At 38.1% G+C, this 144,179-nt stretch overlaps 6 protein-coding genes across 8 annotated transcripts in view; 4 read left to right on the top strand and 2 right to left on the bottom strand.

Moving 5' to 3' along the window:
• Positions 1-26,258, top strand: part of LOC306850906 (GRB2-associated-binding protein 2-like) — a 69,346-nt gene extending 43,088 nt beyond the window's left edge. The window contains exons 3-10 of the mRNA XM_079386860.1: positions 9,767-9,998; positions 12,734-13,308; positions 15,200-15,297; positions 15,934-16,219; positions 16,380-16,464; positions 20,889-20,988; positions 21,180-21,302; positions 23,318-26,258. Coding sequence (XP_079242986.1) covers positions 9,767-9,998; positions 12,734-13,308; positions 15,200-15,297; positions 15,934-16,219; positions 16,380-16,464; positions 20,889-20,988; positions 21,180-21,302; positions 23,318-23,461 — 1,643 coding nt within the window. The 3' untranslated portion in view covers positions 23,462-26,258. The remainder of the gene's footprint in view (positions 1-9,766; positions 9,999-12,733; positions 13,309-15,199; positions 15,298-15,933; positions 16,220-16,379; positions 16,465-20,888; positions 20,989-21,179; positions 21,303-23,317) is intronic.
• Positions 26,259-39,058: 12,800 nt separating this feature from the next.
• On the top strand, positions 39,059-64,683 carry LOC306851515 (sacsin-like). Its single transcript, XM_079387801.1, has 9 exons — positions 39,059-39,541; positions 40,616-40,766; positions 45,484-45,574; positions 46,474-46,559; positions 46,952-47,063; positions 47,214-47,360; positions 47,965-49,447; positions 49,934-50,025; positions 51,873-64,683. Exons 1-9 carry the CDS (start codon positions 39,519-39,521, stop codon positions 63,422-63,424), a joined length of 13,737 nt encoding a protein of 4,578 aa, XP_079243927.1. The 5' UTR covers positions 39,059-39,518; the 3' UTR covers positions 63,425-64,683.
• On the bottom strand, positions 64,244-84,567 carry LOC306851516 (gamma-sarcoglycan-like). Its single transcript, XM_079387802.1, has 8 exons — positions 84,100-84,567; positions 74,902-75,096; positions 74,625-74,726; positions 74,451-74,538; positions 69,699-69,818; positions 68,766-68,838; positions 68,183-68,306; positions 64,244-66,406 (listed from the first exon to the last, which is right to left on the bottom strand). The coding sequence occupies exons 2-8, from the start codon at positions 75,094-75,096 to the stop codon at positions 66,230-66,232; spliced, it is 879 nt and encodes a 292-aa protein (XP_079243928.1). The 5' UTR covers positions 84,100-84,567; the 3' UTR covers positions 64,244-66,229.
• A 1,838-nt stretch (positions 84,568-86,405) lies between these two features.
• On the top strand, positions 86,406-94,446 carry LOC306851417 (trafficking protein particle complex subunit 4). The gene is made up of 5 exons (XM_079387619.1): positions 86,406-86,615; positions 87,124-87,298; positions 92,443-92,546; positions 92,655-92,781; positions 92,887-94,446. The coding sequence occupies exons 1-5, from the start codon at positions 86,441-86,443 to the stop codon at positions 92,963-92,965; spliced, it is 660 nt and encodes a 219-aa protein (XP_079243745.1). The 5' UTR covers positions 86,406-86,440; the 3' UTR covers positions 92,966-94,446.
• LOC306851416 (glucose-6-phosphate exchanger SLC37A4-like) lies at positions 93,362-103,343 on the bottom strand. 3 transcript variants are annotated; one of them, XM_079387616.1, is made up of 9 exons: positions 103,120-103,343; positions 101,417-101,673; positions 100,049-100,281; positions 97,335-97,578; positions 96,774-96,932; positions 96,085-96,170; positions 94,675-94,788; positions 94,265-94,403; positions 93,362-94,054 (listed from the first exon to the last, which is right to left on the bottom strand). In XM_079387616.1, the coding sequence occupies exons 2-9, from the start codon at positions 101,562-101,564 to the stop codon at positions 93,888-93,890; spliced, it is 1,290 nt and encodes a 429-aa protein (XP_079243742.1). In that variant the 5' UTR covers positions 101,565-101,673; positions 103,120-103,343; the 3' UTR covers positions 93,362-93,887. The 3 variants fall into 3 exon arrangements, with proteins under 3 accessions (XP_079243742.1, XP_079243743.1, XP_079243744.1); XM_079387617.1 differs by having other exon boundaries at positions 101,417-101,688; positions 103,120-103,330; XM_079387618.1 differs by having other exon boundaries at positions 101,417-101,575; positions 103,120-103,330.
• Positions 103,344-111,936: 8,593 nt separating this feature from the next.
• LOC306851399 (calmodulin-1) lies at positions 111,937-134,032 on the top strand. Its single transcript, XM_079387593.1, has 6 exons — positions 111,937-112,088; positions 115,664-115,694; positions 118,412-118,555; positions 119,242-119,348; positions 127,789-127,924; positions 132,420-134,032. Exons 1-6 carry the CDS (start codon positions 112,086-112,088, stop codon positions 132,446-132,448), a joined length of 450 nt encoding a protein of 149 aa, XP_079243719.1. The 5' UTR covers positions 111,937-112,085; the 3' UTR covers positions 132,449-134,032.
• The last annotated feature ends 10,147 nt before the right edge of the window (positions 134,033-144,179 follow it).

Below are 144,179 nucleotides of genomic sequence, written 5' to 3'. Positions count from 1 at the left end.
GGATGAAAAGTGAGTCAAAATGAAAATGGAAAGAGCAGAGAGCCTCTATCAATCATAGTGGCATTTACATCTCCAAGCTCTAAAGAATTCCAGCTATTCCCTTCCCCATGAATGAGACCCCTGGCCTCTCATAAGAAAACCACAAAATTGAAAATCACACTGTATGTTCATTAACAGGTGTCTGCTTATGTGACTGCATATGAATGTAAGGTAAAGGTAGTGGCCTAACCGTATAGTGAACATGATTCAGACTCATGAGCTGTGGTGCTCATGTGAGAGATTCAGGTTCGATCCCAGCTGTGTTGTGCCCTGATCCCATCCCCCATTTTCTCCCGTAAAGTTTAGTCCAAATTTTCTGAAGAGGCTCGTTTGCTTTATACGGTGAACATTTTGACTAAAGAACTTAATTCATATGGATCCATAGACCGCTACAGAAGTGACAGAAATCTCTGAGATTTCATTATCAAATATCTTCATTTGTGTTCCGAAGATGAATGAAAGTCTTACATGTTTGGAACAACATGATGGTGAGTAAATGATGACAGAACATTTCATTTTTGGGTGAAGTAACCCTTTGAACTGTAAACCAAATTTATAGTAGTTGCAGAAGAGAAAAGAAATGTCCATTTCCTTAACCTCGACCTTCACTGTTATCTAGCTGACTGTAATGTCAGCAGATGAGACTAAGCAACCCACAGTAATCAAGTACACACTGTTTCCTCTAAAGGCACTTCATGTCAGAATCAGCTCTCACGTTTGGCACTGTTTACCTTTTCATTCATGAGCTTATGTTCAGTTAAAACACACTGTGTGTGGCATAGGACTTCTCTGTGTGTTGATACTCTCGCATAAACAGTTGCCTTTTTTAGCTGCCAAGCGTCTCAATAGTGATGTCTTGCCTTGCGTTGGAATCATTTCCTAACGTTTGGTACTTTTTTTATTTCCTTTATTTTGTCCATGTTGATTAATTACCCCTCAGCTGTATTGCAGGCGAACCAAAACGTCAAAGAGAACTCAAATGAAATCTGTCCAAAGTCGCCACCTCAGCACAAAGCCTTTGTGATTCCTGACCAAACAAAATGAGATGAAAGAGGGCTAGTTCAGACAATGACAACTGAAAACAAATACATCTCTTCTGATGACGCTCGTCCCATTAGGCTGTAACATCTGCTCGAAAGCTTACTCGCAGTAATCATATTCAGTATTCAGCCAACATTGTGGGCTTGAGAGTCTGGTTTTTCTATTTGAAGACGAAATGCCAGGTGTGAAGATGGCAAAACAGGCAAAACTCTCCCACTCCAGATTATACTTAAGGGATGATAGAGTACACTGTAGATTAAAGTTTCTACTGTTCCCTCGACACGAACGCTTCCAATTTCCAGTTCGCTGCTTCAAGAATGTACTATAGCTCATATTGTCTGTAACATAGGGTTGCTAGGATGTACTGCATACTGCTGAAAACACAATGAGATCATCAAGACCTGGCCCAAAGTGCATTCAGTTTAAGATGAGACACTTAAAATAGTGCATTATTGCTTGGTTCAGCTTAAAGTCAATGTAAAAATGCATTTGCAACCCATTTTACTTTCTAATGTGACGCATTCCCGAGTGTAACAGAATATTTAATGAGAAAAATGTAGGGCCTGACTTGATTTTGTCCATTAGGAATTGACTGAATCTTAAAAGGTGTTAAATGCATGCCAAGTGGTTGGAGGTGAAGAGGTTAAACAATAAGAGGGATTGGTGATATCAGCCAAAAAGAAAATGTATTTATTAATTAATTTATTGCTGTAATTATATAATGCAATTTTAAATTAATTTATTACTGTAATTATATTTTGCTTTTTAAAAATCAAGTTCTATTTATTGATTGATTGACAGGATTTTGGGTAATATGGAAACACACACATACAATATATAATGAAAAAAGGACTTGAGAAGTAATTTAAAAATGGAAATAGAGGATTCAAACTGTCGTAAAGTTTTACATGATATCGTTGCATGCATGACAATTTTTTTGACAATAATAGCAAAAAAATGAAATAAAACACATCAAAATAAAGTGTTAGTAGCTATGGCACATGCTATTGATTAAATGCATTTAAAAAGTCAATTAAATGCAATAAAAGATTAATAAAATTAATTATGATTGTGTTGTGATATATGTGTAGAGGTCATTATTAAATTATGGATTAAATTATAGTAGAGATTATTAAATGTGTACATTTATATATGACAATGTTAATTATGGCAGGCAAATAGTGCTGAGTTTTTTAATACACTGGCTAGTAAGTCTAATTTTCATAGAAAATTGAAATAAAAATGGCACAGCGCTATATTAGCGTTAGCTTCTGGATGGAAAACCATTAAGGTTATTCACATTGTGCATGTCTGTATGAAACACTGTCTGTCTGCAGTGAACTTTGGCTCTCTCCTAACTGACTCTGTTTATCTCTTAGCTTTAGCATATGCTGCTAACGTAAAAACATCTGCAGGAAATGCAGCACAGACTGGAGGCTACAGCTCCTATAGGAATGAAATCACCCCAAACCAGATGATGTATTGGGCCTGACAAAGCACGGCTGTCCCGACAATTGATCAGTCAGAGCTACTGAGTCTAATTGATGTGGCTGTGTGGTCAGAGCAGCACTCACATGATGCAGAGACTGCATGAGAGGGGGTTGGGGGCTAATACTGGAACATGATGCTCATATTGACCTCTCTCTCAGTTTGTCTACCTAGTTTTCTCTATAGATTCCTTTTGCAGCATATGTTTGAAATTATTGTGGATTTTTCTGTTATAACTTCCATATGTTCCTTATGAAAAAAAATTTAAACATCATGATAGAAACCAAAAAACATACTAGCATAAGGTGGATTTTGGCACATGGTAGCCGATTGTTGTTTGTCCGAAGTGGTTAACCAGTCCTACCCAGCTTGACCAAGATGGTCAACCAGCTCGACCCCAGCCTCACCATATGGTAGTCCTGCTGATCCACCATCTGGACCAACTTGGACCAGTTAATAACTATAAATGTTACCAATTAAAGATGGTTTTTAGCTATGATATTCTGGTCTATAAATATGACTGTTCCCTTGTTTGGAAAAGCACAATTTAATATTACGTTGAGAACTTACAATGGAAGTGAATGGGGGTCATTTTTGAGAATTTAAAAGCACAAATGGGAAGCTGTTAAAACCTTGAAAAATGTATCTGTTAAAACTAAAAACTAAATCTAAATCTGTTCTCCTTCAACCACCGACATTTTGGTACCATAACCAAAAAAGACAAAGTTTATCACTCCAGGAGTGATATTAATAAAAGGCCTTTTGGAAGGAGTGACCGGGCTCACTATCCTTCCAGAGCATGTTTTTATGCCTGCCTGGTTAAAAGTGAAAAGCAATTTTCCTAACCGTGTCACTACTTTAAAAAAAGTGCCTTCAGGGGTCGAGGGCAGAGTCCAGAAAACTGACTTCAGTTATGACTTCTCCACCACAACCTACGGCCAGACAAGACAGCCTGTTATTGTCTCCTGGGTCCCATGAACACTCAGACAACAATACATCAAATCCCAAATGGCATGCCAGGAACCATTTGCATTCCTTAAATTGGGAGAATCCATTTTCCTTAATGAGATTGACGTCAGCCCTTAATAGCATCTCTGGTCATTTTGGGGTTACTCTTCAGCATAATGGAACGGCTTATCAGGGAACAACAATTCTGGTGGCGTTATGGCCCATATGTGCTTATCTATTCTGCCTTCTAGTATGTTAGAGCCCATCATAGCAATCTCACTAACTGTATGAGTCAATCCATTTAACGAGGAACAGGAAAATCTATACTGCACCATTTTCTATTTTATGCATTGCAACAGCATTTGTGTTGTTCATATTTGGGGTTTGGTGATTGTTCTAACTGAAAATATTTAGCTTTGGCACAATGTTTATGGGACGGACATTTAGGAGAGGTGCACTATTGCTTTGGGTGATTTACAGTTTTTGCCTGGTAGACAAAAACTGTAATTCAAATATAATTCTATATATATTTAGTACCAACTCAATTGACCGAACTGGCATAATGTTGATTACCACACACACATACACAAATAAATACATAATAAAATAAATAAATAAATAAAAATCATCTTGTTCCTTTTTTAAATTTATATATTTGTTATTATTATTTATGTATTTGTTTGTTTGTTTGTTTGTTTGTTTGTTTGGCAAAAATGTAGGTTACAATGAGGCATTACAATGGAAGTGAATGAGGTCAATTCAAAAACATTAAAATACTCACACAATATTCAAAAGTACAGCCACAAGCAGTATTGCTACTGTAACAAAAACTAAAATTACAAATCATTTTCTGTAATTTAAATAAAAGCTAAAATAAAATATAAAAATTAGATGAAAAAAACGACACTCAAAAAACCTGCAAAGGTAACATTACCACTTCTCGTAAAAGAGTAGGGGTGTAACCCCGGTGTCCTGGCCAAAATCCCTCTACTGGCCCTTGTCTATCATGGCCTCCTAATAATCCCCATCCACTTGATTGGCTCTTTCACTCTCTGCTCTCCACCTGTAGCTGGTGTGTGGTGAGCGCACTGGCGCCGTTGTGCTGTGGCTTCCGTCGCATCATCCAAGTGGATGCTGCACACTAGTGGTGGTAGAGGAGAGACCCCCCACATGATTGTAAAGCGCTTTGGGTGTACAGCAATACACAATAAGGCGCTATATAAATGCATCATTCACTCATTCATTCACATTTAAAATTTTTGTTTAAGTTGAAACACTAAGGGTCAGATTTACTAAACAAATTAGAGTTAGAACGCAATTCCATAAAAGCCATGATGGGAGGGGAAATTCTGCGTGTGATTTACTAACAATGCGCATATTAAAGAACACAGACGCAGCCAGATCATTTCCATAATGACCAGCGCAATCTACCAGAAGCAGCGGAAATTACCGCCTGCTTTGGGCGTTAAATAATGGCGCAAATACCAGTAACTTGATGAGCGCAAACGTTAGTAAATCGCATTGCGTGATTCACTTTAATACTCTCTTCCCATAAATTTTGTATCTGAAAGGGAAACTCCTACAAATGCATATTCAGTAAGGTCAGGCACAAAAATAACTGTGTCCATGCCTTTTCAGCGCTAATTCTTCACTGTGTGTCTTGCTAAAACAAATAAAATAATAAAAACCAATAGATGAATAACCAAATTAACTATAAAATTAAAAAAACTGAAAATATAAATGTTTATTCATATTAATTGAAACATTAATAAATACTACAATAGTATTTTAAAAATACTAAAATACGGTAAACATAATTTTATTGTGAAAAATGTCTTAACCTTTTTCTGTGTAAAGTTAATAAATTTTACCACTATGCTGCAATGACAACACAACACAAACAGTTCAAATAATTCACTAGTATTCCATTTTCAACCTAAAAGTATCTCTGTGCTGAATGTGTTTTCCCGTTTTCCCCTACATCGAGATAAACTGTTGTCGTTGGGTCATACCTAATTTTGTATTCAATGTATATCGCATTATCCTCTGTCCTTGGATGACTTTTGTAGTGAGGCAACATGGACAGGAAATGAGATCAAGATAAAGGCTGCATTGTCCCTCTCTCCACACCGGGCCTACTAATTTTGCACTCCTGAGACTCAGCAAACTAATTGTATTAGATTGTGATTGCCCAATAAGACAAAATGTGATGTATATAGGCAACAGTGGGGTTCAGTGCTTGTGCATTTTTTTAAACAAAATCTTGTTATATTATATATTGTATTAAATATATTTTCATTAATTGATTCAATATTACTTTTTGTTTATTTACAGGTTTAAATTACAATTTTTTTTTTTTTTTATGTTATTTTAAAGAAACATTTAAACATTTAATATTGACATTTCTGTTTGTATATGATTGATGTCATAGAAGAAAAGATCTGTCACAACTTCCATAGCGACTTTAAGAACCAAAATGATGTTTTTTCCGGTTTCTTTAAACGGAAGCCAATAAACCAACCAACTTATTTCCTTGACATGGGCGAGTCAATGTGAAACAGAAGGCCTATTACTCATCCTAATTCTGTCACTGAGCCATCACAGATCTTTCATGGGTTGGGTCTCCTTATTACTTGTCATTCCATTTGCGATTAGCTTCAAGATAATCAAACGCAACACAGCCGTGTGCCATTCCCTGCACTAAAATGCCTTTACCTCATTGCATTAGTCCATATTACATGACAGATGCAAACCATCTCAATCTGAGCACCTCATTCCCCCGTCTCACTTTCCCGCTCTCAGAGGAGGGTCACAGAGTGCACTTCTTCACCAAATCAATACAGAAATGGCGGTTAGTGGACTCATATACAGAGCTCTCTGAAGCAACTGGAGGAGTTCTGCCCCATGTAGCCTTGGGAGCTTTGGGCTCCTGAGAAACAATGGACTAATTGAAGACCTACAGCAGACCCCTGACACTGTGGCCTGGCCTGGTCGTGTTCTGTTGTTCAGAAGACAGGAAAAAATAAGGGCTATCTTCTCTCTGTACATCTCTCCCTGTGCCCCAGGCAGCAATTTAGGCCTTATTTATGACTCAAAATCAGTCCCATTCTCTGTACAGAACTGTTATCACGTTATATGCACAAGCCCAGTAGTCAGTCAGACCCCAATGACAAACCAGAACCGTGAAGAGTTGTTACATCTCTACTAAGTCTGTTCATTAAACTCACAACTTAGTTTGCCTATGTAGACAGTTTGTAAGGCATCAAAATTGCCTTAAGACTGCACTGCAACAAAATTAGTGGAACATGTTTGACTGTGTAGAAAGAAATTGTATTCTACTTGTATTCTGTTCAGTCTCTCAAAATATCACAGTTAATACATAACATTAACTGTAACATTGCTGGCATGAAGCAGACAAGGACAATGGTGTAGCGAACCTGAGTGCAGTTTTATTTCCAAAGGTGGTGACCCAAAAACATAAATAAACTATTAATTTAATCCTAGACGTCACCAAAAGATCAACATGAATCATGAGCTTGACTAGACAATAAAAAATGTCCTGACGTGGAACATAAAGATCAGTATAAAGTACCTTAATGCACAACAAAGTACCATGGCAGGGCTTAAATATAAAGGTGTGTTCAGCCTGAAGCGCCGCTGTGCAGACCGATCTGTGTTTTACATCAAAGTACCGCTAGAGCGTTTCGGAGCTGTCTGCTCTCTAATCGCTCTTGCGGTATTTTGATGTTATACACTGTTTTGTCTATGCAGAGCCATTTCTCATTGAAAACTATAGCCCTATTCGCACAGGATGAGTATTACCTGGTGACCTCTAGTCATGTGTAATAATTGTGGAGGTTGATCTTAATCCCGTGTGAATCGGCCATGTCTGTAATTTGTAAAGTGAAAATTCCCCTGCAAAGGACCTACCATATTTCACCAAACCCCCCGATCCTGTGATAATATTAGTCCCATGCAAATCGGCATCTCTGTGTTTTGGCCAGGATTTGGGCTTGGGGTTGGTTGTATATCATTTTTTTCAAGGTTTTTGTTTTCTGTGCGCCTTTTTATGCATCTTTTGCAAAGAGTGGGGTTGGAGAGTTTTGATAGTATTTTGGATGCTGGGTCATATCGCTATATGCGCCACATAGCCACGGAAAATTCAGATGTGAATTCTAAATCACACGAGTCCCCGTGTGATATTACTAATCCCCTGTGAATAGACATGAACCAATGAGAGAAGATAACTATTAGATAAGACAACAAACCACTGAAACATGACATGAGAAACAAATAGGAACAGGAAGTCAAATGACTTGAAACAGGAAATTGACATGATTGAAACTAAAATACATGACATAAAAACAAGACTAGATAGACCTGAACTGAAAAGACAAAACATGAACAAAAATCTAGACAGACGTGAAATTAATTAGCAGTTCAACATTTGTGTATTTGTCAGTATTTGTGTAGTTTTTGTGCTTATTAGGAAATCGCATTAACTTACTGTAAATATTCTAAGCACAAAAACAACATAGTATTGAGTTCCAAAGTTGAACGTTAACATGTCTTTGTGTTCTGTGTATTATTTGAGCTTATATGTATCGTGTTAGCTTAGCAACATGCTACTGGCAAACACTTGGATTTCAATATTTGCATGTGCTATTTATTTTTGAGCTTATTAGAGTATCACATTAACTTAGCAACATGTTAACGGTAAACTCTTGGAACTCAATATTGTCTGTGCTGTGTATGTTTGTACTTTTAGAATATCATGTTAACTTAATTGGCAAAATGGTAATGTCAAACTTTTGAAGTGAATCCATCACATACTGTCTGAGTAGCTACAACATTTGAATTTGAACTTACTTTCCTGACCATTAAAAAGTACATTGTATATAATATAAATATGGGTAGTATTAATTATATTCAGATGTACTGTCACACGACCTCCCAGCGTTAGTTGCATCACTTCACTGCCAATCCTCTCCAAAACTGATTCTGTGATGTTCATGTTTCTCACTCAAAGATGCTTCGACAATCTGTATAAAGTGCTACAGAAATAATGGGTATTTGTCTGTGGTATGTATTTTTTCAGCCTATAAGGCTATCATGTTAACTTAGCAACATGGTAACATCAAACTTTTGGATTTCAATATTTGTGTGCGCTGTTATTCTTGTGCTTAATAGTGTCACATTAGCTTAGCGACATGATAATTAAAAAATTAGCCATGTGTTAGTTGAGTCTCTCATGTACTTTGAGTGATATTTATTTGCATGATGCATGTTAGCCGTGTTGCTGCCTATGTAGAAAATTCCAAATCGCTCATGTTAGAATGCTGCCTTTGTGAGCAGTAGGCAACATGCTTAGTTTTAGAACAGAGCACAATAGTTAAAGTTCAGTGTGTAATGTGTGCAACAATTCCCAGGATGTGTGGATAGAAGCTTTGCTCCTCATTTCTGCAAGAATGCAGTATTACAGTGCAAGTGCAGTAGACCTGCTTTTCCGCCCACTCTGCCTCCTCATTCTGTCTCTCATTCTTTGCCTGTGTGTCTTTCTCTTTCCCCTCTTACTCTCTGCCCTTCTCAGGGGCAGATTGGAGTGGTTGTAGGAGGAGGGTCATATGCACTTCCTGGTTTTGGCTCACCGCCTGGTCTATTTTAAGTTCAGAGGCCTGAGATTTTTCTTTGGCGAACCCATACAGTACAAGTCAGGGATGTCACAGAGAAACAGCCCAAAGCAAAGGCCATGATGTTCACATAGCGCTGCGATGACTTAGAAAAACAGATACCAATCAAGTGGCTTGACTTGCAGCCTCAGAATAATAATTCTTGCAGTCCTCTATGAATGCAGATTCAGTGGTTCCACTCCTCCTGAAGACAGATGCGACATCTATTTTGACCGAATTTAGGAATGCATACATGCATATTACTAGCCAAAACCCTCAATTGACTTTTTTCTTGACTTCATTGATCACTGCGGGAAAATGGGCGAAACGTGGCTTATATTATTGAACTTTATAGATCCAAAAAAGCAGCATGTTGCTTGGGGTCAATAAATCAAATATGGTGAACTTCTCACGTTCAGATGATTAATGTCCTGCTGCTTTTGGGACAATGTTGAGTGTTTGCCCAAGGGTTACGAGGTAACTCATTGTGCACTAAAATGAAAGCAAAACTGCTTGTCTAAATTCCGTTGGTTGTGTATCTCAAATTCCTAAAGGTTTGTTTTTCTTGTTTCTTCTTATAGATGAGAGATCGTCAACCACCCACATTTCCCGCTCCTTGGCTAATGATCTGGGTGGCTCTCTGGCTCCGCTGATTGGTGAACGTAAAACGTCTGTTCCCGCCCACTCCAGCCAGCCAATGCTTTTCACATTCGACATACCTGTACGCCACTCCCATAGTTCTCTGTCTAATAGTGCTCCTCAGGACTACCTCTTCCTCCATCAGTGCATGAGCCGCAAGAGTGAGAGTGCACGGTAAGAACCATATTCTCTGGAGATGTGCTCATATTACACCCTTTATAGCTTACAGACCGAAAAAAACTAACTAGATATTGTCTTCAGTGCTGGAGGCACTTTATTTCAAGTGGTGCAACATGTAGAAAAAAGCAGAAGGTGAATAAGTCTCATATAAAGTATCAGATCATTTTACCTTTTTAGGATAGGCAATTTTAGTTTAGGTTGTAAAATGTCATGTGGTGTGATTTCCCCAAAAGCAACAGAATATTGGATAAATATATAATGGTAGTTGTTAAAAATACTCAAATTTCCAATGATTCAGAGATGCTCCTGTCAAGCCTCCTCGACCATCTCACATTCGTCCACTCATTCTTCCACACACACATTCATCCATACAGAGTGCCTTCTTTATTTAATATACCTGCATCCAGACACGAATCATCCTTCATATAAAGAGCTGTCATGTACTGATATATGATCTCTAGAGAACTGAGCATAAATCAAAAATCATGTAATGAAAATTATGCTGGATATTGATAAACCATTATGATAGAAAATAGTTGCTGATGTCAGTGGATCGGAAGCTGATGCTTTGGGGGTGTTTGTATAAAAGACACAATACTGTGTGTGTTAAATGCGCACAAATCTCACAAAAACGGTCAATAAATGACTGATCCTTTAACTTATTTTTTACATTGCAGCATTATTTTTATGGCAGCTAAACACCCCTATGGATTCCTCAACTGTCAGTAGCCTGCTGGCTGTTTATTATTAATATTATGTTTATTTCAGTAAATAATTATATATTTCAATAAATTATGAATATTTTTATATTATAAACGGTAAAGTATACATTGTTGTATTGCCTTTCATAGCAAACTGATCGTTTTTAAGACAGGATTTTTATTATTGCTGGATTACGGTAATGGGAATGTTTTTTGGTTTCTGAATTATTGTAATTTCCCACATTTCGGTAAGGAAATTATATATAATATGCAAAGCATTCTTAGCAAAAAAACATTTGGATTTGGGGTAAAATATGGCCCTCATAGACATTTTTAATTCTCGTCATCTGTCACTAGGATATGAGATCATCTTTGCAGGGTTAGGATTGATGTTATTAGGTCATAAGCGAAAGTGTTTTGCTTTAAACAAACACCTATGAGACCTTCGTACAAATTCAGGAGCAGGCGGTGACGTATTGTAGTGTTTGCAGAAGGATTCACTTACAGGATGTGCTCATCAGTCATTTCACCCTGATTCACTTCCTTTGATTATAATCCTGGTGAAATAATTCCAAACGAAACAGAATTGTGTTTTAATGCCTCTGGATAATCAAGCCATCAAAGGTTTACTATGCCTACCATTTATTTCATCCCCCAAACTAAGTCTCTTCACACAATCATTTGACTTAAAACCTGCAGAAAGTAAACAAACTCTGTTTTATCCCATGTGTACCAGGCATGCCAGTTTTACTGGGGGAATGCCCATGATATTCATCATCACTACCCAATATAGAGTGTCATAAACACTCTCCGTCATACATCATCATGCACTAACAATGCAGCAGACATAAAAACACCCTCTGTAAGCCAGACACAGTGCGTCAGAGAACTCTACTGCCTCTATTGGTTAAATCTAAACATTACACAAATACGGTTTTGTTTTTTGTGTGTACTTATATCCAGTGTAGCTATTGATTACTAAATCTATTAAAAATAATGTTTGTTAATTAAATAAAATATAAATATTGAATGAAAACCTAAAATAATTTCATTAAAAAAAAATGGTAACTAGTTAAAAAATTTGAAATAAAATTACTAAAATTGAAATGAGCTGAATATATATCTGAAAAAAGGCAAAAACATAATTACTAAAACTAAAATTACAGTGCAAGACAAAAAATACAAATAAAAGTTTTTCAAATATTAATACAAATCAAAATAATATATAAATTATATAAAAAAGAATTTATTTTTAAGATCCCTTGGCTAGCAAATTAGAATTCTATACTTACTTTTTTATTTAGGATAGAGTATGAATAATGTGCACATTTGTGCTGCATTGGATTTGCCATAATGTGCACTATACAGAGCACACTGGATGCAATACTGTATACCACAATGCAATGCATTCGAATTGACCTTCCATTTCTAGTGTGAGTTGTAAGTAAATTTAAAGGGATAGTTCACCCAGAAATTTAAATTCTGTCATCATTTACTTACCCTCAAGTAGTTCCAAACCTGTATGAATTTCTTCATTCTGCCGAACACAAAGGAAGATATTTTGAAGAAAGTTTGTAACCAGGGTGTTTTGGGGCACCATTAGTAAATGATAACAGAATTTTCATTTTTAGGTGAACTATCCGTTTAAGACCATGCAAAAACAAAAACAACCCTGCAACACAAAACTGCATGCAACATATAAACATAATGAGGTCATGTGACCTCAAAGACATTATTTTTTTTAATTCAATTTTTAATGAATTTATGAGATTTTGACACGTTATATTGTGGTTAAAAGATATTAAAAGATTTGACCTGCGGTCAGTTCAATGTCGTAAATATAGTTTGCCGTGTCAACATTTGCATGACTGATTAGTATTATTTATAACAAAGGCTAAAATAGTTAGGCTGTCGTAGATTAGATTATTTATTTCTTTAAATAATGGCTGTGTGAGAAAATAAGTGATCATAAACTAATGTTTGACTGTTCATCATAAATAACTAACCGATGTCATTTTGGTCCTCAAGGAGTGCCAGTTTCTCGCAGGCCTCACGCAGCAGTCTTCTGGTGGGCAGTGACTCGGCGGTTCAGAGACTCACTCATGGTTTTTCTCACTGTCTGAATGGCATGGGCGCCCAGCTTCACGGTTTCTACAGCCTTCCCAAACCCGGCAAAAATCAGCAGCCCCCTTCGCGGACCGACTCGCGTGATGCTTGCTATGTTCTGCCCAGGGGTTACAGCTCTGAAGGGGCATCAGAGCTCGACTCAGATGATGTCTACACCTATAAGACCCCCAATAACACTCTAGCAACCCCCCAAACCAATGAGCAGCGGGCCCTCGATAACTATGATTTACCCACCATTCCTGGCTCCGTCTACCAGATCCCCCGCACGTTTGATAAGAACCACAATGCCCTGATGCCATCCAGTTCTGACTCCACAAATGCACCTCCTCCCAGACCTCCCAAACCCAGCCAGGGCTCAGAGACACGGTGGGGCAGCCCGCTGTCCGTGGGGGCTCAAAACGGAGAGGTCTCCACAGTGTCCGTCATCCCCAGGAGGAACACACTGCCAGCGGTGGAGAACATCAAGCTTCACAGAGGTAATACACTCACAGTCTGGATCAGTTTTATTAATCTGTTTATCTTAAAGTCTCATCTTCTCTCCTTTCCTCATTTTGTTTTCTATCTTTTCTCATTTTAGCAGTTTCTTTTTGTCTTATCTGTTCTCCTCTGGTGTCTCCTCTCATTTTGTCTCTTTATTTTAATCTCGTCTCTTACTGTATCTCATTCTTGTCTTGTCTTATTTTGTCTCATCTCATCTTTCCTTTTTTTCTCATCTCTTCTCATTTTGTATTTCTCCTCTCGCCTCTCCTTTCCTGTTGTTTTGTCTCGTCTCTCCTCCCATCTTGTCTGTTTTAACTTTGCCTCCATTTGTCTCTGTCTCTCTAATGTTCTTCTTTCGTCTCATCTCTACTCATCTTGTCTTTTCTACCATTTCTCTTGCTTTGTCTCTCCTACTGGTCTATTTTAATCTTTTCTCTTCTTGTTTTGTTCTCTTTAGTATTCTCTCTTCTCTTTTTTTTATTTTCGTCTGTTTGTCTTCGGGTTCCTGTTTGTTCTCATCTTTTCTATTGTCTTCTTTTAACATCTTGTCTCCTCTTGTCTCCTGTTTTTCTCTGTGGTCTCTCCTCATTTCGTCTCACCTATTATCTCATTTTTGTCTTATTGTCTCCTCCCATCTCTCCTTTTCTCTTTTTGTCTCATTCTCATCTTCTCTAGTTTTGTCTTGTCTCTACTCTCATCTTTTCTGTTTGTCTTATCTTGTTTTATGTCCACTTTTTTGTCTCGTCATGAGATGATACTTTAAAATAGACAAAATGAGAGGATAAGAATAAGACAAGAAAAACAAAAGAAACAAAATGTGGAGAGAGACTCTTGTCTCCTCTTGTCTTTCCATCTTATATCATTCTTTTAGTCTTCTTTTTTCTTGTCTCACCCTCATTACCTCTCATTTTGTCTATTTTAAAGTCTTGTCTCCTCATCTCTCTTTTTTCTCATCTCCTCTACTTTTCCCATGTTGTCTTGTCTCTTCTCTTTGCTCAACTAATTTAGCCTGTTTATTTTAAAGGGGTCACCGGATGCCCATTTGCCACAAGTTGATATGATTCTTTAGGGTCTTAATGAAAAGTCTATAACATACTTTGGTTAAAATTTCTCAATGGTACACCTTCTTTACCCTGTCAAAATCCGCTCTGTTTTCAGCAAGCCATTATAGTCCATGTTGCTTTAAATGCCAATGAGCTCTGCTCACCCCACCCCTCTTTTCCATGGGGTGACGAGCAGACTGTAAAGTTCAGCCGCGAAACTGGCTAACTAGCACATTATCAACACAATGGCGGACTGATGACAGCTCACTCAGGGCGGGTCTAAGGTAAGACGGCCTTGTCAATCAACTGTCGTGGGAGGGATCTTTCGTTCTGTTTCTTTTCCGAATGTGTACGTCCGATTTGAAACCAAGAGGCAGTCTGGTCAAGGTTTAATCTGCTCTGCGAGAAGGCTAATGAAATTCAAGCCATGCAGACAGCTCCAGAATGGCTTGTTCCTGCCTGATAAGCAGGAAAAAAAAACAGCAGACACAATTCAGTGATTTCCTAGTGGTTCCTGTGTCTGAACAGGAAGTGACCTTTTGACCATCCTAGCCTGATTCCCACACCTGTGCTCGGTAGCCATGCTTCCAGAGAGATAAACTGGGAGGCAATGCGGAATATGAGAAAAATGGCCTCATAAGTAATGTCTTTGTGTGAAGGTGTTACAGAAATGAATGCTGCATGACTTACAAATCCGGTCTGATTTGTACAGAATGAACAGTTCATGTGTCTTATGACTTTTCCTTTGATTGTGACCCAGGCTTGAGATAAACATTTTCCCTGAACTCCTTACTTGGTGGACTTGTTTTTACATGGATTTTTTGTACTTGCTCATGTGTTTTAGGATCCTCTTTTGAGACCAGCGGTCACCAAAGGCCAGTCTATTTCAACAATTCTGGTCAGTCAGTGGAGTCTGTAAATGATGGCTTCAGCTCATACCTGGTAAAGCAGCTTCTATATCATATCTACATCTAAGGGTCATTCACAAGAAAATGGTGCTTTATTTTTGAAAAGGTTACTGCTGAACTTTCAAGACGTCACGTCATATTTTGAAAGTAACAGGGCCATAAGCAACATAGACCCATGGAGGGAACTATATTACATTTAAAATGTTTTAGGATAGACCGTTACAGGGTTGAAGGGCAGTGCAAAAATATCTAATAATGTACAAATATCAGTGCAACACAACATGTTACTTATAGTCAGTGCTTTGTGCCAACTAGTACATTTAAATACAGTGTTTAATATACTTTGTATTGAAATAATTCCGGTGTAATCATTACACTGTAATTACAATGACTTACAAATTAAAACATTTACATTTTATTCTAATATACTTTAAGAGTCGCATCTATCAAATAATGTGATTAAGTTCAGCATCCTGTTAATTATATCCGTAGCAAGTCATAAAGACACAAATGGCACCATTTCCTGAAAATGACCTCATAACTCACAGAGTCACAAACTGACAATAACAAGTCTATTCAAACTACACAAGAACAAATGGTGTGTGTCACAGTGGTTTCCACCACTGATCTGGAAACTGTGTAAGCTGGATTGTTCTTCTTTCTTTTACAGAGAACTAAAGCCCCATTGACCCGCTCCGATAGTGCCGGCTCTGAGGATAACTATGTACCCATGAATCCCGGCTCGTCCTCCTCCCCTCTCAGTGCCGCCCTGGCTGACAGTCCTAAAAATAATTATATTCCCATGAGCCCAGGTCCTCACCATTTTGATTTCCCAGGATTTTCAGCGACGTTGCCGGCCAGGAAAAGCAGTACAGCATCACTATGTCTCCGACCCGGCCGACACAGTGACGTCACACCGCCACCAATCAACCGCAACCTTAAACCAAACCGGACGGGTGAGTGGCACTGACACAAGTTCTCATGTGTATTTTCTGTCTTTGTTGAAAACATGAAAATTCAATAAAGATTAGAAGAACAGATTGATTAATTATACAAATTTCTATTGCACAATTCTTTTACTTATAAAACAAGATGATTGTTTGTCTTGGTTTGCAGGAAAACCAACACCTCTTGACTTAAGGAACAATGGCATCATTGATGAACTTCCCTTCAAGAGCCCCATCACCATGTCTTGGATCAGGTCTCTCAATTTAGAACATAATTTTGCTGTGCTATTATTCATAATTACAGTAATAAAGTAAAACTACAAGTGAAAACACATTGAAATGATTAAAAACAATGTGTTAACACCTTATTTTAATTTAGTTATATAGTAGTCTTGCATAGCCACACCTTTGCCTGATGACATAAGGTCTGGGCTCTATAGCCAAGGACCGCCCACTTTTATAGGGAGAGACTGTCTGACATGTAAAGTTTGTTTTGACCAATCAAAGTTTGTTTTATTCAACCTTGTCATTCCATCAAGACTGACATAAAAGTTAAAACAAATATTGCCGCAAAAGTCTGCATGAAAACAGTTTGTTCTCAGAATTGTAACTTTGTCCGTGCTAGCATTTTTTAAAAACAGTTGCTAGCCACTGCCAGCATTTTTCATAATTTTCACAAAATGTTAATGGCCCCCAGAATATTTTGTTGTTTTGTCAAAAGAACGAACAAAGCCTCTGCTTTTAAAAACCTGTTTTAGTCTAGCTTCATGTGTTCTGTTTTTATCACCACTTGAATATGGGTAAGTTTCATAAAGGAAAGCAACATTTTGACATCACGTCAATGGCGGGAAGTGTTGTCTCATAAATGACACAAAATTCTGTCCATGGTGGAAAGAGTTAATCTAAAATGAATAAGCAAATCTTAAAAAAATCCCCTCTCAGTGCCGCCCTAGCTGACAGTCCTAAAAATTCTGATTGATCCAAACATTGATCCAAGATGGCGGCGCGATCAGACGCAGCGGCTGCTCTGGGTCCCAAAGACAGTGCTTTTATGTCTTTTAATGTCGTCTGTTCGTCTCCAAATAGTGTCAGTTTACCTCTAACTCATAAGGAAATCACCCCAAAACTCATCTATGATCGCCAAAGTCTTTTGGATATCGGCAACGCATGCTAACAACAATTCTCGGCGGCGGCTACTGAGAAGCTACGAGGCCTTTGTTTACTGTTGAAGCCGGACCTCGAGACCGCAGCTTCGCCTACTGACGCTACCCGCACAAGGCAGCGTCGCAAGCGGTGTGAGAGAGGACGGAAGCGCAGTAAGTGCGGAGGTATACGAGCTAGGCTAAGAGCTAACCCCACAAGACCGGCTCTTTCAACACTCATGCTCTCAAACGTTCGCTCTCTGGAAAACAAACTGGACTTAATTCAACTCAATCGGTCTACATAGCATGAGGCAAGGGATTGTTGTGTGTTTGTTTTCACTGAAACATGGCTAAACGACAACATCCCAGACTCCGCATTTCAGCAGCACGGGCTAACCAGCTACCGAGCGGATAGAGATTCATCACTATCTGGTAAGAGGAGGTGGCTTGTGTGTGTATATCAACAAAGACTGGTGTAATGCTGCGATATTATCAAAACACTGTTCATCGCTGGTGGAGTTTATGTTTGTGAAGTGTCGACCGTTCTATCTGCCGCGGGAGTTCACGGCCATTGTTATCGTCGCGGTTTACATCCCCCTGTGTGCAAACGCTAAGGACGCGCGTCGTGAACTGTATAGCGCCATCAGTGAACAACAAACAAATAACCCTGATGGCTTTTTCATCATAGCCGGTGACTTCAACCACGCAAACTTAAAGACAGTTTTGCCAAAGTTCTACCAACATGTGAACTTTGCAACAAGGGGAAACAACACACTGGAATTTGTTTACACAACAGTAAAGAACGCTTACAAGGCTGAACCCCGCCCCCACCTCGGGTACTCAGACCACATCACTGTTATGCTAATCCCAGCATATAGACCACTTCTCAAACTCACCAAACCGGTTCAAAAGCAGATCACAGTATGGCCAGCCAGTGCCACCTCAGCACTACAGGACTGCTTCCAGGACACAGACTGGAACATGTTTAAAGAGTCAGCCACCTACAACAACCACACAGACCTGCATGAGTACACTGAAACTGACTGCTTACATCAAAAAGTGCACTGATGATGTGACAGTCACCAAGACCATCACCACACGTGCAAACCAGAAGCCATGGATGACAGCAGAGGTTCGTGGACTGTTAAAGACCAGAGATGAAGCATTCAGATCAGGAGATAAAGCAGCCCTCAAAACAGCAAGAGCCAATCTATCCTGTGGCATCAAAAATGCAAAACGGTCATATGCTCAAAAAATCAACAATCACTTCACAGACAGCAGAGACACACGGATCCTGTGGCAAGCCATTCAGACCATCACTGACTACAAGCCCCCGCCACAGGCCTGTGATGAGGACACATCCCTCCCCGTTTGAAATGCAGAATGACACACCTGCACAAAAACTGCCCACACCTCCCAACGACCGGGCACTCTGTCTGTCTCCAGCCGACGTAAGGATGACCCTATCTAGGATTAACCCACGCAAGGCTGCGGGTCCTGACAACAAAGCCGTGTTCTGAGAGACTGCACTGCACAGCTGACAGATGTGCTTACAGATATCTTCAACACCTCGCTGAGCCAGGCAGTCGTCCCCACATGTCTCAAATCCACAACAATCATACCGGTACCAAAGAAATCACCTGTGTCCTGTCTCAATGACTACCGTCCCATAGCACTGACTCCAATCATGATGAAGTGCTTTGAGAGGCTAGTCATGCACAACATCAAAACCAGCCTCCCCAACACACTCGACCCGCTCCAGTTTGCATACCGTTTCCAAACCGCTCTACGGACGATGCAATTTCCTCCACCTTCCACCTGGCTCTTACCCACCTAGAAAATAAAGACTCCTATGTTAGAATGCTGTTCATTGACTTCAGCTCGGCATTCAACACAATAATCCCACAACAGCTCATAAATAAACTAAACCTGCTGGGCCTTAACAATTCCCTTTGTAATTGGATCCTGGACTTTCTAACCGGAAGACCTCAGTCAGTCCGTGTCGGCCACAATTCCTCGAGCACTACCACACTGAGCACAGGTGCCGCACAAGGCTGTGTGCTCAGCCCGCTGCTCTTCACACTGCTGACCCACGACTGCACTGCCAAGTTCAGCTCCAACCACATCATCAAGTTTGCTGATGACACAACAACGATGAAACGCACTACAGAGAGGAAGTGGCACAGCTGGCTGAATGGTGTGGCACTAACAATCTGTCCCTCAATGTGGAGAAGACAAAGGAGGTTGTGATGGACTTCAGAAGAAACTCCGTTGACCACCCCCCACTGACCATCGACAGCTGGACTGTGGAGAGAGTCAGCAGCACTAAATTCCTGGGTGTGCACATCACAGAGGATCTCACCTGGACCACCAACACCATGTCACTCTCCAAAAAGGCACAACAGCGCCTACAATTTCTCCGCTGGCTGAAAAGAGCAAGTCTCCCTCCACCCATCCTCACCACATTCTACAGGGGCACCATTGAGAGTGTGCTGACCAGCTGCATCACTGTCTGGTACGGGAACTGCAGTGCTACTGACCACAAGACCCTCCAGCGGACAGTGAACACAGCTGCAAAGATCATCGGTGCCCCTCTCCCCTCCATCCTGGACATTTTCCTTACACGATGAAAACCAAAAGCATTGTGAAGGACTCCACCCATCCCTCCCACAGTCTCTTCCAGCTCCTACCATAAGGAAGATGGTACCGGAGCATCAGAGCCCGCTCCGCCAGACTGCTCAACAGCTTTTTCCCCCAGGTTGTGAGAGCCCAGAACTCAAATCACCCCACCCCCCTCTGAAACCCCATGCAAACCCCTAGCTCCTGAAACATCGATAATAATTATGGTAAACATGGTAAATATTTATGTGAAGCATTCGTATAGTTTGTATTTTTTATCTTTTATTTTTTTTTTTTTTTAGTTTGTATAGGGTAAATACTTAAAAGAATAATGATTTCAATGTCATATAAGCTCCCATATAAGTTTCCCCAATTTTTAGTGTCCACAAGCAATTTGGTTGATCCGAATACAATACTAGTCTTAATAGAATACAATTTTAGTGTTGGTGCTGTCAGGCAAAGTACAGTACATGCAGATACTTCAACACTTATGTTCAACTAAATGCCTCAAACAAAACTCTTGTTTCTAACCCTTCTTCCCATGAGCAACTAAATGCTCAATTTCAAAAAGTTTGCAAATTTCTCCTTCACAAAGCTTTTGAAATCCAGTGTTTACATGCTCACGTGAAGCGCGCAGTGTCAGTCTTAGTATGAACATGGTTTTTCTGGCAGACTGTTAAAATTGGACTGTAAAGACCACCACACATGGTTCCCGGGAATCCTGTAGAAGTCAGCCGATCGGATTTAGACTTCAGACTTTGCAATGTTTAGAAAACAAGTTTTGAATAAGACTAGTTATATATATATATATATATATATATATATATATATATATATATATATATATATATATATATATATATATATATATATATATATATATCTATCATGTTCATTGTTTGTTTTTTTCTTTACAGGCCAGTGAACTCCATCTCATCGCAGCCCTGTCGGCCCATTTCGACCCAGAGCATCACCAGCACTGATTCTGCAGACAGTGAGGAGAATTATGTGGCAATGGTGAGGGCAAGATGTCGAGTTTCAGAATGTGATGAAAAGGCTTGAATGTTGTTTGGGAATAACACTCCAAACTTGTATTTAGTTACCAAGTTCCTCAACTACAGACTACCTTTCAATACAGATAACATTCTTTGAGATTTAGTTTTATTTTAGTCAGCTGTTTCTCAAAAAACATGTTTATTTTTGTGCAGCAAAACCCAGTGTCTAACTCCCCAGTGATGAGCGGTACCAGCAGTCCTGCGCCCAGGAATTGTGGTAATGTGGACTATTTGGCCCTGGACTTTCAGCCTGGCTCCCCTGGTCCACACAGAAAGGTATATCTAGCAGTTTATATCAAGCAAATTAAAAGCTCATCATCAAATGCTCAAAATTAAACCACTATTCTAAGACAAAACCCGAATTCCGGAAATGTTGGGACGTTTTTTAAACTAAAACTAAAAGACTTTCAAATCACATGAGACAATACTTTATTCACAATAGAACTGTAACGGGGCAAACAAGATGTGAGACGTGCGGATCCAAGTGCAAGCTTTTATTTACAGGCAGGGTCTAACAAACAGCAAACAGGTATAGAGAGGGCAAGACAGAAGAGTACTCAAATAAACAGGCATGGTCAGCGATTGGCGTACGATATCCAAGGGGCTTGACAGAAGGGGTAATCTCGTTGTACGAGAGCAATAATCCAGTCGAGGTGCAAACAGAGTCCGAATGGCAAGGCAAAGGGGTAAATCCAGAAAACATGGGCAGGAATCAAAACACAAGAGAACACACAAGGTAAAGCAAGGCAAGACTATGACAACAAAGTGGGTTCCGTATCGCAGCTAAAACTAGGAGATTTATAAATGCAGAACAATACTGGAACTAAACAGAAAAACACAGAATGGCTCGGTAAGGCAGCTAACACTAGGGGAGTGATAAACGCAATACAATACTCAGCAGAGAGGAAGAGGAAGTCCATGGTTTATGTAGGGTGTGTGATCAGTGCAATCAGCTGTGTGATCAGTGCAATCAGCTGTGTGTCGTCAGTGCAATGGATGATGGGATTTGTAGTCTGAGGTGGCGTGCAACAGTTAGTGTGGTGCAAGAGTCCATGTGGTGAACGAGTGACCTCTGGTGGTGAGTTAACGGAAGTTCATAGACTAGATTCATGACATAGCCCCCCCAAGGAGCGGCTTCCAGACGCTCCTATACAATCCAGGAGGGCGGTGGAGTGGAGGCGGAACAGGGGGAGGGACGGAGGGCCGGAGGGCCAGGTCCACGTGGAAGTGGAGTAGCCGGGGACCAAGGCAGAGTCGGTACAGCAGAAAGCCAGGGTGGAGTCGACGGAACTCGAGCCCTCCAGGGCGAAGCAGACGGGACTGGAGCCCACCAGGGCAGAGCAGAATAGCTCCACGGCAGAGCAGGCGGAGCAGAAGACCACCAGACCGGAGCAGAAGACCACCATGGCAGAGCAGATGACCACCAGACCTGAGCAGACGAAGCAGAAGACCACCACAGTGGAGCAGATGACCACCAGAGACTTGAGATCGGGCTAAAGAGGAGGGAGACGTTCCAGCATGTCATCAGCGTTCAGTTCAAAAGCCAGCATCTCTGATGGTATGGGGGTGCATAAGTGCATACGGAATGGGCAGCTTGCATGTGTTTGAAGGCCCTATGAATGCTGAAAGGGATATAAAGGTTTTAGAGCAACATATGCTCCCCTCTAGATGACGTGTATTTCAGCAGGACAAGGCAAAACCACATAATGCAGCTATTACAACAGCATGGCTTCGTAGTAGAAGAGTCCGGGTGCTGAATTGGTTTGCCTGCAGTCCAGATCTTTCACCTGTAGAGAGCATTTGGTGCATCATTAAAATACATCAAAGATGACCACAAACTCTTCAGCAGCTGGAAACCTATATCAGGCAAGAATGGGACCAAATTCCAACACCAAAACTCCAGAAACTCATAACCTCGATGCCCAGACATCTTTAAACTGAAAGAGGAGATGCTACACCATGGTAAAGATGACCCTGTCCCAACTATTTTGAGACCTGTAGCAGGTATCAAATTTGAAATGAGCTCATTTTGTGCATAAAATTGTAAAATTTCTCCATTTAAACATTTGTTATGTTATCTATGCTCTATTGTGAATAAAATATTGGCTCATGTGATTTGAAATTCTTTTAGTTTTAATTTTATTCAAATAAAAAAAAAAACTTCCCAACATTTCCAGAATTCGGGTTGTAAAATAAAATAATTTGTGTGCATCTTTGCACTTTGAGTTGTTTGGTTTAATTCCATCACTTCACATCCTTTCACAATCTATATCTTTTTTTCTTTGCTATAGCCGTCCACCTCTTCAGTGACCTCAGATGAAAAAGTGGACTATGTCCAAGTGGACAAAGAGAAGACACAGGCCCTTCAGAACACCATGCAGGAGTGGACAGATGTGCGACAGTCAAGCGAGCCGGCTAAAGGCATCAAGTCCTGATGATTTTCAAATGTGCACACTGATTGTGTCACTCAAAATGCTCTTACACTGTTACACCGTGATACAAACTGATTTACCTGTGACAAAATAGCGAATGATACACCAACTAAAGCCATAGATCCAGTTTGTTTGGTCTTTTGAGGACAAAAAACTCCACTGAACCGCTTAGACTGTCTTGCCATCCATGATAGACATGTTTAACTTTTCAAAGTGCAGTGCAACCAAACATTAGCTACTTGCTCTCTCTGTGACGTGTGAGCAAAGAACGATAAGCAGTGAATATTTAAATCTAGTTATAGGTGACGTGTGCAATTTTTTAGAATGTTAAAATACTTTCATCACATCTTAAAATTTAGAGACAGCTACACATCTATTTGTCGTTTGATTCCCCCAGAAAAATGTAAACACTGTGACTCTATCAAAACATTGCTCTGTTTGTTTGAGCTTCCTGACCAGCCAGACATAGCAACACTGGCTCAACCAATGCCATTAGTTTGGGGCGGGGCTGTCTGACCAATGGCATAAAGGGGGAGTGTTCAGGAAACCTGTTTGAAACTCAACATTTTTATCTGTTTAGTGGCACTAGTTGCACAGAAATTACACACCTCACCTTTAACAGTGTTATAAGGGGCAGAACAGCACTTCAAACAGAAGATTATCTGAAGTCACGGTGGTCTGTCTGCCAATTTGAATTGCAGTTTTCCTGTTAATTCTGCGGAAGAGAGAAGGTCACTTTTTTCCAATTTTTTGAGTCAAGAAATGCAGAAAACGTTTGAAAGAGAGATCCTTGTAGCTTTTACATTTAAAAAATCGGGTGTTTTCACACATGGTCTGACAGTTTATATTGGCTTATATGTGAATGCAAACCCAGCCCTTTTTAAAGTAAACCAAACTCAGATCATCTCAGGAGGTGGTCTGTGTACGGATCGCTTAAATGATGCATTGTAAATGCAAAGCTCACACGCTACCACAAAGTTGATCTTTTGAAAATGCTTCACACAAAATTCAACTTGTCATTTCACTCCAATTATGTTTCTTTTACTTGTATGTAAAACAAAAGGAGATATTTAGCAAAATGACCAAGTGGCTCTTTTTCATTCATTGGAAATAGATGTTTTCTTTTTTTAAAGGAGGTTGGATATTCTGCTATACAAGACCTTTGTTGTTCCACATAGGTGTCGCAATATACTAGTATTAATAAAAATGAAATGTGCATGTTACTACTCCACATACATTGCACCTTAAGGGGCCGTTCAAACAGAACGTGTCTTCACGTCTAAAAAAAATGAGACGCCGTGTTCAGGAATGGTTTTAAAAACAGCACAGCACAGAATGCGAGGGTTTTGAGACGTGATGCAATAACAGTTGCCATGCAAATTGCTACTGAAACCAAAAGCTCGCAACACTTGCCCCGCCTCCAGGGTCTTCTGATTGGTCCACTGTTTTGGAACTAACATTTATGAGCATTGCTACGTGTAAAAGCTGAAATTCTTTTAACTTGACACAGCGTCTTAAAAACACAGCACTCATGTGTGAGACGCTGCAAAAGACACGATTCATTGGCCAAAAAAGAGAAAAGACATTATAATAGCGCCATAATTGTGTCGTACAAATCTGATATTCTGACAACCTTAGGGCCCTTTCACACCAAGCACGATAACTATAACGATAACTTTAAGTAAAGTTTTAATAATTGTTATGAATCAATGAGAATAATGAGAAACAATGCTAATCAAAGTCTACACAACAACATAAGGATGAGTAAATTACTTTTTGGGGGGGGGGGGGGGGGTGAACTATTCCTTAAAGGTTCCCTAAAGGACCCCCCCCTAAACTAAGGACTTTTAATATGGCAACGTGTACTAACTAACAGACCTTCTCCTTTTAGCTAGACAGAGATGCACTTCAAAGTATTCAGTGGGCAGTCCTTTACTTTGCATGCAGTCTGAATAGGGATACTGTGACTCCTTTTCCCTAAACACGTTGCTTCCCTAGCTGGCATTACAAAATAGCAAACTTACATATTCAAAAATAACGAATTATCTATTCATATACTAATAAAAACATACTGTTTGTTAATGTCCTTAATATGGTTTTGTCAGAGGGAATGTATAGACGAATGTTAAAATTGCTCATAATTATCAGCATTTTAAATATTATACTTTGCTCTCGGAGCAGTTTGAATTACTTTACGGAGTTATTACAGCGAAAGGCGCCCCAAATATAAACTGTTCCTAGTTTCAGCAAACTGGCTGGTTAGTGCGAGCAGCTATAGCTGTAAATCAGCCATGCTTTATGCCTGTTGAGATTAGCGGAAGGACTCTTACACGAGGCATGTTGTTTTTGTGATAGACGCCTTGCACGTTTAATGGGCTGGACTAGCTGTTTTCTGAACAATGTTGGACATGGAGTATAATGAAGGGGCACAGAAATTCAACACTTCACTGTTAAACTGTAATGTAGTATTTTTTTTATGGTAAACAATGGTTCAGCTGTGGAGAGTTCTATAAACATGTGCTTGCTCAAGTTTAGGGGTAAAAAGGCGCCATATTCATTTTGAAATCAAAATAGCCTATTGTTCATTTTTAATAAAGAAGACTGTAGAGTTTAACATTTCACTCAGTATTTTATGGCGGGCTGGGACCTCCAAATACTCCATTTCTAGCAGTATGGGAGATATTTTATTTGCCTTTGAACTCATCATTTCATTTTCCAAAACCATTTTGTATTACGTTAGTTTAAACTTATGAGGTTGTAAGTAGTCTGGACTTGTTAAATAAACCTTGCATAGATTGTCTGTTTGATCTAAATTCCTTCATGTGTTCAGTGGATTATTTAAAAATGTGCTTTACAAGACTGCCATTATTTTATGATGTTAAACTTTGTGGGACATTTAGTGGCACTTGCATTGGCCTTACCGGTTTAAGTGAACTTACAGGCTTTTTCTATTCTGAAAATATGTAATGTATTGTTATGGGAGAGTACTAGTAAATGAATATAATAATTGTGTGTGAGCTGTGGTAGAATTGATGCTGTAGTTTGTTAAGGGGTCAAAGCGGGGCAGATGAGAAAAGCTACTTTGACAAATGTCATTAATCGAGTGGAATTTCTGTAAAGCATTTCTGTTCAACTCTTGGTCACTTGTGAATTAATTTATTAATTTATTATGTGTTTTGCAGGTGGACAAAAGATGTACAAAGAATGAACTTGTGGCTCTACTAACATTAACTTATGCTATGTGTGCTGATTTTGTGAAGCAATATGCCAAGCAAAGCCAGTAAAATGGTCAAATGTGGTACATTTGAGATGTCTGTCATTTGTCGTGATGTTCTATGAAATTCAACTGCAAAAAATTAAAACCCATTTTATTAAACGGAGTAAACAATTACAGTTAATTAATACTCTTTTAAAATTAGATCTGCCATCTGTTTAGCCTATGTTTCTTAGAAACCTAAAAAAGTGACTAGCATTTTCTGGCAAACCTTATTGCTTTTTTTCCCATCAACAGTACACAAAACGAGACTGGCTAAAGCGTACAGACTAATACAACTTATGATCAATATCTGTTAGCTTGGAACGTTGTGGTTGCATGAATCTAGAGTTTCCTACTGTTCCATCATAGCTCTTATCATGTCAATACAATCATTCAGAAAAGGCAGCATGAGACCATACTGATGTCTATGTCATTACTATGGCAACTGATGTAGATACTGGAAACTGACTACATTCTCTCAACAAACAGATCCAATTTCATCACTTGTCTGATAACAGCACGAACAGTCAGTCCTAAAGATCAGACCTAAAACACATTGTCCACTGTGTGAACAAAGCCAGTGACAGACCTAGTTTACTTGACCATAATCCACAAAGCTTATACATATCAGAAGTGCTGATTAGTGATTGTCTGAACCAACGATCAACACGGTGCAACACTTTCAAGTTATGTCTAGAAACTATCCCATTTCTGTCATGATATGCTAATATACATGTTAATGTGTTTGGTCTTGGCGGAATAGATCTGCTACGCTGCTTCTGCGGCAGAGCGAGTACAGAGACTTGCTACTGCCAATACATCCACAGATATGTAGCAAATACTGCTACCCCCCATTATAACAAACATGAAATTACTCCGCAGCAGATCTATACAGGTGGAGCTGGGGAAGGGGAGGGGTTTCTGAAACTGGCTGCAGCTGCTACAGCGAGCACTAGCCAAGTATTTGAATGTTGAGCAGCAAGCTCATTAGCTGCTGATGTGAAAAGAAAACAATTGGCTATGCCATGTGAATAATGATGAGATTATATCAGATTGAGTTAGAACTCGACCTGTGCCATCTAGAGTTTCATGACAGAACCTTGTATTCCTCCTTTATCCCTGCACTTACCTTCTGAAACAAACATCATATCTGCTAGTATAGAGTCCTCAAATGGTGTGTAGCCCAGTTTTAAATTGGATTCTCTATTACTGATAAACATCCTCATGCAAAGCCTTCCAGTGTTTCCCAACCCTATAGTCTTGTGTTGCATCTGAAACGGCAGATGATGAGGAACACACATACGTTCTATATTGAACGAATGTCCAGACATACTATATCCGTTGAGTTGTCACTGTCATGTGACCTAATGCGTCACTTGTATCATTTTACTGCCATTCACAACTCCTTTCTCGAGGCATCATGGGATAGTAACGTGTCCACTGGATGCACACATCAGAATCATGGCAGAAGTAATAAATAGGTCATCTGTGTACTGTTTGCCTACTGTTTTATACTATGAATTCATACATAATACTCATTTAATACTGTTTTTTCTTATTATATGTAGAGAAGTATGCATATTTGGACACAGGGTTGGAGTGCCACTACCACTGCACATTTTTATGTTTTCCTAATCGAACATCAAAAATGTCTACAACGGTTGTGGGTTGGGAAACGCTGGAATATACTACAATACTTATGTTTCAATCCGATTTGTAAAATGTATTCATTTTAATTAATGAAAGAAAATCAAAAATTGGAATATTAAAACAACACTTTCCGAATACTGTAGCATTTTCATCCCGTGTTCAAAAGAAACGGAATGAAAATAGAAATTAAAGTTGAAATGAAAGTAGGCAATACACTATCATGGTAAATTGTAAATATTTTACACTTTGGCGAATCGGTGGCTTAAACGTATGAATTCATACAGTCTCATTTGTATGCTTTTGTATGATCTGCTTACACCCCACTGACAGTTAGGTTTAGGGGTGGACCTTTATGCTTATTTTTTTTCTATAATTATTTTTTTTAAAAAGTAACAGTACAAAATCACTGTCTCACAAACACAGACCGAGTTATGTTCATCACTGGCAGATGCTTTATTTCTTGGAGACAGTTCTGAGAGGTAACCTTTTTGATGTACATCTAGGAATTTATTTGGCAAAACTGTTGTTTGAGTGTCTTCTTACCAATACAAAATACAGTGCCTTGCGAAAGTATTCATACCCCTTAAATGTTTTCACGTTTTGTTATGTTGCTGCCTTGTTAAAACTGCTTTAAATTAATTTTTTTTCCACATTAATCTACACTCCATACACCATAATGGTAAAGCAAAAAACAGGTTTTTAATATCTTTGTAAATTTGTTAAAAATAAAAAACTTCAATAGTTCCATTGCATAAGTATTCTTATAAGTTCTTAATTCTTAATTATCTGGGACAATTGAAATTTAGCTCAGGAGCATTCATATTGCTTGTAGATGTTACTACACTTTGAGTGAAGTTAACCTGTGGCAAATTAGATTGAATGGGTATGATTTGGAAAGGCACATCATCTTAATAAAAGGTCTAACAGCTGATAATGCATATCAGAGCAAAAAAAACAAGCCCTGAGGTCAAAATAACTGCCTGTAGAGCTCAGAAACAGGTTTGTGTCAAGCCAGAAAAAAATCTGCTTCACTGAGGGGTCACAAATGCATGTAGTCTCTGTTACCCTTAATAGAAGAAGTTTGAAACAACCAGGATTCTTCCTAGAGCTGGCTTCTTGGCCAAACTGAGCAATTGATGGAGAAGGGCTTTGGTTAGTGTGGTGACCAAGAACCTGATGGTCACTCTAGTTGAGATCCATGATCATATATGCAGATGGGAGAAACCTACAGAAGGACAATCACTCCACCGATCTGGGCTTTATGGCAGTGTGGCCAAACTCAATCCTCTCCTCAGTGAAGACACATGAAAACACACTTAGAATTTGCAGAAAAGTACCTAAAGGACCCTCATACTCTGAGAAACAAGATTCTCTGGTCTGATGAACCTCAGTTCCAAGCATCATGTTTGAAGGAAACCAGCTCTGCTCATCACCTGCAGAGTACCATCCCAAAAGTAAATTGTGCCGGTAGCAGCCTCATGCTGTGGGGCTGTTTTTCAGCAGCAGGGACTGAGGGACTCATCAGAGTAGAAGAAAAGCTCAGTGCACCAAAATATTGATATAGCCTTAATGAAAACCCAATCCAGAGCATTCGGAACCTCAGACTGGGCAGAAGGTTCACCTTCCAATAGGACAATGAATCTAAACACACAGCAACAGTGGCTTAAAGGCAACTCTGTGAATGTCCTTGAGTGGCCCAGCCACAGCCTGGGATTAAACCCAGTCAAATATTTCTGGAGAAACCTGAAAATGTGCATCTACAAGATCCAGGGGGTGTGGTTGGATCCAAATCCAACTCCTCCCACCTTACATATGCCTAAACCTACCCATCTCCACCCCCTGATCCCTAAACCTACCAATCTCCACTCCCTAGATGCGGATCCAACCACGCCCCCTGGATCTTGTGGACTGCAGCGAGCCCTACTTGATCCAACCTGATAGACCTTGAGAGGTGAAGAGGTGAGTTGAAGAATGGCAGATAATTGCCAAATGCTGATGAGAAAAGCTTGTCACATCAAACAAAAAAAAGACTTGAGACTGGGACCTGAGGTGCTTCAGCTAAATATTTAGTTAAGGGTATGAATACTTATGCAATGTACTTATTTCAGTTTTTTTTTTTTTATAAATTTACGAAGTTGTGACATTTCTGTTTTTGCTTTGTCAATATGGTGTATGGAGTGTAGATTGATGTGTGGGGGGGGGGGGGGGGGGGGGACCTAATTTAAAGCGGTTTAACATAAGGCAGCAACACAAGAAAACATGAAAAAAAATGATGGGGTATGAATACTTTCGCAAGGCACTGTACCTCTGTACCTCTGCACATTTTGGAAAAGTTATTGTTTCCATACATATTTATATGCTATCATGTTCAATTGTCATTAAAATTTATGGATGGAATTCTGATGATCAACAAGATGAATTTATAGTTACACCTAAAAATAGCATTTATTCCACTGATTAAGACATAAAGGCACTTCAGACAATTTCCAACATCCTAGGCATATATTGTGAGATACCAGAGATGTAACTACTAAAATACTAACATGTCAAGCTTTCTTCCTTTTTTAAATATCTGGGATTTATCTTGATTTTAACTCAAGATAAAAGGGGGGGTGGGGCAATCCAAACATGGTATAGTTTCAAATGTAATATTAAAATCTGGGCCATCTGCAAGTGTCATGATGAGGTACTGTAATGTAATGTGAGCTAGTTCAAAGTGTTACATAAAACTTACGTCTTTTTCACTACTCACTGTCAGTTTATTGTCCTAAGGCAGCCCAGTGCTGTTGTGATGAGTAACAGGCTGATGTGAGTTATTAGCCTACACAATGACAGTGCAGATAAAGGGCCACTCCCTGTGACTCCTGCAGTCTGAACATCCCCAAAGCCCCACTGACCCCTTCTGGCAAAGGCTGGAATGACTCACTCTGTTTTATATTAGATCTTTAGATAATGTTATTGAGTGAATTTTGTGCAAAATGTCTCAACATTTTGGCATTCTGATAAAATAATGAGTAAGAGATGTTAAAGAAGTGCTGAGATTGCTTCGGGTCATTTGTCACATTGGAAACAGTGTACTCTGCATACTGCAGAAATAGTATAGTACTCTAGTGTGTTTTTGTGAAAGCACTCTGTTGCATTAGGTCATTTTGTCTATATGTCTGATATACATAATCACTAACAAAATTAAATAAAATAAAAAAAATCTGGCCAAAGTTAAATAAAATTGAATGAACACTGCTTCATTACATCTCTCTGTTGACAATGAACAGTGTTGGGAAGGTTACTTTGGAAATGTAATAGGTTACAGATTACAAGTTACAAGGACATTTTGAATGACGTTGAAATAAAAATAAACAATAAAAATACATTTATTTTTTATTTGTGTTCCACAGATTTAAAAAAAAATGCTTTTAGGCTTGGAACAACATGAGGGAAAGTAAATGATGGCACTATTTTTTTTATTTTTAAGTGAACTATCGCTTTAAGTTAACACACAGACTCTCCTTCTCAGGTACTAATGTATTAATGGACCCTACTTTAACTTTCATTATATGGATAAGAGCTGTTTACATTCTGATAAACATCTAATTTTGTGTTCCACAGGAAAAAAAAAAAAAAGTCTTAAAAAGTTTAAAATTACTTTTTTGTGTCATTTTTAAAATTGCTTTTTTAAATTTGAAAACCCTGTGTCACTTTGTAAATCAAGCATGCAGAGGACAGTTTATTTCATTCAAAAGATATCTGCTGTCCTCGTGTGGCTATACGAGGAAACACACACAACCACTTCTCACCAGCCACTTTATGTAGTGATAGAATGTATAAAGAAATATTACACTTTAGAGTAAAAAGCGTTATATAAATAGCGGTGACTTGACTTGACTAGAGGCAGGTAATCAACAGGACGTGGCTCATATAAGCACAAATTTCAAGTTTGTGGATCCATTAAAATCAGCACCCACTGTCGTGTTTAACAAAGCCATGCAAATAACTGCCTTGAAGAATCAGCAACTGGAACAGGTTGCCTTGCTCTGCATAACAATAAATAGCCCAAAACTATCCCAGCATTTTTTTTAGATTATACAAGTTTTGTAACTTAATCTAATTACTTTACAATACTTTGGGATGCTAATACAGTATGTAACTCAAAGGGTCCTCTAGAGAAAAATGACTTCCACCAAACACTTGGTTTTCCTCTGCATATTAAAGGGATAGTTCACCCAAAAATGATCATTTGATGTTTATCTGCTTACCCCAAGGCCATCCAAGATATAGGTGACTTTGTTTCTTCAGTAGAACACAAACAAAGATTTTTAACTCAAACCGTTGCAGTCTGTCAGTTATATAATGGCAGTCAATGGGACTCACGGCTTTGAGAGAGAAAAAAAACATACACAGACAAAACCAAATCAAATCTGTGGCTCGTGACGATACATTGAGTTCTAAAGACATGAAACGATCGATCTGTGCAAGAAACTGAACAGTATTTATATAGTGTTTTTTACCTCTGATCCGCTGCAATGACCAACCGTCCTGAGCGCGTTAACAACAGCCGGCGCATGAGTCTTCTTCTTCTTCTTCTTCTTGCTTTACAGCGGATCGCAGACTTATAAGTGCATTACTGCCACCTATCTCTCAAATTGACCACTATATCTACAATCTCAATTAGGAGTGTCAATGGTCCATTTGAGAGATAAGTGGCAGTAATGCACAAGTCTGCAATCCGCATCTTGGATGCCTTTGGGGTGGGATGCCTTGGATGCCAATTTTCCACAATATTTCTTGGGGGTGGGGGCGTGGGGGGGAGAACAAAAAAAACTCCAAAAAACTGATGCTCAATCTTCTTAACAGTAGTACCAAATAAAAAAAGTCTTTAAACTAAATTTGAAAACTTTTCACAAAATCCTGTTCAAAAGTTTACACCCCTTGCTCTTAATTGTGTTTCGTCTTGAGCATTAGTAAATGTTTTCACATTTGTAATAGTTTTCTATGAGTCCCTCAGTTGTCCTTAGTGTGAAAAAAGATGGATCTCAAAATCATATAGTCATTGCTGGAAAGGTGTCAAATATGCAAATGCTGGGAAACTGAAGAATGTGCAGGACCTGGAGGATTTTTCTGAACAACAGTGGGCAGTTGAACTGCTCAGGACAAAAAGGGACTCACAGACAAATATCACAAATCATAAAAACAGTTGTGGATCATCCAGATAATGACAGTCAAGATTATGTAAATTTTTGAATTGGGCAACTTTTACATAATATAAATTATAAATTTGTCTTGTGGAGTATATGTAGACATCTGTTATATGAAATAGCTTATTCAGGACAGTACTAAATAGATCCCTCATTTGATTAAAATTATTACAATTTTACACATTCTGCATGGGGTATGAAACTTATGAGCAGAACTGTAGCTTAGGATGCGTTTGCAGAGAATCAAAGTCGGAGAATCACCAGTTGATTGCATTATTTACCGTTATGTTTAAATTACATTAAAATTCACAGTAATCACTTTGGTGATCTAAAATGCTTTTCAGGTGTAACTGTAATTTGATTACCACCCATTTAAAATGTAACTGTAATGTTTATACACACATTCATACTATACAGAACATACTTTTTAAAGGGTTAGTTCACCCAAAAATGAAAATTAGCCCATGATTTACTCACCCTCAAGGCAGGTGTATATGGTTTTCTTCTTTCAGACGAATCCAATCGGAGTTATAATAAAAAATGTCCTGGCTCTTCCAAGCTTTATAACGGCAGTGGGTGGGCATTTTTGGTCAACAGTCCAAAAGAAGTCCAATAAAGTGCATCCATCCATAATCAAAAATGCTTCACACAACTCCAGGGGGTGAATAAAGGCCTCCTGTAGAAAACTGATGCATTTTTGTAAGAAAAATGTCCATATTTAAAACATTATATACAGTTTTCTCTAGCTTGCTCTAACTGTTGCATGCACAAGCCATTCCGGCGAATGACGTAGAACGTGTGAGTAGCACATGCACCTCTGAGAATATGCTAGTTTCGTGAGAATCAACGTTTGGTTACAGGAGCAAAGTAAGCAAAGTTTCCTTACTTTAGCAAAGGAAAACCAGTCTCCTCTTGCCTTCTTTACAAATCCTCATTTTGTACTACTTCCAATTCGTGACCAGTGTTTTGTTTTGCTCTCTTCTCTTCTCGCGCACTTCCGCATTTGTCACTTCTCACCGGCACATGTGCCAACGTCCTAAGCCATCCGCCCTTGTGCGTACAACAGTTAGCTTGGAAGAGCCAAGACATTTTTTAATATAACTCCGATTGGATTCGTCTGAACGAAGAAAGTCATATATACCTAGGATGCCTTGAGGGTGAGTAAATTATGGGGTAATTTTCATTTCCATTTTTGGGTGAACGAACACCACTTCTTGCATCAAGTCCGAAATCGTATACAACAAATTTATTATTTGGGACAAACCCCTTGAGATGTATCATCTCATTTTCAATTTGAATTTAAACTTAGGCCTTTAAATTTAAATTTGAAAAAAAAAAAGTGTGTATATACCGTGGTGTGAAAAAGTGTTGGCCCCCTTCCTGATTCTTTTTTTTTTTTTTTGCATGTTTGTCACACTTTAATGTTTCAGATCATCAAACAAATAAGATAACACAAGTAAACACAACATGCAGTTTTTGAATGATTTTTTTGGGCCACCCTTAGCAGCAACAACTGCAATCAAGCGTTTGCGATAACTTGCAATGAGTCTGTTACAGCGCTGTGGATGAATTTTGGCCCACTCATCTTGGCAGAATTGTTGTAATTCAGCCACATTGGAGGGTTTTCGAGCATGAACCACCTTTTTAAGGTCATGCCACAGCATCTCAATAGGATTCAGGTCAGGACTTTGACTAGGCCACTCCAAAGTCTTCATTTTGTTTTCCTTCAGCCATTCAGAGGTGGATTTGCTGGTGTGTTTTGGATCATTGTCCTGCTGCAGAACCCAAGTTCGCTTCAGCTTGAGGTCACGAACAGATGGCCGGATATTGTCCTTCAGGATTTTTTGGTAGACAGCTGAATTCATGGTTCCATTTAGCACAGCAAGTCTTCCAGGTCCTGAAGCAGCAAAACAGCCCCAGACCATCACACTACCACCACCATATTTTACTGTTGGTATGTTCTTTTTCTGAAATGCTGGGTTACTTTTACGTCAGATGTAATGGGACACACACCTTCCAAAAAGTTCAACTTTTGTCTCATCAGTCCACAGAGTATTTTCCCAAAAGTCTTGGGGATCATCAAGATGTTTTCTGGCAAAACTGAGATGAGCCTTTATGTTCTTTTTGCTCAGCAGCGGTTTTCGTCTTGGAACTCTGCCATGCAGGCCATTTTTGCCTAGTCTCTTTCTTATGGTGGAGTCATGAACACTGACCTTAACTGAGGCAAGTGAGGCCTGCAGTTCTTTAGATGTTGTTGTGGGGTCTTTTGTGACCTCTTATATGCGTTGTCGCTGCGCTCTTGGGGTAATTTTGGTCGGCCGGCCACTCCTGGGAAGGTTCACCACTGTTCCATGTTTTCGCCATTTGTGGATAATGGCTCTCACTGTGGTTCGCTGGAGTCCCAAAGCTTTAGAAATGGCTTTATAACCTTTTCCAGACTGATAGATCTCAATTACTTTCTTTCTCATTTGTTCCTGAATTTCATTGCATCTCAACATGATGTGTAGCTTTTGAGGATCTTTTGGTCTACTTCACTTTGTCAGGCAGGTCCTATTTAAGTGATTTCTTGATTGCGAACAGGTGTGGCAGTAATCAGGCCTGGGAGTGCCTAGAGAAACTGAACTCAGGTGTGATAAACCACAGTTATGTTTTAAACACTTTTTCACACAGGGCCATGTGGGTTTGGATTTTGTTTTCCCTTCATTTAAAAACTGCATGTTGTGCTTACTTGTGTTATCTTTGATTAATATTTACATTACATTACATTTATTAATTTAGCTGACGCTTTTATCCAAAGCGACTTACAATTGCTATATATGTCAGAGGTCGCACGCCTCTGGAGCAACTAGGGGTTAAGTGTCTTGCTCAGGGACACATTGGTGTCTCACAGTGGATTCGAACCCGGGTCTCTCACACCAAAGGCATGTGTCTTATCCACTGCGCCATCACCACCCCATATTTAAATTTGTTTGATGATCTGAAACATTAAAGTGTGACAAACATGCAAAAAAAAAAAACACTTTTATTCCAACACTTTTTCACACCACTGTATTCTTACGTCGCTGGGGTATATTTATAGCAATAGCCAAAAATACATTGTATGGGTCAAAATTATAGATTTTCCTTTTATGCCAAAAATCAAGTACAGATGAAGTACAGATCATGTTCCATGAAGATATTTTGTAAATTTTCTACTGTTAATATATCAAAACTTAATTTTTATTTTTATATAATATGCATTGCTAAGAACTTTTCTCAATATTTTGACTGTTTTGCACCCTCAGATTCCAGATTTTCAAATAGTTGTATCTCGGCCAAATATTGTCCGATCCTAACAAACCATACAACAATGGAAAGCTTATTTATTCAGCTTTTTCAGATCATGTATAAATCTCAACTTCTAAAAATTGACCTATATGATTGGTTTTGTGGTCTATATATATATATATATATATACATACATACATACATACATACATACAGTATGTCATATAACATAAAGTTAGGAAGTATTCGATTTCGGATGCAGCAAGTTTTTCTATGGCTGTGTGTGGGTCCAAAATTGTATAGGCTACTCTAGGTATAGGCTACTGTAGGCAATAGGCAAACTTCATTTAAAGTTGCTTATTGACCATTAAAGGGGGTCTTCATCCAATGACTCACCATGTGCATATTGACACCTACTGGACTGTTGTGGAATCATCATTATTTCTTAGGATTTCCCTTTTCTTTTGCATCTGTTTCTTTCCAGTGGTGTCCACTAAAAATTCATCAGTTCACCTAGACATACAAAGCCACAATCGTGGAACATGATATCTGACTACCCTGAGTAATGTGTTTACTGTAGCTTTAAGAGTGCAGTTGCTCTAATAGCTGATGCCGCAACGAGGTGACTCGTGAAGAACTGCTAGAATTAGCATAGTGAGGGCATTAAGCTTTAAATGATCGTGCATGTGCCGTAAACAATCCATACGAAAATAAACACAGCAGAATGCTGAAGGGATGCATGTTCAGTTCTGCAGATCGCACTGTCCTGTGAGGAGCTGCCTACTGCAGCAGTGAGGACAACCTGCTGAGACCAGGGTTATTTGGGATTTGTTCAGTGTTATTAATGCCATCTACTTCACTCTGGGCGAGTTGCACCTGAATTACAAAATAAGGTTATTTTCACAAAAGGTGAGTTTTTTGTTCACATCACAAATAGGCAACATTCAGTACAGCAATAATGTAACAAAATATGTATACTAATACAAATTCTACGTTTACTAAATGTGATTTGTTTGCATGCTTTTTTTAGCAAGGTTTAGATGAAGGCAAATGTATTGGTGCAATGAGGTTATGGCGTCATTTGCTACATGCATTGTACTGCGTCATAATTCCTTTCTTAGAAAAAAAATAATAGTCTACTGCATGTGACTCTGACTTCAGATGCATTAAATGTTTAATTCAGAGACAATTCAGAGTTAATTCACTCATTTACTCAGTAAGTTACAAACAATAACGTAACATAATTTCAAATGCTTATAACCATAATGGGGAAAATACAATGTTTAAATTGTACAGTATCCTATTAGCGTAAGATTGGGTAAGATCCCACCGGGGGCAAGATGACCCCACTCATTATTTTTTCTCTCTTGACCAGGCACAAAATCTAATTTCAGCACTTTTAATGTATGGCTACACTATTTTTAATTTTGTCATTTAATCTTAATATCAACATTTGCGAGATTTAATCAATTGAAACTGCTTTGATGTAAATTGATCTAAATTTGTGTTTCTGGAAAATAGTGATCTATGACATGTATAATATTCAAAGGTTTTTGTGTCTATTTGTTAATGAGGGATTTGGGGCTACCTTAATGTTTTTGGATTTGTGGAGGAAAAGTGACCGTTCCTATTTTGAAAGTTAGAATTCTTTAATGGAGTTATTTCCATGAATTAGACATCTTTGATTTCATTAAACCTATGGGTTAATTCATTAAATATTTGAGTATTATTATTATTTCTTTACAATGTGTTATTATTTGTGACCCTGGAGCACAAAACCAGTCATAAGTAGTAGTACGGGTATATTTGTAGCAATAGGCAACAATACACCGTATGGGTCAAAATTATCCATTTTTATTTAATGCCAAAAATCATTAGGATATTAAGTAAAGATCATGTTATATGAAGATATTTAATAAATGTCCTACCATAAATATATCAAAACTTAATTTTTGATTAGTAATATGCATTGCTAAGGACTTCATTCGGACAACTTTAAAGGCAGTTTTCTCAAAAATTATTATTATTTTTTTTTGCACCCTGATTCCAGATTTCCAAATAGTTGTATCTCAGCCAAATATCGCCCATACATCAATTTACTCAGCTTCGAGATGTATAAATGATCATCAAAAAATGTTACCCCTATGACTGGTTTTGTGGTCCAGTTCACATAGTTGCAGTGTAGTTCTTCCCAATCAAGTGCATTACACTAGAGAACTTCAACTCCCAGCATTCATAGCGCTCAGAGTCAAAAATCCGCAACTACACAAACACTTGCAGCTTACACACTCATTTACACGCTCTTAAGAAGGCGTTATCATGGAAGAAGCTGCGTTTGTGACACTCTATGGCCTTTTTCTTCCAGAATCCTTCTTTTAAAACGCTGCGACAAAGCGTGACATCTATGGGACAAACCTTTGGTTTAACACCACGAGCTGTTTATTAAACCGCATCGATACCTCGCAGGACTAGGAGGAGGAGGAGGCGGGTCCAAGAGCAAAACACGGCCACACGAAGCTTACAGCGCACAGGATGGGATGATTCTTTGAGACTGAGACCAAAAGGGTCAGAGTAAATCAATGCATTCCCAATGCGGAGGATTTTCTCCGGAAGATAAGGGTACGGAGTAATGCTGCATGCGGAGTGATCAATGAATGTCTGCGAACGAGAATTACCGCAGTTTGGCTGAAAAGCAATGGCAACCGGTCACGACCCGTGGTGAGTTAAGATGAACTAGTATTAATTAGTAACCTGTTTGATGTTGTTTATGACTTGAATCTAAACTATACGAAATTCTATATTGTAATAAACAAATTTAACCAGTTAAACGTGTTATCTAATAAAGTGGTAGCATGTGAATTGTCACTAGATAGTGTGCATGGTCCATATTATGCCCCACCCTAGCACACAAATAGGATGATACATCAGTGACCCTGTGGGACTTTCATTGGTTGCCTGACAGCAGGTCAAGATCTAAACCTAGACATACATGTCAGTGAAATGTCATAATGTGTCAGCTGGGCAAAATACATATTCCTCCAAGCTGTGGCTTTTAGAAAACATACTGATGTCTGCATTTGGATACAGCTCAAACTTGATAGCCCCTAATAGGTGTAATTTGATTTTTAACTGCAGAGGTGACGTGGCAGGATCCATGCAGTTCTGTTAGGGTTTGTTGTGCATGAAAGTATCATCAGTCAAGGCCATAAAAAAACAAAAGCGTCCTAAAATGTTTCTTTTCAGTGAAAGAACAAAAATAAAGAGTTCTTTGTAATCTTGTGTTGTTTGTCTGACCCACTTTGCCTTAAGACAGAAACTAGTGAGATATTGGAATTTAATTCTCACATGTCATTTTTTCTTTATTATTATTACTAAAGAATATTATCAGATGGAAGTTATTCTGTATGGATTTCCAGGTCATATTTTGAAAATGAAGCCAGGAGCATTAAAATTGTATGCATTGTAATACTGACTTTATCATTTTCATTAGATTCTCAATACTGTAATATTACAGGCATTATGCATATTTGTATGATTTAAAGTTTAAAATAATAATACGTTCATATTCAGATATATATTTGTTACTGTAATAAGAACGTTACTTTATTTTCATGAAACCGTGTCACAATGCAAAGCCTCTTAGTCCTAAAAATAAAAATAACTTGCTTATCAAGATAATAAAAATATTTGTTTTCTTTGATATTGAGGTGAAACATGACCTGAACATGTTCTTTTAAGGCTTTCTGAGATTCAAGCCTGTGCATAGTTAAAGGTTTTGCTTTGTGATTTTAGGTTGCCATGGGTTATAGTCTGTCATGACTATCTAGGCAAGAGGGTCTTCCAGGTTCCCCCATCTACAGTGATCAGGTACATCAAGACCCTGATCTACCAAGAAACAGATTATCCTGTGTCTCAGCAGCAGCTGTTTCACAATGGAAAACTGGTGAGCTGTAAACTGTTGTAACATTTTTCAGTATATATTTTATAGACAGTAAAAAAAAACAGCAGTAACTGTTGGTGGGATTGTCTGAAGAGGATCTCTAAATGAAGAACATCGCCTCACATTGCCTTCCCCATGTGATCAGAATCAAACCCCTGAAATACACAGGTTTATAATCTACCCAAAGAAACTGATTTAGAAACTGGGCAGAGGCCAGATAGTTTAAATGTGCTCTATTGTGTTGTAATCGGTGTGCAGCCCAGTGAAAGAGCTCATGATAGTTTCCAGTGTATACACAGCCCAATCCACAGCGATGTTTGTGCTTGTACATAGCACAGATCACAACAAATTGCACATAAATAAAATCTATTAGCGTTTTCTTTTATGTTGCGGTTTTTACTTTTCCGTTGAAAATTAAAGATTTGAATACTTGATTCTTAACAGTGGAGCTTTCCCATGCAATGCTGCAGTTTTATGTGTTTGCTCAGACATGTTCTGTGTGGTTATGTTGCAGTTTCCCATCTTTTCAGATCTATGTTATGAAGGATGCACCACAGTCTGTCATATTGCACCGGCGTACAGCATCATTCCACCATTGCAGACACCTCTTGCCACTTCAGAATGGCAAAAGTGCACTTGACTGCACTGTGCATCTGGATATATAGGAGGTTATAATGTTTATTTGATGAAATGCTGCTATCATGATCCATATATTACATATATATCTATCACATCTATATATAGTAATCGTAAACAAACATCTCACTTATTTAATATTGCAAAATATATATATATATATTTGGAAAGGTTTTGGTATTCCCATCCAGCATTTTTTATGTGATATCCCAGAATTTTCTTTAAAATATGTGGATGGAAACCTGGCTAACAACTTGCTGTAGTTATGTTCAGCCTTATTAGCTTGCGGTTAAAATAAAGAGTTTTTTACTTTTCCTGTGACCAGGTCGAACCTTTCTTTTAAGCTTGAAGCGGAAAGCGTCCCTGAACGACGAGAGCAGGTGGGAGATTATTTCTCTACCCTAAGTATGTCAGACTCAGAAAATAGCCTGGAGAAAGGCAGCTCTCATATCTCAGCTAACATTCATACATACAACCCCAGAGGATCGGACCATACAGTCTGGCCCAAATGAATTTAGAGGTGTGCCAGTGTTATGGGTTAGTTGAGATATATCTTTGCATACAGTCCACTAATCTTGGCATCAGTCCAGCGTCTCTAATAAGTTTAGGAATTTTTGCTTTTGGTAGTTCTGCATGGATACTCCATGACAAGTTGGTTCCTTCCAAATCTCCTCTGTCCTTTTTGTTATTTTTTCTTATCCAAGGAAGATGAACTGTATTAAAATGTGATGCACTTGATTTATGACCCATTGCTTTTTAGTACCTTGAGGGCCTAGTTGCCTATATTATGTTATTACAAAAAAAATCTGATAAAGAGATGTCTTACATAATTGTCAGATATAACATGAACACAGTGAATAAACACTACTCCCTGTCCAAATCAGGCTAGATCTGTGGGGGTGCTAAGCACCCTCAAACAAAAGCAAGAGCACTACTTGTTGAAACTGTAATAACAGCATATTGGCATATTCGGCCCCGTGTGATCCACTATTTGTGATTGAGCTCTGGAGAACTTCAAATGTTTCTGCATCGTTTTTGTAGCCAATCACAGACATATCTGTTGAATTCAGAGGCATTTAAGTTAGAATCCAGAAAATATCAATTCATATATTTTTAATGATAGCTCAATTTTACATGACTGAAATGGTCAATGATTTTTGTATTTAAAATTAGCTGGTGATTAGCAAGCTAACCAATTAGTCAATAGGTTAGCATCTTTCATACGCTCTAATATTTAATAAAAGGATAATATACGGATCCCTGCACATGAGATGTGAAATATATATAGTTTACAAGGAATTGATTTTCATCACTTATTAATTCGTGGCCATGTTGTACTGTTTCCTTTTTTAAATTATTTATTTTTATTTTGTGGTCATATGTGGGGTTCTGTACTAAACAACACATTTGATTGATTATTTAACAAAATTTGTGTGCTGGTTTGTCAATTATTAAAATATTTTGATTATATTCACTAAATTTTGAATATTATATAATAATATATTATAATATTGAATAAAACTGTCTTTCTTACACTGTCTTGTTTATAAATACAGTGGGGGGGAAAATGATTTGATCACCTGCTGATTTTGTACGTTTGCCCACTGACAAAGAAATGATCAGTCTATAATTTTAATCGTAGGTTTATTTGAACAGTGAGAAACAGAATAACAACCAAAAAATCCAGAAAAACGCATTTCAAAAAAGTTATAAATTGATTTGCATTTTAATGAGTCAAATAAGTATTTGACCCCTTTGCAAAACATGACTTAGTGGCAAAACCCTTGTTGTCAATCACAGAGGTGAGAAGTTTCTTGTAGTTGGCCACCAGGTTTGCACACATCTCAGGAGGGATTTTGTCCCACTCCTCTTTGCAGATCCTCTCCAAGTCATTAAGGTTTCGAGGCTGACGTTTGGCAACTCGAACCTTCAGCTCCCTCCACAGATTTTCTATGGGATTAAGGTCTGGAGACTGGCTAGGCCACTCCAGGACCTTAATGTGCTTCTTCTTGAGCCACTCCTTGGTTGCCTTGGCGTGTGTTGTTGGTCATTGTCATGCTGGAATACCCATCCACGACCCATTTTCAATGCCTTGGCTGGCTTCAATGATGGTACAAGTCCCCATCCATCGTCCCGTTGATGTGGTGCAGTTGTCCTGTCCCCTTAGCAGAAAAACACCCCCAAAGCATGTTTGATGGAGGGGATGGTGTTCTTAGGGGTCATAGGCAGCATTCCTCCTCCTCCAAACACGGCGAGTTGAGTTTATGCCAAAGAGCTGGATTTTGGTCACTTCTGACCACAACACTTTCACCCAGTTCTCCTCTGAATCATTGGCAAACTTCAGAGGGGCCTGTACATGTGCTTTCTTGAGCAGGGGGACCTTGCGGGCACTGCAGGATTTCAGTCCTTCACAGCGTAGTGTGTTACCAATGAGATCATTGACAAGATCCTCCCGTGTAGTTTTGGGCTGATTCCTCACCATTCTCGTGATCATTGAAACTCCACAAGGTGAGATCTTGCATGGAGCCCCAGACCGAGGGAGATTAACAGATATTTTGTTTATTCCAATTGCGAATAATCGCACCAACTGTTGTCACTTCTCACCAAGCTGCTTGACGATGGTCTTGTAGCCCATTCCAGCCTTGTGTAGGTCTACAATCTTGTCCTTGACATCCTTGGACAAATCTTTGGTCTTGGCCATGGTGGAGAGTTACCTGTATAAAAGACAGGTTGGGATTAGGAGCACCTGGGACACCTGGGAGCCAGAAATCTTGCTGATTGATATAGGGGATCAAATACTTATTTGAGACTCATTAAAATGCAAATCAGTTTATTTGAAATGCTGAAACTTTTCCAGAAATGTTTTTCTGGATTGTTTTGTTGTTATTCTGTCTCTCACTGTTCAAATAAACCTACCATTAAAATTATAGACTGATGATTTCTTTGTGAGCAAACGTACAAAATCAGCAGGGGATCAAATATTTTTTTCCCCCACTGTATGGGTAGTTGACATAGAACATGTCCATACATGTTCCATTGTAGGACATTGCTAAAACTACTTGAAATTTCATGTCAACCTGCCAAATTTCTAAATGTCCTAAAAAACAAGATAATTTTACTCTCGAAGCCCAGGGCACTGATTTGCCGGGTAGTCCTTTCATCTGGTCTCTGCATGCTCTTGATCAGTGTGTGTTAGCAGAAGTGCTGATCAGTGTGTTTCAGCAGAAGCTGATTCCAGCACGAATAGCTGAAGACAGCAGTCTCTGTCTGAACAGGCGCAATCTCAGCCCTGAAAAATCAATCTCTTAATAAACCAAAAACGGTGGTATATCTCAGTGAATTATGGGTAAGCCACATGGACGGCTCAATGCAGTTTACAGAGGTGCATTGCAGGCTAAGAGATTGATGGATAGATGGTGAAAAACTTGATAAAATCCATTTCCCAGTCCTTTTTTTTTCTCCCTAATGTTTGTTCATCCTGACTTCATGATCATGCACAGCCATTTCTTTACCCATAAGATCTGCAAAGTTGCTCAAATGTCCTTCATGTATGCCAATCAGTCATATGTGCCTATATACCTTAGATCTTGTGGATTGTTGAGAAAAGTTATTTTCATTCTCGGAGTGGTCAGACTTAGAACACATTACAGAACAGGTGAAAAAATAAAAATCAGTTGGTTTACACTGAAGGAGGGAACCAGACCAGTTTGCCATAGAGATGGTGGGCTGTTTTGGTTTGGACCGGTAAGAAACTACCCAGAATTTTCTTCATTAAGTGCCCCAAGAATAATGATGAGTTCTAAATAAAACAATGATTGTTGAAGTATGTTTTACAAGAAAGTAACTTTTCAGTTTTTTTCTTTAAAAAAAATTAATTTTTTTTTTTAAATTATGTTACTTGTAATTATACTAATTACAAGTAACAAGTAATTACAATTAATTACTAATTTGATTTCCGATTGGAAATTTTACCAAATTAAAGCCTACAAAATTTAATTTTGTTTATTTGTTTTACATTTTCTGAAGACATGATGTGAAATGGTGACCTTGAACTACAGAAAATGTGTTTTTCCTTCTTGTATAGGTTCATGATGGAGTTGAGATTGGAAGCTTGGTGCCACACGGGAGCCATGAAATAATCATGACGTTGCATGGACAAGGCCCGAGAGGAGGAGGTGGGACAGTTTAGGGACACTTTATTAATCAAGTATGACTGGTGCTTCAATTTCTGACATTCTCTCACATGAAAATCTGCAGGATAGCATTTAAAATAAATTTAAAAACACAGTATGGCTGAAAGTATGTAGAGACCCACCTGTAGTTTGCAAGTTTAGCCTCTTCAGCTACACTCATTACTAGCAGAGAAATGAAATCTAACCTGTTCAAAAAGCTAGGTCTATAAAGAAATTGTTTATGTGGAAGATCTTCTCTGATCTGCACAAAGCTCACAGTTAAACCCCACTAACCTTTAGGATGAATTGAATGTTCACTGTGAGCCAGATCCCATCACCCATCATCAGAGCCTGACCTCACTGGTGCAGATCCCCACAGCTATTTCCCAGAAGAGTGAAAACAGTTATTCACTGAAAATGTGCTCTAGTTCCTCTTGATGGGTTCATTAGAGAAGCAGTGATGTCTAATTTGTGAATGAATCATTCGTGTTGAATCAGGTGTTTTTAACTGTTGATCCAGTTCACAAAATCAATCTGAATAATTTATGATGTGGGATTTTTTAAAATATTTTCAGGTCAGAATAAGTTTTGCATATATACTGTATTTGTTTTTTTTGTGCAAAAAATGTTACCATTATAAATAAACTACAAGGGTCATATTAAAAATCCATGTCATGACCCCTTTAAAAAAAGTACAGTATTCCAGTTTTTCAGGTTTGGAAACATGTAAGGATTAAGAAATTATTATGACAATTTTTAAGGGGTGAACTATCCCTTTAACAAACGTATATTGGAGTGATGTTCATGTATCCACGTAGCTTTGGTGGTGTAATTTTATTGTTTTGAATTACTGTGTGTGAAAGTTGCTTATGCTGCATTTCTCAGTATTTGCTCTTTTGCAGGGAGGTTCGGTCAAACAACGCCACCTTTGGTTGATTTTTTGAAAGATATTTTGGGAAGATATCCAGAGGGTGGACAAATTCTAAAAGTACGAATATATGTTATGTAAAAATTGCAGTTATATGGTTATTGTGTGTGTGTTTTTATCGTTTTTGTTTTTATCATGTGACATGCCTTCTTGGCCAGGTCTCCCTCGAAAATGAGGTTTTAATCTCAATAGATACCTTGTATAAATAAAGTTTAAATAAAGCAATTATGCTTTTGTTGTTAAAATAGCGACTGTATCGTGAATTTTATAAAAGATGTTGGAGTCAGCAGTAATGCTGAAATCTTTGGCTATGTTTAAAAATGAGGATGGATATGAAGCAATAAAATATTGTGCCCAGTAATTGAGGGAATACATATTGAGGCTTTTTTTAATTTTTTTTTATAAATAACATGAGAATTTGTCAAGGACTGTAAGATGTGCCTGTCATGCAGGAGCTGATTCAGAATGCAGAGGATGCTGGGGCCACTGAGGTCAAGTTCATGTATGACGAGACGGAGTATGGAGTGGAGTCACTGTGGTCACATGATATGGCTCAGTATCAGGGTAATTCAAATATGCTGATTGATTGTCTCTTCACATGTTCAATATAATTCCTGGCAGTATGCAGAAAACAATGAATAGTAAAAAAGGTAAGTAATCTTGAAATACACTGTTACATTGAAATATGAATTTTTGTTTGTTTTTTGATTACAGGAGCAGCGTTGTATGTCTATAATGATGCCGTCTTCACCACAGAAGACTGGAATGGTATCCAGGAGATTGCACGGAGTAGAAAAAGGGAGGACCCTCTTAAAGTGGGAAGATTTGGTATTGGATTTAACTCTGTCTACCACATAACGGGTGAGAAAAGAGTATGTTATGATAGTTGATGAATAAAGCATACTTTCTTTTATTAACATAAAGATTTTAGGTTAGAATTTATATTATAATATACAAGAAATTTGTACAGTGTATTAGGTGCCTAATAAAGTTTTTCACCATTTATAATCACTTTAACTCTGACGGGATCATTTTAATGGTCCTGTGGTGTGACACATGAATTTTTAAAAATGGTTCATGTAGTGTATAAAGTAATATCAGTTACTGAAAGCTGCATTAGCATATATAATAATGAATTAGCAAAAAATCACTTAAGATGGAGTGTATCATGTCTTTTTGCAGGACTGTTCAACTGGTATTTAATGACAACCTAATTTTTTTAACCTTATGAAATAATTTTTCTTATTTGTGAATATACAGTTGAGCAGGGTGGACAAAAATAGAGGACCTAATGGAACGTTGGGTCACCGTTTATGTTATGTGTCCATAATTATGTGCACCCTTATATGTTTATATACATGGGTATGCCAAATTCATACATTTATGTGCAAATGCTAATATAATTCTTTATGGACTAATTGAAAAACTTGTTTTACTATTCTAAAAATGTTTCATCTTTTTGTAGATGTTCCTAGTATATTCAGTGGGGATCAAATTGCGATGCTGGACCCTCATCAGATGTTGTTTGGAGTCCATGAGTCTGGGCAGTGCTGGAATTTGAAGTCCGATATAAAGGAAATTACCGAGCTTAATGATCAATTTGCCCCTTACTTTGGCCTGCTCGGTAGCTCAGAGAAAACCATTAAAGATGGCAACTTTCCAGGAACACTCTTTCGTTTTCCACTCCGAATGAAACCCTCACAATTAAGTAACAACATTTATAATAAAGAAAAGGTTCTGGAACTCTTTGAATCATTCAAAGTTGACGCAGACACTGTGTTGCTCTTTCTAAAGAGCGTGCAGAAGGTCTCTCTGCATGTGCGGGAATCGGATGGAACAGAGCGGATGATTTTCCAGGTCACAGCAAGCGACAGTGAAGAAGATGAGATGGAGCGGCCCAACTCTCTGAAGACCCTGGGACAGGCTATAGATAGCTACAGTAATGGGGTGCTTAGCAGTTCGGTAACCTGTGTCACCTACCAACTCTCCATTGAAGTGCGGGATGAAACTGCCAAAGAGACTCAGAAGACCACCTGGTTGGTGTGTAATGGAGTAGGAGGGCGAGGCATGTGCAGTGAACTGGATTCTCTTGCTGATGATCTGAAGTACATCCCAACCATTGGTATTGCCTTGCCCCTTACGCTTATTGATGAGGACAAGGGGGCAGCTTTTAGTTTCTCAGGACGTGCTTTCTGTTTCCTTCCACTGCCCCTTGGAGAGGAAAGCATGACAGGATTGCCAGTCCACGTCAGTGGTTTCTTCGGCCTGACGGACAACCGCAGGAGCATCAAATGGCGGGAAGTGGACCAGTGGAGGGACCCAGCGGCTCTTTGGAACGAGCTTCTCATAGTCACAGTCATCCCAAGGGCTTACTTCACACTCATCATGGAGACCATCAGGAGAATCCAAACTAAGAAGGACCAAGATTTCCCCCTTTCCCCAAGAGGTATTTATGGAGCCTGGCCTGATCCAAACAGGATCCGACCTCGCTGGAAACCCATTCTTGAGCCCCTTTTCAATGACTTGCTTCAACAGCCAGTCATCTACTCGTTCAATGGGAGCTGGGTTCAAGTAGATGAAAGCATATTCTCAGACTTGGACTCCTGCTTGGACACTACAGAGACTGTCATCAAATACCTCCAGAGCTCAGGGATGATACTGGCTCAGGTGCCAGCCTACATCGATGCAGTACTGACAATGTTTGTCACCAAACCAGGGAGCCTGAGGAGAGTGAACCCTTCTTTTGTGCGCCAGACTCTGAGGAAATGTCGCCATAGAGGGTCCTCTAATGAGAAGCTGCTCCTGCTAGAGTTTATCCTTAGCGATGCCTGCTACAATGACCTCATTGGACTGGAACTTCTGCCTTTGCAGGATGAGACATTTGCTGTGTTCTCCTCTTCTGTGAATGACAAAGATGCTGTCTACATCACCTCTGAGGAGTATCCAAGGTATGGGGATACATTTGTATTTGCGTTCTTGGTATTAAGGTCATTCATAGTTTTAATTCACTGCTATCTAAATATATCAAATATAAATGTATCTAAATATATCAAATCAAAACAGCTTTAAGCAAAATTTGACTCCCTATCAGTTCATGAGTTTGAATTGAATTGAGCTATCTGACCACATGCCAGAGGATAGAGAATTTGAATTTCTAGAATTGTAACTCAGACAAAACCGTACTCCAATAATTAATTTTCACTATTTTTTTTTTTCCTTCAGGATCTGTTTGTCAGATTTAAATTTTTATATACTATACTATACTAGTTCATCACATTCAGATTTACATTACAACTTTACATTCTTGAAATGCATTTATGATTTATTTCTAGATAATGCTTATCCCTGACCAAAACTTAGAAAATGGAATACATTAGGTTATAAGTATATATATTTTTATGTTATAAATATATATATATATATATTTTTTTTAGGTCCCTTTATCCAGGACTGGAAGGAAGATTTGTCTTGGAAAGCATTGCCCCACATGTCATGACCAGCCTGAAAGAAGCAGCCAAAAGCAGAGGTAGACACCTGCAGCTCATAATGCCACTCACATGCTCTCACTCAGGATATAGAGCATCTGCTCTCAGTTCTGTTCCTCAGTGGTGAAACTTAACCTTGTTCATGCATAGTTTGCTGCAGGGAGTAAAATTTTTGAGCTTCATGCTTGCTATTACGGCTGTCAGATTTTTGAGTTATGCTTTTTCATGCTTAACTTAGCATATGCCGAAAAAGATGAAGTGCCTTTTATAAAATAAGCAGAATCTATAAACTCTGTCATAAAGCATCCATATTAGCTTAACTCAGAGAACACAGTTTCCTTTTCACTATTCCCAAATGACTAAATACAATATTTTAAAGAAAGGATTACTAATCTTTTTCTTACATTTGTTTTGTTCTGCTTGTGCCACAATTGGCCATAGGACATGTTTTTATAATAATAATAATGTCTTATTTATATAGCTCCTTTCAAAAAGCTGACAAGGATATTAAAATGACTGTTGATAGGAAGCAGCTTTCTTCCTCTTTTTCAGTAATTATTATTACACAAACGTTGTGTATAAATTTTAAAGGTAGTGGCATGCAATATCATGATTTTATATTGTGAACGATTAAAATGTCACCATGATCTGCTGTTGAAGAGAGATTGTAGTATCGTCTGTCATTAATGTAAATAAAACAACAAAAGACAAGGAGAAAATCATTCACATCTTTTGAACTTCAGTAGCTTTTATAAGAATCAGTGTTCATTTAATTCAGTGTTCATTTAATTCAGGCTAAATTTTTAAAATAAGGGAAATTAGTTTGGCTCTACTGCTCAGCGACTTGCGAAATAGTCTTAAAATCCCACACGAAAAAGAATGAAAAAACTATTTACAGTAGACTAGTAGCAAAATGCATTGCAGTTTATGCATCTATGGAATATCTCATTATTTGCTTCATAATTTTTATTAAAAAATTTATATTAACCTAAAAAGATTTTTTTCACCTTTTCTTGATTTCTGCATTTAATTTTCAGTTCAACAATACCTTTGGGGTTGTTCAGGTAAGTGCACAATGTGTTATCTAATGCCTGTAGAGCTGGTGTCGCTATAGCGCTCCTGGATCACACTACTTATATACTAACATGTGTGTATTTTAACTCATTAACCATATACTGTATCAAAACAAAACATACTAATGCATTTAATAATGTGAAATGCTTGTAATAAAGATTTTAAGATGTTGATTTTTCACTATCCATAACTTCAAAACCTTGGAAAGTTATAGACCAATTCCTTGTGTATAAGCAGTTTGATTTGGAATTTGTTAAGAAATAAAACTTAAGTGCACCATTTTAATCAGTCAAGTGGTAAACAAGCAGTAAACTGATACATGTTCATTGCAAGAAATAATGTGATACAAGACACACATATGAACATGCATGTGAACAGCAAGAATTTTCCATTACTTGAAGCCATTTTTCCATATATTCTATGCATATTTGGGCAACCTGAACAGCTGAAAATGGGAATGAATGAGACTTCTAATTAGAATATTTTCAAATATTTCTGGCATGTGAGCCATTTTAACAGGTTTCTCTGTTTTGTGCATTGATTGATTGTAAATGTTTTCAAATGCTAAAAATTATTATTCTTAATTTTCTCATCATCTGTGGTCTTTACCCATGAATGTGTATTTTTAGTGTTTCAAGCTATTTGTGTCTTAAAAAAAATATGTGAACCTCTGGATTTATCTGCATTTCTGCATAAATTTTCATTGAACAACAGTAGACAAACAGCCACATTTAAGCAGACTGAGTTAGTCTATTTATGTGACTATTTATGTGATTTTTGGTACATCATGTTTTGTGTTTGTTTGTGCTTTCAGGGAGGCCTTGCACTCAGGTTCAAGTGCTAACCCCAGAGAGATCGGCACGCCTAATTAAAGAAGTCCTTACCACAGCATGGCCTTCTAGAGATTTTGCAGTTCAGTGGTACCCTGGTGATCAAGAGAAGCAGCATCCCTCAGTATCTTGGCTCAGAATGATTTGGAAGCATCTTTACATTAACTTTCCAGATGATCTTAGTGTCTTTGAAGATTTGCCTTTGATTCCAAATGTGCCACTGACTGACACCCTAGATTCTCTAGAGCTACTACGCCTAAAAACTCCATCACCCATCGTTCTTGTAAAAGAAGAAGAGGGTCCTCCGTCAGATGACTTGCTTGAAGTTATGAAGAAACTTGGCTGTGTTATCTTGAAGCAACTTGATCCCTGCTTGCACCATCCACTCCTGAAAAATTACATTCACCAGTCATCAGCAAGCACCCTACTGCAAATTATGGACAGATCTTCATCCCAGAGATTAGCAAGCCAAGTTTCCTCTTTCTCTGTCAAACAGAAGGTTACCCTCAGAAGCTTTTTAGCTGGTCTTACTGATGTTACAGAAAAAGAAAAACGCATAATTCAAGAGCTTCCCATCTTTGACAAAGTTGGACAGAAGTCAAAGACAGACCCTTCACTTTTTACATTATTGAAAGGCACCAGAGTATTACATCATACTGCCAAGCATCCATTAGATGTGAAATTGTCCATAAATGTAGTTGACTGCAGTGATGAGGCAACCATCCGTTTAATAAAGCTGTTGAACATTGAACAGGTGAAAAGCACTGAATGTCTAAATGTGATAATTCAGGACATTGAGAAAGGATTCTACACCAAAGAAGAAGTCACAAAAATCATGCTCTGGGCTCTTAATCATTTGTCTTTTCTGAAGAATGAAAACAAGGCAGTAATTGGTTGGCTTTCTTCACTGAAGTTTATTTATACCTCTTCAGAAAAGCCTCATTTACCAACAGACTTTTTTGATCCAGAGTTAGAGATTTTGCAGAACCTTTTCTTCATGGAAGAAAAGACAAGGTTTCCCCCAGATGACTATACATCATCCCCTGATATCCTTCATTCACTGAGACAACTGGGGCTGAAAAATGAGGTTCAACTCAGTGAAAAGGATGTGCTCCAGGTTGCAAGAAAAATTGAGGAGTTGCAAGGGAATAGCAAACCAGATTGGAATCCCATTTTAATGAAGGCAAAAACACTTCTTACTATCCTTAACAAACAGACAAAGTTGGTGAAGTCCTCTGAGGTTCAGACAAACCTGCAAAAATTAAAATGGGTACCCGTTTGCAAAGACAGACCGTTGAATTACCCAAAGTCACTTGCTTGGAGAGGTGATTCCTGCAATATTTCCTCTCTTTCTGAAATGTGTGATATTTCTCATGCTGTGCTTGTTGGCTCTTCGGTTGCCCTGGTGGAACGTACCTCTGCTGGCATGAAAAAAGCCCTGAAATTGTCATTAGAGCCTCAGGTTGATCAAGTGCTCCAGCATTTGAAAGCAGTAAATGACTGGCACAGATCCCAAGCATTTACCACAGAGGACTGGTATCAGTTTCAGCAGATCTTGTTTGAGATATATGAGTTCATGCAAGCTCATTTGGAGGATGCAAGGGAAGGCGTGAAGTCTCTGCCCTTTGATTGGGTTTGGACGGGGAAAACCTTTGCTTCCCCTGGACGCACAGTTTTAAAACCCATACAAGATTTGGACCTCCAGCCTTACTTGTACTCATTACCAAAGACCATTGCAAAATTCAACAAGCTTTTTAAATTCTGTGGCTCTATTGAAGAAGTTGTTCCCAGTCATGTGTTTGAAGTTGTTGAAACAATCAGGCAAAGGAGTGAGCAGGAGATGACAAAAGAAGAAAGCAAACGCAATGTCCTACTCCTAATAAATATTTTACGGTGGCTATACAGCAGTCAAATATCAATAGATGCTACCATGCACGTCCCCATTCTTTACCACAAAGATCCAAGCAAACTGGTTATGAAACCTATCCACGAATGCACTTACTGTGACATCAAAGTAGAGGATCTGAATGACTTACTAGATGATGTTTCAGAGCCCATCATCCTTGTCCATGATGACATTCCAATGAAAACTGCTGAATGGTTGAGAGTTCCATGTTTGAGCACAAGATTGATAAACCCAGAAAACCTTGGGTTCGAACAGTCAGGCCAAAGGGAGCCTCTGACTGTGAGAATAAAGAACATTCTAGAGGAGTATCCTTCAGTTGCGGATATCTTCAAAGAGCTTTTGCAGAATGCTGACGACGCAAATGCTACTGAGTGTAGTTTTCTGATTGACATGCGAAAGAATCTTGAAATCAGAGAGAATTTGCTTGACCCTGGCATGATTATTTGTCATGGCCCAGCTTTGTGGTCCTTCAATAATTCTGTTTTCTCTGATACAGACTTCCTTAATATAACCAGGCTGGGTGGATCCATGAAAAGATGTGAAGCTGACAAAGTGGGCAAATTTGGTCTAGGGTTCAACTCTGTTTATCATGTGACTGACATACCCATTATCATGAGTAGAGAATTCATGATCATGTTTGATCCCAACATCAATCACATTGGCAAACACATTCGAGACAAGTCAAATCCAGGCATCAAAATTAACTGGAGCAAACAGCAGAAACGGCTAAGGAAGTTTCCCAATCAGTTCAAACCTTTCATCAATGTATTTAACTGTCAGCTTCCTCTGGCACTGGAGTCCCCTTACAAGTATGACGGGACCCTCTTCAGACTTCCTTTTAGAACTGAGCAAGAGGCATCTGCAAGTGAAATCAGCAGTATTTACTACAATACCACTGATATCTACTCTCTTGTGGATGAATTTAGCATCTGTGGTCACCGGCTTATTCTCTTCACACAACATGTTGGAACAATGGTCTTGAAGTATTTGAAAGGTGAGGAGCCAAACCCTGCTGCTGCACAGGATGTGGTCACAATAAATAAGAGTGTGTGGTCCTCCAAAGCAGCTTATGGTCCCTTAAGTATTCTGAAATCTGCTGCCAAAGTCATGAAAAAAGTCGCAGCCACCAACAGAGTGCCAGCTGAGGTCCCTAAATCTGGTTGCATCATCAGAATTGTAGTGGAGGAGTTCCACAATGTCTTCAGACGCATTGTTGATCTTCACTCCCCACTGTTCAGAAGTTCTGAAGAAGACCCATCGTCCTACTTTGAGATGGCCGCTAAAGGCACACAAACTAAAAGACTTACAGATGACATGCCACAGAAGGGAGTGGAAAATACAAACTGGCTTATCTGCTCATGCATGGATGTGACAGAAGCTCTGAAGTTCTCCTTGAGTGATAGTGGAAAACGCCTCGGTCTGGTACCATGCGGAGGCGTAGCTGTGCTGCTCTCTGAAGAAGACAATAGAAAATGGACTGTAAAGACAAGTGCCACACCAATTGGAGAAGTTTTCTGCTACTTACCCCTTCGAATCAAAACTGGCTTACCTGTGCACATAAATGGTTGCTTTGCTGTAACATCAAATCGCAAAGAGATATGGAAGACAGACACAAAAGGACAATGGAACTCCATTTTTATGAGACATGTGATTGTCCAAGCATACTTGGCTGCACTTAACATGCTGAGGTCAATGGCAGAAAGTGGGGAATTATTGGACTACAGCTATTATGCAGCCTGGCCTGACCCTGGAGTTGTCCATGATGATTTCAGTCTGATTTGTCAAGGGGTTTATCAAGAAATAGCTAAAGGTGTTGATGATGATCGTGCAAAAGTGTTTTCCGATGGAAAATCCTGGGTGTCAATCAAGGATGTCCGTTTTTTGGATGACTTGTTGCTTTGCAGACCAGACATTGGGTCTGCTGCCTTCAAGATATTCTTGAAATACCTCAGAAAGTGTGGTTCCCAAGATCTTTGTGCTGTTGAGCTGCCAGACTGGGTCAAGGAAGGCTTCGATGATGCTGGCTGTAAAGGAAAACTGATGGAGAACACCCTGACAGAGACACAGTTTTTCTCAGATGTGTTCTTCCCCCATATCCAAGACATTGATAAGGATCTACGTGACCCTCTGATGTATTATGTACTCAATGAAAAACTTGAGGATTTTGCATCCATACTAAGGGAAACCCCATGTATTCCATGTTCAGGACCATCACAGAAGCTTGTGTTGCCATCTCGACTCATACATCCTGAGGGCAGAGTAGCCAAACTGTACAACAGTGAAGATGGAAGGTTCCCTGAAGGAAGTTTGAGAGACTATGTCAATCCAGTTTGCTTGGTGAAGTTAGTGCAGCTGGGTATGGTCAAGGATGACCTATCATGGGAAGACTTGATTGAACGGGCTGAGTCTGTATTGGCTCTAAATGAAAATGACCACACACTTGCATGCCACAGGAGCAGTATAATCCTCAGTCTCACTGATGAAAAACTGAAAATGAGAGATCCAGCAGCAAATCAGTATCTTGCCAAATTACAAAATATCAAATTCCTTCCATTCTTGACAAAACCAGCTGGATTTTCACTTCCATGGCATGGAAACAATTTCCCCCAATCTACCATGTTCTCGGCAAAAGAGCTTTTTACAACAGACCATCAGGACACTGTGTGTTTAATGAAGCCCATTCTCAATGAAAATTCCCCTTCCTTTAAAGGATGTGGTCCTATCTCACTGGCTGTGAAAGACTTTCTTGGATTGATAAAAAAGCCAACGGTTTCATTAGTCATCAGCCAACTGAAAGAGCTCTCAAAATCCTTTGATGGTGTAACTCTGTATCAAGAGAACATAACCAATGCTTGCTACAAATATCTCCACGAAGAACTGCTGCAGTCCAATGCTGCGCAAGAGGAAATCATGGAGGAGCTAAAAACATTCTCTTCAGTTCTAGTGGAGAACACATACGTGGAACCAACAAAAGTAGCATTTCACTTAAACTTTGATGCTGCTCCATTCCTTTACCAGCTTCCCAACAAGTACAGGAATAGTTGCCGTGAACTTTTTGAAAATGTGGGCATTCAACCTAGCTTCACTGTTGAAACATTCGCAGCGGTTTTACAGCTGATAAAAACTGAATGTGGAAGAAAACCTCTTACTGAAGAAAACTTTCAGCTGTCTCGTAGAATAATTAGTGAGGGAATATGGAGCTTGATCCGAGACAAAAATCAAGAATTCTGCCAAAGCAACTATGGAGAGATACTTCTTCCTGACAGCAATTTCACACTACAACCTTCAAAATCACTTTGCTATAATGATTGTCCTTGGATTAAAGTCAGGGACACAACCGTTAAATACTGCCATGGTGATATTCCAAGAGAGGTGGCAGTAAAATTGGGAACAGTCCCAAAACGTCACAAAGCCTTAGAAAGATATGCCTCCAACATTTGCTTCACTACCCTTGGAAGTGAGTTTGGGCAGAAGGAGAAGCTCACCAGCAGAATAAAAAGTATCCTCAATGCTTATCCATCAGAAAAGGAGATGTTGAAAGAGCTCCTGCAGAATGCAGATGATGCAAAAGCCACAGAAATATACTTTGTCTTTGATCCCAGGACCCACCCAACTGACAGAATCTTTGATGACAAATGGGTTCCCATGCAAGGCCCATCACTCTGTGTCTACAACAATCAGCCTTTTACAGAGGATGATATTAGGGGGATACAGAATCTCGGAAGGGGCACCAAAGAGGCAAACCCTGGAAAAACTGGCCAATATGGCATTGGGTTCAACTCCGTGTATCACATTACTGACTGCCCATCTTTTATCTCAAATAATGACATTCTCTGCATCTTTGATCCGCATGCCCGTTATTCACCTGGAGCAACATCTGTCAGTCCAGGAAGAATGTTTAGAGATTTGGATTCAGACTTCAGATCACAGTTTTCTGATGTACTCAACTTGTACCTAGGAAATCACTTCAAGCTGGAACGCAGCACAATGTTCAGATTTCCCATACGAAATGCAGAAATGGCCAAAATCTCAGAGATCAACTCAGCACCTGCTTCAGACAGAATGGTTCAAAATTTCCTTGATAAAATACGAATGGATGGTGCAGAACTTCTCATGTTTTTGAATCACATGGAGAAAATTTCTATATGTGAAATTGAGAATGGAACTGGAGATTTAAAAACTCTATATTCGGTGACAGCAAAAATCACAGACGGTGATCGACTCAAACGGAAGCAGTTTCACGCCTCAGTTCTGGACAGTGTCTCCAAGAAAAAACAGCTGGCTCAAATTCCAGTGCAACAGATTACCTACACAATGGACTTAGAAGACACAGATGGTAATTCTACTACCTGGTTGATATGTAACAGATCAGGATTTTCTGAAATGGAGAAGGTCTCTAAGAGTGTCATTTCAGCTCACAAAAATGAGGACATAACACTCTTTCCACGTGGTGGTGTTGCTGCATGCACCAGCCACAACTACAAAAAACCACACAGAGCCTTCTGTTTTCTCCCTCTTTCTCTGGAGACTGGCCTGCCTTTCCATGTGAATGGCCATTTTGCTTTAGACTCTGCCAGAAGAAATTTGTGGAGGGATGACAATGGAGTTGGTGTCAGGAGTGACTGGAACAACAATCTAATGAAAATGCTAATCGCTCCTGCATGTGTAGAACTGCTAATTCAACTGAAACGTCGGCTTTTTCCAGGCCCTGACCCCACCATGACAATATTTCAAGGAACTCCAATCCATGTTGTCAGGGATATTTTGAGAAAATTTTTGTCTATCTTTCCTGTAAACCGACTGGACATTCAACCAGATTGGTATTGTTTGGTAAAGGCAATCTACCTTTCCATTCATGAAGATTTGAAAAGACTACTCCCTGTTGTTAGAGCACCCCACATTGATAACAGTGATATACACTCGGCAGTATACATCTCCTGGGTGAACACGTCCACCTCAACCAAAGGCCGGGCTTTCTTTGACAACTTACTTCAGGATGAGTTGCAGCATCTTAAAAACACAGAGTACAACATTACCACAAGAAAATCTGTGGCAGAAAATGTTTTTAGAATGAAGTCCATGCTCTTAGATGTTGGCTTCAACCTAATCTACAGCTGTGATGAGACCTCCAGTCTGTATTTCTGCCTGGAAGATGCTGGGATTCCAGTCAACAATGTGACTCCTGACGATGTTCGCAACTTTCTTCTGACATTTTCATCTCCAGACGCATCCTGCCAAGTTGGAAAGCTACCATGTCGACTGCAGCAGTCCAATTTCAAGCTCTTCCATGGTCTGAAACTACTTATCGACTACTGCTTCAAAGATGTGGAAGAAAATGATATTAACATAGAGGGACTGCCACTTCTGTTGACAATGGACAACATTCTGCAAGTGTTTGATGCCAGACATCCAAAGTTTCTGACAACTCATCATGAGCTTATTCCATCAAGGAAAGAGCTTTTCATGCACACGCTATACATAAGGTACAGTAACATCCTTCTAAAAGCAGGTGTGGCAAAGATCTTTGACATAAGCAGTTTTGGAGATCTCCTGGGATTTGTACTTTCCAGAGAGTGCAGAACAAGAAACTCAGTAAAATGGAAGGAGAACTTTCCTACTGAATCTTGGCTTAAGAGTGCATGGCATTTTATCGGTGAACAACTTGCGACCAAGGATGACCAGACAGAGATCAAGCCTAAATTTGAGACCATTATGGATATATTGAAAGATTGGGCACTTCTTCCAGGAATCAAATTTATGGTGTCAGGAAACAAATTGGTTGTGCCAGAGTATGACGTTTTGTTACCCCTGAGCTTGATCTTTGCAGCAATCTTTCCAAATGGACAAAATGACAAAGTCTTTCACACCCTGATGAAGGGAGGATGCTTTCAATTGGCTGTGAATAAAATATGTGCCAAAGAGAGTCTCATCTTGCCTCTATTGGCTCAGCACACAGCAAATATAGACAATCCTTCCAGCATACTTCGGGCACTTGAGTACATGATCCAGATGTCAGCTTTCAAAACAGCAAGTTTGATGGACAAAGACTTTGAAGCACTGTTGTTGTACTTCAACTGCAATTTGACTAATCTGACCCAGGATGATGTACAATGTCTTAAACTGTTGCCATGTTACAAAGCTGTCAGTGGTCGGTACATCTGCATTGCAAACTTCGGAGCATGCTATGTTCTAACAAAAAGCATTCCTTCTGCCGACATTGAAAAGTGGGCACACAATACATCCTCAGCCTTTCTCGCTGACAGTCCACAGCTGAAAGAACTCTACAGCTTTCTTGGGGTCACACCAATTGATGATCTTGAGGTCTACCTGAATCATTTAATTCCAAAATTTGACATTTTATCACATGATGCCAAAATCCAACATGTCATCTATCTGAAGGAGAAATTATTGGCAATGGAGGAGCCAAACACCACCAAGGATCAGCTCTTTGAAAAACTAGAATGTCTGTCTTTCATTTATGACTCCACCAATAGACTAAAACCTGCCAAAGCCTTCTTCGATCAAACAGTTAAAGTGTTTGAAGTAATGCTTCCACAAAAAGCCTTCATTCCCAATGATTTCTTCAAAAAAATTGATCAGGTCTCAAAGCCAAAAAGTGGGACATCCTATTTACCCTCATGGATAACATTCCTACGCAACATTGGGTTAAAATATGTTGTAACACAACAGCAAGTTCTACAGTTTGCAAAAGAGATCAGCATCAAAGCTCATACAGAAAACTGGTCCAAGGAAAAAGTTCAGACAGTTGTTGATATTCTCCTAAATCACATTTTCAATGAGAGAACGGATCTTTTTGATGGGGCATTCCTCAAAGAACTCTCTATGATACCATTCTTATGCCCAGAGCGTGCACCAGCCGAGCTTGTTCGCCTCCACACTCAGTACCAAGAAATGAATGGCACCATCCCTCTAATTCGCTTCAATGGGTCTCAAGTAAATCCAAAGTTCAAACAAACTGATATCATGCAGTTGTTGTGGACATCTTGTCCTATTCTACCAGAGAGAGCCACCCCAACAAGCATAAAAGACCAGGAAGGAAACACACTTGCCAGCCAAGAGCAGCTTGATCTTATTTTGAGCCTGTTAAACGTCAATGTGGACCCACCATTGGAAAAAGTAATTAGCAATTGTAAAAACATATGTAGCATTACTAACTTGGATGATGACACAGTGAAAACACGAAACAAGGTCTTGAGGAGCATTTATGAATTTCTGAATGCAGAAAAACATGAATTCCGCTGTCAGTTACGAGGAGTAGCCTTCGTCATGGTTGAAGAGGGTTGGAAACTCCTTAAACCAGAGGAGGTTGTCATTAATTTGGAAAATGAATCTGACTTCAAACCCTACTTGTACAAACTTCCCCTTGAGCTGGGTACATTTCACCAACTGTTCAAACTGTTGGGAACTGAGGACATTGTTTCAACAAAACAATATGTTGAAGTTTTGTGTCGAATTTACAGAATTTCAGAGGGCAAGCAGCTTGACCCAAATGAAATGAGAACAGTGAAAAGAACTGTCTCTGGGCTGTTCAAAAATCTCCAGAATGACCCAGTACAGGTCCGTAAAGACCTTGAGAATCTCAGAGATTTGACATTTTACCTTCCAAGTCATGATGGACGATTGGCCAAATCAAACACTTTGGTCTTTGACGATGCACCACACTACAAGAGCCGAATTCAGGGTAATGTAGGTGTTCAGATGCTAGTTGACATGAGCCAGTGTTACCTAGGCAAAGACCATGCCTTTCACACAAAGCTGATCATGTTGCTCCCCCAGAAACTGAGGCCCAGACTTCTGAGCAGTATCTTGGAGGAACAACTAGATGAAGACTCTCCAAAAATGTGCCAATTTGGTGCCTTTTGCTCCCTGCAGGGACGGCTTCAGTTGCTCCTGTCATCAGAGCAGTTTATCACTGGATTAATTCGGATCATGAAACACGAGAATGAGAATGCATACATGGTGAATGAGGAGAAAGCGATACGGTTATGCAAAGCACTGTGTGAGGGCTTAAAGGTATCTTGCTTTGAGAAACTACAGACAACATTGCGAGTGAAAGGCTGCAGTCCAATTCCCCACAGCCGTAGTGAAACTCTGGCCTTTCTTAAAAGGTATGGAACTGCTGTTATCCATCTCTACATTCAGCACTCTGACAGCAAAGACATCAATTTTCTTCTTGCTTTGGCAATGACCCTTAAGTCAGCGACAGACAACCTGATTTCTGACACCTCCTATCTTATTGCTATGCTGGGTTGCAATGACATCTACAGAATAACTGAGAAGCTAGACAACCTTGGTGTCAAGTATGACACAACTGAGCCCTCAAAGCTAGAGCTTCCACTTCCTGGTACACCCATTCCTGCAGAGATTCATCATTTACTGCTCATGGATCCCATGAATGTCTTTTACCCTGGAGAATATGTCGGTTACCTGGTAGATTCAGAGGGAGGTGATATTTTAGGCACTTACCAGCCAACTTACACATACGCTATCATCGTTCAAGAAGTAGAACGAGAGGAAGACGAAAGTCCAAGTGTCCTCGGCAAGTGCTTTCAAATTGACATTGGGTACAGTGAGTACAAAATCGTGAGTTCTCTTGATCTGTATAAATTTTCCAGACAGGATGATAGCACCCATAATCGAGATAGCACACCAACTCCAACAAGCCCCTCAGAGGGTCGTTCTCCTTCTGCCAGAATGGTCCCTCCACTATTTCCTGGAAAGGAAAATCACAGGGCTCTTCCAACAGAGGCATCCCCCAAAAAGATAAAACTCAATGCATTACCAGAAATTCTAAAAGAAGTTACCTCAGTCATAGAACAAGCTTGGAAGCTTTCTGAAACCGAACGCAAGAAAATTATACGCCGCTTATACTTGAAGTGGCACCCTGACAAAAATGCAGAGAATCTTGATATTGCTACCGAAGTCTTTAAGCACCTACAAAATGAAATTAACAGGATGGAGAAACAAACACAGGCAGAGCAGACCACTGATAGAGGATCAAGGAGACCTTTCTCTGCATCTTCCACTCGATTCCAGTCAGAGAAATTCTCATTTCAGCGATTTTACACATCATGGAACCAAGAAGCAACAAGCCATAAATCGGAAAAGCAGCAGTTCCGAGAACAATTTACTAGCTATGCAGGTTCATCGCATTCAAATCGCTTCTTTGTACCACCGTCGTTTAAGTCCGTTGGGAACCCTGTGGAGGCACGGCGGTGGCTAAGGCAAGCAAGAGCCAATTTTTCCGCTGCAAGAAATGACCTTCATAAAAATGCCAATGAATGGGTATGTTTCAAATGCTACCTGGCAACAAAACTTGCATTAATCGCTGCAGATTATGCAGTGAGAGGAAAATCAGACAAAGATGTGAAGCCCACAGCACTTGCGCAAAAGGTAGAGGAGTACAGCACCCAGCTTACGGGGTTGGCCAAGGATGTACACATCCTCGAGGGTTATGGTGTGGACAGCCTGAGAACTCGCTACCCTGACCTTTTACCCTTCCCCCAGATTCCTAACGACAGATATACTTCGGAAGTAGCAATGAGAGTAATGGAATGTACAGCTCGGATAATCATCAAACTTGAGACATTTGTCCAGCAAAAAATCTGAATGTCCGCATTAGAAAATGCAAAACCCTAACAATTAAATTAACAAAGTTGTGGTTGTGCAATATAGACCAGTAAATATTTTAAAAGGCTTGTTAAAGGTAAAATGATCTATTTAGCTGATATTTTATTTTAACAGTGCTATCTCTGATGCTGTGACACGTGCTTATTATTGCGTACATACCTGCTCCATTTTTCTGAAAGGTAGCCTGAGTTTAAAGAAAAAGTGTTTGCTATTTAACATGCAGCAGTGTACATATTGTTCAAAAACATAGCAATACCTTTTATTATTTTAAATACATTTGATTATTGTTGTTCCTTTGTACATAATGAATACCGATGCTGCTTTTTTATCTTTTTTAGAAATGGATTTTTCCTGCCATAGTCATTAAGTTGACGGTATTGTGATTTAATAGCATGAGTTGCACTGCACTTTTATGTAAATAGCACTTGAGTGATTGCTGGAATTTGAATCAATGAATCATGTGCAATCCAGCAATGGCAGGCAAATCAGCTCATGGTTTCTTATGGGATCTATATCAGTCATGTGCCAGTAGCTCATTCTAAAATAAAAATGGCAGGTTATAATGTGCATACTCCATTTTATCAGCTGGAAAATCCATATGGTAATTGACATGCTCCTTTCATTGTATATGTAATACTGTGCATAACCTGAACATTAAACAGTGAAAATTAAAATATTTGAAAGACTATAAATTACATCCTGAAGATGTAATATGACAGCAGGTTCACAAGGGTTTACCAGTGCAATTACTGTATCTGTCTTGTTGCAAGATTACAGTATGCAAGAATGAAATTTATTCCATATTTCACAATCAACTTTATTGCAGCTGAACTATATATGTGTACATTGTTGGCTAGGGGCACAACAGAGCACTTTTTATTTCCCATACAAGGACACTGGATGTAGTTTTAGCACGTATTACTATTTAAAAAATGTACCATTTAAAAATATAACGTGACATTTTCTCTTAAAATTTCACCTGTCAGTTAATTGCTGTGTACATATCATACAACATGCATAGTTCCTCAGAAACGCACTGAGTAAATATGCATTTTCTATTATTCACAATGGGAACCTCTTGTCCTCTACTGCTGAGAAATTTTTTGCATGAAGTTCTCGGAAATGTGTATAAGAGGAACATAGATGCTCATATGGTGCTCAATGTCAATGATGTTTTTCATCCATTTCCTTTGTTTAACTGTGAGAGACTGAAATTAAACACTGGTCTACTGTATTGTTTGGACAAATATATTTTGTCATTTGTTTCAATCGTATAATGTCATATTACAGCTCTGTAAATTTGAGACCCATTGACAGTGGGTCTTATTTTTATTCTTAAAAATATCTTCTGAATCTACTGTTCAGTCATGTAGTATCAGGTAATAATGGTACAAAATATACATTTTATTGTGGCCAAAATGTAATGTTTAATTTAATGATTTTTTGAATGAAATGATCATGTCAACTCATGCCACTGAAACACATGTAAATTGGTTTTTCCACATTCTGTGTTCATACATGGTTTATAGTTAAACTATAATATAATTCAAAGGTCAGTTATTGTAATTATTTACATTTGTAAACCTCAAAATATGAGTTTTTCCATTGAAAAAATATACATCACCCAAAATATAATACACAACTTATATATGAATGTGAAGATCACCAACCAATGTATATACAAACATAATCACTCAGCATTTTCAAACAGAACATATGCAAAACAGAGAGAGAAAAACACACACAAATCCCAAAGTTTCAAGCGGCCATAGGAAAATTAGCATTTTGATACTTATTCTGAAATAAATGGCCTAATTGTATATCAAACCATTGTGTATAAAGTTCAAAATTCAAGAGCACTTTATATTTTACAGTAGTTTTTTTTTTTTTTTCACTAGATCAATTATGTTGATTTTTTTACATACAGAACAGAATGTGGTTACTCTCAATATCCCAGCTGTTTTGGCACTAACACACAGATTTTGCCATTTGACAAAAATGAGAGACATTTGTATTCGATTATATTACAATGCTTAATGGAAGAATTCAAAGTCACTGCTTGAGGATTGTGGGTAGTGCGGTTTTTCAGACTGAAATTCATTATCATACATGACTTAAAAAAAGTTGAAATTAAACTGATCTCAGAAGTATATATCATAACCCGCAGAGAAGCACATGCGTATAATAATTTCTCTATTAATGAGTGCGTCTTTAACCAATAACTAGCTGATATGCAACACACGGAATTTGGTTATTTATTGCACCTCAAAATGATATTGCATAGGATGTCAGCTGTTTACCAGCCCCTTCATTGCCCAGCCTAATTTTGAACAATTTTCATACACAAAAAAAGAAAACATACAATAATTTTGTTCCATATAGTATAAAGTACAACCCAATCTCATTAGAAAATGTAACAATTTTACAAGGCGATTTTGTATGAATTCATACGATGTGCTTCATACATAGACATATTTCAAATAATAATAATAACCATAAAGGTTGTCCTTCAAACCTAAACGTCAGTGGGGAGTAGGCAGATTGTATGGAAACATATGAATGAGATTGTACGAATTTATAACCACCAATTCACCAAAACAAATGGTTACAAATTACCATGGGAGTGTGTTGTATATACTGTATATTTAATCTTCCCTATCATGATCACCCCTATCACCCTCTGATCTTCATTAACATGTTAATACATATTATGATGGGGTTTTATAACCTTGCCCAAGACAATGGAACAACATGATTTGTTTCTAGTGTGGGCGTTATGGTCATTCAGCAATCCTGGCGCTCGCTGCAGGTCGAAGAGACGCCAGCTCTGGAGATGAAGAGCTTACCGCTGGGACAAACACACACTTCATATGTGTTGTACATTCCCTGAGAGTCACCTGACGTTCTGGCTTCTCCCACAGGTAACGTCGGCAGACGAACACTTTCAGCATCTAAAATCAACTGAAACATACAATAAAACCTTAATAATGAGGTATTTAATGAAAGGTTAGGCCACACCTTATTTTAAGGTGTTCTTGTTACACGTTTCATGAACTTACTACTATAATTATAACAAATTATAACCTAACCCTGAGCCAAACCCAAACCATATAGTAAGTACAGTGGCATGCGAAAGTTTGGGAACCCCTTGCAGAAAATGTGAATAATTTTAACAAAATAAAAGAGATCATACAAAATGCATGTTATTTTTTATTGTCCCGAGTAAGATATTTTACAAAAAATATGTTTACAAATAGTCCACAAGACAAAAAAAAATAGCTGAAATTATTAAAATAACCCCATACAAAAGTTTGGGAACCCTTGGTTCTTAATAGTGTGTGGGATTACCTGGATGATCTACAACTGTTTTTTGATGGTTGTGTTTGAGTCCCTTGTTTGTTCTGAACAGTTCAACTGAGCACTGCTCTTCAGAAAAATCCTCCATGTCCTGCAGATTCTTCAGTTTTTGCATGTTTGAACCCATTCCAGCAGTGACTGCATGCTTTTGAGATCCATCTTTTCACACTGAGGACAATTGAGGGACTCAAACACAACTATTAAAAAAGGTTCAAACATTCACTGGTGCTCCAGAAGAAAACACAATACATTAAGAGCCGGGGGGTGAAAACTTTTGAACAGGGTGAAGATGTGCAAATTTTTTCTTATTTTGTTGAAATATATATATATTTTCCATTTATTACTGCCCTTCGGAAACAACAGAAGATGCTTGCATGATTCCCAGAAGACAAATTAAGTACAATTTACCTTGATCTTCAAATTCAAAAAAGTTTTCACCCCCCTTGCTCTTAATGCATTGTGTTTCCTTCTGGAGCATCAGTGAATGTTTGAACCTTTTTTAATAGTTGTGTTTGAGTCTCAATTGTCCTCAGTGTGAAAAGATGGATCTCAAAAGCATACAGTCACTGCTGGAAAGGGTTCAAACATGCAAAAACTGAAGAATCTGCAGGACATGGAGGATTTTTCTGAAGAACAGTGCTCAGTTTAACTGTTCAGAACAAACATGGGACAACCATCACAAAACAAAACAAAAAACAGTTGTAGATCATCCAGGTAACCACACACAGTATTAAGAACCAAGGGTTCCCAAACTTTTGAAGGGGGTTATTTTAATAATTTCAGCTATTTTTTGTCTTGTGGACTATATGTAAACATCTTATATGTAAAATATCTTACTCAGGACAGTACTAAATAAAAAAATAGCATGCATTTTGTATGATCTCTCTTATTTTGTTCAAATTCTTCACATTTTCACAGATCCTGCAGGGGGTTCCTTAACTTTCGCATGCCACTGTACTTACTATATGGTTGGGATTTGGCTCAGGGTTAGTTGCATGTAATTATGCATCATTTATTGTAATTATAATAGTAAGTTAATGTAACTTGTAACAAGGACACCTTGAAATACTTTTTTTCCACATCAAAAAACGTTTTTACAAATATGAGCGTTGGCATGGATCAAATCTGAGAGTGCGCACGCTTTATAAATGAGACCCCAGGAATCTTTGTTTTAACTAGAGTTTCAGAGATATACATATATTATGTATATCTATGTCTTGGACTGTGCTCAAATAATTAAAACTTCAATTTCTACAATCAAGAGTCATTACATTCTTCCAAAGATATGAGTTATGCCAGCTCATGGGTTGATTTTAGCTCCATACTTAATCAAATGCTCATGAAAAATCTGAGAAATCTAAAGCTTTCAGGATTGCTTACCAGTCCTGCAGTTGAGTGTAGCTGAATATCAAAGTGTGCCGTCACATCAACATTTCCAGCCATGGCTTTGACGTGAACGCCTTTTGGGGCATCCATGCTGAGAGAGCGTGTTGGAGACTCTAGTCTTAAAAGATAGGGAAGGCTTAGATAGCACATTGCAGTGCATCGTTTGGACACAAGATGGCCACAAGATACTCTCAAATTCAAGAGTTTGATTCTTAGAAACTGAAAGGAATCTGCATGACTGTAGGCATTATATTTACTGAAATACATTTTTAAAGCAGAAAAAATTAAGCCTTTGTTGAGAACCAGCCTTGGTAACTCGGGTCACAGCTGGCTAATTCCCTGCTGGAAACATCTATAAAAGTTATTTTAGGTAATATAATCAGTACCACCATTACTTTTAATGGGCTGACATTATAAAACAACAATGTTTTTGAGAAAAATAAATAAATAAATCAGATAAAATGCAGAGTTAAAAATGTAGCTATGTAGCAGACAAGCCTGGAATTAGTTTAACTGACAAAACTGTAATATCGGAAGTGAAAATGTTAATAATTATTTATACAGTATGCCTACTTACTTTAGCTCTTTGTTAAGTACTGCTTTGACCAATGGAGTCCTGACAGAATGCTCAAAGATAGCACCTTCTGGACCTGTCCAAACACCAGAAAACTTGCAATTATACAAAGGAAGTGGACAAATCATTCAGCATTGGGGGTTATATCCATATAGTCACATCATTGCTTTATTTGCATTATTTGCTAAAATACAGATTATCCAATATAATATAATATTATATAACATATTATATTATATTTTTACTGTATTTATTTTTGTATGTATTAAAGCATACAATGCAATACATGTATTTTAAATCAGGTGCTACCATAAATACTACATTCATGATTAATCAATGTACATAATTATATATTATAAAATATTAAATAAAATATGTTATTTTTGCAATTTGAGAATTGGCATGGACATGCGCTAAACTGTAATTAAAATGCTACTAATACTAAATAACCTGCTAAATGCATAAATGTAAATGTAACCTAAATGTCCTGAAACAGGCTTCATTCTTTAAATAAAATATTATTTGTTCTTCTTTTTGGGATGAAGTACGATTTTAAAAATGCTCCTGACAGGTATGAGATTCACCTTTGTGTAACAAAAATCAAAATAGCTCTAGGCTAGTTTAGATAAAGTATTAATATTTAATCTAGTGTGTAAACCCCATTGTGCATCATGGGATACCAGGCATGTGTTGTTATGGCTGGATCTGTTGTTTACAAAATCTCAGTGTTTAACCAGTTAATTAATGGGGCTGTTTCATATGTTAGAATATACTTACTATTCTCGTCATATTTTTCTTAATTCGTTTTAAATTAACATTTGAAGTAACACAATAAAGTGCAACATCGTAAACAATGTACTTCACTATAACAGCACTAATCATACAACAGCGCATTTCCTTTTCTTTTTTTAAATGCAGGTCTATTTCCAGGCTCACCTGTTACACGGAGCTTTCCTTTTCCAACAACAGCTCCATTTGCATCTGCATAAAATAAATTTTCATCATGGTTGGAACTGATATTAAAGTGTTGGCCAAAACCCTCGGCCTGACTGGGACCTATTGAGAATAGAAATAAATTGGTAGAAAATACATGTATTATATATATTCAAACAGAATATTGATAAAACAGACTATATTTATTATCATTAAATATCCAGTTTCACTTTCATATCCAGTTGTTCAGTTTTATGTTGCCGCTGGGCTCTTAGCTCATGTATTTTCTGTGTGACCGATTTGATTCACCCTGTAAAGCCTGACATATTGATAATGGAACTACAGTGGCCCAGTAGTGCACAACACAACGAAATCTCCACAACACAACAGAAACAAGACGCAACACAGCGTAATTAGCACAACACAACAGAAACAAGACGCAACACAGCGTAATTAGCACAACACAACAGAAACAAGACGCAACACAGCGTAATTAGCACAACACAACAGAAACAAGACGCAACACAGCATAATTAGCACAACACAACAGAAACAAGTCGCAACAAAACAGAAATAAGTCGCAACACAACAGAAACAAGCCACAACACAACAGAAACAAGCCACAACACAACAGAAACAAGCCACAACACAACAGAAACAAGCCGCAACACAACAGAAACAAGTCGCAACACAACGTAATTAGCATAACACAACAGAAACAAGACGCAACACAACGTAATTAGCATAACACAACAAAAACAAGTTGTAACGGAAACAAGTCACACCACAACGTAATTAGCACAACACAACAGAAACAAGTCGCAACACAACAGAAACAAGTTGCAACACGTAACGTAATTAGCACAACAGAAACAAGCCACAACATAACAGAAACAAGTCACAACATAATTAGCATAACACAACAAAAACAAGTTGTAACGGAAACAAGCCACACCACAACGTAATTAGCACAACACAACAGAAACAAGTTGCAACACGTAACGTAATTAGCACAACAGAAACAAGCCACAACACAACAGAAACAAGTCGCAACACAACAGAAACAAGTCGCAACACAACAGAAACAAGTTGCAACACGTAACGTAATTAGCACAACACAACAGAAACAAGATGCAACACAACGTAATTAGCACAACACAACAGAAACAAGTCGCAACACAATGGAAACAAGGCGCAACACAACAGAAACAAGATGCAACACAGCGTAATTAGCACAACACAACAGAAACAAGTCGCAACACAACGTAATTAGCACAACACAACAGAAACAAGTCGCACCACAACAGAAACAAGTTGCAACACGTAACGTAATTAGCACAACAGAAACAAGCCACAACACAACAGAAACAAGTCGCAACACAACAGAAACAAGTTGCAACACGTAACGTAATTAGCACAACACAACAGAAACAAGATGCAACACAACGTAATTAGCACAACACAACAGAAATAAGTCGCAACACAACAGAAACAAGGCGCAACACAACAGAAACAAGTCGCAACACAACGTAATTAGCACAACACAACAGAAATAAGTCGCAACACAATGGAAACAAGGCGCAACACAACAGCAACAAGCCACAACACAACAGAAACGAGTCGCAACACAACAGAATTAGCATAACACAACAGAAACAAAACGCAATACAACAGAAACAAATCGCAATACAACAGAAACAAATCGCAACAAAACGGAAACAAGTCACAACAAAACGGAAACAAGTTGCAACACAACAGAAACAAATCGCAACAAAACGGAAACAAGTTGCAACACAACAGAAACAAGCCACAACACAACGTAATTAGCACAACACAACAGAAACAAGTCGTAACACAACAGAAACAAGACGCAACACAACGTAATTAGCACAACACAACAGAAACAAGACGCAACACAACAGAAACGAGTCGCAACACAACAGAAACAAGCCACAACACAACGGAAACAAATCGCAATGCAACAGAAGCAAGCCACAACAAATTAGCATAACACAGCAAAATCAGCACAAAACAACAAAATTAGTCCAATGCGTTGTGTTGTGGAGATTTGTTGTGTTGTGCACTACTGGGCCACTGTATTGTGCCATTTATTGAACATTTAGACAAAATCTAAAAAAAATTAAAAAAGAGAGAATTGGAATATGTTTTTTTTTTGTTGAGTATCGTACTTGCTCAGTATCTGTTACATGTTGGGTTTTTTTGTGACTGTTCCATGTCGGGTTTTCTGTTTTCCCCTGTGTCCTAGTTCTGTTTAATTAGTCATTGTGTGCACCTGTCCATCCTCGTTATCTGTCCCTTTATAAGTTCCTGTGTTAGTATGTCTGATTGTCGGTTATTGTTGCTATCATTGATGTGTGTGCACTCCCCTGTTTGTATCTGCTCCTGGAATCCTGATTAAAGGAAAAACTATTGTATATCCTCGTCGTGCGCTCCTTGTTCCGCACAGCATCGTAACAGAATAACCGACCAAAACAGCAAGTTTGCGGCGTTTTTCCCCCGTTTTATTTTCCCGGTTTTTGCCAAGTTTTTTATTTTTTATTATGGATCCCGGTGTTCTCGTCCTCCTGTTGGAACAGGGGGATCGCTCTCTCGAGGACCACACAGAGGATTTTTTATTCCTGGCCAACTTAACACACTTCCCGGACTACTGCCTCTGCTCGTTCTACGAAGCTGGACTGAACAACACCACACGTGGGCAGTTGTCCGGGGACGGTCCTCGAGAGAGCCTCGCCGCCTTTATCGAGTGGGTGCTGGTGTCTTGCAAATCGCATCTCACCGTGGACCTCGCAGAGAATGACACCAGCCCCACTCGGGACCCAGCGCCCAGTCCACTACCACCCCGCAGCGCGGAGCTGCCCGAGCCCACCGCAGACGGAGAGCCAGAGCCTGCCGCGGTCGTTGAGCCATCGCCATCAGGAGCGACAGAGCTGCCGATCGTCCCGGAGCCCGAGCCCCAAACGTCTGACCAGGTGCGAGAGCCGGCAGTGCATCCGACGGTGGAGAAAGTTGTGGAGATCGCGGGGGCGATGGAACGCCCCGCCCACGGCGCCACCGCTGAGGGTGAGCATGAATTGGACCTGGGTAACCTCATTGACTTCCACTCTGACACGATCATCCCTAAGCCAGCTCCTGTATTGAACTTCTGGGAAATTATCCCACCCGACCTCCCTCTCCCACCGCCTCTCATTGATCTGGTTCCTACTCCAACACCCTCATCGCCTGAGTTCGTCAGCCCCTCTGCTCACCCTCAGCTCACCATCTGTGGCGTGGGTTCGCCGCGGGTCTGCCGACCTCCAGCTCTGTTGGCGTTGAGTCTGGAGGATCCCTCGTCTCCGCCCTCAGCCTCCGAGACCCAGACTCCGCCTCAGTCCGGCGACCCTGCGGCTCCACCATGCCTTCAAGCTCCCTCGGCTCCACCGGATCCCGTCTACCCACCAGCTCCACCGGGCTCCCTCGTCCTTCCGGCTCCGCATTGGTCAGTCGTCCCCCTACCTGCACCTCAGGACTACTCTCCTTGGGCTGCGCCCCGTCCCTTCGTCCCTCCGGCTCCGTTGGGCTCCTCCTTCCCTCCTGCTCCACCTATGTCCTCTGTCGCTCCGGCTCCGCCGCGGCCATCCGGATCTCCGCCTGCGCCGAGGTCGCCGAAGACATCTGCTCCGCCTTGGACCTCCGGATCTTCGGCGTCACCCTGGCTCTTCGGCTCTCCGTCTCCACCTCGGGCTCCACCTCCACCTGCTCCGCCGCCGTGGGTCGGTCCCATGGAGTCGGCGGTCACTCCTCCACCATGGCTCCTCCCTCCGTCGGCTCCCCCGTGGACCACCATCATGACTGTGGCCTGGGTCGTCATCTGGCTCCTCCTGTTCCTGGCTCCCCCTTGGCTCCTCCCACCCTCCACTCCCCCATGGACTTATTGTTTGGACTCCATGTCTTGTCTCCGTCACCCTCCTGTTCCACATCCTCCTCCAGAACCCCCACCCGCCCTCCTCAGTTGTTACGGTACGGCGTGAGGCCACGCCTTGCGGGGAGGGGGCGATATGTTACATGTTGGGTTTTTTTGTGACTGTTCCATGTCGGGTTTTCTGTTTTCCCCTGTGTCCTAGTTCTGTTTAATTAGTCATTGTGTGCACCTGTCCATCCTCGTTATCTGTCCCTTTATAAGTTCCTGTGTTAGTATGTCTGATTGTCGGTTATTGTTGCTATCATTGATGTGTGTGCACTCCCCTGTTTGTATCTGCTCCTGGAATCCTGATTAAAGGAAAAACTATTGTATATCCTCGTCGTGCGCTCCTTGTTCCGCACAGCATCGTAACAGTATCACACTTTTATAATTTGATGTAGTGAGAATATGGAGTGGATATAGGCAAAAAAGTAAGATGTTTGTCAGGCGTTGCGGTGGTAATTCAAAAATGAAAGATACGCGATGCGGAATGAGCAATAAACACACTAAGAAAAAAAAAGAGCACTACCGCAACATAATGAACATAAATTCAACACGAGAAAAAGAAACAGAAGAGAACTCAGGGTTTAAATATACAGAGGATGATGATTAACAGAATGGGGAACAGGAGAGGATTAATCAAAAACCACTGTAACAAAAGAAAACATGAACATGACTGATATATTAAACTGCTTATTGTTATAATCAAAGCTCTGTAGGTTTTGGATCAAAATTAATAATGCATTGCAATGTCAAAATCATGTAATCAACCAATAAATGTTTTGGATATCTCATACCTACGGACACACTTCCTGTTACATCACCATTGGCATTGCGAGCATTGAGTGTAACATTTTCAGAGGAGTGCACCAGAAGAGCTGAATCCTGTAATGAAGATGAGAACGAACAAAATGGGCAACTAAATCAATCTATTTATCCGTGATTAAGTGTATACTTTAAATACCTCTTACCTCCCTGGAGTCAATTTCCTGGGCATAGACAGGGAACAAAAAGTCTGATTCTCCCTCCAGTCTCAGGCCATCTTCATTGACCTGCAGATATCCCATGCCTTCCTGCAACAGCCAACAACACAGAGTGCTTTCTCAGTATCAGTGTGACTTCATGTGACAGCATGCAGTGGCCAGCTCAGATAAAGAGGCTCAACCAAGGGCAAAATCTAAATATGGATTAATTTTTCTATTAAACATGGATTACATATGTGATCTGAAGTTCTTTAAGTTCTCTCACCGTATTGAACCACATGACTCGCAGGATCCAGATCGTGAGGGCAACGTTCACCACCAGAATGATCAGGAGAAGCAGAAGAAATAGATAGAGGCAGCGTTTCCTCCAGCCGTAGATACCGATCATGTAGATGTACTCGGTGACTGGAGCCAGAGCCCCAGACTCATCTGTGGTGGTGCAATACTGCTCACGCACCATCTGGTAATGAAAAATAGTGGTCAACAGCACATTAAAACTACAATTCATGAAAAGTACACATGATATTTTACAGCCTGAACTAACCTTGCTTTGTCATTAATCAAATTATCTGATACATTGACCTTGACACACCTTGATTTTTTTGTTGTCGTTGTTTGTACCACATGACTTTGATTTGGTAAAGGTGAGTTTTTAAATAAGCAGTGAATCAGAATCAGCTTTATTCACCAAGTGTGCGCAAACACACGAGGAATTTGTTGTTTTTTAAGAAGCTCTTGGTACATACATGAATATATACATACAAACATACATATCTGACATGAGAACAGAAACATTTAAATTAGGCAAGGCAAGGCAAGGCAAGTTTATTTATATAGCACATTTCATACACAGTGGTAATTCAAAGTGCTTTACATAAAAGAAAGTGAAAGACATTTAAAATCAATAAAAACATGGAAATAAAAATAATAAAAACAAAGAATTTTAAAATGATATAGAAAATGATTTAAAATAAATTTAAAGAAAATGATTATACATAAAATGTATTGCAGTCAGTTCGGACATATAGCACAGTGCTCATTCAACAAATGCACAGTTAAACAGATGAGTTTTGAGTCTTGATTTAAATGTGGCTAATGTTTTAGCACATCTGATCTCTTCTGGAAGCTGGTTCCAACTGCGGGCCGCATAATAGCTAAAAGCAGACTCCCCTTGTTTTGTGTGAACCCTTGGTATTTCTAACTGACTCGATCCTAACGATCTGAGTGGTCTGTTTGGTTTATATTCAGTGAGCATATCAGCAATATATTTAGGTCCTAGGCCATTGAGTGACTTATAAACGAGTAAAAGTACTTTAAAATCAATCCTAAATGTAACTGGAAGCCAGTGTAAGGACCTGAGGACTGGTGTGATATGCTCAGATTTTCTGGTTCTAGTCAGAATCCTGGCAGCAGCGTTCTGGATGAGCTGCAGTTGTCTAATGGTCTTCTTGGGAAGGCCGGTGAGGAGACCATTACAGTAATCCACCCTGCTGGTGATAAAGGCATGAACAAGTTTCTCCAAGTCTTGACTGGAAACAAAACATCTAATTCTTGCAATATTTTTGAGATGATAGTATGCTGATTTAGTTATTGCTTTGACATGACTACTGAAACTAAGGTCTGTCTCCAGAATCACCCCAAGATTTCTGACTTGATTTTTAGTTGTTTGACCCCTAGAGTCAAGGTATGCATTCACCTTGAGAACGTCATCTTTATTTCCAAATGCAATGACTTCAGTTTTCTCCTTGTTTAACTGAAGGAAGTTCTGGCACATCCAACTGTTAATTTCATCAATGCATTGGCAGAGGGAGTCAATGGGGCTGTAGTCATTTGGAGATAAGGCTAGGTAAATCTGGGTATCATCAGCATAGCTGTGATAGGCAATTTGGTTCTTCCTCATTATCTGACTTAGTGGGAGCATATACAGATTAAACAAGAGCGGTGCAAGAATTGAGCCTTGTGGGACTCCACATGTCATGGCCGTCCACTTAGACTTATGTTCTCCTATACTCACATAATAACCTCTCCCTTCTAAGTATGATCTGAACCATTTGAGTGCCATCCCAGAAAGCCCGACCCAGTTTTCCAGTCTCTCTAAAAGTATGTTATGATCTACAGTGTCAAACGCAGCACTAAGATCTAGTAGTACCAGCACTGATATTTTGCCAGAATCAGAATTGACGCGAATATCATTTATTATCTTAACGAGTGCTGTCTCTGTGCTGTGATGTGCTCGGAAACCAGATTGAAAATTGTCCAGGTATCCATTTGACTTTAAGTAGTTGTTCAGCTGATTAAAAACTACCTTTTCAATTATCTTACCTATGAAAGGAAGATTTGATATGGGTCTATAGTTGCTCAACATGGTGTTATCAAGATTGCGCTTTTTCAGAAGGGGCTTAACAACTGCAGTTTTAAGGGAGTTTGGAAAAGTCCCAGAGAGAAGTGAGGCGTTCACCACTTCTAAGAGATCAGCTTCTAAACAGTTAAGCACATTTTTGAAAAAGGATGTGGGAAGTGTGTCAAGATAGCAGGTTGAAGATTTAAGGTGCTGTACTATTTCTTCCAAAATTTTGTTATCAATTTCTTTAAAAACACACATAGTCACTTCTTTTTGAAATTGCGGTCGAATCTGTGTGACCTCTGCATAACTTGAGGATGTGCCAATCTCCTTTCTGATATTATTGATCTTCTCAGAAAAGAAGGAAGCAAACTCATTGCATTTGCTGTCGGAGAGCATTTCACTGGGAATCTGACTTGGGGGGTTTGTCAGTCTCTCAACAGTCGCAAAAAGAGTGCGGGTGTTGTTTAAGTTACTGTTTATAAGGTTTGAAAAGAAAGTCTGTCTAGCTGTGGCTAGTTCCACATTGAAAGCATGAAGGCTGTCTTTATAGATGCTATAGTGGATTTCGAGTTTCGTCTTCCGCCACATCCGCTCAGCTTTTCTGCATTGTCTTTTCATGCTCTGAACTGCTGTTGATTTTCTCCAAATTGATTTCTGTTTCCCCGTCTTCTTGCTGACCTTTATCGGGGCAATATCATCAATAACATTCTTAATTTTTGAGTTAAAAGACTCCAGGAGAAGATCAACAGAGTCTGCAGAAATGCTTGGTGTTAATGATATTGCCTCCATAAATAGCGCACTAGTGTTGTCGTTAATGCATCTCTTTCTGATAGAGACAGATCTAGATTCAGTGGTGACCGAGATCAATATATCAAAGAAAATACAGAAGTGATCAGATAGTGCTACATCCTTAATTACAATGGATGAGATGTTTAGACCTCTACTGATGAGTAAATCTAGAGTGTGTCCACGATTGTGTGTTGGTCCGTGCACATGCTGACTCAGGTCAAAAGTGTTTAAAACAGTTATAATTTCTTTTGTAGTTTTGATTTCTGCATTATCTATGTGAATATTAAAATCCCCTGCAATAGCAAAACAGTCAAACTCTGAGGAAATCATTGATAACAGTTCAGTGAAATCATCAACAAAGGCTGGAGAATATTTTGGAGGCCTGTAAATAATGATAAACAGGGTGTGTGGAGCACCTTTCAGCACAATACCTAGGTATTCAAAAGATGAATATTGACCAAATGACATTTGCTTGCACTGATAAACATCTTTAAACAGAGCAGCTACACCTCCACCTCTCCTAACAGTCCTGCAGACACTTATAAAATTAAAGTTAGGAGGGGCTGTTTCAGTGAGGACTGTTGAACTGCAGCTGTCTTCTAACCATGTTTCATTTAAAAACATAAAATCCAGGTTGTTTGTGGTTATTAAATCGTTGATCAGAAATGATTTATTTTTAAGTGAGCGAATGTTTAAAAATGCTAACTTGATGGAATTACATTTTGTCTCTACAGCAATCTTAGATTGATGCATTATAGGCCGCAGGTTAGATGGGTCAGCCGTACGGCTTGAGAAGGCCTTAGACTTTCTATTGCTTAATAAAACAGAAATAGAGGAGGCTACAGGCACACTGGGTTCCCGCTTGTTCTGTAAACATTTGTGAATGTTGCTGCTAATATAGCGGGGACCCGACACACATCACTGAGAGCTGTTATCAGTTGTTTTTGGTTCACCTACACCAGATGGAGAGGGGTTTGGGCCCTGACGTTGTGGCAGCGGCCGGAGAGCTCTCGCAGGAGGAGGAGGGTGAGCTGGGCCTGCAGTCTTTGGTGGTTGTGGGGCCCGCCGTTTTTTAGTTGATATCTGGGGACTTGAAGCGAAAGAGTGGGAGAGTTTGGTCCCAGCATACACCAGTTCCTCCATTTTCTGTGAGAAGCTTAGAAGTGGAGATTCTGGGGAGAGTGATAGTGTATCTGGTGAGCAGGGCTCTGGCTCTGGTGTTTCCGCTGGCTGTGAGATGTCGTTCTGGCTTCCCTGGCTGTTTTCCAGAAAGTCGTCCTTGGGTGCTGAGTCTTGGAGCTGTTGTAGTACGTCACAGTCTGCATGTGATGAGCTCTGTGGGCAGGGCTCAGCTGGGATGTCCATGAGCAGTGCTTGTTGTGGCTGCGTGGTGTTATCAGTGTCCTTGTGGGATGTGTCAACCACATGTTGACTCAGAAGCTGACATGAAGTCCTGTGGTCACTCATATACTGTCCAGGTGTGTGTGTGCCATTCAGGCCGAGTAGATTGGCACACACCGCTGAAGGATGACGGAGGGAGAAATAGATATTGTCCTTAAGCACTCTTGCACCGAGTCTGTTTGGGTGGAGGCCATCTAGTTTAAACAGTTGTCTGTGGCCCCAGAAAAGATTGAAGTTGTCGATGAAGTTGACTCCTTTTATACTGCAGGTTCTTTGTAGCCATGTATTCAGCCCAAGCAACCGTGAGAACATGTTAGTTCCCCTTGCTGGGAGTGGTCCACTGATGAACGACTGAACTTCAAGACTTTGAAGCGTTTCAAAGAGTTCACTGAAATCCTTCTTAAGGAGTTCTGACTGCTCCTTCCGAATATCATTCTTCCCCACATGGATGATGACTCGATTTGCAGTCTTGTGCTTCATCAAAATGTTCCGAAGTTCTTTGTTCACATCAGAGACATTTGCTTGAGGACGGCAGTATGTAGTTGTAGTCCTGCAACTGATGTTTCTGATAATAGAGTCGCCCACTATCAGAGTCCTGGGCTCGGCTGCGCTCTGAGCTGAAAGCCGCTGTCTGCTCGACCTTGAGCGCCTGTTAGTAGCGATGTTAGCTGCTGGCTGATTCGATCCGTGTTTAGTCACATTTGCGGATTTCTCACCCACATTCATTAATGCTTCAAATCTGTTCTCAAGATGTATTGGGGGTGGTAGAATGCCAGTGTTTACAAGTCTTGTCATAGCCGTATCTGGGGTAGAGGATGCTACGGCAGCAATACGAGATACTCGTGATAATCTGATGTCTCGATTGCCTTTGGGTCTTGCTCCCTGTTTGTGCCATCGATTTGTCTGTCGATCTGTTTCGGCTTTTTCCTCTACACTTTGTATAAACTTTTGAGATTCAGAGGACTCACCAGCTGTATGCTGAGGGGGTCCGTGTTGACCGTCTGCTGTGTGTTCCGCCTGTTTTGGAAGTCCAGTAAGTAACTTTGTTTCAAGAACCGCAATCCTTTGTAGAAGTTTGTGGCAGTTCATGCAGCAAGTAGATTCCACGAGAGGCATTTTCTCTAGTCTGTTTGAATGTAGACAGCTGTATTTTTCCGTCTCTGGAATGTAAACTGCTGGGAGAAAGTCTTAAGTTTCCCCCCCCAAAAAAATGTGTTGTCTGAGCACTGTGCTGATCTGCTGAAGTTAAAATCTTGGAGAGATATGAGAAAAATGCAAAAATAGGGAGCAAAGCGGAGAGCAATAAGCAAGAGCGTCCGAACAGTAGCAAAGCCGGAACTAAATTAGACTTAACAATAATAATAATGGAACAGAATCTGGAACAGAAGATTTATGTACAGATTTTCCAAACTCATCCTTTCTAATTATCCTACTACTTGTCCGTTTGATCCTATTCAATCTCATCTCCTTCGAGCTATTTCTCTTGCAGTTGTACCTGCACTCACTCACATCATTAACACATCCCTTCACACTGGTGTTTTTCCCTCAGCGTTTTAGAGAACTACAGGCCTTCTTCCTTTCATTGCAAAAACACTTGAACGAGCTGTGTTCAACCAAGTCTTTGCCTTTCTTATACAGAACAACCTCCTCAACAGCAACTGCCTTGCTCTCAGTTGTTGAAGCCCTAAGACTAGCAAGAGCGGATTCCAAATCTTCAATACTTATCTTGCTGGATCTGTCTGCTGCTTTTAACAAGGTTAACCACCAGATCCTTCTGTCAACCCTATTGTCAAAGGGCATCTCAGGAACCGCACTTCAGTGGTTTGAGTCTTACCTCTCAGATAGGTCCTTCAAAGTATCTTGGAGAGGTGAGGTGTCCAAGTCGCAACATCTAACTACTGGGGTGCCTCAGGGCTCAGTTCTTGTACCACTTCTCTTCTCTGTCTACATGGTATCACTAGGTTCTTTCATTCAGAAACATGACTTTTCATACCACTGCTATGCTGATGACACTCAACTCTACCTTTCCTTCCATCCTGATGATCCGACAATAGCTGCCTGCATCTCAGCTTGTCAAACTGACATTTCTTGTTAGATGAAGGACCATCACCTTCAACTCAACCATGCCAAGACAGAACTGCTTGTGGTTCCAGCAAACCCATCGTTTCATCATAATTTCACCATACAGTTAGGTACATCAACCATAACTCAGAGAAAAAACAGCCAGAAACCTTGGAGTTATGATTGATGATCAGCTGACTTTCTTGGACCACATTGCTAAAACTGCCCAGTCCTGCAGATTTGCTTTATTCAACATCAAGAAGATCAGGCCCTTTCTTTTGGAACATGCTTCACAACTCCTTGTTCAAACTCTTGTTCTGTCCAGGCTGGACTATTGCAATGCTCTCTTGGAAGGTATTCCAGCCAGTTCTATCAAAGCTTTACAATTAATCCAGAACACGGCAGCAAGATTAATTTTTAATGAGCCAAAAAGAATGCACGTCACACCTCTGTTTATCAATTTGCACTTGCTACCAATAGCTTTCAAGGCATTAATGTTTGCCTACAAACCCTCCACTGGCTCTGCACCCCTTTACCTAAAGTCATTACTTCAGACTTATGTGCCCTCTAAAAGCTTCCGTTCTGAAAGTGAACGTCGCTTTATTGTGCCATCCCAAAGAGGCACAAAGTCACTTTCACAGACTTTAAAATTAAATGTTCCCTACTGGTGGAATGACCTGCCCAACTCAATCTGAGCAACTTAGTCCTTAGCCATCTTCAAAAATCGTCTAAAACACATCTCTTCCATCTTTATTTGACCTTCTAACTTTAAGCACTCTCTATTCTAATTTTATTCTTTCAAAAAAAAAAACTTGTCCATTTTAGACTTACACTCTATTCATTACTGCTTGTAAAATAAAAAATAACACTAGCTTTTCTAATTGTTTTGTATTCTATCTATTTGTTTTCTTTTTATTTATTATACAATTAACAAAAGCAAAAAGGCCTCTAACACTAGCTTGCTCTATCCTTTTTCTATTCTATCTGTTTTCTTTTTATTTATTATATAATTTAAAAAAACTTGCTACGTGTGCTGCATTAAGCTAACTGAGACTTGCACAATGATATGCACTTACATTTCATTGCTCTTTTATTGATTTTGATTGCTTCCATTGTCCTTATTTGTAAGTCGCTTTGGATAAAAGTGTCTGCTAAATGACTAAATATAAATGTAAATGTATAAAAACAGTAATACTGTATAATATTGGTACAATTTTAAACAATCTTTTTCCAAAATATAAAGTGTAATCTATTCCTGTAATGCGAATTTTCAGCATCATTACTCCAGTCACATGATCCTTCAGAAATCACTGTAATATGCTGATTTGCTGCAAAAAAAAAAATCTGTTAAAAACAGTTGTGCTGCTTACAATGTTTGAGGATTTTTCAGGGTTTTTGGTGTACAGCAAGTTCAAACGAACAGCATTTATTTGAATAGAAATAATCTGTAACAATATAAATGTTTTTACTGTCACTTTGGATTAGTTTATGCATCATTGCTGTATAAAAGGAAAATATCTTACTGACCTGAAACTTTCAAACAGTGGTGTAGCAATGTGCTTAACACCACTCAAAACATCTTCAACCGATTAAGAACATCCTAGTAACCAGCCTCACATTTTCTTGATAAAATATAAATTTCATTATATTTGCTGTTTTCTGTCAAAACAGAGATCTCTGGTTTTTGTCAAGAGAGTGCTGTATGTAGTACAACATTCACTTTTAATCAAATCCTGAGTGAACATGCCATTGTCAAATGAAGGAAAAACTGAACAGACTTTGTGTCTCCACAGCAACTCATTCAAACATTCCTTGGGTTTGGAGTTGCATGATCCAATTCCCATTCCTTTCTAATCCCTTTCAAAACATAATTACCAGCCAGAAATTAAACATTCATATGATATCAATGGCTGCAGAGGATCATTAAAGTCGTACAAGGAAGTAAACATCTTGACTCCACAAGTTGCTCACAAACAGCCTCTCGCTTTCTTTCTTGGTCTACCTCAGGACTTTTTTTCCATTAACCCTCCCTACTGATGCTCTTTCTCTGTTTCCAGTCTTGTCTAAGCTGCCAAGAGAAAAAATTACAGCAGAACACTGTCTTTCCAAGCCACCGGGGTCTGACTTTGTTTTTAACAGAGATTCCGAGATCCTAGTGGTGTCAAAGCTGGACCTGATCAAATATCAAGAGGACCCAGGAAGACTGAGTGGGTGTAATATTGCTGTTTCTGTGGAGGTCTGCTGGAGGATAAACAGTTAGGATGTGGGAAAACCAGTTCTCTGAGGAGCCCAGATAAGAGCTTGTGGAGAGAAGCTGTGGGCAAACATAGCAAGCTGAAGTTCTCCCCACTCCGTCTAATCTTGCCGTCTGCATAACTCCAGAGCGCCGTAATGCCTCGGCCCTCTAAAAATAGGTCTCACATTTTAAAGAGGAAAAACAGCCAAAGTGTTTGAAATAATGATCAGAGTGCAAAAAATATGACTGATAATTCATATGTTCGGCCTCAGAAGTGCGACTATTTCTTCATTTCAGTGGCTCACGGTAATATTTTAACAACATGAAAAAGGGTTTAAAATACAGTTCGGTGCAAAAGTAAAAGTTGTGTTTTTATTGGATATGTTGGCATTTTAATACTTTATTTGGATTATATTAATGAGTAAAGATGATATAATTTACCAAACAACAACGAATACTGTTTATTCAGTGTATACTGTGATTATAATCAGGTTTTCATTCATTTATGTCTCCAGTTATTCCACATTTTCTGGTCATATAAACATTAATAGGCATGAGAAACAAGACTGATATTAAAAATCAAGTCACAAATCAAACTTGACTAAAAGAATAAGAGTTAAAGTGTGACTTACCCTTGCTGTTTTAGTGTGATCTGACACACTCCTCTGCAGACTTGAATCTGCTTGTGTTACGCAGCTCCAATCCGTCTGTCTGTCAAACCCTCAACAGCTGCCTTCCATAAATCTGATTCTGGATCAGTCTCAGCACAAACACCCTCCAAACTCCCTCTCAGGAGCTCACATAGCCTTCAGAGGTCTCTACACCTCGTGTTACACAAACGTAAGACTTCAAAGATCACTTAGGAGTGGATTCATTAGCGAGACCCATAAACACCAGAAGCTAGTTTTGTTGTTTCTCGGGGAGTGAGGGAAGGAGGAATAGAGAGAGGGGGAAGAAGGAAAAAATGACTGCCAAGAGAGAATTATAGAGCGTTTTCTGCACTTGTTTGGCTTTTATGCATGTGAGTCACTTTCTAAGTAAGAGCTCTGGATAGGAAACTAAAGTTAGTGGCTTTGCTCATTGAGGATATCTGCTTGTCTGTTGGACAGCGAGTCTTTCTTTATTAAGGCGGGTCACACTAAAACAGGACGGAGTATTAATAGATGCTCCTCTGCCAACAGCAGAAGCTTCAGGCTTGTTATGTACTGAGCTTTGTCTCTCTTACATAGTTTAAGTAGTTTAGGAGTCAGAATGATGGATCTATTTTTTAGGACATTTAGGAGATGTGTGCTGATAATTGTTTTTATAACTAGACTTACCAGACTTATGGAAATAGTGTTCTTCTTATTTGGGTCAGTAAGGAACCACCTACAAACACTCAAAACATGTTATAGCAGTAATGTATAGCAATGTTATAGTGTCAGTGACTTGCTTACCACAGCTGTATTTGTTTGAAAAATACAGTTAAACAGTAAAAGTGTGAAATATTATTACAGTTTCAAATACCTACATCTCAGCATCATTACATTCAGTGTCACATGATCCTTCAGAAATCATTCTAATGTGCTGATTTGGTGATCAAATGACATTTCTTATTATAATCAATGTTGAAAACAGCTGTGCTGCTCATTTTTGTGGACAGTGATAAATCTCTAAGGAGTTTTTGATGAATAGAAAGCATTTATTTAAAATCAAAATATTTTGTGATATTTATAATTGTCTTTACTATCAATTTTAATCAACTGAATGCATCTATGCAGATTAAAAGTACACATTTCTTACTAAATAATAACATTTTTTATTTTTATTTTTTAAATTTATCTCTATCTTAAAAGGATGCTGATAGGTAGCATGAGAAACTGTAACTCAGTCAAAGCTTAGGCTGGATGGCACACAGAAGTGTGCAATGATAAGACGAACAGCTGACCAGATCCATCAGTATCTGACTTCCCTCTGCCGGCAAAGACAATGACGGCTTTCGTCGCGTTTATTCACCATTCAAGGCGGTTTGTAGCAAATACTATTGCAAACAGCACAATGTACAATAAAGACCTTACTTATTCTTTTCTGTAGAAATTATTACTCATAAAATTTGTCTCTCATTTTGGGGGCCCGAGCATAACATAAGACGTTGGCTTAGTTCTCAGGACCTCAAAAGATACACTTTTTTCTAGGCCATAGCTTCGTGTTTTTCATTAAAAACGGACCTTTCAAAATCTTTACATACTTTGATTGCAAGAAAATTTAATCAGTTAGAAGGTATGATTGCCATAAGGATATGAATATATTCTTAACACTTTACATTGATAGTGATAGAGAAATAAACAACTCTAATACTGTATGCACATTCTGTTATGTAGCTTATCACCGTTTTCCAAGAAATATTGTTGTCTGTCTCCTTGGGAGCTCAGAAACCCCAATCTCTCTTTGAGCCGCATGAAAATATTATTTTACAATTTGGTTTATTAAAATTTTTATATAATTTTTTAAATATTGGTAACTGAATTACCAAATGAAAATGTCCACACGATGATTTTACGCATTGGCTGTAATCAGAAACAGCTGTGATTGGTCCTTCCTGGAAGCGTTGAGTAAAGTAACAAGTGTCATGTGATAATGCCTACTCGGTCTTTGTCAGTATATTTCACCGTAATAACGATCAATGAGAACTGACCGGAAAAATGAAACATTAAACTATCATTATTATTTAATACCATTGTGCAAAGCCCTGTCCAATAATATTCAGAAAGTCATATAATATGCGCTTCAACTAATCAGTGCACGCGGTGAAAAACGGTCAAAAGTGTTTATTCGTTCACAAAAATGCTCCGCAATAGTTCTTACTTTTTTTATTAAAAATAATAATTTGTAGCCAGCATGGTATGCGCTGTTGTTATTTTTTTTATTGCTGTTATTTTATATTTTCCCAACGTTACGAGTCACGTGACTGCCCCGTGACAGACAGGAAGAAAGATGGCGATCTTCAGTGTGTATGTCGTCAATAAGGCTGGTGGACTCATCTACCAGTACGATAATTATGTTCCTCGAGCTGAAGTTGAAAAAACATTCAGCTTTCCGCTTGATTTAGTTTTAAAGATTCATGATGAGAAGGTGGTTGTGTCATTCGGACAGCGGGACGGGATCAGAGGTTTGTGTGTGTGTGTGTGTGTGTGTATATGTGTCTGTGTGCCTGTCTGTCTGTGTGTGTGTGTGTGTGTGTGTGTGTGCATGTGCATGTTTATGTGGTTAATGAGGACACAAATTTGTATAATGACATGGGTATGACAGAGGTATTACAATATGAAGGTGGTTTATGAGGACACTGCCTATGTCCCCGTAATTCAAAAGGCTTAAAAAACATACTAAATGGTGTTTTTTTGAAAATCTAAAAATGCACAAAGTCTCCTGTGAGGGCTAAGTTTAGGTGTAGGGTTGGTGTAGGGCAATAGCACATACAGTTTGTTCAGTATAAAAACCATTACGCCTATGGAGAGTCCCCATAAACCACAAAAACCAACATGTGTGTGTGTGTGTGTGTGTGTGTGTGTGTGTGTCTGTGCGTGTCAGCGTCTGTGTGTGTGTCTGTGTCTGTGTGTCTGTGTCTGTGTGTGTTCATACACAGTTACAGGAGTTTAGTATGTGTTTGTCGTGTGCAGTGGGTCATGCGGCTCTGTCCATTAACGGGGTGGATGTGAATGGTAGATACACGGCTGAAGGGAAGGAGATCCTGGAATATCTGAAAGATCCTGCCAACTATCCAGTGTCCATCAGATTTGGGCGACCTCGTCTCTCCTCCAATGAGAAACTGATGCTGGCATCAATGTTTCATTCGTGAGTAGATGTCATTAAACAGTAGTTTAACCCGTTGCTGTAATGTTGTTTCAAACACGTATGACATACTTTAGTCATTGAAATGCATTAGGAGATGTTAAGGCATCTACAGAACAACACAACTGTGTTGTTTATCTTATGTTGGTATGTTTTTATTTTTTATAAACCAATTAATCAATAAAAAGTCACCATTAGGATTTACATAATACTGATGAGTCTAGGATTTATGGAAGCCCGTTTCCGCCAATGAATAAAAAATAAAACAAGGTAATTGCGACTTTTTATCTCACAATTCGGACTTTTTTTCTCGCAATTCTGACTTTATAACTCGCAATTCTGACTTTATAACTCGCAATTCTGACTTTATAACTCGCAATTCTGACTTTATAACTCGCAATTCTGAGATATAAACTCGCAATTCTGACTTTATAACTCGCAATTCTGAGATATAAACTCGCAATTCTGACTTTATAACTCGCAATTCTGAGATATAAACTCGCAATTCTGAGATATAAACTCGCAATTCTGACTTTATAACTCGCAATTCTGAGATATAAACTCGCAATTCTGACTTTATAACTCGCAATTCTGAGATATAAACTCGCAATTCTGACTTTATAACTCGCAATTCTGAGATATAAACTCGCAATTCTGAGATATAAACTCGCAATTCTGACTTTATAACTCGCAATTCTGAGATATAAACTCGCAATTCGGAGATATAAACTCGCAATTCTGACTTTATAACTCGCAATTCTGACTTTATAACTCGCAATTCTGAGATATAAACTCGCAATTCTGACTTTATAACTCGCAATTCGGAGATATAAACTCGCAATTCTGACTTTATAACTCGCAATTCGGAGATATAAACTCGCAATTCTGACTTTATAACTCGCAATTCTGAGATATAAACTCGCAATTCTGACTTTATAACTCGCAATTCGGAGATATAAACTCGCAATTCTGACTTTATAACTCGCAATTCTGAGATATAAACTCGCAATTCTGACTTTATAACTCGCAATTCTGAGATATAAACTCGCAATTCTGACTTTTTTTCTCACAATTGCGAGTTTATATCTCACAACTCTGACTTTCTCGCACCATAGCAAACCACTCTCCGTGTAAGGCTTTTGGACGCGGTTGGACAGTAGCCTACCATTACCGCCGGGCTTTCAGAAAAACATTCTTAATTTCTTTATAGTTCTGAGTTTGAGGCAGCTTCTATCGCGTTATTTTAATAACAGCTGTCAAGTAAAGCGCGTATTATTGTAACACGAGAGTGGATATATATATGAATGCACGCAGGTGGATTTCCTTCACTCTCGCATAAAGCGCGCTTTCATCTCTATGTTCTTGCTATAGAATTATCTTATCTCCTGTATTTAATGTTGTAAGATATCGACCAAGCAAGACATCCCCAATGAAAATTATAAATAAATTATAAATAAATGAAAATTATTTAGTCAATTATATATGAAGAATTCAGATGCAAAAGCTTAAATGCCATCTGAAATCTTCTTCTAAAATTAGTATTTTTCGTTTATATTCAGTTATTTTACTTTAATGACAATGAAAAGAACCTGTTCCTGAGAAAAATGCTCATTTTAGAATAACATTTCAGATGGCACTTATGGCTTTTGCATCTGAACTCTTCATTGACTAAATAATAATAATACAATTAATGAATCCTTTATTTATAATTTTCAATGGGGATGTCTTGCTTGGTCGATATCTTACAACATTAAATACAGGAGATAAGATAATTCTATAGCAAGAACATAGAGATGAAAGCGCGCTTTATGCGAGAGTGAAGGAAATCCACCTGCGTGCATTCATATATATCCACTCTCGTGTTACAATAATACACTCTTTACTTGACAGCTGTTATTAAAATAATGCGATAGAAGCTGCCTCAAACTCAGAACTATAAAGAAATGAAGAATGTTGTGTCTGAAAAGCCCGGCGGTAATGGTACTGTCCAAACCGTGAGCGCAAAACACAGAAATAAAGAAGAATGAGTAATTTTTATGTTTGTTCAAAAATCATATTCGGACGCAACATTCATCTAGTTCAATATATAGTTCAGCTAATTGAACAAAGTACTGCAAAGCCTTACACGGAGAGTGGTTTGCTATGGTGCGAGAAAGTCAGAGTTGTGAGATATAAACTCGCAATTGCGAGAAAAAAAGTCAGAATTCTGAGAAAAAAAGTCAGAATTGCGAGTTTATATCTCAGAATTGCGAGTTATAAAGTCAGAATTGCGAGTTTATATCTCAGAATTGCGAGTTATAAAGTCAGAATTGCGAGTTTATATCTCAGAATTGCGAGTTATAAAGTCAGAATTGCGAGTTTATATCTCAGAATTGCGAGTTATAAAGTCAGAATTGCGAGTTTATATCTCAGAATTGCGAGTTATAAAGTCAGAATTGCGAGTTATAAAGTCAGAATTGCGAGTTTATATCTCCGAATTGCGAGTTTATATCTCAGAATTGCGAGTTTATATCTCAGAATTGCGAGTTATAAAGTCAGAATTGCGAGTTTATATCTCCGAATTGCGAGTTTATATCTCAGAATTGCGAGTTATAAAGTCAGAATTGCGAGTTTATATCTCCGAATTGCGAGTTATAAAGTCAGAATTGCGAGTTTATATCTCCGAATTGCGAGTTTATATCTCAGAATTGCGAGTTATAAAGTCAGAATTGCGAGTTTATATCTCCGAATTGCGAGTTTATATCTCAGAATTGCGAGTTATAAAGTCAGAATTGCGAGTTTATATCTCCGAATTGCGAGTTATAAAGTCAGAATTGCGAGTTTATATCTCCGAATTGCGAGTTTATATCTCAGAATTGCGAGTTATAAAGTCAGAATTGCGAGTTATAAAGTCCGAATTGTGAGATAAAAAGTCGCAATTACCTTGTTTTATTTTTTATTCATTGGCGGAAACGGGCTTCCATAAGGATTGGATCATTATTGAAGTGATTAATACATATCTGGCATGTTATATATTTTGCAACAGTTCTTTTAGCCCTAACTGATGCAGTGTGTAGCTTTCCATTTCTTAAACAACCATGTTGGAATTCATGTGTATATTCCAAGATGACAATGCCACGATTCATTGGACCCAAACTGTGAAAGTGTGGTTCAGTGAGATTTCATGTATGAATTGGCCACTAGAGGGTCCTGAGCTTAACCCTACTGAAAGTCTTTAGGATGAGTCAACATTATAGAGTGGTTCAACTCTCTCGTCATGGCCAAAAATGAATGCAACTTTTGGAAAGTCAGTCCAAGGAAATATTACTGTGACTTAGGGGTGGGCGATATGGGAAAAATATCATATCACGATTTTTTTTTTAGAAATATCACGATTTTATCACGATTCTTTGTCATGTTGGTTTTACTATTTTGGTTTTACAAGTTTTCTGAGCATTACAGCCAAACTAGAAAGACAAAGCCTTTCAAGGTAACAAAAAAAAGACATGGCAGATATTTAGGCCAAAGTGGGCAAAGATCAAAATCTTTGTCATCATTTTATCTTTCTTATTAAAAAATAAGAACAAAGATACGCATTACAAATACACATAATATACAAATAAAACAAACAGTGCTTTATTTTCAGGTACAATAGGTGTATTTAGCAGAGCATTCGATGAAATTGAATTAACAAGTATAAAAATAAAACACTAGATAGACTGATTCCTAAAGCAACTGTTTTAAAGATTTTCAGTCAAGAATAGTGAGTGATTTTTCTCTTTGCGTTTTGTTGTTTTGTTAACGTTAAATGAATAGTTCCCCCAAAAATAAATATTCTGTCATCTGTCTGTCAATTCTGTCATAATGTTTTATTTTTATACCATCATTTACTCAAAAGTTGTTTTAAACCTGAATGAGTTTCTTTCTTCTGCTGAACATAAATGCTATTTTGAAGAAGGTGGAAAACCAAACACTTGCTGGTCGACTTCCATAGGATTGTTCTTTCCTGCTATCAGTCAATGTAGACCAGCAACTGTTTGGTTACCCTCATTCTTCAAAATACCTTATTTTGGGTTCAGCACAAGAAATTAATAGAGGTTTGGGACAACATGTGAGTGAGTAAATAATGACAGAAATTAAATTTTAGGGTGAACTATCCCTTTAATGACAGTCGACAGCATGTTTAGTGTCCTGTCCCTTTAAGAGCTGCACGCATCTAATATACAGGCACGCATCCGTTTCTCTCTTAACCATTTACTTTTATTTTAGAGATAACCAACTGAGTCTTTATGTAAACCTTGTGTGTTTTGACAGTATTAGAGCAAAAGATAGCTTGGTTGAGTAATCGGGCGCTGTTAGACAGGCTTTTTAATGCGCGTGCTTCAGGTGTATGCGCTCAGAAAAAGCGCACGTCAGACCAGCGCGTGAATTAAACATTTAACCAGCAAGGCTTGTGTGCAAATAATGTACTTCTGCGATCGCGAATAAGTGCAGTGTCCTGTCAGAGTAACTCTACTGCTGTATGTCGTGTTGTACAGTTTATAGAGACGGAGGCGTCAGAACTGTATTTGATATAATGTGTGCTATACTACGATATTTCTTCAAAAGCAGATCGTGGAGACATTTTTATCGTCAATGATCAAAAATCGTCATATCGCACACCCCTACTGTGACTTTTTTTTTTTTTTTTTACACTGCCATACAAAAGTTTGAGGTCGGTAAGTTTTCAATGAAGTCTTTAATGTTCACCAATGCTACTTTTATTTGATCAAAATATAGTAAAAACTGCAGTATATTACAATTGAATATTTATAAATTGTTCAAAACAGTTGTGCTGCTTAATATTTTTTTTTTCTAGAAATCATGATACGTTTTTTCGTTTCTTTGATTAATAGAAAGTTCAATAATTTATTGGAAATCAAAATCTTTTGTAACAAAATAATTTCTTTACTGTCACAATTGAATGTGTTCTTGCTGAATAAGTGTTAATTTCTTAATAGAAAAAAGTTACTGATCACAAACTTTTGAGTGGTAGTGTAATATATAGATTACTCATAATCAGAAGCATAACATTATTAATAAACCCCTGATCATGAATAATATATAAAATACGGTTGTACCTGCATTGTACCGGTGATGATTAGATATATTTTCTTGTCTTTTCTAAGGCTGTTTGCCATTGGATCACAGTTATCACCTGAAGTTGGCAGCTCTGGCATTGAAATGCTGGAGACAGACGTGTTTAAACTGCACTGCTTTCAAACACTCACAGGTCTGTTTTTCTCTTGTTGTAAGGACAGATTATTTTTATTCATAGAATGCAGATTTTTTTGCTGAACAAAACCAGTGATTTTGACAGAACTGTTTTTTAATTTTGCAGGTATAAAGTTCATTGTATTGGCTGACCCTCGACAGTCTGGTATTGATGCCCTCCTAAGAAAGATTTATGAGATCTACTCAGACTTTGCACTGAAGAATCCTTTCTACTCTTTAGAAATGCCTATCAGGTGTGTCATTTGTTTTTAGTTATAATTTTGTGCTTTGCATGCAGTCCAATTTGTTGATTTCCAGAAAGGTGTTGTGTGTAACAAAAAATGCATAATTTCTTTCAGATGTGAGCTTTTTGACCAAAATTTAAAGAGTGCCCTGGAAATAGCAGAGAAAGCTGGAACATTTGGACCTGGATCCTGAATTGGACTTGCATTGAGTGTGTTCATTCACCTGACTGGATCTCCAGATGCTCTGAGGTCAAACTTGTCCAGAAAAAAGGGATAAGGATTTCCATAATTTTTTTTAAGGAATATGAACAAGCGTTTTCCTCAAGGTCAAACTATTTACCTTAAAGACAACTATGACTGGTTAATTTGCATTTGTCTTAAAATTACCTCCCAAATTTACAGTGAGAAACCTATTTCACAACCTTGTAAATAATGTACATGGACACAGTTTAAGTTTGTATTGTGCAGAACATCTGTGCAGCTCAATACATGCTCATTGAAACATGTTTATTAGTGTCTTTCTAAATTAAATTTACATGTCACTTGCTTTCTGTCCGCAGAATATCAAAAGGCTACTGTATACCTTGGATCAGTTTCTGAAGTTTGGTCTTACTTTTTATTTATATAAACTCATTACATTGTGCTATTAAACATTCATGTGCTATAACACGGTCATATTTCATTAGACATGTTTATGAATTTGTAATACTGCAGATGCAGAGGTAAGACCAGTTAAAGCTCTAAAACGGATGGAAAGTACAATAAATAAAATTTATTTATTTGACCTGTTTTAATAGCAATAAAATGTTAAGAAATGGCTTTAACATGCCTTAACTGTATGACAAAGTTGTACAATGTAAGTGAGCAGATTCCAAAAAATGTAAAATCCCGTCAAATTTTCAAAATGAACAGAATAAATAACACGTGCAGAAAGTGACAACATGGAATCCTATTTCATATGTGGCCAAAAAAAGTGTAATACCTTAGGGATAGACATCCACAGTGAATTTATTATATTTCATAAACACAAAAGTAAAGCCCTAGACAAGCTGTGCCCTTTAGTTTTCATACCATATCTTAAAAACGAGTTAAAAGACATTTAAATAATATTCCGTTTAGTCTGCCTTCTTGGGTAAACTTCCCATCTTGGTGCGGATATTCCGGAGCAGGAAGTATCCAACTGTGGTGACCGTACAGGTTATCTCTGCTACCCAGAATGCTGTGATCCAGCCATAGTGTTTAGCAATGGTGCCAAATGGCAAACCTGACAGGAAACCACCAACTGCCAGCAAAACAAACGCAAAAAACTCATTAGTATTTTTTGAAATGGGCAAATGGTTAACATGAAATTTTTCTTTGGGAATGAGATTATATACTACAGAAAAATCCAAAGTAAAGTTCCAAATCTAACTAATGGAAAAGTTCCATGTAACTAATGGAAAATTAGTTTAGTACAATTTCACTTCTGCTGTAAATTTGAGAAGATGATCACCGTTTGCCATCAGGGCCACAATGGCGTGAGAGGTCCCACAGTAGTTCGATGGAGCGCTTTCATTGGCAAGAACTCCAAACAAGGCCATCGGTCCATAGGAGGAAAAGCCAAAAACAGCACCCAGCAAAAGAATCCAGACCTGTGTGTAAATTGTAATAAAACCAGTACATTATAGAACCCATAAATCCAGTCTTCTTTCCTGCATTGACGTATTTCCTATTGCAACAGAAAGTTTGGGCAAAACATTTGGTCAGGTTTGTCTGTTAAAAAACAACAACAACATCATCCAGTAGGGTTTAGTTTAATGTCAAAGCCAGTCATATAATTCCCCATTGCACGATGTGGGCCGCGGGCGGAATATTTTCTGCCAGTTTTGTTCGTTTGTAATGTGTAAGTGATACTGAACTTACATTTGAGCTGTGTGCCGTGACAGTAGTGCGGAAGAGGTACATGGAGACACACATCCCAGCCATCATGGAGAGCAAGAGCCCATGGCGAGGGTTACCATACAAACTCAATCCATGCTGAAATGAAAGAGAACGAGAAACTGCACCATCTTATACACAACTCCCATTCAAAAGATAAGTGGCCAAATATTCAAATTGAATGGATTTAAACATCGTTTAATCACGCTGTAAAGTGAAACATCACCAGGCCGGTGGCGCTCTCTGCAGATATTTGTTATAATACATAATGTACTTAAATTGGTTATGTTAATATTATGTATATGCATATTACAGTATGTATTTTAACAGTGTTGTTCAATAAAACCATGCAGTTACTTAGTTTTGATATTTTATTTGATCCAGTTATTATTGCCTCATCGTTAGTTTATATATAAATAGTAAATAGTCATATTAAAGCCTGGTTTTCACTTAGGCCCGTTTGTGTTACTAAAAGTATCAGATTACTCAATTGTCAAAATAATCAGTAGATTACTTGATTACCAAAATGATCATCATTAGTTATAGCCCTAGATTAGTTAAAATATTTTAAATTACAACTGCATTGGTTGACTTTTTGTAAAAGACAAATATTTTGTTATTGAAAATTTAATAAAAATAGTATTAAAATATTGTCTCATTCTAGTGAACCAAGTATCTGTATTTTGTCTCAAGTGTATTGTTATACACCCTAGTGTTGATAAGCGGTGATATAATTCTCCAAGTGTATGATATAGCTTTCATTCTTCAGGTCAACCATATATTCATGAAAAAAATTAAATAAAATCTGTTTGAATAAGGAAAGCAATAACTATGCCATAGTATTCTTTCAAATGTTTAAGTTGCCACAGTCATGTGCTGCCAGCCCCCGGGAAAAAAGTTCAGGCTCAAGATTTTTTTTTTTTTTTGCTTTAACCCCTGCATTTATAATTTATAATTCCTATTTTAGATTTAAAAAAAAAAATCATTTCTGAATCACAGTTCCTAGTAAAATATTAGGCAGCACCACTGTTTCAACATTGATAATAAATGCAAATCAGCATATGATTTCTGCAGGATCATGTGACACTGAAGACTGGAGTAATGATGCTGAAAATTCAGATTTGCATCAATTACTTTATTATTGTTTTAAAATATTTTTTTTATTATTTTTAAATATATTCAGATTTAGAATAGTTTTAAATTCCAATAATATATCACTGTATTACTGTATTTTACATCAACTAAATTAATTTATTTCATTAATTTAAACACATTTTAAAAAACACACTGCTACTTCTGAATGGTAGAATATATACAAATTTTCAGAAGAAAACGTGATTTGTCATAAATAGTATAACGATTTTGTATAAATATATATTGATGGTATAAACGCACCTTTGCCACAGCTCTATCTGACAGAAATCCTGCGGTTAAACTACCCAGCAGTCCTCCAATCTCCAGGGCACTCATAAAGGAACTTCCTGTTAAAATCAACAGCAATATGCATTTCAGTCCATAACCCAAAAGTCTCATCACACCCTTAGCAGACCATTTCTGAAAGAGGACATCAATTGTGAAATTGTGCCTGATCTTTTAAGTTAAGAGTTCATTGTACTATGAAATATGAAAACATAAACTCTAACTTTTCAGAACTGAAATATCTTCACACTATAAAATCTTGCCATTGACATCTTTATCACAGGCCCTCATTAGATCACACTAGAGGCCTGTCCACCTTATTGGGCAATGCTGGAGTAAGATATTTTCTGTGAATGTGCAAAACTTTTGATTCATTAGCTGCTATAGGTTGAAAACTAGAAGAATAACAAAGTGTTAAATTACTAAACAGTAAATCTATCTGCACTACAAACCAGTGTTTATGATTATAATATGAACTAAAATAAAATACAATAAGATATACCAATTTACAACATTAGGCAGCATAAAGGCCTGTGCTTGTACAGTTAAAATAACAGACAACACAGAAACCTTTGCACATTCATGTTAAAAATTGGCTTACATTAAAAATAAGGTGGATACTAAAACAAAACTTAAAACTCAATACATTAGACAACACACAATACCCATTAGTGCTGACTGGCCCTTGTCCTGGATAAGGAAAAGTTGCCCCCAGTCGGTGTAAGCAGTCTTCGTCCCAAACACCACCAGGTATCCCAATGACAACACCCACAGATATGGAGAAAAGATGAACTCTTTGAAGGTGCTTTCATTTTTGCTGGAGCCTAAAATCAGAGGAAGGTACCAGATGGATCAAATGTACAGCTGTTGTTGGAGGACAGACACAAAAGTCCATTAGTTCAACATGAATGACCTTCGATGGAAAAACATGAATTATCACACAGGCCTAGTAAAACACACCCCTTTGTACTCTGTTTTGGTCCAATAGTTCATACTTCAAAGAACAAGCAAGTGAAACCTTTTATCTAATGCAGACTTTCACAACATAGAACAGCAAGACCTATATAAGCAAAACTAGCCATAATAAACAACTAAGTATGGAAAATGAAGATGACATGAAACCACATTGCAATCCTTAATGTGATGTATTTCCTACTGAAACAGGATATTCAGTTAAATTAATTATACATATAAAATGTATGTGTGTGTGGATGGGGAAGTCATACCTCCTTTGCCTTTCTTTGCACCAGCTTCAATATTTGGCAGGCCAACTTCACTGGGCTCATTTCGGATGATGAGTAGACAGAAGATGGACACGACCATGCAGGTCAGGCCAGAGATGGACAGGGTGAACCTCCAGCTGTAGCTTTGGGCCATCAGTGTGGCAATTATAGGCCCGAGACCCCCAGCCAAATTCATACTACAAGACAGCACTGCCCACCAGGTCCCAAACTGAGATGGCTCAAACCACTATTTAAACAAAATAATCAGTTAATTTCAAAAGCATTGTAAAAAATAAATAAATTACTGGCCCCAAACTTTTCAATAGTAGTGTTTTTTCAAAAGATTCAATAGTAGTGTGTTCAAAAACCATCTGAGTTCCCCAAGGAACCTCATAGTGAAGAGTTCTTAAAGGGATAGTTTACCCCAAAATGAACATTATTTCATTAATTACTCACCCTCATGTCGTTCCAAACCGTAAGACCTTCGTTCATTTTCGAAACACAAATTAAGATATTTTTGATGAAATCGGAGAGCTATCTGACCCTCCATAGACAGCAACGCAACTGAAATTTCCCAAGGTCCAGAAACGTAGTAAATACAGCCGCAAATCGGGGGAGAAGAAAGGTTGAGTAAATTGTTATTTTTGTTTTCTTTGCAAAAACAAGTATTCTCATAGCATCTCAAAAGTGAAGTTGAGCCACTGATGTCACATGGACTGTTTTACTGATGTATTTACTACGTTTCTGGACCTTGGGAAATTTCAGTTGCGTTGCTGTCTATGGAGGGTCAGATAGCTCTCCGATTTCATCAAAAATATCTTAATTTGTGTTCCGAAGATAAACAAAGGTCTTACAGGTTTGGAACGACATGAGGGTGAGTAATTAATGACATAATTATCATTTTGGGGTAAACTAATGCCAAAATGAATTTTTCTGAAGAACATTTTATTAATCTATAAATAACCTTCGGTGCACTGGAAAGGTTCCATGGATGTTAAAGGTTCTTAATGAAACCATAGTTTTATTAGTTTTGAGTGAATATACAGTGCCCTCCAAAAGTATTGGAACAGTAAAGACAAAATTGCTCTGTTGGCTGTGGAGTCAAGACATTTACAAATATGATTAAAAGATGAATATGAGACAAAACTACAGAATGTCACATTTTATTATTGGGTGATTCAACACATAGATGTTTTACCAGCTAAGAAGTTCAGCGCTTTTAGAGTTTCATCCCTCTATCTGATGTGAGCATAAGTATTGGAACAGTTGCCTCACAGGTCTTTCTAAGTGATCAGCTGGGTCCTGTTGCATTAATTCTTCAGATATTAAAAGCAGGGAATGTGTCGCATCAGTTATATCCATTTCTTCTGTATTCTGAATCTTGCATTCGATGATGACACACAAACCAGGATGAAGATGAGGAAGCTGACTTTGAGAGAAAAGCAAGCAATTTGGATGCTAAAAGAAAAGAGGAAGTCAATTAGAGCTCTAGCAAAAATAAAGGGAATGTTGAAATCAAGAGTTTGGAAACCACCAGCAACCAGCAACCTGATCGGCTGAGAAAACAACAGTAGTTGATGACAGACAATTCATAAAAGCTGTGAAAATGAACCCTAAAAGACGTGTCTGTAAAATCACCAACAACTTCCAGAAAGCTGGGGTGATGCTCTGACAATCTACTGTCCTCAGGAGACTTTGACACAGAATTACAGATGCTACACAGCAAGATGCAAACCTCTGACCAGCACCAAAAATAGAAAGACAAGATTAGAGTTTGCAAAAAAGCACAAAGGTGAGCCAAAAGAGTTTTGGAACTGTGTTTATGGACCGAAGAGACAAAGATGAACCATTATCTAAGTGATGGGAAAGCTAAAATGTGGAGAAAAAAGGGAACCGCAAATGATCCCAAGCATACAGCCTCATCTGTAAAGCATGGTGGTGGTGGGGTCATGGCATGGGCATGCATGGCTGCCTCTGGAACAGGCCCTCTCAACTTTACTGATGACTTAATGTATGATGACAGTAGCAGAATGAATTTGGAAGTGTACAAAACCATCTTGCCTACCAATATTCAAGAAAATGCCACCAGATTCATTGGGAAGTGCTTCATATTGCATCAGGACAATGACCCAAAACACCCTGCCAGTTCAGTCAAGGAATTTATAAGGGCAAAGAAATGGAAAGTCTTAGATTGCCCAAGTCAATCTCCAGATTTAAATCCGATTGAACATGAATTTCACCAGCTGGAGAGGAGAGTAAAGGCAGAAACTCCCCAAAACAAGCAACGATTGGAATTGGCTGCATTAAAGGCTGGGAAAAGTATTTCAAAGGATGAGACCAAGAGTCTGGTGATGTCTATGGGTCACAGACTCACTGCTGTGATTGTGTGCAAGGGATCTGCAACTAAATAATAGCTTTTAATCTTTTATATCTGCCTTATGTTCAACTGTCCCAATACTTATGCTCACATCAATGAGTGGGATGAACTCTAAAAGTGCTGTTCTTTTTATTTGGTAAAAATAAACAGCTGAATCACCCAATAATAAAATGTGGCATTCTGTAGTTTTGTCTCATATTCATCTTTTAATCATATTTGCAAATGTCTTGACTCCACAGCCAACAGAGCAATTTTGTCTTTACTGCTCCAATACTTATGGAGGGCACTGTATATTTCAATGTACAATGCAAGTCCATGGATTACAGGATCAGATCCATACCTTGCGTAGTACTTTTGCACATGGTGGCCATCCTAGACCTTGACCCAGTCCGTTCAGAAACCACAGGCCTGAGAACACCCCCACTGTAGAGGACTGAGAGAAAACCACATTGATGCCGCCAACCATAAACAGCCCAATAGAGAAAAGCCATCGTGCGCTCATCTGATCGGACAGCACACCGCTTATGAACTTGCTAATAGCGTAGGCCAGTGATTGACTGCTAGTGATAAGACCTGCAGTGCACAAAGAAGAAACAAATATTGATTAGTCTTCAGTAGAGAGTGATTCCCATTCAGAATCACTCAAAAACATATGGGTTTGCAAAGATAGGGCAAAGGAGCATTTCTTTAGTTGTTATCACTCTGCATTGGCTTAAGGACTTTAAAGACTTAAGCGATAAGATGAACTCAATCACTGTGCTGATAAAATAGATCCAGGGCAACATACCAAACTCATGCTACATCTCGTTGTATGGCTGCATCTGTTGCTTTTTCAATCTCATGACATGTTAAACATTTTGTCAGGAAAAAGATGTGTGTTCAGTAAACAAAACTAGTTTAGCTCAAACAGCACAGAGTTTTATCCAACCGTATGAAATAAATGATAATGGAATATAGTATAACAGTGTGGAAGAATGGCCTAGGTCATGTGTAAATGTAGCTACTTTTTAACCTATATTTTTCTGTTATGCATAATAATGACTAACATTATTTGAAAAGCTAAACTAAACATTCATTTCACTACCACACGCTAGACATTACAACCTCTACAGTCTCACAGGGTGGAATGTAACATGGTGTGAGTGGGAATATAAAAACCTGTTAGTGATCTGTTGATATATTTTATATTTTCAAATGAAAAATATATATATTTTTATTGAAATTGTAGTTTAGTTGCAGGTAATGTTACATAACAGGGTGAAAAGTGTATGAGCATATTGTATCTAAAACTCCAAAAAGTTAAAAATAAAAAAACAGTATTAAGACATAAGATGATTTTAGTTGAGTTTTTAAAATTAGGATGTCACATGAAAGGAAGTGATGTCACAGTGTGTTAGTTTAATTACATTAATAGTTTAAAAACATTGCTCTATAATGCATTGTCAATGACTGGTAGTGCTATTTTCATTATTTTCAATATCCACTACATCTAAAATATAATCATGTGGGAGCTTTTTTTAAAAAATCGATTAAGATTTTTGTCAAGGACAGAAAAGGCACTGCATGCAGAGAATTCCGCAATGCACTTCTGTCTGTTGTTTATCCTCATTTACTGTAAATTAATGCATGTGTGAAAGGTTATAAAACATGTGTGGCCACACGACAGAGAGGAAAGACAAAGTACAGGCCACTTGTTGCACATGCTCACCTAGATCATCCTTATCCAGCGTGATCTCCTGCATTACAGAGGGCATCACGAAAGAGAACGTCTTCCTGTTAAAATAATACAGCGTGTAGCCCACAAACATGGCCAGGAATATAGTAGTTCGGTAGTAGCCATATCCACTCTTCGCCATGGTTGGCACAACTTTAAAACGATTAAGAAGGAAGCGTAAGGGTCTTCTTCAGCTCGACACAGGAGTTACCAGGTGCATCTGAGGGCTATGAACTCAAACGTGTGGATCTCTGAAACATGAAGAGCTGGTGAGGTCAGGGGAAAGAGCTGTAATCAAGGCAGGGTTAATGGTCAACCTGGCAGAGATCTTTGGAGTGTTCTCTGGCAAACAACTGCTTTCAAGGGAACAGTGTCAGGAGACGGACTTTAACATACTCTGTTGAACTAAAACACAGCGTGCCACTGACATTTCAGTTGCAGCAGATCCACTGTAGCCAATGTTTTTCTGTTTTTTCTACTTTGTTGTCGTTTTAAACGTGTTGTGAAGAGGGTTATTGAAAATTCCCTAATCTGAGGAGTTTAATGATTGACGTGGGGGTCTGTATGTAACAGCTTTATAGATTTGACCACTGGTGGTGTGTATTGTGTAAGATTCATTGTACAATGACGATCTCTCTTCAGACAGGGGCAGAGCACCAAATGTGTGCCACCAACAGCTCAATGTTACACTCATACCATATGTTAGATTAAAACTTCTACACTTTGTAGCCTAGAAATATTGTTGGTTCATTCTGAATCAAATCTATTCCATGCTTTCTGTCTAAACAGATTTTCCACCTTTTTTAACATTCTGAAAAACCCATCTTTTCTAACTACAAACGTTCACATCAGATATCTTCACCAATTTGTTTCAGATGTACAACGGTTCAAATGAAACGTTAGCTCGGCATAAGGCCTTAGCAGTTTTGTAGAGGACAACACCACGAAGTGAGGCTGAATGGCGCTATACAAGTAGAAATTGAGTTCTTCGGCCATGGTAGCTTTTTACAAGTCGAAATATTGTGAGTATGGAAATTCCAAAATAATGTGAACACGCTGCATTTTATCATAAAATGATGTATTTTGTCGCATCATGAAACCTAGTGGGTCATCATTAGCAATACTGAAGATGTCTAACAAGTGTTGTGGCCATCAAAATGAATATGTTTTGATTATTTTGACTTAACATTATGACACTGTCTGGTTTTAGATTAATTTGGTAGTCAGTAATGACACCTAGGTCTTGGACCTTGTCTGTCCGTCCATTTTAATTGGAAAACCTTCCTTTGGATCTCCTTTTACTCGCATTAATAGTTCATCACAAATAGGTTAACTGTGGCACATGGTCAAACGCTATAAAATCATGGGGACAGTGGTAAATCAAATGTTTATTCAGATTAAGTGTATGGCAGATATGTTTTGTGTTTGTCATCCACAGACCTGACTGTTATTACACCATTTGTGCTGGTATTTCTCGTCCTTTTATGGTTGAAAGTGTGTAAATGCTGCATAGTGAACAAGGAGCTGGTTTGATTCTGCAGCTCGCAAACGTGGCAACACAATCAGTAAAACAATCATCTTTACAGGTCTCAGTGGCCTTCACTTTGAGTCATAGGATTAGTCGAAGGGACAACTGAGATTTTACAAATGTCATAACAGAAACAAGGAGTTAGTGATGAAAGCAATAGCATGCCTACTTCCGTGAACAAGGTTGCCTTTCGGATGTCTGTTCCAGCAAGCACAGTTTTCATTAACCCTTTATCCAAACCATGTCGATCCGACACACTGTCCTTGGTAAATGTTACGTTTAAACGGGGATTTTTATTTTATTTTATTTTATTTTTTCTTATAAGCAGGCATTACTAGTGGATCTCGTCTTCATGCTGTAAATGTGAATCCTGAAATACTAGTCAAAATAGTCAATTGCTGCCACCTACCGGACTAGTTATAGTAGAACAGTTTATGTTCAAATTCTGTTATGCCATCTCTAAAAGCAGAACATTACATAAAAATGTTATTTGCATGTATTACATGAAATGGTACATTTGCAAAGACTGTTTAATGCTGGTTGAAATTAATTTATACAGAATTTACAATTGCAGAAGTACTGTATTGTTATATAATTGTTTTTAACAGTTAAATAGCCTATTGTCATACATTAAAAGGTGAATAAAAAAATATTGCTTATTAATATTTCATTAATTTAAAGAAAATAATACTTTTATCAGCAAGGATGCATTAAATTGATCAAAAGTGACAGTATAGGCTACATTTATAATGTTAAAAATCAAAGAATCATGTGACACTGAAGACTGGAGTAATGGCTGCTTCAGCTTTGCCATCACAGGAAAACATGTATTAAACTTATTTTAAATTGTAATAATATTTCAAATATGATCAAATAAATGCAGCCTTGTTGAGCATAAGAAACTTTTTTCAAAACATTAAAAATCTTACCAAATATTAAATTTTAAGCTGCTTGGCCCTTCTTACAAGCTAGATAATTAAGTGTATAGTTATTAATTCATCAATTAGCTGAGGGTTTCTATTATAGAGACAGTCCCTCTGAAGTTTAGGCACTCTGCTGAAGGTTCAAAGTTTGAACCTACAAGCTCTTTGGCAGATCTTCAGCCATTTCGGCTAACTATGTGTGATGAGTGCAGGGCAATAAAGCAGAATTATGTGAAGTGTACATAAGCAGTGGAGAGGGCAAGGATGATCATGTTTGGCTTTTGCTTTACTTAGCAGCCAGTACAGCATTTTCTGCAGCAGCTTCTGTATTTGAAAATAGACAAGTATAAAGCTTTGATAATCATTTTAATTCTATGAGAATACCGAAGTCGCTATAATGATAACAACACTGAGGAATGATATCACTGGAATCATTTTAGAACAGTTTTTTTTTTTTTAAAAACATTGAAAACTAAACAGAATCCTTCCAACCAAGACACTTAAGGCCCGTTCACACCAACAACAATAACTATATCGTCCACACCAATTGATGATAATGTTCTGTTTAGTATAATGCATGCTTCAATTCTGTCAATTCTTTAAATGGTCACTAATTTGTTATGGGCACTAATATAGTTATTGTTATAGTTAACCCTTTTAAGTGTGAACAAGCCTTAACTGGCAACATTGTGTCTAAATTGTTGCAAAACCTTTTTTTCAGAAAATCGAAAAATATACACCAAATCTAAATGAAAAAATATATTATCGAACCACTCTTTAGTCCACTGATCTATTTCATTAGCTACATTTCTGTGTCCATATCAGGTTTCAGGATGGCAGCACCCGCTACACTGAATGGAAAAATCTTCCTTATCTTCTATGGGCTGTGCAGCCACCATTCTGTTCTTCAACCTCTCTCTTGAACGCATGATAACGCTGATTACATTCCTCACACGCAGAAGTCGAAAGCAAAAACAAAAAACTAAGCTAAGTAAAAGACACATTGTCCCCAATTTGAACACACAACCAGAACATGGAGATGAGCAGGAGGACTGGAAACCTTCTATATACTATGTAACCCTCATTTTGGCAACAGTTGCGATTCTGGTGGACTGCGGAGCATCAGGTCTGTACTCAACCATGGAGGATTGGAGCTACCTAGAGTCTATGTACTTCTGCTTCGTGGCTTTCAGCACCATGGGTTTCGGGGACATGGTGAGCGGACAGAAGGCCCACTATGAAGCACGTTGGGTCTACCAGATAGCCAACTCTTTAATGATCATCCTTGGCGTGAGCTGCACTTACTCTCTTTTCAGCGTCACCGCCATCATCATCAAACAGATGTTGAACTGGATTTTGGCCAAGCTGTTCAGTCTGCATTGCTGTCGGTCTCAGGGCTGCTGCTCCATCATAAGTCTGAAAGTCAAAGAACCGGCCAATCAGCAGATCTAGAACACAAGCAACCATCACGGCACCTGTCATGTGGTCAAGGCCTCTCGCCCCTCCAAGAGCAAGTGTAAGTTTGCCAGAGCCTGGACAACCTTTAAACACGAAATCAGAGATTCGTACAAACTTTCGAAGGATGATGCAGAGAAAGAAGTTTTTGGTGCTCTCAGCAAGAACTGTCACTTTAGGCAAGGCAAGGCAAGGCAAGTTTATTTATATAGCACATTTCATACACAGTGGTAATTCAAAGTGCTTTACATAAAAGAAAGTGAAATAGACATTAAAATCAATAAAAACATGGAAATAAGAATAATAAAAACAAGGAATTTTAAAATGATATAGAAAATGATTTAAAATAAATTTAAAGAAAATGATTATACATAAAATTCATTGCAGTCAGTTCGGACATATAGCACAGTGCTCATTCAAATGCACAGTTAAACAGATGAGTTTTGAGTCTTGATTTAAATGTGGCTAATGTTTTAGCACATCTGATCTCTTCTGGAAGCTGGTTCCAGCTGCGGGCCGCATAATAGCTAAACGCAGACTCCCCTTGTTTTGTGTGAACTCTTGGTATTTCTAACTGACTCGATCCTAATGATCTGAGTGGTCTGTTTGGTTTATATTCAGTGAGCATATCAGCAATATATTTAGGTCCTAGGCCATTGAGTGACTTATAAACGAGTAAAAGTACTTTAAAATCAATCCTAAATGTAACTGGAAGCCAGTGTAAGGACCTGAGGACTGGTGTGATATGCTCAGATTTTCTGGTTCTAGTCAGAATCCTGGCAGCAGCGTTCTGGATGAGCTGCAGCTGTCTAATGGTCTTCTTGGGAAGGCCGGTGAGGAGACCATTACAGTAATCCACCCTGCTGGTGATAAAGGCATGAACAAGTTTCTCCAAGTCTTGATTGGAGACAAAACATCTAATTCTTGCAATATTTTTGAGATGATAGTATGCTGATTTAGTTATTGCTTTGACATGACTACTGAAACTAAGGTCTGTCTCCAGAATCACCCCAAGATTTCTGACTTGATTTTTCGTTGTTTGACCCCTAGAGTCAAGATATGCATTCACCTTGAGAACTTCATCTTTGTTTCCAAATGCAATGATTTCAGTTTTCTCCTTGTTTAACTGAAGAAAGTTCTGGCACATCCAACTGTTAATTTCATCAATGCATTGGCAGAGGGAGTCAATGGGGCTGTAGTCATTTGGAGATAAGGCTAGGTAAATCTGGGTATCATCAGCATAGCTGTGATAGGCAATTTGGTTCTTCCTCATTATCTGACTTAGTGGGAGCATATACAGGTTAAACAAGAGCGGTGCAAGAATTGAGCCTTGTGGGACTCCACATGTCATGGCCGTCCACTTAGACTTATGCTCTCCTATACTCACATAATAACCTCTCCCTTCTAAGTATGACCTGAACCATTTGAGTGCCATCCCAGAAAGCCCGACCCAGTTTTCCAGTCTCTCTAAAAGTATGTTATGATCGACAGTGTCAAACGCAGCACTAAGATCTAGTAGTACCAGCACTGATATTTTGCCAGAATCAGAATTGACGCGAATATCATTTATTATCTTAATGAGTGCTGTCTCTGTGCTGTGATGTGCTCGGAAACCAGATTGAAAATTGTCCAGGTATCCATTTGACTTTAAGTAGTTGTTCAGCTGATTAAAAACTACCTTTTCAATAATCTTACCTATGAAAGGAAGATTTTATATGGGTCTATAGTTGCTCAACATGGTGTTATCAAGATTGCGCTTTTTCAGAAGGGGCTTAACAACTGCAGTTTTAAGGGAGTTTGGAAAAGTCCCAGAAAGAAGTGAGGCGTTCACCACTTCTAAGAGATCAGCTTCTAAACAGTTAAGCACATTTTTGAAAAAGGATGTGGGAAGTGTGTCAAGATAGCAGGTTGAAGATTTAAGGTGCTGTACTATTTCTTCCAAAATTTTGTTATCAATTTCTTTAAAAACACACATAGTCACTTCTTTTTGAAATTGCGGTTGAATCTGTGTGACCTCTGCATAACTTGAGGATGTGCCAATCTCCTTTCTGATATTATTGATCTTCTCAGAAAAGAAGGAAGCAAACTCATTGCATTTGCTGTCGGAGAGCATTTCACTGGGAATCTGACTTGGGGGGTTTGTCAGTCTCTCAACAGTCGCAAAAAGAGTGCGGGTGTTGTTTAAGTTACTGTTTATAAGGTTTGAAAAGAAAGTCTGTCTAGCTGTGGCTAGTTCCACATTGAAAGCATGAAGGCTGTCTTTATAGATGCTATAGTGAATTTCGAGTTTCGTCTTCCGCCACATCCGCTCAGCTTTTCTGCATTGTCTTTTCATGCTCTGAACTGCTGTTGATTTTCTCCAAATTGATTTCTGTTTCCCCGTCTTCTTGCTGACCTTTATCGGGGCAATATCATCAATAACATTCTTAATTTTTGAGTTAAATGACTCCAGGAGAAGATCAACAGAGTCTGCAGAAATGCTTGGTGTTAATGATATTGCCTCCATAAATAGCGCACTTTAGTCATCATAGTGTGCGGGAGGATGTGAGAACAGATGCACAGAGGACATTTTGAAGTAAATTAAATCTCCCAACTTGTGAAGGGAAATGTCACGTGATTAGTTTTTGTGAAACAGTAACACGTTCTTGTTTGCTGCACCATAATATCCCCACAATGCAATGAAATTGTAAAGCTATTGATTTAAAATGAAATAATTGTATTCATTAATAAAGAGTTCAAACTCTTAAACCAACCAACCAGCCCTGAATTAAGGCATTCTGAATTGGATTTTTCATTTACTGTCCTTATACCTGCAGTCATTAGGTCCTATCATTCTATCATTCTATAACATTTGAACAAGTTTTCCAGCCTATAGTTTCCATTATTGTTAGTTTGTAAAATATATTTTATTTTTATTCAAAATGTAAGTTAGAAATTGACTTAAAGAAATGCATAATTATTTCAATTAGGCCTATGTACATCTTTGTGCCACCTGTATTATCATTGTATTATCAAGTTAAAAAGCAGATTTTGGTAGATTGGATAGTTTTGGTAGTTGAAGTAGATTGGTATACAGTATTAAAATTATATCACTTAATGAAACATAAGGTTATAAGTTGTGAGATAATACCAGAAACATTGTCACATCATTTTTGGTGTATTTCTGGCAACCACAGCTGCCAGTTCTTACAATAAAAAAAAATATTATATAAGAATATTTACAGTGCACACACTTTTGAGTAGATAGTCATTTAAATGGACACACAATTCAGAGAATATACATTTAATTAATTCATAGTGGAATACATTGGTTCTTGTTTTTGGCCGATGGTCCATCTGGAAGCCTCCAAGATACAGTCTTTCTTGACTTTGTACTTCTCTGTGAGGTATTTTCCATTAAATCATCACAAAGGAGACAAGCATCAGCCATTCTCTATAATAACTTTGATCACCGAACCACAAATCAGTGGCCAAAAATGTCAGATATCATCATGTTTCCAATACACTGCACTGAATGGTGATTTAAAATAAGTGGAGGTGAAAAGTTGAAAAATAAAATAAAAAAAATTAAAACATTTTAATGTGGAAGAAGTGTTACAAAGACATCATAATTCATAAATAACTTACAGCCAATGCCCAGTGCATGATCCTCTGTTTTGTCCATTTTTTCAGTGCTGCATGGACTGCAAAACCTCACTAAAAGAGTAGACCTTGAAGCAGGGCTCTTCAAATCTGGTCCTGAGGGCCACTGCACTGCAGAGTTTAGCTCTAACCCTGATCACACCTAATCAACGTCTTCGAGATAACTAATCACAGGTATAGTTTGATCAGGGTTGGAGCTAAACTCTGCAGGGCAGTGGCCCTCAGGACCAGATTCGAGCCCATGGTCATCCTGCAGAACTGGGCTACTTTTACACTTGCTGTGGGCTGATTTTTTCCTGCAGGTTTAAGGTTTGACATATACATAAATGCTATATTATTTATATTATAAAACTTTAGCTGATGAGACAAAGCAAAGAGATTTTTGTAAGGAAGGGGCATGATAGGGAGTCTGTGTTTTAACAGACTGGTGCATCTTTACAGAATTGTTACTAGCAAATTTTTAAAGAAAGAATATGTCATCTACGGAAGCATTTCCATTGATGTAAAGCTTGTTAGGAATATTTTGTAAACAGTACACAGTTCATTTTCAAATAATTTAAAAATAAAAGATTACCCCACCCACCAAAGGTAAGTCGTTGATTTTAAGGTAAGACGATTTATTTATGAAAACACTGTTTTGATTGTTACGCAGATCTGGCAACCAGATAAATGAGACTACAGAGATTGTCAGGAACATTAAACATCATCACACACAGGTAAACTCATCTACTCATTAATCTGTTTTTACAGCTATATGCTCAGGATTTGAAACAAATGAATTAATTGTCCTTGGAAGCTTATGGTGTTGATGTTGTGCAACCGTGGTGTACAGTGTTGGGGCTAATGCATTACAAGTAAAGCGAGTTACGTAATAATATTACTTTTTTCAAGTAACTAGTAAAGTAACACATTACTTTTTAATTTACAAGAAAATATCTGAGTTACTTTTTCAAAAACAGTAATGCCAGTGCACTGTGTGAACATGCTGTTACTGTAGTCCTAGACTAAATGTGAATGTGCATTAATTCATTCCACTCGCAAAAAACAGATTTAGTATTCATCAAAATGAATTAAAACAGTGAAGTGCAAACTCAGAATATGATGCAAACCTGCAATAATTAAATATGTTGAACAACACAAATGTATCTAATCCCATTTTATTAACCGATGTCTTTGCTGCTGACCTTTGATGATCCAGTTCAACCATACTCATAAGCAAAAATGACTTTAGATAAACTAACAATTGTGCTTCATTGTTTATTTATTGATGAAGAGTGTTGAACCTTCTTCTCCTGTGTTCTACTTGAGACGTGAATTTACTTTTCCTTCAGCCTGAGGTTTATTCATTACACTTTTTGGTGTGAAAGGGCTTTTACATTTGCTATAATTAGAACTTCTTGTATTAAAAACAATCAAGCACTGCTTATATTTAAAAAGTAATGCAAAAGTAACATAACACATTACTTTCCATAAAAAGTAGCTAAGTATTAGTTACTTTTTTAGGGAGTAACGCAATATTGTAATGCATTACTTTTACTAGTAACTTTCCCCAACACTGGTGTAGTTATAATTCATAAAGGTTGTGTTAATTTGTGATGAACAAATCAGCATAAACTTTTCACAAAGCATATTTTCTACAAGACTCCAATAGCCAGTGGAAAAATTCAATTGGCTTTTTGGCAGGAGAACCAGAGTGATGTTAACTTCTGGATTGGCCTAAAACACATCATCACTGCAGCACACTAATGGTAGGAGCAAACATGAATTGTGACCCTGGAGCACAAAACCAGTAATAAGTAGCAGTATGTGTAGCAATAGCCAACAATACATTGTATTGGTCAAAATGATCGATTTTTCTTTTATGCCAAAAATCATTAGGATATTAAGTAGAGATCATGATCCATGAAGCTATTTTGTAAATTTCCTACTGTAAATATATCGAAACTTAATTATTTTTTTTGCACCCTCAGATTCCAGGTTTTCAAATAGTTGTATCTCGGCCAAATATTGTCCTATCCTAACAAACCATACATCAATGGTGACCCATACTCGGAATTTGTGCTCTGCATTTGACCCATCCAAAGTGCACACACACAGCAGTGAACACACACACACACACACACACACCGTGAACACACACCCGGAGCAGTGGGCAGCCAATGGGGGAGCAGTTGCTCAAGGGCACCTCAGTCGTGGTATTGAGGGTGGAGAGAGCACTGTACATTCACTCCCCCCACCTACAATCCCTGCCGGCCCGAGACTCGAACTCGCAACTGGAGTCCGACTCTCTAACCATTAGGCTTATTTATTCAGCTTTTAGAATAGATGATGTGTAAATCTCAATTTCAAAAAATTGACCCTTATGACTGGTTTTGTGGTCCAGGGTCACAATTGATAACTTTGGAGTGCATCTATATTGCGGCAGGCAATGTTTTTAGATGATCAACATTGATCTCATTATGCTGATAGATATTGGGGATTCATTTTATTGAAATTTAACCAGAATATTCATAAGCCACAAAAGAAGTAAACCTTTATTTATCTTTTCTACTGTACAATGATTTTGTTGCAGGTGGGCTTTTAATCCAAACAAAATGTAGTATTTTTTTGTATCAAATAGGCCTAGGTTCAGGGTCCAGTTATTAGATTGCTTATAAAAAGGCATAAATATAAACAAACTTTTTTCAAGAATAGTATTACATTACTATGATTTGTTTATACAGCACAAATCATCTAATTTTCCTTCTCACTAAAAGCATTGCTGAAAATGACCGGAATCGGATCGCAGTCGTAAAGCATATGTTCAAAACCCAAAATTGGTTATATTCACTACAATTCACACTTTATTTATAATCCACCAAAGTAGAAGATAAACCACAGTATGAAAATGTATCTGTGGGTGGCATAGCATTGCCTATTCATCCTCACACTAGCCTATGAGTGTGCAATAATGAGATGAAGCTGGCGCGGAGGGATACAGTGTAAACGAGGCCAGAGCGCAGCGGCGGCGCAGCACTACACTCAATCAGAGAGAGGAGCAGATCCTGCCTTTAAAACACAAACAGCTTTCTGCTGCTGATTTCACACACATTTATCAGACGGGCCTTGTTTAAGGATGGTAAGTACAGCCTGATGTTTATGTTGGTTTTTCTTCTTAGCTAACGGTTTGGCCACTTTAGCATCCTATCGGACAGCTAATAATGATTGTACCAATTATTTAAGCTTTATTTTACCGTTTGTGATGTCAAACGCTTAAAGATTGCGTAAGGTTTAGTAAAAGTGAAAATGTGTCGCAACACATCGATGTTTTATTTAAACAAACAGCTAATTAGCCAGTTAGCGCTATCCAACAGATGCACATCAACATGTGTTGTGTAAATTAAAGGAAAAGCATGTACGATTCATTATGAATGAATCTAAAATAGATTTTAGAAATTGATAAATTCGACTAGTTACGTTGCAATTGAACGCGCTCCGGCTATTGCTCTCGCGCCAGCTGAAGTCTGTCAATCACACGCGCACCAGTTTCTGTATTAGGTTTCTTGAATATTCTTTAATGCAAACTAGCCGTTTTTAGTCACAAGTGGTTGCAAATGCATGCTTAGCATTACATTACAAATATGCATGATGTAAATTCACAGCTTTTGAGTGTCTCTCGGATGCATATTACTATTGCAACGCATCATGCGTGTTGCCTTCACGCAGTGTTTCTGCTCATCTCGGTGTGTGAACAGTGACTGGCTGCTAATTTTACATGGGCTGAGCTCATTGCCTTTAACAGAAGGATAAGGGTGGGCGTGGTGGTGTAAAAATAACCATAAGCAAAGCATATGCGCTCAAGTTCTTCATTTCTGGAAGAATCTGCCGCTTAGCTTGCTTTGCCTCCATGTATTTGCTTTGCATGCACGTTCACAAAGTTTGCAAACGTCCTGCGGATATGAGACTGTCTCTCTGTTGCATTTGCATGGGCCAAAGTTGCAACATGTAGGGTAGCTGTTAAGCACCGGTTGTTAAAAAAAAATGTGATTCCGCATCACCCAACCCCAAGATGATCATATAGCTGTATAAGGCATAAATATGAATGGAGTGGACAGTGAGGTTGCATATTGCAGCAGGCTGAACTGCAGTGACGGATCCCGGTTGTCCCCCTCCCCCCTTTCCCCCTGCATTGAACCAAATGAAAGCTGGTGCAGCAACACGATGACACTGGATCTGCAGTGCAGACGCCCGCTCGCGCGCATCTAATTGGAATGCAACCCTTGTTGCATGACAAACATTTGTCCGCTCATGCTCCGCTTAATCCACAGTAATTGCTGCAGTCATTGAAATGAGGTAACGGGCTTGAGAAGCATAGCGCAGAATATGTTAGCCGGAAGCCCACCTGCATCCAAACCAGGCGTTTAGCCATCCGTGTGCGTCTGGTCCTGGAGGGCATCTGTGCACCTGATGTCTGATGCAGGCCCGGCGTTACGTTGCATTATAGCCTAAAGTTTGAGTAATATAGTTCTTCTCCTCTTTCTAGGAGAAGCATTGTTTGCATGGGGCTCGAGTCACTCAAGATTGTTTTTTCAGTAAGATTAAGCGGGTTTCGCTTAAATGAGCAGTGATATGATCAAGAAAAGTTTTTTTTTTTTTTTTTTTTTAACTAGATTTAAAAAATACGTGTCAGGTTTTGCACACTGTTCATTTGGTTTGGGTAAAAAAAAAAATTATTCAGTTTAATAAAATGTCAAGTGGTATAACCAAACAAAGTTATTTGAACATTTTCCTTTAACTTTGAATGCGAGTCTACACAAAATGTTAACGTTTCAAATATATGCTACCATTCAGAAGTTTGGGATTTGAGAAATATAATAAATGCTGTTATTTTAGAATATCAAAGAATCTTGGGAAAGAAAATGAATCATGCTTTTCACAAAAATATTATGCAGCACAACTGTTTTCAACATTGATAATAAGAAATGTTTCTTGAGCAGCAAATCAGCATTTCTGATGGATCATGTGACACTGAAGAGTAATGATGTTGAAAATTCAGCTTTGCATCACAGGAATAAATTACATTTTAAAATGTATTCAAAAAAGTATTTTTATATATTTCTTTATTGTATTTTTGATCAAATAAATGATGCCTTGTTGAGCATAAGAGACGTTTCAAAACAAAGATATTTCAAAAAAGTTTTTAATTCAGCAAATATCAATAAATATGAATTTTTTTTTTTTTTAGAAGTCTGACACATGGTTGTTTTCAAAATCTCCTCCATACCCTCATTTGCTATTTTCTATTTCCACGAGTAAGCGAATTTGCACACTGAGGCCCTGTTTCACAGACGGCTTCGACTAAGCCAGTATTAGGCCATAGTTCAATTACGACATTTAAGTACTTTTTTTATAAATATGCTTAGGAAAAAAACATTACTGGTGTGCATCTTTCTTGAGACAAACCACAGGGACTGATATATTTTAAGATCAGTCATTGCAAGTTTCTTTCAGTTGAAACAGCTCAGACTTGCATTTTAGGCTAGGACTACAATTACAGCCTTGTCTGTGAAACCGGGGGTGAGTGTACCAGAGGGGCTACCACTTTCACATTGTGCTTGCCGTTTAATATTAATTATAAAACTTTACAGGCTGCCACCTCCAGTAGTAATAAAAACTGGAAACTAGCATTGTATAAACCTCCATTAAACCATTTAATAATCAAATAAATGTATACCTGTATGATTTTCTGCTATACTCAAATCGGACAAAAGTTTTGGAAAATAGATGGATGGATGATTCAGCTGCAGTCGCCATCTTCTGGCCAAGCGTGGCACGACCCTCACAATGCATTATGGGTAAATAGGGTGATTTTTGGATACAGCCCTTGACATTTTATGGCCTGCCTTAATCTTGCCTTGTTTTATAATAAGGCCAAATTATCTGATATTTTAAGATACACATTGACTTTGACACACAGTCACGAGGGTCTGCAGAGGCCTAATCTATAATATCATTTTTTTGTGGGCATGTTGTTTGAACCATGACTTTGTTGGTCGCACCACATGACTTTTAGACAAGTTTATATATATATATATATATATGCGCATATATGCATATGCATGCGCAATAGCTGTAATTTATACACAGGCACACATCTTGTTTTGCTGTGCCCTCCTGTTATTAAGATTACCATTTATATCAGTCATCTTCTCATCTCACAAATGGTGAGCCAAATGTGTTAAAGCTAAAGTCATTGCCTCGAATGTGGATGAGTCAGATCCATGTCCGCTGTTTCCTTAAGGATCATTTTACACCCTGTCCATTTTAAGCTCCAAGCTTTATGAATCACCCGCCTTTGAATACAAGCGTGCGTGTTCTGCTGCCTCCTCTCAGAAAAGACACGGCTGAATCACACCGAGTGAATCACGTGCACAGATGAATCCTCTCCTCTTTAATAATTGAATAATGAACTCCGTGTCAGAGCGAAGTGCAATCATTTTAAGTGTGTCGCATTCATGACCCCCTAAGTGGCACTGTCTAAATATAACTGCCGTGGATATTTTTGAAGAAGTATTTTTATGCATGTCCTTCATTATACTCATTTAGTCAGAGGTGTGTGTGAGAGCACTGCAAAACTGGAGCTTTTTTGATAGCGATGTTGCACTGAGCTGATTGACTTCCTTTTTTTTTTTTTTTTTTTTTTTTCCATTATAGGCAGATCAGCTGACCGAGGAACAGATCGCTGGTGAGTGAACTCTGACAGTCAGCTTCAAAAAGGCCACTAAAGCTGTCTTGCACATTACAACATCAGTGCACAGACATACATGCACCATATTGCAACCTCAAGAACAAGTTAAGGCTCAAAGCAACCTCACTAAGTATGGGCTGACAGACTAATTCACTGCCCCTCATATTTCTTGAGATTCACTGAAAAATTGTCTAGTACCATGGTTCTTGTCCAAAGGGCCAGGACCCACTAGGGGATTTTAGCGCACTTCCAAGGCGGCCGCAGTATGACTTAAAATTATTTTTAAAAAAGTGGATTTTGAAAATATATAAACTGACATTCTATTTGTTTTTTGTTTTCCCTTAGCAAGTGTAATTTGTATTTTAATTCTGGATATATGAGAGAATTTTAAAAGTGTGATAATATCTTGGCCTAAATGGGGGGGGGGGACAAGACGGTGGTTGTGATTGGCACACTACCATGCTATTTTCACACTTTGTAGTGTACTTTTGGTAGTATGCAAATTTTCTTTATACACTGAATATCCAGATGACCTACTTCGCAAAATTTGAGAAGGTTAAGCCCGAAGTATACTTCGTTTTTTTTTTTTTTTTCTCACATTTGCGAGGGTGCACACACTGCCCGATTTTTGTTGTTTAGTTTAAAAAAAGTACAAAGATATTTTTATTTGCCATAACTTCTGGAGACAAATAGTGCAGACAGTGGACAAAGATGAAAATTGCTGGAGTGCATATGTCGACAGCTTGCGTCAAATTGAGAATACTTTGAAAGGATATGCGTTCAACTGGATATATACACTAGAGTACGTATACTTCGAGCTTTAGGGTTAGTATGTGGGTTTGTGCTCTACAGTAGAGGCTGACAATTTTTTGGGAATCCCGCAGGGTGGGGAAACAAAATCGCTACGAATCACGTGATTGGGACGGGACAGGAAAAAATGTCAGCGGGAGTGAGCGGGACCGGGAATAGTAATGATACCCAACTTTATACACACACATACCTTTTATATAAATAAACTGTATATTTTAATTCTGAACTCCATTCTAGTTGCCCTGTCTCTTTATGTTCTCCTCCTGTTTGCTTTGGTTAAGTGAATGACGCAGTCCGTGACGGACAGATTGTTAATGGCTGGTATATGTGGTAACTGGTAATACACTCGGGCAGGACGTCCGAACGCTCCTCTATCATTCATCGACCTCAAATATGGTTTTTCTTCTGAAAGATGTATATAGTAGCAACTTTACATGGCTGCTCAATATGATGTTAACCTAGAGAAATGTGTGCTATTGAAGTGTTTGTGTGGAGAGCGGAAGCTCAATAGCGCGCTCGCTGCAGGACAGGCGCCGATGAGCTCACTTGCTCTTAAAATCTCTGTAATTTTTGGTCATACAGATAAAATTAGCCTAATACATCTTTTGATGTATTAGGTCTCTGTGAACTTGAGAGAGACACTTTGAAACTCCGTCTTTGAAAATATCTATAGAGAGAAATGTCTACTTTCAAAAAAAAAAAAAAAAAAATTCAAATATAAAACGCATGGATGATTTACATGAAATTTAATGTGTGCAATGCGCAACGTGCAAAACTGGCTTTGTTCAATATAACAAACTACATTTTGTGTTTTTATTCAAGGTGGGCATGCTGTGATCTGTGCTATATTTTTACTGTTACTGACAGATTTTGGCAAAAAAACAACATTATGGGAGTCATTCTTCCGGGAGTGGAACGGGACGAGATTTTCCCCCAGTTTTTTTGTGGGATTGGGACGGGACGAGATTTTTTTTGGGATTGGGACGGGAGAGGTTTGAAATCCACTCCCGTGTCACCCTCTACTCTACAGTGCAATGCACTGTGGTCTTGACTTATCATTTCCAGTTAATTAGTCATACAAGAAGTAATATCAACTGCACTTTTTTTTTTTTTATTAAACGATTAATCGTTTGACGGCACTAATGAAAACTAGGCATGTAACGATTCACTCGAGTCACGATGCGATACAATTCGTATTTCACAATACGATTTTCTTTTAACAAATTGAGATTTAAGAAGAATTATACATGATAATGTGTCCTTTTATCATGTCTCAGACAAAATGCTGTACATTTCTTTGTGAAATTTAAATGTCAAACAAAATTAAACTGAAATTGAAACCAACCACAAATCAAATAAATAAAACGCATAAAAGTAATCTCTTCATAGAAACAAACTAAAGCTTTGTGCATTTTAAAAGTGCTCTTTGCATTTAAAATGAGGCAACTACTGCATTTTAATCACGATCCGAACAAAGCTGCTGCTTGCATCACGAGCAGTTTATAATTTAAATTGCATTGCACAATTCTAAAGTTTGAAGCAAAAACAGAATGATTTGACTTTAGCTTTGTGAAACTGTATTGCATAAAATATCTGAACAAAACAAACCGTATATGGGCTTCATGAGAATGAAGATAGTTCCCCTCAGAGATTCCTTCATATAAACCCCCTCTCCCAAATGTTTCCCAAATTAAATTAACATCTCAGCTGACTTCATCTCAAAATCATCACACATTTTTATCAATTTTCAACTGGCTCGGAGTGCATCGTGACATCCCTAATAAAAACTGTAAAGTTGATATACTGCTAGTAGTATTATATTAAAAGTATTACCATACCCCGTTTTAAGAGTTGCTTAGACTTCAAAAAAGTTGATGTACTTGCATATTTGTAATTCAAAACAGAGTTCAAGGAGGCGTTCTCACTCTTTGACAAAGATGGCGATGGCACCATTACCACCAAAGAGCTGGGCACAGTGATGCGCTCATTGGGTCAGAACCCCACTGAGGCTGAGCTCCAGGATATGATCAACGAGGTAGATGCTGATGGTAAGATCACAAACAATTATAACTTTCCACAGTCCTGCTGTCTTTTCTGTTTGATACTACAAGTGCATTATTTTAGTCAGGTAAAGTTATGTGGCTTCTTATGTCCAATCCTGCTCAAGGAGGTCCACTATACTGCAGACTTTAGCTCCAGTCATCATTAAACACCTGGGCCAGCTAATGAGGGTTTTCTTCCTGGAGCTAACCTCTGCAGGACGCTGGCCCTCCAGGAGCAGGATTGGACACCCCCGTCCTAGATCAAGCTGGTGTTGTGTCTTTCTCAGGAGGGCAGATTAGCATTGGCGAAGATGGCCCTGTGAGTCCAAAGTGATAAGATGGTTGGTCTCATCCTCAGTCAGCATGCCCATAGAGAATCGTTCTTGGACCTCCCGATACATATTGCACATCAAAATGGCAAGAGCTGTTAGGAAGTGCATTCTGATTTGCTGGAAGTTACAGGCATCCTTTAAGGACCAGGGGTGTACAGGTTTATATCAGGCCAGCAGGTAACAAGGTGTTGTTTAGAAGTTGGCAGGCTTCTCTGGCAAATCTTGACACAAGCCTGCAAAAGTTGAAGCTTTGAAAGATATTGAAGTCTACTGCCTCATGCAGATGCACTGGTGGAAGTGTTTTTTTTTTACTTTTCACTTAATCTTGTGGTAAATGGCAACAACATGGTCTGTCCACAGGCAATGGAACTATAGACTTCCCAGAGTTCCTAACCATGATGGCACGGAAAATGAAGGACACGGACAGTGAAGAGGAAATCCGAGAAGCTTTCAGAGTCTTTGACAAGGTGAGGAAATGTCACCGTTCACCGCAGCTGCCATGAACTTGAAACCTGATGAAGCACTGAACTGATTCATGAAACTTAATCTTGAAGAATCTTAATGGAGGTTCAGGGTAGCTGCTTTTGAACACAAGAACACTTCTGACCCACTTCTCAGGGTCAGGTGAACCAAAACCAGCTGACATATACAAGGCTTCCTTGAAAATGATCAGTCAACTAGTCATCCAGACAACCCGCTGACTAACTGACATTGAAACTGTGTAGCTGCTGTGACGTGTTTACGAAAGAACTGCGCAGGTGTGTTTTCCAGACAGTGGGTGAGATTATTCACCATGTGGGCACAGGCTGCAGCAGGCCGTTGGCATAAGAGAGTGCTTGAAACGGCTTGAGTTGATTTTGGGTTTTCTTGATTGCTTTGAACTTGGGATGAATATTTTGTTGTCAGATATTTGAAAACAACAAATAATAAAATAAATAAAAAATAATCAATAACATATAAATGAAATCACATTTTTGTTTCGTGTGTCCTTATTCAGAAAAAGAGATGAAAGTTGACTTAAGATTCTGATATGCTTCAAGCTAAATTGACTAAAAGTTTACAAACGGGTGAAAAAAAAAAATTATATATATATATATATATATATATATATATATATATATATATATATATATATATATATATATATATATATATATATTTTTTTTTTTTTTTCAAAGAATAATAACATGCAATATTTTATAAAGAAATAACATCAAAAAAGAAAAGCAAAATAAAAAAATAAATTGCAACAAATAGGAGTTGCCAGGGGGAGGCAAGTATAAAAGTTCAAAGACACAAGATATACATACATGCACGCATGCATATCAAAATAAAATAAATAGAAATTTCACAAGCTTTCAAACTTCAAACCAGTTCTTAAAGAGATTTGTGTTTGTATAGACTGTTTCTATTATTTCATATGAAATAGCGATGCAGAGAAAAATTATGCTTAAATAGGCTATTGATGACCAAGATGGGATGAGCATTTTTTGTTAACTGCTTGAAAATTAGCATTTTCAGTATGGGTGTTAGCAATTTGCATTGTAGAGTAAAAGTATTGTCAAGTTGTTTATCACAGACCTTGTTTTATTATTCATAAAAACCCATTGGAAAACCTTGAGGTAACCAGCAGAGAATTAGTCATTATTAGTCAGGTTTTGACATCGCAACTAAAACACTCTATTCTCAGGCAATACAACTGAAACCTGTTCTAAACCTATTATAAATCTATTATTATATCACTTATATGCAGGGATAGGCAGTATTTCAAATGCATGTATTTAAAATACATATTTGAAATACAAAATACTATTTTGTATTTAAATGCTTTTAATCTTAGTATTTTGTATTTTCAAAACGCATAAAATAATTTTGGCAATCAACCTCTTTGTTAGACTGCTGATTTCCTGTATCAACTAGCTCAAACATGCCACTTTCATTCATGTGAGCTGCAGCTGTGTGACTCCATCTGGAATTGGGTAATTAAATTTTCTGGATTCCTGTAAGGAAACAAGGGGTTATACTGCCTACGTGTGCTATCAAGATTTCTTATTTCCAATGTCATAAGTCCTGATTACAATCATGTCGGATTCAAGTGCTTTGCTGTTGGAAAGAATAGGAATAGTGGAGGACGCCAGGTTTCCTGGGAAAATCTTATTGAAGTCGTAGATATTTAAGATTTAATTTTTGAATAAAATGTAGCATCCCATTTGTTGACAACTATATCATCATTCACAGTGCTATCTTTACAGTTAGCTTGTTGATTCTGGATTTTCAGTTAAGTACATGCTGTGTATAAAACCATACAAAATGCTCAATGATTATTGCACTACTATGTGCATGACTTTAACATTAAAACAAGGTGATCTTTCTTTTGTGGGAAAAAAGCATACTTGTCTCAGCAGGTAAGAAAAAAGAAATACTAGCAAGGGGAACATAGCATTAGCACTAATCAGTCTTGTTGGGTTTTTTTTTTTTTTGGTCCGATTTCGGTTTTGCCAACTAGTCAAATGTGTTCATTAAACTTTAATTATTACCTACTTCCTATGGTGATATGACAGTATAAATGTCAACAATGATATAAACTGTAAATTGATTGAACTTTTTCTATATCATTTACAGTGGTGTGAAAGTGTTGGCTCCCTTCCGGATTTTTTTTTTTTTTTTTGCATGTTTGTCACACTTAATGTTTCAGATCATCAAACAAATTTAAATATTAATCAAAGATAACACAAATACAACATGCAATTTTTAAATGAAGGGTTTTTTTATGAAGTGAAAACAAAAACCAAACCCACATGGCCCTGTGTGAAAGTGTTAAACCACAGTTATGTTTTAACAGGGGGGGGGTTAATCACATCTGAGTTCAGTTTCTCTAGGCACACCCAGGCCTGATTACTGCTACACCTGTTCGCAATCAAGAAATCACTTAAATAGGACCTGCCCGACAAAGTGAAGTAGACCAAAAGATCCTCAAAAGCTACACATCATGTTGAGATCCAAAGAAATTCAGGAACAAATGAGAAAGTGATTGAGATCTATCAGTCTGGAAAAGGTTATAAAGCCATTTCTAAAGCTTTGGGACTCCAGCGAACCACAGTGAGAGCCATTATCCACAAATGGCGAAAACATGGAACAGTGGTGAACCTTCCCAGGAGTGGCCGGCCGACCAAAATTACCCCAAGAGCGCAGCGACGACTCATCCAAGAGGTCACAAAAGACCCCACAACAACATCAAAAGAACTGCAGGCCTCAGTTAAGGTCAGTGTTCATGACTCCACCATAAGAAAGAGACTGGGCAAAAATGGCCTACATGACAGAGTTCCAAGACGAAAACTGCTGCTGAGCAAAAATAACAAAGGCTCGTCTCTTTCTGTTTTTGCCAGAAAACATCTTGATGATCCCCAAGACTTTGGGGAAAATACTCTGTGGACTTTTTGGAAGGTGTGTGCCCCATTACATCTGGCATAAAAGTAACCCAGCATTTCAGAAAAAGAACATCATACCAACAGTAAAATATGGTGATATGGTCTGGGGCTGTTTTGCTGCTTCAGGACCTGGAAGACTTGCTGTGATAAATGGAACCATGAATTCAGCTGTCTACCAAAAAATCCTGAAGGACAATATCCGGCCATCTGTTCGTGACCTCAAGCTGAAGCGAACTTGGGTTCTGCAGCAGGACAATGATCCAAAACACACCCGCAAATCCACCTCTGAATGGCTGAAGAAAAACAAAATGAAGACTTTGGAGTGGCCTGACCTGAATCCTATTGAGATGCTGTGGCATGACCTCAAAAAGGCGGTTCATGCTCAAACCCTCCAATGTGGCTGAATTACAACAATTCTACCAAGATGAGTGGGCCAAAATTCCTCCACAGTGCTGTAACAGACTCATTGCAAGTTATCGCAAATGCTTGATTGCAGTTGTTGCTGCTAAGGGTGGCCCAACCAGTTATTAGGTTTAGGGGGCAAGCACTTTTTCACACAGGGCCATATGGGTTTGGATTTTGTTTTACCTTCATAATAAAAAAAACTTCATTCAAAAACTGCATGTTGTTTACTTGTTATCTTTGATTAATATTTAAATTAGTTTGATCTGAAACATTAAAGTGTGACAAACATGCAAAAAATAAATCAGGAAGGGGGCCAACACTTTTTCACACCACTGTATATATCGTCGTGGTATGCAAATATATCGGTGGAGCTTCTAGTGGGCAGGAGCTATTGACACGTGAGAGCGAGAAAGAAACATGGATAAATGGGCAATAAGCAGCTTTCTGTGTGTGTACCCCAGAACAAAGATAACTATAATGTTAATAATAATAAAAAAAATTAATTGGGTATACTCTCACTAGGCACAGCTGCCTTGTACTAAAGTTCAAGCGTGATTGTCCTTTCGCTAACAGACAGATATCGCAGGATTACAACCCAAATTCAGAAAATGTTGGGATGTTTTTTTACATGTGAATAAAATTAAAACTAAGACTTTCAAATCACGAGCCAATATTTTATTCACAATTGAACATAGAGAACATAAATGTTTAAATGGAGAAATTTTACACTTATCCACTAAATGAGTTCATTTCAAATTTGATGCCTGCAACAGGTCTCAAAAAAGTTGGCACGGGGGCAACAAAGGGCTGAAAAAGCAAGACATTTTGAAAAGATTCAGCTGGGAGAATATCTAGCAACTAATTAAGTTAATTGACATCAGGTCTGTAATGATTAGCTATAAAAGGGATGTCTTAGAGAGGCAGAGTCTCTCAGAAGTAAAGATGAGCAGAGGCTCTCCAAGATGAGATTTGCAAAGCCTTTACAAACAACTTTCCTCAATGTCAAATTGCAAAGTATTCCACAATCCTTTTACACACTCTCTCACAGATTGGAGAGCCTCTGCTCATCTTTACTTCTGAGAGACTATGCCTCTCTAAGACATCCCTTTTATAGCTAATCATTACAGACCTGATGTCAATTAACTTAATTAGTTGCTAGATATTCTCCCAGCTGAATCTTTTCAAAATGTCTTGCTTTTTCAGCCCTTTGTTGCCCCCGTCCCAACTATTTTGAGACCTGTAGCAGGCATCAAATTTGAAATGAGCTCATTTTGTGCATAAAATTGTAATATTTCTCAGTTTAAACATTTGTTATGTTATCTGTTATATTGTGAATAAAATATTGGCTCGTGTGATTTTGAAATTCTTTGTTTTCATTTTATTCAAATTTAAAAAAAGTCAGCTGAACTACAGTACCTGTTCATAAATAAGATGAGAACCAGACCCATTGTAAATCTAAATGTACTCAAATTCAATTAATTGAAAAGTGTGATATCCAAGTAGTTATCAAGATTTTTGCTGTCACAATGATAACAATAGCGCATACAAAAATAATAAATTAACTGTTCCATGCTCCGGCGTGGTTAGTGATCACACTTCATGCGTACCGCACATGAGCCACCTCTTCAAGCGGGGACAGGGCATGGTTAAACGAACCGCACTGGACACTAGTGATGCGCGGGTCGGGTATTTTTCCAACCCGCGGGTCCCGTTTTATGAAATTATTTGGCCCGCCCCAGCCCGCCCCGCACCACTGTATATATTTTTACAACCCGCCCCGCCCAGCACCCGCGTAAATATGTAAATTCCCGACCTCAATTTCTCCCGCACCTCGTCTTCCATATTCACTTTTATTTCTTTGTTTTTGTTGTGACTGGCAGCGGTAGCTGCTTGGCGCTTTCGTGACTTGTCACGTGACGTAACCTTATCAAAGAACTTAATAAAACATGAAAATAGATATTCCCAAATATTTAATATAGGCTATAGGGAATTGCACGCAACATACATGGATTTTTTTTTTTTTTTTTTTTTAATGACCCGCCCCAACCCGACCCGCGGGTTACCCGCGGGGTCCGCGGGTTACGAGACGACCCGCGCATCACTACTGGACACGGTACAGAGCAGTCACACTTGTGAAATGAACTGGACTTTGGGGGTCAATCGTGCTCAAGCACGGATCAGATCCTCTTTTGTGAGTACATCCTAAATCTAAGTGAATGGATCTAAGTACACCACAACTATAACCATAACAGCACGAAAAATTATGAATGATAAAAACATTGACAGCCAATCGGAATCATTTCTGCTTTAAAGAGCTTGAGCATTTATAGTGACAGATGACACAACTGCATTGTATACTTAGAATACCCTAATATAGTTACCTTTATAATTATCGTTCTTGGTGTAAACGGGCTGTAATAGTGTTACTTCACTGGATGTCCAATTTCAAATATATTTAGTGTATTTTCAAAATAAAAAATGCTGTATTTGTATTTAAATACACTTGTATTACACTGCACTGTGTCAGTGCATAATGTTTTACCATACTGGATCCATGAAGGATTATCAGTTACATTTCTTATTGTTTGGTGTGGAGTTTATATATTGTCTCCTGCTATGAAAATATAGAAAACAGACAACCAGTATGTCAATTTTTGATTTGTATTTATTGATTTTATTCCATTTTTTCAATGATGGTCAGTAGTGATGTATTTCCAGCAGAAACGGAACATTGAATAGAGGGCAGGGTTTTATTTTTGCACTCCTCCTCTCTGACTCTCACTCATAGCAAACTAACGGTTGGAGGGGTGTGTTTAAGGATATTTTGCCCAAGCCATCAAGCTGACGTCATCAAAAAAGGAATGCCATTGCAGAGCGGAAGTAAATGTTTAGATTTTGATTAAAGATTACCAAGACAATTTTTTTCAGTGGATTAATTTGCACTGATTATTTGTTAACATCAAGACTAGCAATGTGCGCTAGTAAAGTAAATAGTAAATTTTGATTTCATACCAACTTTAAAGATGTATTATTATTAGGGGCCAAGCACCGAAGGTGCTTAGGCACCTATTGTAATCGTTAGCGTTCTTATTCTTCTTCTTCCGTTTCTTCCGCCGAGAGTCAATGGCAGCCCATAGAACCGATTGTGGGAAAGTTGTAAAATTTGGCACACTGATAGATGATAGTGTCAATAATAACCACAGCAAATTTGGAGTCTCTAACTCAAACTCTCTAGCGCCACCACTTGTCCAAATATTCAATTTTGAAATAATAACTTTTGAACTGTAAGCCACAAAATGAAAATTATTTTTTACTCTAAATCCTTGGCCCAAGCCGAGTCGAAGTCCAAAATTCAAAAATCGTAAGGTTTAGTTTTTTCGCTATCTTCAATTGTTCGTAAAACCTACTTTGTCGAACTCATCCTAGACGATTCGTCCGATTTTCACCAAAATTTGCTCAGATCATCTACAGACCATGGCGGCAAAAAGTTATGGAATTCAAGTCTATTCGTCCAAGCGTTCTCGAATACAACTCTAACAAATTGCTTTTACGAACGCATTAATGTATCGTTACGAAACTCTGTATGCTTCTTCGGCGCCATGCCCTGAAGGGACTCAATACGTTTGGAGACAGCGCCACCTTGGGGTAAAAAGTTATAATGAAATTTCTAAAAATGCTATTAACTTTTGCTTACATTAGCCTATTGTAATAAAACTCATGTTGATAGATTCCTTGGTTCATGCCGAGAACATCGATACCAAATTTGCCATAATTGGATGAACTTCCTGTCCGCCATTTTGACTCATGTTGAAAACCTTTTTCGAACTCCTCCTAGACCGTTAGTCCGATTTTCACCAAATTTGACTCGGATCATCTTCAGATCATGCTGATAAAAAGTTATGGATTTTGTGTCGATATATGAAACGGTTTCAAATTTGTATGTGACATTGTGACCTCACACTGACCACGCCACGTCAGTTTGGTATCAGCACCACCTATTGGTCAAAAGTAATAAGCCATTCATTAATTATTAATAATGAAGTTTACAAAAATGCTAATAACTTTTGATTGCATTAGCCTATTGTAATAAAACTGGTCTCAAATTATTCCTTGGGTCATGCTGACAACACGCATATCAATCATGTCATAGTAAGTCGAAATTCCTGTCCGCCATCTTGATTTCTGTTGAAAACATACTTTTTCAATCTCCTCCTAGACCGTTGGTCCGATTTTCACCAAAATCGAATCATATCATCTTCAGACCATGCTGACAAAAAGTTGTGGATTTTGTTGATTGACAAAACCATTTTCACATACCACAACAACGAATTTGAGACATGATGCCAAAGTGACACTTGAGGCCGTATCGCTGCAATGCTTTGGTATATTGACACCATATTTTGTGTGTGCCATTGTCACCTCACACACAACACACCACATCGATTTGATAACGGTGCCACCTGTTGGTCAAAAGTGAAAAGTCATTAAATCATATTACTAGTAGCTTTAAATGATTTTTCAGCCATTTGGACTACAATAATCTTAAAATGGCTTCAATTACTCATTTCTGAAGTTGGTCTGATGCTCCGTGCTATGCTTAGCTCCTCGTTATGCCGCTGATGTGCTTGGCCCCGTCATTGCTGCTTGCAGCTATATTTTTGAAGTGGATCCTCATCTAGTGAGAAGAGCTAATATACCCATTAAAATCTAAAAATTGCCCCACATTTGTATGTGTCTGAAAACACACACCATCACTTCTCACCATCTCAACATCACGTATCCACAGTGACCGCCAGTGCGTTCAGATGTGACAGAGATTTAGGAGGGTTTCAGTGGGGAAATTGATGCTCGTGGTGGGCAAAGGGAAATCAGTCTGAGTAATTTCATTAGTGTCTGCGCAGTAGCTGACTGGTTGGTGCAGAGCCAGTAATCTTACACATCCCTGGTTTGAACAGCCTTTTGTAGGCGTGTTGGAACTGCATAGCATTTCAGCAGTTTCCAGTAGATACTGAACTGTTAAAATTTGCAATGTCCAAAAATCATGAAGCTATTGTGCATAATATTCTCTCTTCAGGATGGAAATGGCTACATCAGTGCAGCCGAACTCCGTCATGTCATGACCAACCTGGGTGAGAAGTTGACAGACGAGGAAGTAGATGAGATGATCCGAGAGGCAGATATTGATGGAGATGGTCAGGTCAACTATGAAGGTGAGCTGCTGTAGCACATTGTCATTCATTCAGGAACGTGTTTTTTTTTTTTTTGGGGAAAGCTGTATTATGTGACCAAAATGACATTAAACAAACAATTTATTTGGATGGTGAGGATAGAGGTTGTTCATTTACACTGTTGTTTAAATCAAATTTTAATTGGAGAAAGTGTTTTCATTCTTTACACCTGCATTGAATGTTCAACACATCAGTTATAGAATGTGATGGTATAATGAAATGCAGTGACAGTTCATGCGTGATATATCTAAAAATAGAAGACTTGTACCTGATAATTAGTGGTGTTTGCTAGGCAGGCATCAGACATGCAGCCTTTTTACTATTGCCATTTTGCTAATCCTATAAATCGTTACACTAAATACTCGCTAAATTGAAGAGTTTAAAAGAAATTAATACTTGAATTCAGCAAGGATGCATTGAATGTGACCGTAAAGTAATTTCTAATGTTACAGAAGATTTCAGTTTAAAATATATGGTGTTCTTTTGAGCTTTCTTTTTATCAGAGTCCTGAAACAAATGTATCATGGTTTCTAAAAAAATATTAAACTGCATTACTGTTTTCAACATTGATAATAACTTTAATATATAAATATAAAAAAAATTGAAAATATTTTTAGATGATCATTTAGAAGTACATATTTTTGATAAATTCAGCTTTGGTGAGCAAAAGTGACATCTTTCAAAACAAGGAAGAAAACGCACGTGCATTTGTGGTTTACAGGGACTCTCTATAGGCATAATGGCTTTTATACTGTACAAACTGTATTTTCTATCATCCTACACCAACCCTACACCTAAACCTTCCCCTTACAGGAAAACTACTGACAATTTTTGAATTTCATAAAACGCTGTTTTGTATTTTTTTTTTTTTTAAACCTTTTGTTTTGCAGGGACACAGGAAGTGTCCTCAAACCATGTTTACATTGTAGTACCCATGTCATTATACACGTGTCCTCATAAACTATATATATATCAACACACACACACGTTGGTTTTTTGTGAATTGTGGGGACATTCCATAGGCATAATGGTTTTTAAACTGTACACACCGTATTTTCTATCGTCCTACACCTAAACCTACTCCTTACAGGAAACTGTGTGCATTTTTACTTTCTCAAACTCATTCTGTATGATTTATAAGCCTTTTGAAATATGAGGACATGGGGTAATGTCCTCATAAGATACCTTCTCCTTGTAATACCCATGTCATTATACAAATATGTGTCCTCATGTCACAAAAATGCACACACACTACGGGTGTGCGATATATATCATCTGCGATAATATCATAATTGTTGTTTTAATGTGTGATTTGACTAAGTATTTTGCAAAAAAATTTCAAAACACCCCTAGAGAGTGCACGCTTGCATTACGTGAAGTCTAGTAAAATGAAATTAGAATGATCACAAAATTCAAGATATGGGGCCAAATGTATATTTATAACATTTCATATAGTTTTTTTTTTTTTTTTTTTTTACACAACAGTTCAAAATACAAGAAGTTAATTAAGAGACTTATGTTTTAGACACCATATTGCCTGTTTTTGCTCTATTTCGACAACAAAAATGATTCCAAACGCATCCACAACGCTGTTTTGCATCTTTGAGCAACATGACCGTGTTTCGTTCCTGAATGAATCAACTGTTTAAATGATTCGGTTCAATCACAATGACTCCCTAAAGGCCCCGAAATACTTCAGAAGAAATTGAAGAATGAGCTGATATGACGTCATTTCGAACAAAATCAGGCCGAAACGAAGTTAATTTTGGCAGTTCGAAACAGCTCACCAAAGCGAACTTTCTGGGGGAGTTTGTTTCGGCTACTAAACACCTTTGAGCTACCATTGGTCCGTGGCGGTTACACAATCGGTGGGTGTGTTCTGGAGCTCCACCTTCTTTGACGCTCAATTGTTTTTTTTGTTTTTTTTTCCGGTTTGTTTCTCATTCAACAAAGGTCAGTCAGGAGAAGAACAACATCTCCAAGTCACTAGCAACATAAATACACTGTGTCGAATAACTGAACTGCCACACCTGTACGATCGCTCGCGGAGAGACTTTAAAGGTTCAGAGAAACTAAACTTGCGTTGACGACCCGGAACGTAGAGAAACATCAGATGCAAGTTTTCCAAAGCCTTGAAAAGAATGAAATGAAAGAGTAAAGATATAAGGTAGCAAGTACCAAATACATGTGTTTCAAGTAAATGTTCCACCATGCTGCTGCTGTTCTTTCAATAAGCCAATTTAAAAGGTATATAATAAATGAAATGCCAAAAGAACATACAATAATAAACCTTTGTTTTTATCAAATTATGACACCACATAAAACGTGTAATTTATCCAGTTTAATAAAAGACCTAGCTACACATCATTGCGTCATTACAGTCCATTGCATTGGATTGTAAAACCTGACATTTTTGACATTGTGTAAAAAAAAAAAAAAAAAATTAAAATGGTAAATATTTATCTGAAAGTGTAACAATGCAAACAGGTATTCTGTAAGGGAGAGGTTTAGGGTTAGGTTAGAAAATATAATTTGGTCAGTATAAAAGTAATAGAAGTCTGTGTAAAGTCCCCACAATTCACAGAAACACATACACACAAATGTAAATTATATAATTGAATTTTCATTTTGCACTAAATGTTGCACACATGTATGGGAAAATGTAAATATGGAAATGCATTGCCATTTTGCATATTAAATTTCAAAACGAACTTTGCTACCCATTTGCTTCTATACACACACACACACACACACACACACGCAAATTGTTACATAATAAAACGGTCCTTAAATAACAGTTAGAAAATGTTTGGCATAACGTTGGTTCCAGCACTTTCCAAAATTAGTCATGGTCAAAAATATTGGCACCCTTGGTAAATATGATCAGAGAAGTCAGTGAAAATGAATCTGCATTGTTAATCCTTTTGATCTTTTATTTAAAAAATTCACAAATCTAAAAATCTTTCATTGGATAATAAGAATTTATGGGGGGAAATATCATTATGAAATAAATGTATTCTCTTATACACATTGGCCAGAATTAACGGCACCCTTTTATTCAATACTTTTTGAAACCTCCATTTGCCAGTTTAACAGCTGTAAATTTTCTCCTATGTCTGATGAGGTTAGAGAACACCTGACAAGAGATCAGAGACCATTCCTTCATCCAGAATCACTCCAAGTCCTTCAGGTTCCCAGCTCCATGTTGGTGCTTCTTCTCTTCAGTTCACCTCACTCATTTTCTACAGAGTTCAGGTCAGAGGACTGGGATGGCCATAGCAGAAGCTTGGTTTTGTGCTCAGTGGCCCATTTTTGTTGTTTTTGAGGTTTGTGTTTGGATTATTGTACGGTTGGAAGATCCAAACATGGCCCATTATAAGATTTCTAACAGAGTCAGTCACTTACTGATTTTTTTTTATCTGTTGGTATTTGATAGAATCCATGATGCCATGTGTCTAAATGAGATGTCCAGGACCTCCAGCAGAAATATAGACCCACAACATCAAAAATACAGCAGTATACTTCATTGTACACATGGGGTACTTTTTATCCCTGTGTTCACCAAACCCATCTTGAGTGTTTGCTAAAAAGCTTTCATCTGACCATAGAAGCCAGTCCCATTTGAAGTTCCAGTCGTGTCTGATAACTGAATATGCTGGAGTTTGTTTTTGGATGAGCTAGGAGAATTTGTTTTTAAGGTTTTCTGACCCCGAGACCAAACTATTTTCTGCAATTCTCCAGCTGTGGTCCTTGAAGAGTCTTTAGCCACTCAAACTCTCCTCCTCACCGTGCATTAGATCGATAGAGACATCCTCTTTCAGGCAGTTTCGTAAGAATTTATGTTGATTGGAAATTCTTAATTATTGCCCTGTTGGTGGAAATAGGATTTTTCACTGCTCTATCTCTTTTCTTAAAGCCACTTCACTAATTTGTGAAGCTCAATTATCTTTTGCTGCACATCAGAAATATATTCTTTGGTTTTTCTCATTGTGATGGATGATTAAGGGGATTTGGGCTTTGTTTTCCCTCCTATTTATATTTCTGTGAAGTCATGGCTGGATAATTTAATGTTCATAATCACGCTAGAGCGCTCAAAATTGTGAATGGGAATATACTTCAGAGATATTTTACTTATAAGAATTTCTAGGGGTGCCAATAATTGTGTCCAATGTGTGTTTAAGAAAAACATTTTTCATAATGATATTTCCCCCCTTTTTAAATTCTTATTGTCCAATGAAAGGTTAGATTTTTTTTTTTTTTTTTTTTTTTAATTAAAAGAACAAAAGAATTAACAATGCAGATTAATTTCCACAGCCGCCTTTGGCCATATTTACCAAGGGTGCCGATATTTTGGGCCATGACTGTATTTCATAATAGGCCTTAAGATTATTTGAGACTATCTTTTTTTTTTTTTTTAAACATTGGTCTGTCAGGAATCATCATTCGATTACTATTATCTGTTTTTCTGTCTTCACAGAGTTTGTCCAGATGATGACTGCAAAGTGAAGGATTGTCATATCCTATATCTTTCTCTCTTACATTGCTTGTCCTACTAAGATCACTCTTTAAAAAGAAAAAAATCTAAAGTTTACTTCAGAGAGTATTGGAATTTCAAATTCTGTGATCTCTTACAAAAAAAAATCTAATCAAATTTCAAAGTCAATTTGTGAAAATTACTAGCAGAATTGTCCCAGCAGAAGTGAATGGACCAAGCATAACTGCATGAGCCCTTTTGGAGCAAACGTCTCCAGACCTGACAAAAATTGAGGACAGGACGTCACTTTAGTCGCACACGAGTTGAAGTCCATGCCTAATATGGCAGTGTTAAAATGCAGAGAACATCTCCTTTCACGAGTGTTCATCACTGGAAAAATAAGAGTAAATTAAAATAATATATTAATAATTATAATAATGCTAAAACATTGTGGTAAATAGTCCAGGGTCACAGTGCTGCCTTCAATACAAACTGAGCAAAAACAACTGCGTGTGACCCCTGTGGTGAAGTCATGCTTTTGCGTATTGCCTTCTCCTGTTTAAGACTCCAAACACAACAAAAACTGGATGTTTATGAAGACGTACATATTGTAAAAACCCGACGTCATGCTCATACTCTGTATAACTGCGGTTTAATGGCGGCGTACGACTTGAAGAGTGTCTTTATGGGCTATAAGGCATGTACTTGGAGCCAGTGGTTTCTGTCAGCTGGTTTAAACCTTTGTTAATGTGGGTTTTGTCTCTGATGACTTCAAACATTGTGGGAGCGTGGAGATGCAAAGTATGTATAGCAGAATCGAAATGACAGAGGAACGCAAATAGCATAACTGTAAAATATATAGTTACATAGGTAATCATAATGCTATCAGTGTTATGCTTTATAAATGTACTGTTCTCCAATATTAACGTCTGGTAAAACTTTGCATTGCCTATTGTTATTCTAGTTAGGTCTGTGACTTTTGTTTGATCCATGCTCTTGAAATGTGCCATAATACTCGTAAGCCTCAACTTTCTTGCAAGAGATCTTGTAGTCTATTAAGAAATATGTTATCAGTCTATTATATACACACACATATCTATATTTGCACTTTGGTGCAGAGTATACATTCAACCACAGAAGAGGAACCTGCTGCTGATGCTTTACGGCTCATTTGTCTCTCGCTCTCGTGGGTTTGTCAGAACCTCTTGTTGTCAAGTGCTCCAAATTTCATTTGCGCTCTGCTTGCAAGATGAATGATTAAAGGTGAAACTGTCAATTGTTGGTTATTTTGAGATGGCGAAACGACAGTGTATCGGATTATGTTGCTAGTAAGACTATGAAGGGCTTGTTATTGGTCTAATAATTTTTTTTTTTTTATTCTAGCTGAAACGTATTACTCCTCTGGAAGAGCATTGCATAGCATATCTCACTCTGTTCTCGAGTGTTTGGACAGTTTTGCGTTGGCAGGGTTTGAAATTGAGTGACCAGACTGGGAATACTCAATATGTGAAATCTGTACGGATAATATGTGAAATATGTATCAGTGTTTTCCAATAAAAATAAATGTATATGTTTATGCATACACTTCTGTGTTTGCCGTTCATGTTGTCATATGCAACTGTGACTTGTTTGGTTTTGTCATCAGCTCCAAGCTAATCTGCTCGCTCTCCTGAGAGGTCTCCAGCTGACTCTGAACTATATTTGGGAACTCGTAAAATTGTGCTGGATGGAGCTGTAATCTGGGGTTAAATAGGGACATGCCTTCTTTTCTCTTTTGCACAAGACGTCCAATACAGAGTGATTTGCCTTTTTCATTATGTGCTGTCATGAGTTCGCGGAGAAGAATTTAAAAGGACTTTTGCTATTTTAAGATGCAAATTCATTGTAAATGCATATTAGAAGTTTAACAATTTACAAAGCAAGACGTCACAAGACCTACATATGAAACGCAGGTGAATCGTTAATGAGGCCTGGGCCCTTGAACAATATTGGGGTGAAACACTAAAAAAAACGACCACAAAAAGACATCTCCTGTGGTCAACCTGAATATAAATGAGGTAGCCTAATATTAAAACTGATTTCTAGACATGAGTACTAGTTAATACAAGCTCTAAATTATATTATTTACTTTTAAAAATGAAGGTTCTTTATTGGTGCCTATGGTTTCAAGAACCTTTAACATCCATGGTTCCTTTGAACAAAAGGTTCTTCAAATGTTCTTCACTAAGGAAAAATGGCTCTTTTAAAAACCTGGTTCCAAAAATGGTTTACACTGCAGTTCAAAAACAAACTTTGGATTCTTTATTTTTAACAGTGTTGTAGATTGAGCAAATTTTTTTAAAAACCTTATTCTTAGTCCTGCTTATCTAGTAAATTACAAACTGGAAGACACGTAACTTTATTGGTTAAAAACTGGGAACCTTGAAGAACGTTCTGAAATGATTAAATTGAATTGTTTTAATTTACTCAATGCATCGAATAATGTCGACTGTAAAGGGTAGAACCACCTCACTAGATGTGATTGGGAGTGAAATACAAGCTGGACAGTTGATGGCGCCATTGTGTTACCTATTCATTATTTAATTTGCATTACTCTGTCAACATATTTACCCGAGAATTGTTAAATAAAAGCGTTTGACCATTCTGGTAGACTGAAAAAAAACAACTGAATATTCTGAATGAAGTATTATACTTTGACAGTATAATAATATAAGTTTAGGCCTAGTTCTTCATACTTACTATTTTTATTTTTTTTACTTGTCAGCGATAAGATATTTTGCAGCAGCTTAGATTGTGTTACCTGAAGTACAACAGAGATTCATAAATGTCCAGATCTACGCAGTACTGTGTAACTGCTATCTTTAGTATACACATGGTTTTAAACAACTGTGAAACTACATATGTCTTTAAGATAATGCAATACTGTGTGTTTACGACTGAACTTTGGCAACATTAGCAAATTGCAGTTAATGAGAGATGCTAGGCAAGTTCACTATCAAAGCGTAATGGAAAAATAGCAGGGATGGTTGTGTGATGTTAATCTAAAGCACTCCCACTGTGACCTGTGGAAAATGTTTGTGTTGAAGCAGACGTGTATTTATTGATCCATTGTCAAATGGAGGAGAAAATAGTCTGGTTTCTTTCTTCCTCCCTTTACAGTTCTCCTCCATCCTCCACTGCTGTCCCACTGTGTCTACTGATTAAAAATTAGGAAAGGCTTTTGTGGCCATATGTGCTCATATTAACATGTGCATTGTCCAACCTCAACCCTCTTCTCAAATTTATATTGCAACATTTGTAAGTCTACTACTGTTTTGTGATAGCAGTGATTTTGATAATTACTGGCAGAGGTCACTGAGGGCATGCATTATGTATCGCGTATCATGTGGTTACTTTATATAAGGTAAAGCATAGAAACTAAGATAACCACGGTAAAATAGTTGATCTTTCAGTGACATAAGGCTGGAATACACTACATGACTTTTTAAATCTAGCACATTTATATAAAAAAAAAAAAATTGACGTCCCACACGCAACTGGATGGATTCATAGGTTGAAGCTAAAAAATGTATCTTTGCCCATCATACACCATACAACTTTCTGTGAAATGTCAAGTCAAATCTGCAGACTGGCTCTGACGTTTGGTAACTAGTGTTGGCTCATTTAAACTCTAAACCAGGGCAAAATCTGGACAAAAGTAGTGCAAGTATATTCCAGCTATTTATTTGTGGGACATGATTACTTGATTCTGATTAGCTAAGTTGGGGAAGTCATGGCTTAATGGTTAGAGAGTCGGACTCGTGATCCAAAGGTTGTGGGTTCCAGTTTCGGGCCGGCAGGGATTGTAGGTGGGGGGAGTGAATGTCCAGCGCTCTCTCCACCCTCAATACCAGGACTGAGGTGCCCTTGAGCAAGGCACCGAACCCCCAACTGCTCCCCAGGCACCGCAGCATAAATGGCTGCCCACTGCTCCGGGTGTGTGTTCACGGTGTGTGTGTGTGTTCACTGCTGTGTGTGTGCACGTTGGATGGGATAAATGCAGAGCACGAATTCTGAGTATGTCCAAAAAAAAAAAGTTTCTGTAACTTGCAGTTTCTTCATATCACTTCACAAAATAATTTTTGAATTGTTGCAAAGTTTGAAGTTAACACCAAAGAGCCACACACAGCAAGAAAAAAAGGTGTGAAAATAGACAGCATTTCTGTGAAAACGCAGCAGCTGTATGAAAGATGATATGGGTAACTGTCAGTCTGAAAATAGCATAAAAAGTAAGGGGTGAGAATAATATAGACCTTATGTGTCAGAGAAACAAGTGTGCAGCCTTCTTTTAAACGTATGTTTTTGTGGTAGCTCTGTATATTTCTATGGAATCGCTGTTGAAGAGCTGCTGAAGTGAATTTGCTTTTTTTGCAGATTTAATGAAAGTTATCGTGAGCATTGTAACATTGGAGCATAATGTTAAAACAAACACTTTATCCATAAATCCATGCGACCTTACCTTTTTTCTCTCTGAACAAACAGTAAGACAGAACACAATGAATGCAATGCTGAAAAGGGGCAGAGCTATATAAGGTCTATAGAAATGGAGAAGTATACACGGCACAAAAATGGAAGTTCAAACACCAAATTCTAAAGATGGCTGAATTAGAACCCCAACACTGAAACCCTCTTTACATAGAAGATATATTAGGGTTCCTTGAAAGATGTTGTTCCAGTAAGTCTGGTTGAAGAATTAAAGGCAAGTAATTTGAATCAATGAAAATTGAATTTCCAATGAAAATACTCGGTTACTAAATTAAAAAATTCTGGTTCAAGTTCTGTTTAACAGTTGAGCATGTTGATATCATTGATGATGTGTGTGTGTATAATATATATATATATATATATATATATATATATATATATATATATATATATATATATATATATATATATATATATATTACTCATTGCAATAAAATACTATTTAATATATGCTCGTACCTATTTAAAAGTGTTATAGCCTGATAGATCATTTCTAGACTTACTGCTGACTGGAACAAATGTTACTTTGAGCTGGTTCTTTTTAGTGAACTTGATGAACCAGTACACCAAATCGGACTGAATCATTTAAAACAGTTTGCAGCTTGAGTCAACATTTAGCCTGTTAACTTGCTCAACAAGCTATAATTTGCTAGCTGCCCAGTCAAAACTCATTTTTGGACATGTCTGACAAGACACTATGACTTGAAATGAAGTGATATTTATTATTGCTTGGACAAAATGCAGCACGTTTCTTTGTGAAATTGAAATATAACTATAATAATATACTAACATAGCACTTGCATATTATTGCTCTTTTGTTGGTTTTTATTGCTTCAATTCTCATTTGTAAGTCGCTTTGGATAAAAGCCTCTGCTAAATAAAATGTAAATATAATGTAAATGTAAATAACAAAACTATATTGAAATTTTAAAACAAGCTCCAAATCAAGTAAGTAACACACACAAAAAAGAAATCTCTTCGTATAAACAAAATAAGGCTTTGTGCTCTTTCCATTTAAAATTAGAAGCAACCACTGCATTTTAATCATGATCCAAACAAAGATGCTGCATACATGCAACATGAGCAGTTTATAATCTAAATTAGATTGTACAATTTCGAAATGTGAAGCAAAAACAGAATGGACTGACTTCAGTTTTGTGAAACTACTGTATACATAAACAATATCTGCATGAAATAAAACAGAAGACGAGCTGAATGAGACGCAGATTCACTCTCTGCCAGCAGGTGGCCCTTTAAGCATTTCCTTGGTTTGTGCTGTAAACAAAGCAGCGCTGCACTTATGAACTTTAATATGGACTATACAGAGGCAAGATGAAAATAAAAAATACCATCTAAACTTTTCTAAAGACAGTAAGTTCCTCTCAGACATACATTCATATAAACTCCTACCCCTAATTGAATCGCGATTTGTTTAGCATCTCAACCGATTTGAATCGTCATATATATGAATCGATCTTCAACTGGCTCGCGGTTAATCGTTACATCCATATTTTCTATAGATGCTCTCGGCATGACCCAAGAAATCTATCAAGACCAGTCGCATGACAATAGGCAAAACTAATCAAAAGATATTAGCATTTTTAAAAATTTCATTATAATTATTGACCACAAGGTGGCGCTGCCACAAAACATCTTGAATACCTTTAGGGCATGGTGTCGAAGAAACATACAGTACTGCGTTTCATAACGGTACACCAATGCATTCATAAAATACACCATTTTACAACTACATTCAAAATGGCCAGTGGATGACATTGGGTATGGATTGGGTATGCTCAACTCTAAGATACTAGTCTTGTGATTTTTGGCCGATCCATTCAGAAATTATAAGCAAAAATTGTCTTTTTTTCACATCTCATGACCAATTAGATGGCACTATATACCGAAACTGCGCCGGTCATGGTCATTATAACACACACCAAGTTTGGTTTCAATATGTTAAAGCATTGCTGAGATACAGTATAGGCTCATGTCCATTTTGATGTGCTCTTTGTCAAATTTGTTTGTGCATTATTCGAGAATGGTTTAACTAATCAACTTGAATTCCATAACTTTTTGTCAGCATGGTCTAAAAATGATCAAAGTTTGGTGAAAATCAGACAAACTCTCTAGGATGACTTTGAAAAGTATGTTTTTAGAATAATTCAAAATTGCAAAAAGTCTTGACCCATAGAAATTTAAATTGCATATTTGTTCAACACAGCATGAGCTAAGGAATTAGAGGAAAGTATAACTTTATGGTTCAAAAGTTATTAGCACAAACTTGAATGAAACTAGACAAGTGGTGGCACTAGAGCGTTTGAATTAGAGACTCCAGATTTGGTGATTAATGTTCAGACTGTCTTCTATCTATCAATTTTCAGTTAAAGGCATTTCATTATTGAATTCAATGACATCTCTGAATTCAATAATGAAATGCCTTTAACTGAAAATTGAGTGTTTAATCTTATCATTATACATTACTGACACTATATCCTCCAATTTGATACTGTTAAGTGCTTTGACACAATCTGTATTATGAAAAGCGCTATATAAATAAAGGTGACTTGACTATCTGTATGCCAAATTTCTATGGGTTGCTATAGACTTCCAGAGCAGCAGCAGAAGAAGATTTACAAATATAAGCACCTTCAGTGCTTGGCCCCTAATAACAAAAAGAAATGGACTGAAATAACCAATCTTTCACTTTAAGCTTTTGTTTTGTGAAGAGTGATTTTTCCTTAACAATGGAAGAAGAGGCAAAAGCTATGAAAACAAGAGTGTTTCTTCCCGTACAGTAATATGAATCCTGCAGCAATAAAATGTACTGTATGGTTGTTGTCCACACAGGAAGTACCTACTGTAGCCAAAGCACAAGATGAAGACTTCTGGGAATCCATACTGTGCTTTCATTCCACCAAGTCTATCATTTTGGATCTAACAGCGACTAAAATGTATGGCGTTGCTAGGGAGAGAGGTACAGTGAGAATTTCCTGGTTCCCACAGTGAAATGGGAGATTAGGAGGTAGGTATATGAGTCCACCTGGGTTACAGGCCAGGGTTTGTAGATGTCTGGCCATATCCACTTAAAGGAATCAAATCTTGTAGGCTATATCTGATTCCAAGCCTTTTGAGCTCTACCATAGGACCAAGCTCCCTTCTGCTAAGTCCTTAGCAGGTAAGTCTTTTGTGGCTCAGGCTTTTGGCTGAAGGGGATAGTGTCACTGACAGCCACTGATGCGTCCGAGGGGCAACTCCGACAGTGACCCTGTGGGGTTGGTGCTTAGTGCTTGCCCCAAGTAATAGGCCTATGGCATGCACTCCCCTAGAGGGGACCACTAGAGGATGCAGTGTGAGTTCCCTTGAAAGGGAACGTCTCAGTTTACACATGTAACCATGGTTCACTGAGAGGGAATGAAACGTTCCTCTGGTGTCCTTTTATACTATGGTCGAACAGGTAGTGTCGTCATAGGTTGTCACTGGCCAATGTTATTGTCATGTTTAGACATGTGCTTCAGACACTGGTCACGCTGGAGGCATTGCCCATAGCAACTGCTAGAGGACGCAACATCTCGTTCCATCTCAGGTACCATAGATGGCGACAAGAGATGAGTGAGTCAGCAGTAAAGACTTGTATCCAATGAGACTGAAACAGGGTTGTAAACAAGTTATTTTTACTTTTAACAACACCTTGTAAAACGCAGCCAACAAATGCATTGAGCTGCGCTGTCACCTCAGCGGATATTCAAGCTAATGTTTATTGTGAATATGAGATTGAGCTAAAGAAGGAATGCTGTATGAGATGCAGGTAATCACATTTAGGTGGTCATTAATGCAAATGAATATGAACTTGAGTCATTAAAAAATATTGAACAGCTTTGAACATGGCTCATCAAATACAGATTTGGAGTAGAAATCATCTGTTTTATAATATAAAACATCAATTAAAATATCTTTAAATGAACGCTAACCATACTGATGCAACCATTCCACACTTCTTTTTTCAGAATACTTACATAAGCTAACAAAAAGGTAAACCAACTCATGTCATGCTGACCTGAAGTAATCATGTACTCTTGGAAAGGGTTAGTTAACCTTTAATAGATTTCAAATACACAAATGAGACCGTAAATTCCGACTGCTGTCACTGCTGTTGAAATGTTAACAGAGTTTGATTCATGACTCTATAAAAGGCCACACATCTGCTGTGTGCCTGACGTCAAATAGCATCTCACTTCCAATCAAACATGCAATTCTACATAATCATAAATCCCTGTTTAATGTCAGACTCATCGCTCCCTTTTTCTGTGGGAAACTGAAAATGATGCAATACTGAAAATACTGAACACAATAGGATCATGTGTGATTTTAACCTTTGGGTTAGTGGGTTAAAATCTGGTATGCATAATAATGCTGAGAATATGAGATAGATATCCAAAAATATTTGACTCATTTCAGCATTGGAATCAGTGGTTTCCACATCTGTATTCCTTTATGTGATCCTATACTTGTGCAATAAATAAAAAATAAAAATGTAATAATATTATTGCTAAAATAATACATTAAATCACATTCTTTCATCTCCGTGAACTAACAGGAAATTGTCAAATACTAAATCTGTGGCATCATGATATCATGCAAATATTATGAAGATTATGCAGCAGTCGTTATGGGGAACGAGAATATCCAACAACTGTTTTAGAGTTTGGAAAACTGCTATATCTTAGTTAGATTTTTCGGATTAATCTAAAGGCCACTGCATGGGGTATGCTGTCATTTCAGGAAATATGACATGAAAATATGACATTTGCTTTATGTACGTTTACTTGGATTTATTGCAAATGACCGACCTGTATTGTGCTGTTTTCCCACCCAAATTCAAGTTCCCTATCCTCAAACTAATCTGGCATGCATTTTTCTACACTTTAAAAGTGGTTTTTGTTGTCTTCAGTGTATTTCACTCCTAAATTGCATTGCCCAGAAACATTATGAGACTATTTAACCAGTGTTGGGTGTAATGCATTACAAGTAATACATGTATTTAAATAACTTTTTCCTTGGAAAAAGTAAGGGATTACTTGATTTTTCTGTAATTTAATTACAGTCACTTCTGATGTAATTGTTTTAAATACTCTATGGACTTTAAAACAATTCCAGTCCCACTTTATATTATGTGGCCTTAACTAATATGTGCTTACATTATCCATTTGATACAATGCACGTTTTGTTTAAATGTCTTTACATTGTACTTATATTTCTAAAAAATACTGTCATGTAATTAATTTCTATGATAACATTTATAGTTACACTTTTGACCCATTCCTTAAACACCTTACACCTTACACCTTAAACCACCCTTAAACCTACCCATACCGCCAAACCTGCCCTGGTAACACTTTATTTTAAGGTGTTCTCATTACACGTTACATGTACTTACTATTATAATGCCAACAAATTATGCATAATTACATGCAAGTAACCCTAAGCCAAACCCTAATCCTAAACCTAACCATGTAGTAAGTACATGCAGTTAATTAATATTACTCAGTACTTAAACGTATAATTACACTGTAACAAGGACACCTTAAAATAACCCCACGGTCCATAACCTTACCCGTAATCCACCTCAGTAGCAGCAAGAGTGTTTTGCGATACATGAACACAATAAGTACATTGTGCTTATTTTGATGTATATGTATGTGTGTGTGTGTATATATTATATATGTATATAATATATATGTATATATATTATAATTGTGAACAGATGTGTTCTTGAAGTTGTAGGGACTCAAATTTAGTACAATGCTTTCATGCTAGCTGTAACTGGAAAAAAGGTTAATGAATCACTGCATCCTAAAAAACTGCAATTACCATGCTTTAATTCCAGAGTTACAAATAACATACTTCCCATAATTTCTCTTATTACGTATAATCAGATTTGTTTTCTGCTACCAAGGCTCACTTTTCTGAATCTTTCGGGTGTAAGGACATGAATGTTTCTACATTTACACTTGCTTTATTAAATTGTATAATCATCCTTAACATTTGCTAACCAGTATCTTAAGTGAATTTGTCAAAACTATTCGTACGAACAGCAGAAAACAATGGATTACTGTATCTTGCTCAAAATCATTAATTCATCTTTTAAAAGTATTTGTGTCAGTCAACGTATCAAAAGGACCAGTCCTTCTGTCTCTATTCACAAACAAGATAATATCATAGTCATAATAGCCCTGTTGTGGATATAACAATGTAATCTGTCATCATTTCCTTATGTAAACTATGGCTAGTAATCTGGATTACATAATCAAATTCCCAAAAATTAAGTACTTGTATTTAGGTTAAATGAAATTTTAAAATACTCGGAATCAGACTAGGTACTTTTTTATCGATTACATGATTACATATTATTCACAATAGCAATAATTTTATTTATAATTTATTGATTCTCCCCAATTCCTTTTTTTCCATCTTTTAAATACTCATTTCTAAAATCCCAGGTGAAAACAAGTACACTTCCATAATGTACTTAAAGTGCTCTATTTATACACACTAATTTTGTACTTGATGTACTAAAAATGATCCTTTTGTACTTCTGATAAACTTAAGATCATCTAAAGATCATCATTCACACAAAGACCAGTCACTAGTCAGGTGGCTACACACATTTGACCTCTAGATTTACACATCATTTCAATTTTATGGCGTGTTTTCTCAGCATTTTAACATTGCTTCAACTACTGATGAACATTAATTTTTATTAGAATTTTCATTCAGTGTGTTATTTAATCGTGTGTTACTATGTCTTTGGAAGACTTTTAATCACATTAACATGCACAAATTCACGTTATTCTTTATTTACATGTAATGGAGGGATTTGTAAACTTGTACCCTTGAGATTTTAAGGCAATAATGTTCACTCTTCTCTGATGTTGGTTAATGGTCACATGACATGCAGTTAATGCACTTTATTGCATTTTTATATCAATAATCAACAAGATTATTGGGGAAGTCGTGGCCTAATGGTTAGAGAGTCGGACTCGTAATCCAAAGGTTGCGGGTTCGAGTCTCGGGCCGGCAGGGATTGTAGGTGGGGGGAGTGAATGTACAGCGCTCTCTCCACCCTCAATACCACGACTGAGGTGCCCTTGAGCAAGGCACCGAACCCCCAACTGCTCCCCGGGCGCCGCAGCATAAATGGCTGCTCCGGGTGTGTGTTCACGGTGTGTGTGTGTGTTC

The sequence above is a fragment of the Barbus barbus genome, assembly GCF_936440315.1.
Source record: "Barbus barbus genome assembly, chromosome: 31".
NCBI classification, from domain to species: Eukaryota; Metazoa; Chordata; class Actinopteri; order Cypriniformes; family Cyprinidae; genus Barbus; species Barbus barbus.
The sequence above is the reverse complement of the archived record's forward strand: the minus strand, read 5'-3'. Positions and strand labels throughout refer to the sequence as shown.

Excerpts from the sequence above, each read along its gene's own strand:
- LOC306851516 (XM_079387802.1), bottom strand. The coding sequence starts at position 75,096 with ATGGTGCGTGAGCAGTATTGCACCACCACAGATGAGTCTGGGGCTCTG. Across the intron at positions 69,819-74,450 it reads AACAGGAAGTGTGTCCGTAG|GTCCCAGTCAGGCCGAGGGT; the intron begins GTATGAGATATC and ends TATTCTCAATAG. Across the intron at positions 68,307-68,765 it reads GTACTTAACAAAGAGCTAAA|ACTAGAGTCTCCAACACGCT; the intron begins GTAAGTAGGCAT and ends CTATCTTTTAAG.
- LOC306851399 (XM_079387593.1), top strand. Across the intron at positions 115,695-118,411 it reads GACCGAGGAACAGATCGCTG|AGTTCAAGGAGGCGTTCTCA; the intron begins GTGAGTGAACTC and ends AATTCAAAACAG. Across the intron at positions 119,349-127,788 it reads CTTTCAGAGTCTTTGACAAG|GATGGAAATGGCTACATCAG; the intron begins GTGAGGAAATGT and ends TTCTCTCTTCAG.
- LOC306851416 (XM_079387616.1), bottom strand. The coding sequence starts at position 101,564 with ATGGCGAAGAGTGGATATGGCTACTACCGAACTACTATATTCCTGGCC. Across the intron at positions 100,282-101,416 it reads GCTGGATAAGGATGATCTAG|GTCTTATCACTAGCAGTCAA; the intron begins GTGAGCATGTGC and ends TGTGCACTGCAG. Across the intron at positions 96,933-97,334 it reads TGCAAAGAAAGGCAAAGGAG|GCTCCAGCAAAAATGAAAGC; the intron begins GTATGACTTCCC and ends CTCTGATTTTAG.
- LOC306851515 (XM_079387801.1), top strand. The coding sequence starts at position 39,519 with ATGGCAACCGGTCACGACCCGTG. Across the intron at positions 40,767-45,483 it reads TGTTTCACAATGGAAAACTG|GTTCATGATGGAGTTGAGAT; the intron begins GTGAGCTGTAAA and ends CTTCTTGTATAG. Across the intron at positions 47,361-47,964 it reads CTCTGTCTACCACATAACGG|ATGTTCCTAGTATATTCAGT; the intron begins GTGAGAAAAGAG and ends ATCTTTTTGTAG.
- LOC306851417 (XM_079387619.1), top strand. The coding sequence starts at position 86,441 with ATGGCGATCTTCAGTGTGTATGTCGTCAATAAGGCTGGTGGACTCATC. Across the intron at positions 86,616-87,123 it reads ACAGCGGGACGGGATCAGAG|TGGGTCATGCGGCTCTGTCC; the intron begins GTTTGTGTGTGT and ends TGTCGTGTGCAG. Across the intron at positions 92,547-92,654 it reads CTGCTTTCAAACACTCACAG|GTATAAAGTTCATTGTATTG; the intron begins GTCTGTTTTTCT and ends TTAATTTTGCAG.